General features: G+C 45.2%; 6 protein-coding genes across 6 annotated transcripts in view; 3 read left to right on the top strand and 3 right to left on the bottom strand.

The window, feature by feature from the left end:
- Positions 1-15,959: 15,959 nt before the first annotated feature.
- On the top strand, positions 15,960-73,467 carry LOC131294097 (uncharacterized). The gene is made up of 11 exons (XM_058322144.1): positions 15,960-16,155; positions 18,100-19,135; positions 47,418-47,530; positions 62,506-62,657; positions 64,452-64,601; positions 69,029-69,199; positions 69,289-69,468; positions 69,571-71,619; positions 71,699-71,821; positions 71,905-72,040; positions 72,123-73,467. The coding sequence occupies exons 1-11, from the start codon at positions 15,960-15,962 to the stop codon at positions 73,136-73,138; spliced, it is 5,322 nt and encodes a 1,773-aa protein (XP_058178127.1). The 3' UTR covers positions 73,139-73,467.
- Positions 73,468-74,928: 1,461 nt separating this feature from the next.
- On the bottom strand, positions 74,929-76,579 carry LOC131282998 (RING finger protein narya-like). The gene is made up of 5 exons (XM_058312557.1): positions 76,401-76,579; positions 76,271-76,335; positions 76,079-76,201; positions 75,711-76,016; positions 74,929-75,645 (listed from the first exon to the last, which is right to left on the bottom strand). Exons 1-5 carry the CDS (start codon positions 76,519-76,521, stop codon positions 75,460-75,462), a joined length of 801 nt encoding a protein of 266 aa, XP_058168540.1. The 5' UTR covers positions 76,522-76,579; the 3' UTR covers positions 74,929-75,459.
- A 7,597-nt stretch (positions 76,580-84,176) lies between these two features.
- On the top strand, positions 84,177-85,453 carry LOC131281189 (uncharacterized). The gene is made up of 2 exons (XM_058310448.1): positions 84,177-84,376; positions 84,457-85,453. Exons 1-2 carry the CDS (start codon positions 84,206-84,208, stop codon positions 85,333-85,335), a joined length of 1,050 nt encoding a protein of 349 aa, XP_058166431.1. The 5' UTR covers positions 84,177-84,205; the 3' UTR covers positions 85,336-85,453.
- A 3,492-nt stretch (positions 85,454-88,945) lies between these two features.
- Positions 88,946-99,218, top strand: LOC131281354 (nuclear factor NF-kappa-B p110 subunit). Its single transcript, XM_058310680.1, has 9 exons — positions 88,946-88,991; positions 94,093-94,578; positions 94,661-95,287; positions 95,390-95,494; positions 95,564-96,202; positions 96,269-96,536; positions 97,692-98,148; positions 98,221-98,868; positions 99,060-99,218. Exons 1-9 carry the CDS (start codon positions 88,946-88,948, stop codon positions 99,162-99,164), a joined length of 3,381 nt encoding a protein of 1,126 aa, XP_058166663.1. The 3' UTR covers positions 99,165-99,218.
- Positions 99,219-100,413: 1,195 nt separating this feature from the next.
- Positions 100,414-105,271, bottom strand: LOC131281602 (myosin light chain kinase 2, skeletal/cardiac muscle-like). The gene is made up of 5 exons (XM_058310945.1): positions 105,247-105,271; positions 104,359-104,653; positions 104,099-104,240; positions 103,833-104,032; positions 100,414-100,759 (listed from the first exon to the last, which is right to left on the bottom strand). Exons 1-5 carry the CDS (start codon positions 105,269-105,271, stop codon positions 100,414-100,416), a joined length of 1,008 nt encoding a protein of 335 aa, XP_058166928.1.
- A 15,087-nt stretch (positions 105,272-120,358) lies between these two features.
- Positions 120,359-121,896, bottom strand: part of LOC131294096 (ninjurin-A-like) — a 2,706-nt gene continuing 1,168 nt past the window's right edge. Inside the window, exons 2-3 of the mRNA XM_058322143.1 lie at positions 120,971-121,234; positions 120,359-120,739 (exon numbers count right to left, since the gene is read on the bottom strand). Coding sequence (XP_058178126.1) covers positions 120,359-120,739; positions 120,971-121,234 — 645 coding nt within the window. The remainder of the gene's footprint in view (positions 120,740-120,970; positions 121,235-121,896) is intronic.

Genomic DNA, 121,896 nt, shown 5'->3' with positions numbered 1-121,896 from the left:
ACCACGTTGGTAAAGGTGACGTTGGTCAATTCGATGCAACCAGTCGAGGTAAGTTGTAACTCTAGGACATTTCGTCGGTGAATCATGACCTCATGAATTAAAGGGTTGGAAATAAAATTACAAACCACTGTGGCTCAGCACCAGGGCTGTGTGTGTTGTTACATACCGTAGGCCAAAACATACGAGCCATAAATGAAAGCACAGTTCTTGAAATTCAAGATCAAGTTCAGCGGCGCTCTCTCTCCCGGTTTTTGATTTCTGTAATTGGTTTGTTCTGCAAACATAGGGCGAGACCCGACAATCTCATCAAGTGTCCCATTTAGTCCCGCAGCTTTCCATCTCCCAGGCGCCCATAAACACACTCGAACGGCACATATTGACCGGCGGCGGAAAAACACGCCACAAGCTCGACCTTACTTTGGGCGAGTTTGCGTGTTTGTGCGGAAATTTGTGCTCGCTCTCGAGGGCCGACTTTCGTGAGCATGAGTGATATGAAAGTGAAACTCCCTTTCAAACCACGAGGAGCATCTCCTTCCTGTCCCCTTTATATCCTGTCTCTCTATGCTTCTCGTTGCCCTCAACTTACGCCTGCTGCAAAGGTTGAGGCTCTACTCCCAGACGTGTTTGTTGGAGCTTTCATTACCGTTGTGCATGCGATTTGTGGCGCTTGAAAGGACTGGGGTCGTTTTTCCTCCGCCTCATAACCACTCTGGTCAACTGATTGGGCCTCGATTGTAGTAAGCATCTCGATGCAATATTGATGCGCTATGATGCTACAACGGTTAAATAATAAATAGAGGCACTATAAGGGAGAGCGAGAGACTCCGTCGCCATGCAGAGCAGAGAGAAGAACTCCACATCGCACTGACGGTGGTGGTAGTGCGCTTAGGGCATCTCGGTGGGCGCATGTGCGTGCCCCCGTTGGGTCGAGGACGGTGCGGAAGGAACGGGTCGCCAACGGGAGGGAGGGGGTAACTTTCGATTTCATTTCACTTTGAACTCAACCAACCCCCCCACGATTCAAGGGAGGTAGCGCGCGTTAGATGTCTTCGTGTCTGCGTACAGGGGGCCGTTTTTACAGTGACGCCCGGAAAAGAGCCCTGTTGATTTTTTTTTTAATTTATTTGCCTCAAAATGTTCCAAAAACATTATAATTCCATATGAACTTGTCATTAATGGCAGGCATGCTATAAACTATTAAATCTAGTAAGTAGTATTTGTGTTCGGGTAGTAGAACCAAGTAAGTTTAAAAAGGAAAATGAATAATACTTTGCCTCAGTTTGTTTTAGGTCGTAGGATTAGGGTTAGAACCTAAGGGTGAGAAGGAAAAGCGGTAGTAGGGGGACGGAACTAGCCGAACGGAACCGAAACCAAAATTGTGGAACAAACTGCAAGGTCAGAGCCGACTCCGCACTCCTTCACGTTCCTCCCCTCCCACAAGAGTGCAGCTCTACGGTGGAGGGGGTGGAAGGTGCTAGGGGTGCAAATAAAGCTATGAGAGGCAAGTGGCTGGATGTGCTAACGGTGTGTGGCACAGGCGATGGCATTGGGCGTTAAATCGAGGTCGAAAAATTAGAAGCTGCGTAGTAACTCATTTTAACCGTTGTTCTTGACCACTCGCCGGAGACGATTTTGGTCATCTACCTGATCCTTTGCACCTCACGCGACGCATGTGCTCCGAACGAACGCTTGTCTCGATTTCGGAGTTTCTTTATTTAGTACTCTTCTTCACTCCCCTGCCCACCGTTGTGGTAAGATATAATTGTGTGGATTGTATTACTTATATTTTTATTCACTTCCCAAAAAACAGCGCTCTGCTAGGTCAACAGAGTCTCGCCGCTCTTCGGTACTCTGTTTGACCACCACACTGATCCCACCAAACCGTCGCGTGGTGACCGTGGTTGTAACTCGCCAAATATCACTTCGATGCGCATTTCCGCCCCTCCCATCCCTAAATGTTTGCACATGTTGATTTTGTGAATCTTTTGATGAAATCTTTTGCCTTTTTTTTATTTTTCAAATAAAACTGCTTCTCACCGTAAGCCGCTGTAGGAAGTTTCTTTAGTCCAGTCTTGTTTTCTTTTGTTTGCTTAAAATTTAACGTATTCAAAACTTGATCAAAGTTCAGACTCATCCATCGAGTACCCAGTTAAAACTTCGAACTAAAATTTCATCCCTACAACATTGCCCCCCCCCCCCCCCCCCCTCCGACCCACCTCCCTTCCGCTTTTCCACCTTTGATCAATCTCAATAGCACAGCTTCACTCTCCGCGAGAGATAGAATTGGGGCGCTCCGGAAACCGCCGTTTGGATTATTTATTTTTCCGCTATCTACCACATGCTCTCGGTGGTCGAGTTGGCGAGCGCGCTGGTATTGTCAATACATATAGCGTACCGCGCGACGCTCGCTATCACCGCAAAATCTTTCCCTTCCTGGCAGATTCACGCTGGTTTTGGCGGAGATGTTGTGCACGATCGCGCGAAAAAGCGTGTGGAGCTTTATTCGGCTTCGTCGCTTCGCTTATCGACCACGCGACCACTCGCTCGCGAGATTATGGTGTGTTTCGCGGGGTTGGCCCGAGGATGTATGCGTGCCATCCCCCCGCGGGTTTGAGGGGAGGGGGGGTTCTGTAACGGTGTGACATCGCGCCGCTACACGCTGCGTGCGTTCGTCGCGGTGACGTCGCGACACGACGGACGCGCGAAAAACGGACCTGCGCTGCGACGGACGCGAAGCAACCGGGCTAAATGCGCAATTTACTCGCCTGGCCACCCCGGTTGTGCCGCTCCAAGGTTGTTCTTGAATTAAATTGAATTCGGCCATCTTGTGATAATGCTACCCGGGGTAGCAATGCTGTTCGGACGATGGTACTTTTAGGTTTCTTTTACTTTTGCCTTGTTATCGAATACAGCTATGATTGCAATCTCCTTAAAATTCTTAAAACTTAAAGCAAACAACTAATGTTTAGCTAAGCATCTGCAAAGAATAATCATTGTACATTAGTTGATGAGTTCTTGCACAATGTTTCAACATGCGATTTAACATTAATTTTTTTCAAGCATAACATTATAAATATTTCCGCTTTTCAGCCTTAAAAATATTACCAACATACCAAAGCAAAAAAACAACATTTAAATATATAATTAGTGTTTGCAAACTGAACTTAACTGAATACTTTAATACTCAAAGTGAACGTCATACTAAAATACACAAAATTTACATTTTTTTATATGAGGTAAACTTATACGGCGCTTGTGAGATAATGAAGAGTATGCGCTTGTGTAATCACGTATTACGGTACTCGATCTGTCAAAACCAATTTTGGCTTTCATATCCTGTAATGGCATGTGTAATCTTCAAACAAACGAAACAGTACTTCATACGATCATGCCATTATCAAATATGGTTTGAAATTCTGTGGTTATTTAGCGTACTTTGAATATGTTCAACAATGAACAACGAAATAATAACCGTAGCTACAGAAAAATACTTCATACTTTATCCAATTTTGGTTAAAAAAACACCCGAAAGGAAAGGCGTCCAGTTTTAAATTGTCAATTGACATCCAGATTACGTTTGGTCCGAAAAACAATGATCGATCCCAATCATCGATCGATTACACTTACTTAAATTAACACTTTTACTTTCGAAATTTGTAGTTATTGTGACCCGTGTACGTTTCTTAACCAACTTTGAACAGTTTCACTATTCAAATTTTATTTTCTATTCAATTTTTTCTCGTTTAATAATTTTTTTTTGTAGTAGTTTCGAATGGCATAACGAACTCTGGTTACTTCCAGATATTTCGAATATTCTGGTGGATTTTCAGTATCGGTTCATAACAAAATCGATTTGGCTTTAACTAAAATCAAAGTTTGGATAATATCAAATTAATTTTCCCAATATTTATGAACAATTTTCATTTTTATCGTACCATGTTTGTTTATTTAGCAATTGTAGTAAGGCATCTCGATTTCATGTTGAGTTTGTATAAATGACGATAATAACGATTTAGTAACATGGGTCAATTCAGAGTTGGAATCAAAAGGCAATTATTCAATTCACTATAAATGATTTGGTTCAGGTTCAATCCCAGGTAGAATACTAATGGGTCAAATGATTTAGCTAGACCTCCAAGAGAAGGCCTTCTTCTTTTATGGTTACTTAATTCTCGCACGTCAAAGAATCGTAAAAATTTTTGAAGAATTTTCAACACACAAACAAGTTAAATTCTTCTGATTGAGTTAAATCGCACATTAATCAAAGTAGTTTGTTAATAATAAATAGTGAAACAATTTAAAAATCTTGGAGAATTGATTCATTTCTCACTCATTTGGAAGATCGAATTCACTCCATTAATATGACTCAGTTTGAATTTCTATTTTTTATGGGCATTATCATCGTATTTTCGTTTCGGAACAAATTCCATAAAAATAACTTAAATTGGGGAATATGATTATAACTTGCACATCTTTGTATTAATCTATCATGTGTAAATTTTCAGAATTTAGCATAAATAAAAAGTTTTATTATGCTAAATGATAAATTCATTAAGACACATACACAAAACATGATACGTTTAAACTTTATGGAAAAAGGGGATCGCCCAAATACGTCTGTAGTGCTTCTTAGCTATCAAATAACTTGTATCGGACTTCCAATTTCGTTTCGGAAAAAAAAAACTTGTGAAAAGTGGTAACTGCAGCTGTTGTTGCGTTTATTGTCGTCGCCGGAACCTATTTTCGACAAACCCGAGAAAAAATTCACCGCATCTTCGCTCCCTAAGACAATGTTGTGTTTGATCTTTCTTGTTCGCTGGAGGGAAGCTCGTTGCATCACAACCCGCCGCGCGCCATGTGGGTGAAATATTTCCCGAAGGCTTAACCGCTCCCTTTCGCTGTTCTTCCCTCCTGCCCCGCGGCCCCCGATGGGAAAACCTCCCTCAGCCTGCCGCGGCAACGGAAGCACGTCCCGTCGACGAGGGATTTTCCAACGTGCTGCCCCCCAAAACCGCAGATCACCATAAACGTTCCGTGCTCGATGCCGGTTCTCCCCTTTTCGGCCGAGAGTCACATTTTCATTTTCCCATTCGTCTTCGGGTCTGGCTTCAACTCATCATCACCTCGCCGCGACGTGCACAGCTTCCGAGGGCTTTGCCACAGCCGCTGCAGTTTCCGTCCTCCGTCTTCCCAACGCTCCAGCACACATGCACACACACACCTCTCCGGATGGAATTTTTCTTCCATCGCCCTTGTGCTAGCGGGAGGAAAAGTCAATCGTCTTTTGGTTGCGTTTCCTCCCCCTACCCCAAGCGTCCTCTGCTCGCGGTCTCTTCATTTCGGCATTTCCAAACGCGGGCACCCCACATGGACTACAGCAGTGGGGCAAGGCACGCTTGCACGCACGCACGCACGACTCGGCGGAAACAAGACATTCCGATGCACCATCACCGCGCCTTCCACCGCACCGTCGTCGGGTGGTCTCCGAGCGAGCAGCGGAAACGCTCGGAAAACGCAGCACGACGCCGCCATGGCACGGCCCAACACCCGATCCGCTTTGTGTACCGATAGGGGGAAAACTTCTTCGGGAATCGCTGGCAGGAAACTGATGGCGACAAAAATAGATCCCCGCGACAAAACGCCACCGTGTCCGGGATGGAAAGCGAGCCGAAAAGCGGTGGGGTGACAAATGGAAAATAGAAAAGACCGAGAAAAGGATCCCCCTCGAATTCTGGCTGTCATTCTGCTGGTGGTATTCCTAATATTTTTCTCGAATTTTCTTACGATGGATAAAGTTTCTTCCCCTCGTTTCAACGACGACTCGTGTTAACGGTTTCACTTCCTTCGCACCGATCTGTCCTCCCCAGCTCCGGGAAAGGAAGGGAAACCTTTCGTTTGGGGTCGCCAGCGAGCGCGATCGCATCTAAGGCACTGGGGCGCCCAATGGAAAAGCAGTCCACCAAAATAACACGTACGAAATAAACACTCATTTTCACCCCTCGGGCTACGATCGGCGATCAGGGAGAGGCAATATGCGTGCCGCAGGAACGCGATTAGTCGAAAGAATACTGATTGCATTCGTTGGAGATGTGCATTGCCGCACTTTTCTCGCGGGGTTTCCGGCCCGGCCAGATATGCATTTTCCCGCCTCATCGCTTAATCTTGCGTAGCTCGCAACGTTCAACTAATAGCGTGCAATTCGTCTGTGACACGCCGGCTTGAGCGATGGGGGAAAACCCCGGCTGATCATCTCGTCAATCGGGGGAAAACTGGATGGATGCAATATAGATGGTAGCGTTTGGATGCAACAACATTAAGACAATCTATCTTTTATTTTCCCTTCTTAAACCCTCTGGAGACTCCAGTCGTGGGTTGGGAAAACGTTTCTTGTATTTCTTTCATTTTGCTCAAGCTAAATAATACAATTCCCCAACCCATGGCGGAAGAGGTCAATGACATCCACGATCAAGAAAATGATGATCCCGGAAAATTCCATCGCAAATTGTTCACGTAAAACAGTTCATATTGGATCAGTTGCTAAGCCTTTTGTCACATTTTCTTGCATATACAAGGAATCGCATATTTTATTGCACGATTTGTCGATCAACGTTTAACATTCTTTATTTTTTTTTTTTTTTTTTGTAGGAATTAAGCAAATTATCCTATTATAATTTGTTCTTTGATTTGATTTGTAGTTACATACTTTATATGATTTGTTTATATAATTAGCTCAATTCACTTTAATTCAACCAATCATATTCCTCAACTTTTTTCTACGTTTCCCCTTAATTAAGCTCTACGTAAGTTCTTTCATTTCATGAAACTACTCCTTTATATCTGTGATAATTTGTGTTTCCAATTTTCATTTCAATTTTCGATTTCCATTGCTTCACAATTAACCTGCGCTGAGTGTTCTTATTGTATTAACGTATCTTCTTATCGGCATTTCATATCGTTCCTACTCGTCTATCGCAGTAAAGCTCAGAATTATCCATAGTCTTTCCCTTCTGGTAATTTATCAACTCGTACTCAGCCATTTTGTTGCGGAACGCATCTTCCTGCTATCCAGCTGTCCAGTCAGCTAGCCCTTTTATATTGCAATCGCTGCCGGCATTCCCGTTTTTCCTTTCTCAAGGAGATTACTTTTCAACTTTGAAGTTTATTGGAATTCAACTCCTTCTCCCTCCATTTGCCTGGCTGACAAACTTGTGGAAAACGAAAAGACCCTCCTGTCGACCTGCCAGGCACGGGAAAACGATACCAAACGTTATTGGACGCTAACAATCTTTCATTTCCGCATAGTTCCGCAAGTCAGAAGGGAAAGATTCGGTGTTGAATTTCTTAAACACTCACAAACCGTACAATGGCGATACTACCAACTTTTCAATTTCGTCTCATTTGTAATTGACTTTTGTCCATTTCCAACACCCAATTATTTTACAACGTTTTTAGAGAAGAAAATGTTGCATTAGATTCTAAATACAACATCGTACATCGGTTAATTGTTTGTCTAGGTTATTTTGAGTTTTAAATATTTAGTAAAGTATTTAGTGTTTAGTAGTGCTTTCAAAAGTAGGTTGTCTTATTATCGATGCATATTGCATCATTTTGAATATTTAAATCGACATTATTAAAGAGGCTTACTTTTCATCTTGATAACATATGAAACATTTCGATTAACAAACATAAACGTAAATGAGGCCAATTCGTTTTCAGTCACTGCCGAAATTAAAATATCATTCTACATTTGTCTGTTCAATTTCATTTGCAACTGCTACTAAACTGATCTGCAACTGCTATTTAGAAAATCGGTCCATAAGTGCTGAGGCTCACCAACTCGGGGGCGTGGGTTCGAATCTCAACCGAGACCCTGTACGAGACGTCTGACGTAGTAAGCCCTCAAACGGGCAGGCATAACCAAAGGCGATCGCTACGCCAACAAAAAGCAGCACTACACTGATATTCAAATAGTGAATTCTCCTTTCAAGTATGCATTGATTAGTATGAAAATGACTTCATTGCATTGATATGAATTGCATTTTAAATCCCTCTAATCGTATAATTAAGATAATTTTCGCTTGATTTGCACCTTATGTTTTTAAAGTGATAAAAATCAAAACGTATAACTAACGCAATAGTTTCATTGTACCAATTTAAAACTAAAACATTGTAAAAGTTTTATTGGTTTGTTGCTCAGAATTTTTTTTCAATGCTCTGGCAAATTGTTTTCGCAAGGATACGCTCAACAGTTAGCAATCGAGCCCGCCGCACTTTCGTTTCCCACCCGGATGTGGTCACGATCCTGGGCAGCCTTGAAGCGACGCAAAAAAGCTCCACCAGCACTGCAAGCTCCATATATACACGATGGCGACCGGCGGCTCCCATTTTGTTTTCGCCATCAACGCGTGCGCCATTTGCCGCGGTGCGTCGTCTTCTTCGTCTACGTACGTAGCTTGCAGAAAAGAAACACACACGAATCATTCTACCATTGAGGGGGGGACCATGCGCTCTCTCTTTTTCCTTCGTGCACGCGTAGTCGTGTACTCACTGTTGGTACCTCTCTGTTTCATTCTGTCGCGTTCGCGCCCGCTATCTTTCTTGCGCTGTTTCGTGCGTTGGCCGGCGCTGCTTATCATCAAGTGATTGGATGCGTGGAATGAGCAGGGGAGAGACCAGGGTGGGGATGAGCAGAGCGAAAAAGAGAAGATTGCCTACGCATACCACAAGGTATTCACAACTGTTTGCAAATACCTACCGAAAAATCAGTGGAGGAGGCTTGAGGGTGGCGGGTCCGGTGGAGATGGATGTTTAATATGAGACGAAGGAGCATTGGATCCCGGGGAATCGCTTTTGGTACCCATATCACCAACGGCTCCCAAGCGCCAACATCCGTATCCGACCGGTGGATCGCCGCGTGCGTGTGCCTTTGGCTTTCATTTTGTTTTGTGTTTTGTGCATATTATTGGCGTGTACGCTCACGTTGATCACCAGCGTGTGCTTCAGGATTTCATGCCTCACTTCACCCCCGCCAACCCCGCCATTTGCAATCCTGATCAGATCGGTTGGGAACAACGTTTCGAGCGAAATACACACATACACACACGTTGTCCGCGAGGGTAGACTCTCGCGAGATATTCGCGTTCGAAGTCGAAAGAAAAAAGGGTGGCTTTGATACGCAACGAAATTTTGCGAATCGCGACACTCGCGGATCCCGCGCGACATTGTGCAAAGATGTAGCGTAACGGTGAAGCGACGGCTCCCGGATGATAGTAGGGAACATCCAACAAACAAACAAAAAAAAGAAGGAAACCCGCCATTCGGGAGATCTTTTTGGGAGGCGAAGAAATTATAGCCCGTACGTGGACCATGCGCAAGTGTTATCGATAATGGTAATGTTGGTTTTTTCTTTGGTTTTTGCAAGAAAAACTGCGACACCCTTTCTAGACGCGACACCAAGCAAATGGACACGCATGTGTGTGTGTTAGTACAATGTAGTATACGGGAAGAGAAAAAATGAATTGCAGGAGTAGATATGGATATGTTGCGGAGGCGACGGTAGAGGAAGCGGGAAGGTTTAATTCATCATCATGTGATGGAATTTTCGGTGAATAAGAATTCGCGAACACCACCTTCGTTCGTTTTGAAGAATTATATTTTAACCCAAACATGTAGGGATCCATAGTGATAAAAGGTGCTAAAAATCGGGCTCAAAGACTTAGTGTAATTTTGTCTTCTTCGAAAATCTAATTCGAAGCACATGCCGAAATGTGTGTGGCGTGTTAATCTTAAAAATTTTAACACTTCTTTCTCACTCGAACCCCACGATTGCTCGAATGCGCCGAAGAAGCTCACAATTTGTGTGTCATCGTTCGGACACCCGACGACCGTCTTATCATCAGCCGACCCCATTCCAGCACCCATTCACTGGTATATGGGTGTGTGTGTGTGTGTGTGGGTTTGTTTCTTCGTTTTTTTATGTTGGTTCTTCATTGCAGCGGGATCCACCATGTTATTTTCATGTGTGCAGCTACTACTCTCTAGTAGTATCGATCTGTTTTGGCCATAGTGTCGCCATCGTTGTCGTCGTCGTGGGGCGAAAAGGCCTCCCTAGCGGGGTGAGGAGGGTGACATAGGGATGGTTCTGATTCTACGGTGGTTGGATGGTAGTAGTAGTAGTAGTAGTAGTAGTAGTTGTAGGCACATCATTGCCGACAGCAAAGTGGTGAGGCTCACTACTAGTAGCGCGTAACAGTGACATTGATAAAAGTTGTATACGCCTGGGACAACCAAGACACCCTGGGTGGGATAGGGGGGTGGTAGAAGCAAAAAATGAAGGGAGGAAAAACGCCCCAAGAGAATCCTCAAACGGTGGAGAACCGAACCGAAAACGGCGTAGTGCCGCGCGGCTTCTCGCGAGAAGCGAATTCTCCGACTTTGCGAGATAGACAAAAAAGAGCGCCACACACCGGTCCCTGCGCCAGTGTATGGGTGTAGCGTTTGGGGGATGTTTCGCGAACGGGTGCTATTTTCCTCCCCCTCCTCCTATTCCGAGCCGCTTCTTTTTCTTCCGCCACTGCGTGTGTGTGTACCGTCTTCGTCGTCTAATCTTTTCACAGCCTTTTGCGCGGCCGGGCGGGCATCTTCCAACGACGCCATTTCTGCGACCCGCGACAATGAAGCTGAGGCGGGCACGCTGCCGGCGACCGGGCCTTGACTTGAGGTGGTTGATAATCAGGCCTTTTTCGATGCCAACCTCCGGCGCATTGTATTTCCTAGATGCGTGATAAGCGTCTGCAGAAGCAACGGCCACCCGAATGAGATTGCTATAAAAATGCAAAATTCCATGCGTTGGCAGCAGAAACCTTTTTAGACACAGCTTTCCGAGGCATTACCTGGTGTCCAATGTCCCACTATGCAGTCTTATCCTTCCATTTCCTTTTCCCGAATTCCTAGTCCACACTCTTCTTCAAAGCTTCCAAGGAAAGCATCCTGAACGAGTGAGAAACGAGTTCTCTAGAATGCCACCGGACGCAGGTAGCAAACGGCGGGATCTTCAAACACAGTACCGCACAGCGCATGTCCTGTTTGTATTTTCCCCGCATCGGACAGCTTCTTAAGCTGTCACGAAGGACACGAAAGCAGCTTCCGCGAAACTATCAAACTTCCCAGAAGAATCATCTACAGCGGAACGTTTTGTCCCTTTGGCGAGCCCATTCCTTCATCACACGTAGCTAAAGTTCAACCGTAATTCCTGGAAAAGGAACAATTAAAATAAATCTAATCGAACGAAGATTGTGTCATTTTTGATTTCATAATAAATTGAACGCATTCCGCTACCCTGCGGAGGCAATTGTTTGATTACTTCTTTTGAGGTGCCTATTTTGTTGCAACGCATCATCTATCTTTCATGGATTTGTTCTGCTTCAATAATCATATATTTTTGTTTTAAATATGTTATATGTTGTCTTGAAATTGCAAAAAAGTATAATTTGATATTTAAAATTCTAATCTATAAATTTTAGAGTGTGATTCTAGAATCTGTAGCAAAATTGTATTTACTATCTTTTACGGCATACTCAGTTTGTCATTCACAATTGTTAAGACTTTCAGCCCCATCTTGAGCGTTCTTATGATATTTTTATCCAAAATATTGTTTTCACTTGATTTTTGTTGCATGTTTGAAATGCCATCGATAACAGTCGATTCTCATTATCTGGATTGTTAAGCACTTTCGATACATTTCATTAAACACTTGATATTATCCTGTAACTTCGATTTTCTGCTTGTATCTTCATTTACTGAGATGTACATCAGAGCAATGACAAAAAAACCTATTAGTCGAAAATAGGCAAGCAAAAGGGTAATTCTATCAGCAAAAGCAAACTCGCAATCGTGGCTTTGTTTTTGTTTTCAATGTGTTCTTTTCAAAGTACGACTTTTGATAATGCTATGCTTATTTTGTTCCTCTACTTAATTTTGCCTTTTCCGTGCCAACATATACGATCGTTTCGTTGTTTCAATGAAGAAACGGATAATGTGTACTTTGGAGATACTTATTTTCATTTTTAATCCGTTTAACACTTGATTGTGGCTTGTGCCTACCTAAAACACAATTCTGAAGCGTTTTGAATAGTAACCAGCAGTTGTAACCTAACTACACCAGCGTTTGTAGGCCGATTAACTTGTTCATGAAAGATTATGCACCACTCCATCGCACGCGAACTTTGCAGCACCTTGCACTTGAACACCACCACTCTTGCGTACACTGAAACGCATTCCAATCGCCGACCACCTCTCCATCGATCTCCTCCGACGCTGAACCGAACCCTCTAGGCACTGCACCGGCACGAACCGGAATGCGGTGGATCAAAATTCAGAGCATGTTCTGCTGAAGAAAGCCAAGCCAAACCCTCCGGACGCAGCCTGCCGGATGACACCGCCCTGCGTTGGCTTGGATATTGACTTTTTCCTTGCGTTTGGTATTTCTAAACTTTGACTTACCAACCACCAACTACCTCCTTTGACGGATGTTCCTTCGGAGGTAGCCACTTGCATGGTGGCGCTTAGTACGCTACTGATCTTCGGCTGTGAGCTCTTTTTTCCTTCTTTTCGGTAAACTTTCACCACCCTTTACCCTTAGAAGAGGGACCTGCTGCGATGCATGTTGTCTTCCGGTGTGTGTGTGTGTATGCGTTTTCCCCGCAGACATCCCGCCATCAGCTAGAACAATCCTCTCTATCTCACCCTTTCTGTCGGGCATCAAGGCATTCCAGTGGCTAGTCCCTTCACCCTGATCTATCCTGCTTTGGGTGCAGTGGATTTCAAACGTACGATCGTGGCGGACGGAGAAGGAAGCGAAGAATGGAGAATGGTGTTGTGGCGATCAAATAGAACACCGAAGAAGGAAGTTCATCGCTTCGCTGTGGTCCTCTCGCCGAAGACACGGTGTGGTCGGTGTCCGCCCCGGCTGCAATCTAGGCTAGGAGCGGGAAAACGCAGCCGGCTGAGTGAGAAAACGCACGCAAGACTTCTCTCTCTCTCTTTCTCTCTGTTTCTCTCCGTTACTTCGCTGGAGTCCCAACGCTGGCAAACCAAAGAAAACGTTGACGACCTGAAACTCCACTGCACATGCAACGACGCTCCTCTTGTCGCTGGAATGCGTCTGCCGGATCGGATGGAATTTCTCGGGAAAGAAAGATGAAATATAAATAAAAATAAAAGATTGTTTCCAGTTTTCTATTCCTTCCACTCCGCGTGCCTCGTGCGGCGACTCGTCGTAGTTGCATTTTCAGCCACATTCAGCATCTTCCCGTCATCATCCTCTCACCACCATCGCCAACGCGCGGTATGAAAGATTCACACCAAAAAATAAAGAAAACTCCATTCCATTCGACGAGTGGGAGGTGGGGACGAGGGCGGACAAGGCACGCAGAAGCGCATACAAGACAAAGTGCAGTGACAATGGGTTGTGTCAATTAGATGTCTATAATTCAAAAAGTCGCTGCTTTTTCCATTTGTGTCTTGCTGTGGAGCGTCATGTTGGGTTCGATCGTAAAGCGAGAGGCTACATTTTTCCTGCATAGTTCCATTTTCCTTGCACTTCTTTGGAGTCAAGGAGTGGCTAGGAAAGCGGTCGTGCAAACATATCGACTACGAAACGGTCAAAGTATTAACTTGTTCGTCGGTAGATATCAAGAGATAGTGATGTCTTAGATTTAAAAAACTAAAAAGACACGAAAGGCACTGTTATCAAACGCTGGGTTATGAAGACGAGTGTTCTAAAATAGTATTGAAAACATATTTACAGTTAAATCTCAAGCTGAAATGTTAACAAATCTTTCTTTGTTTTCTCGTTGCAGGTAAATGATGAACTGTTGTATTCAACTAACCGCGTCGAAATTCTATTTCGCAATTGAAGTAAGTGTATGATTCATCACGGCTTCGAAAATTTTACGCAACATTTCAATTTAGTCGATGGACAAAACCAATCGAGTACCAAAAACGTTCAGATATAACCATTGTTACAACTATTCCCCTATTCGGCACATTCACGAATAATTTCATGCAATTCTTCTCTACAATTGCATTCGTTTGCCATTTGTTTGGCCACATGGTTCATGTCATTTGAAGTCAGCAATTCCATACGGATTTTCCAATGCATCAGAACCAAGACAGAACGCACGGAAAGCTTCACTTGTTGTTGTGATGAACCCTTCCGACGTTGCTTCTCTCTGCGAGAGTGGTGTTGTTATCAAAACACACCCGAAATCCTGCGAGTGTGCAGCTATGAAAGCAAAACTAACACAACTACGACCCGAACTGGGTGTAAGGGTGGAGATCCTTAGTAGTCCCCGTAGCTTAGCTACGGTTCTCTTTCGTGTTGGTTGTAAAAATCGCTCCAAATTCACTTATCCCTTTGGTATTCCGGTTACTTTCTTTTTCTCCCTGTCTATCGTTGTGTTGGTCGGTTTGCTCATGTTTAACCGCAAGCGCTCTCCGGTATCCTTGATGTCCTGTGGGAGTATTGCGAGTAGTCGTCGCCCGCCAAGTGGGGGAGAGCAATAATGCCGAGTGTCAAGAGAGCCTGGCAGATTCAAACAGAGAGCCGCCGACAATCGCAGCCCTGGTCGTGTGTGGAAACCGGCCATGCCGGTAAAACATTTCCAGTAGTTTTCCGCGAAGTTTTTCACAAGTGTGCGAAGGAACCCCACTAGACGCGATTGCACGGAACCAATACCAACCGAGTGGAAGCGAATTGTCAGTATGTCGCTCTGTTTTTCCGATACCGCAATCATGGCTTGCCCGAGCCATGCGTTCAGTTTGCTTTCACTGGTGGAAAATTCGAGTGCTATGTTCAGTTAAAATGTGACCCATTCAAGAGCATCTTCCTTTTCGGGATCCTATCCATCTATCGATTCGTTGAAGCCAAGGCATTGCCATTTCCCTCCAGTTTTTCCTAGCTCCCAACCGTGAGTGATAGGGGTGTGTTTGCAAGAAATTGAACTTGTTTTCCATTATCCATCTTGCTCGTCGTGTATCTTGTTGTGTTTGACACCGTACAAATCCGTCATCTGGTGAAAATGGACCCGGTTCCTGCATCAATCGATGCAGTGCGCGAGAACAATCCGCCAGCGAGGACGATGAGTTTCCGGTAATCGCACGACAACGATGCGTTAATCGGTGAAATTGGAGCGAAAGAGAGAAAGCAAGCGTTGCCTCACATCTCCATGGCAAAAGGGCCAACGGAGAAGCGTGAGGATGCAAGGTGACAGTGCCAGTGGTATTGTTTTTGACACGGGACTGGCTACAATTCTCCTAGAAACATTTTCCCTATTATGGCGTTTAAAAAACAAAACAAAAACCTGAAAGAACAAGCACGTGGAAAATGTGTTGAGCAAAGTCGCCAGCTGAAATACGAGTGTAGTGAATTTACCTTCAATGCTAACACTGTTGTTTAAAAGTAATGTGTATAAATTTACGACTTCGCTGGTAGTTTTTCCCGGACAAAAAATTCAATGTGCGCTGTGAAGTTGAATCATTTTCTGTATCAATTATTACGAGCATCGGTGTGAAATGTTTAAAAACATTGAACCATGTTCCCCGTTTAACGCTATGTTACGTTGTTTGCAGACATGTTCCTCAATTTGTTACATAATCGATGGTGGTTTTATTTATGTTATTGTTTTTTAAATATTTTCTTTCGATTTCGTTGGTACTTTATATGTTTTGAAATATATTTTCGTCACTCTTTTCTGGATCCGGGTTAACACGGCAAATCGAAAGGAAAGTTTTGTATACAAAAATACCTAATGGGGAAGTTCACTTTTCACCTGCCGTTGCGCTGTTGTTGTTCCCCAACCTCTCCACAAATCGTCCTTACAAACGGTAAAAAAAACCTTCAAACCGACTCAGCGACATTAATATTTCTCTCACTGGAATTTTCTCTACCCCCTTAAGAAATGGTCCTACGATGCCAAGAGCGGGAGAGAAGAAAAACAGTACAGTTTTCCTTCCATAATGGAGAAGGTGAAAAAACACACAAAGTGTGTCTTGTTGTGGAAATGAGCAGCAAATTTTGCGACGCTGACGAAGGAATCGGCGGCGACTTCACCAGCGGCGGGTGGTGGTTGGTAGTGGCGACGACGACCTGTGTACGTAATCGATAATTTTCCGTTTGTTCACCCCGATCCGTGTTCAATTGGTTGGATATGGAAACCGAAACGCACTCCTGGATGGATTTGTGGGTAGCAGGGTAAGGGGGAAAACTCAGATCAGTATGGAAGGACCAAAACAAGAGGGCGCCCGGATCAGCTCTGGGGTACACCCAAAAAAAGGAGGATTAAAAGAAAGGGTGTGGTGCAACTTGATATTTTGCCCTGGAGTCGAAGGTGCAGCTCTCACTGCTGCTTGTTTTGCTATACGAGAGGACAGAAAACGAGGGTTCTTAAATGAAAAAGGGAATCGGAAAATTCGGGGGCTATAAAAAGAACCAGCGTAGGCAAGAAATATTTTGGAATCAGTCCTACGTGTGTCTAAAAGACAGTATAGAATCAGATCTACTTCTATTGAGGTCATTTGTTAAGCCTTAATTTACTTATAAACCTTCGGAAGGGAATTCAGCAACTCTCCACTAAGATGGATATCGTTCGTATTTCTCATGTCTTTGCTCGGTTCGATGAAAATCTTCCACCTACAAAGTATATGTGATGGAACGCACCCAAATTGTATCAGAAAAGTCGCTCACGTCCTGCGGGAAAATGCTCACTCTCTCTCTCTCGTGCTGCCTTCCGGCATCTGGTTTTCATGGTGTGCGTCTTTCAATGTCGTAAGGATATCCGCTTGGTGGTGTGTAGTTGTTCGCCACTACCATTGCCGTTGCTAGGACCGGTACTCCCACGCACATGAGCTATTCCCTCCCCCGAAGGAAGCGTGTTCAACGAAGAGGAAAGCGAAGGTTTCCAAATTTTCCTACCTTCCGCCGGGCGGAAACGGGGGAAGTTCAAGTGAATCAGGACATAGCGCACACACACACACACACACCAAGGCTCACCCAACAACCCAAGCAACACGCCCTTGATCCTGCATTCGCTGTGTGTTGTGGTCTGGTGCTTTGGTTCGCGCTAGTGTGCGTTACCGGGGGAGTTGTTTTTCGGTGAACGGATGGTGAACGCGCCTATATTAGGATGCCGTAGAATTAGCTAAACCGAGGGCTGCAATGAACTTCGGAGGCTATTTTTACCTGGTTGCGCTCGAGTTGGGTGGTAACGTATCCTTCTCTTAACCTTTTTTTATCTTGCTTTTGCGTTACCTTTCCTTCCGACATCGGTGTCAAATCCTTTGGTCCCTGCTTTTCCTCGACGCCCTGGCGTGGGTGTTGTTTCTTTTGTTTTCACGAAAGAGAACATCGTGAGAGCAGGAGAGGGATGCGACCGTACGCCTGGTCGGAAACATGAGTAACAGCACGAACCCATAACGGATTCATCGACTTTTGGCCTTGGCTCTGAATTTCAACCCAAGGCACGAGGTTGGCTCAAGTTTTTCTACAATGTTTCACTAGAGACAATTAGGTTTCGTCGGACGTTTTCGAATGCAGCTCCTGCAAGATCGGCACACGATATGAATGTTGGACTGTAAATGCCAATAGTGCCAATAGCTTGAATTTATTCTTGCGGCAATCTTGGCAAGCAATTGAAATATATTGTAATGTTTTGGGTACATTTTTCTATGTTTTTCTTACACTGATATGTTATTTAGTTGTAATTTAAGTTATTTTTATTTTCATTAATTTGCTCTATTGATTACTTTATACTTTTACTACTTGTAACTGCTCAACTGATCTTTTACCGCGACGTTTCAGTGATCAAAGACTGATTTTTTAGTGTTAAGAACTATAGTATAATTGCACTGCAACCGAAACACCAAAAATCAACCGACCAAAGAACAACAACCGGAGCCTTCAAAGTGTGTGCCAAAGCGGACTAGTACACGTCCGTAAACGCAAGCAATCAGAAGTTGTTGAAAAGTGCCAAACATATAATCAAGTTTATGTCTTGAGTTTAATAAAACTCGGAACAAACATGTCGCCTGTACGCAAAAGAGGAATATCGTCGATGGTGGGGATCGTCTCAGAAGACGATGGCGATGATACGGTCAACGAAGCTGACCACGCCAAGCGGTTGTTGGGGGACACGTCGGACACCGATGGTGAGGAGGACGATGACTCGTGCTCGAGAGTGCTGGCGAACCGCGCGCAAACCGAAATCGAGCGCCGGAACGAGCGCAACAGTGGAAACCTGTGCAAGCGGTCCTGTTCACCGGGAAAGCGTCGTGGCGGCGGTGGGACCACTTCCGACAGCAAGAGCCTCGACCACAAGTTCAACCGGCTGCTGACGGAGGTGAACGGACTGCGCGATCAGATCGGCGATCGCATCGAAACGCTCAACCGACGCCTCGCGCAGACGAACCGGCTGTTTCTGACCCACCAGGACTACGGCAATCGGTCGTCGAAGGCGGGCGACCTGCTGCTCGTCGGCATTCCGGCCCACGAGGGCGAGAACCTGCGCGAGTGCTTCGTGCGCATCGCTCGCCGGCTCGGGTACGCCGAGAGCGAGATCCCGATGGTGCACATCAAGCGGTTGGCCACCGGACTCCTCGGCCCACCGTCGTCAGGGTCGTCCGGAACTCCTCCCGGCCATCCGGCCCGACCCCGACCGACCCACTACAATCCGGCCGTGCTCGACAATCTGCTTCGGCCGGGCAGAAAGTCGACGACGACGGGTGGACGCAAACCGGTCACCGCTCCTGCGCCCGCCGTTCAGGTGCTGTTCGTGTTCCGGAACGCACGCAACGAGTTCTACCGGCGCTACCTGGAGCGGGGCAAGACCGGCACCTGCCTGGAGCTGGGCGAACTTGGCTACGAAGGCCCGGGCCGAGTGTACGTCAACGAAAACCTGACCCGCTGCAACCTGACGCTCAAAGCCGAGGCGATGCGGCTGAAGCGCGACGGCAAGCTCAAGAGCGTGTTCACGGTGAACGGACAGATCTACGTCAAGCGGACGATCGACCACCGGCCGGAGCTGGTCACCAGCAGCGTCGATCTGCTGCTGCTGGACGGCAGCAAGATGAAAGCGAACAAGTAAGCTTCTACCCAGTGGCTTTTTGTTTTGCTTTAGAAGCTACGTTTAAAGAAAAATGCTTTTTGTTTCACTTAAGGTTGCATTTACAACATCCTTTAGTTAGTTCTTCTTTGAATGATTGCTTGGCCATTGTTGTTTTTACCATTTATTTTTTGTTTATGTTGTGTTTATGCTTTTTATTGTGTTCACTGAAAGGAAGAAAACGATTTTCGTAATAGATAACGTCGCCATCTTTATTTTCAACGACTTGAATTTGTCCTACTCTTTCAATTCAAAGTTTGTATCAATGCAGCGAACATTTAAATCAATAAGAAGAAAGTTGCGATTGCAAATGGGGTCTAAATACAGTCACTTTGGAGACATTTTCATTCATTTAGGCGAAAAATGTCTAAAAATTAACCTCCCAAATGCTGTGATGACTGTCGGTTTCTTTTACTTTTATGAATACTTTTACTTTTATGTTTACTCCTATGAATACAAATATTTTGTTTTCTATCTCCATCTATGTATTATAATTGTCCACAATAGGTTAAATTAAAATTGTCGTACACTGTTGTGAACTTCTGTAAAACAATATTATGATATACAAAAGGGCTCCGTAGTGTTGTTATGGTATTCCCTAGCTGTGAACATTTTCCTCATCTCTTGGAGTGAAAATATTCCTTAATCAACCAAAAATAGGTTTCATTTAAAAAAGGGTGATTTGTATGGGTGATGATGCTGTAAACGGCGATGAAATGCGCCTGTGTGCTGGTAAAAAAAGAATTGTTCCGATAGAAACCTGATCCGAAAATAATGAATTACATACACATTTGGCATCAACCAAATGGTACATGGAATATAATTAAGCCTTTGATAGTTTTCACTGGTATTAAACACGCAAAATCAGCGAATATTTTTGGAAAACCAGCGAAAATTATTTGTTTTCCCCGTTTCCCATGCATTGCACCACTGGAAAGTGAGGTCCTTTTTTAATGTCCGATTTAATATCCCCAACTATGGAGTGCTCTGTAGCACCTTCGTCTGGAGTTCATGACGTAAAGAATTTCGTTGTTTCCCCCCCAACCGCACCCGCCCTCACCCGGGCACTGTGGAATTCCAATTCGTTTCCAAAGCGCCCAGAAATAGCGAGAACTAGTTTTCGCCTCATAATAGCGCGGCCGATTGTCCCGTGCGCGTCGCTAGGCATCCCCTCCCCCCGCCCCTCCTCCGCTTCATGTGTCCCTCGGTGCCTTGCTGTGAGCGGGATTTTCCAATTCTATCCTCGTTTTCTTCTTCTGCTGCTAGCAAGGGACGACTTTTGAGGGAAACCGGAATAATATCACGCGCTTCGTATGGGAAGAGGGGGCGCTCTGGCGAGAAGTTTGTTGACACACCACCGTGTACAACGGTAGTTGGACTTCTCCTAGCAGCGTGGTTAGTTCAATCGAACCACAATCGATCTCGCTTCTGTGTTAAGTATCCTCGAGATCTCCACACTATTCCTAGGTTCTTCTTGTCTGCGAAGAGCATCCCATGGTCCGTGGCCGGGACCGACTGATGAAAGCTAAATAATAACTCATTTCACCACCGATACCACAAGCAATGACACCCACCATCCGCCTGCATCGAACATCCTATTCCCCCCCCCCCCCCCCCTCCCTCCTCTCACTCCTTGGAACATGAGTCAAAGATGGCGTTCGGCGGAATGCAGCTGCCCGCTTTCCCACGAGTATAAAATTGATAATATATTAAACTGCTTCCCTTCCCTCGATTGCCCACTCCCCCATTTCCCAGGTCAGTCTCCATCCCTTTCTAACCGCAGCATTCTAATTTGCCACCAGAGCCACATCATGTTGTTCCAACCGGCGAAGCTTTCTTCGCCCGACAAGCAGTCATTTGCAAATGGCCAGGAAAGTTAATCCACCCAACAAAGGGTGGGTGTCCCGCGTGCGGGCGGGTGTGAATTGAAACGGACCACTTTTCTTCACGGTCGTTGGCGATGGACTCTGACGTGCGACAAAGGGCAATAATATGGCATCGAGCGGCGCGGGGCTCGGAGATCGTCGAGCAGAAAAGATTCTCCTGGGACGTTTCTCATGCTTCCGAACCGAAGGAAGGCGATGGTCCAGTGCGGTTTCTCGCTTGATTGCCGCCCGCCAAGCGCAAATCACTCCCCGACCGGATCTGGGGTTGCGCTGGTGGAGGTGTCGCTACCGAAAACTCTTATTTCAATTTGCATCACAGATTTAATTTGCAATCTGGCCATCGACGATGCATCCTATGTAATGCATGAAATTGTTTTTATGTTCGCTGTTTGGTAAAAGGAAAAAAGGATGAAAGCTGTTTATAGTTGTTTACTGATTGCCACTTGATAGCTATTGTTTTGAGTTGAGTTTTTAATAAAGAGTTCTTCAAGTTCTTTTGAAATATTGTAAAACTTTTGGAGTTGGGTGATTGAGAATCACACTCACCATTAGGACTTTAACTTTTAAAGTGTTGTACTCTCATTTAAACTGAATAAACCAATTCTAATCTTCGAATGAAGGTTTTTATGAAACTTGTTCATGTTCCATTTCCATTCCATTCATGAATATTTGACTAAACATTAATTTTTATGAATATTTAGAGAGCAATAATTCTTTCAAGGTTAATTAATCCAAAAGGATTCATGGATCGATTAAAATGAATCGCGAATGAAAGATCCATAAGTCACAAATCGAAACATTTTATTCTGTTTTCTTCAATTATTATGATTTGTAGAATCCCACTTAGTCCTCAAAATGTAAAACGAATCAAATTAACTGGTTCAAAACTAATTCAGTTTAGCAAGCACCATGTTTACAAATTAGTTGGCAGAGATAATTGTGTATATTCTTTTGATACACATCTTTGTACTTCCTATTGCCGTTGTATATCTTTTTTATTCTTCTATGTTTTTTCTTAATGCAATTTTGTAATCATTTGATATTTCACTTGTCAAATAACATACTTTTGTTGTATTGATGTGTTTTGTTCGTTTATTGTAAAATCACCAAGCAATAGCATTGAATTTGCTTTTGCTGAATAAATTGAAACTTATACTTTTGAGTTCGAAAATACATTCGGCGCGGTGCGATTCGCAAGTAATCATTTTGGGCACCGGGTATCCTCACCTACTACCACGTACTTCCCACCTCCTCACCGGACTTGTCTGTACGGTTATCGCCACCGCAAACTGAGGTTTTAAGGTTTTTATCCTCCTCAATGGGCGTGGCGCAGTGGATGCTGGCAGCACGAACGATTATCTAAGGATACACGGGAAAAATGCTGAGTTTTTTGCGTTTCCTCGACATTTGCCATCCTCGGCTTTAGTTGATGCCTGCACACGAGGGAAGAAATGCATCTTACTGGGGATTTAGATATTTTAGAATAAAACGGAAATATGACATGAAGATCGATGTGATTTTGGAACCTTCCATATGTGTTTAATGATGTTTTAATTCAGATTGCTCCTTATCATTCAATAGATCTAAAATCGTGCAGTTCCCATGAAAATCCTCCGTGTTTTGCGTTTGTTCTTTGGTAGACCTTTGCCTTCGCGAACAGGTATCATGTGTCGGGCTGAACTGTTTCTTTTTCTTGAATTTCGAAATTCCTTTCATAAATTTGGTATAAAAAACAGAAATGGAAATAAGTTTTTTAAAAACGTGTTCATTTCTATAAGTTACGCACAGCCGAAAAAACGAGCCTCCGTCCATCCTTTTCCGTCCGAAATCCCACAGCGAACCCATTCACGCACGATCTCTCGACCTCGCGTATCACCCAGCAGCAGCATGTTGCACGATGAGCCCTACGCCATCCGCAGCTCGGCGCGAATTTCGCTTGGCCACCCCTTTTGCAACCCCCAACGATGCGACATTCTACTACTACCGCTACTATAGTAGCTTCCGATCTCTCGCAAACCACCACCGTAAGCTTCTTGCTATGCTTGTGTGTTCCTTAGACGTTTCGTTCGCCGTAAGGTACACTTGATTCGGCGGCACGGAGCGCGGATCACAACACAACAACGCACGCAAAAGAACGTTTCGCTCTTTCTTTCTCTCTCTCTCAAGATCTCCCGCCCTGTTGGTCCAAATGTTTGTGTGTGTGTGAATTTTTATGTGGACTTTGTTGATTTTTTCTTTGTGCTGCTTACATTTGCTTTTTCGGTACGCAACGCACGGCGTGCGCGGCGATGACCTTGTGGCGGCTCGGGCAGTTCGTTGAACTTTTGGCGTTGAGCGCGAAAATAAAAAAAAAATCAACAAAAATTGAGCGGAGTGAACCAACAGCAACCAAAAAAAAAAAACATTAACAAAATAGAAGAACACTAACCACCGACAGGCAAGCGGCCACCGAAATCAAATTGAGAATCTGTCGCGCACGACGCCGCGAACCAAACGCAGCTACACCACAAACTCACCAAAAGCCAGCGGACCCGGGGAGCCGTGCTTGTGTGTGTGTGTGTGTGTGTATGTATGAATGTCCGTTTGTGCGCTAACTGCCGAACAGTTTCGTCGGTGAAACTCGGCAAACGGTGGGGAGAGCAGTTGTGATTGGTGTATTGATTGCAAAGTTCCCTGAAAGGAGGAAGCATCATGTTTCCAAAAATGTTTGATAACAAGCATGGAACCACGTCCGCGGCGAAGGGCTGTTCCGTATCGCTCACGGAATGCCCGGTAACCTGAGGCGCCCTACGCATGAGGGTTCTCAAAACCCACTTTAGGACACGAATTTTTAGCTCGAAAATGTTATACATAGGACGAAATAAGCAATGTGAATATTTTTCCACATTAGAAAACAATTCTTACCATGCAACAATTTCAAGGATCAATACTTTGCTTTCAATCTTTCTCAGTTATTCAAAACACTTTTCGGGATTAAAAAAAATGTTTTTCATTGTTCCTAGTAACACCCAGACTTTGCAAATCGAATCGTAAATACGGATTAACCTGTTCCTGCTACTAAACGCCGTTCTGCGAACTTCACAATCCTGTCAGTGAGCCCTAAAGTGCTCTCCTTCATGCGTATGCTGATGATCGGTGGCGCCGCAACGATTAAATACTTGGATGGGGTGATGCTCTGCTGCTAGACACTCTGGCCAACCAGATTTTATTTTGATCTCCAATGTCCTCCCCACAAGCAAGCTTCCAACTCCCGGTGGATTATGGGTTGCTAACGCTCTGTTTCACCATCGATGACTAATTTGCACAATACATTCTATTGTTTTTTTTTCCTTTTCGGTTTTGCTAAATCATCATTTGGTTTATGTATTTTCATATTCTTTTCTTCGATATGTTTCGTCCGTCGAGTTTCGTTAAGTTGTTTTTTTTACAGATATTTAGTTTTATGTTACTAAAGAAAAATTATAGCGATAATTTATGTGATTGGCACGCTTTCAGAATTACACAACACGAGCTTAAATGGGAATACTATGGTGTACAACAATTACCACACGCATATGCCATGGAGGCGCTTGGTAGTTCGTAGATATAACCGTGCACTACGATAGTGTCTGGTGTGTTTAAACCATTTAATTTTAGGGTACGGAAAGTACTCTAGTTTTTTTGGTGTTTGAGGTTTTGTGTTCTGATCCACGTTTATTAATCTGAATAAATGAAATTTAATAGATAACCTTAATTTTTTTTTCAATTAACCAATTTCCAACAAGTCATGAGTTTGTAATCCAAATGCTCCTTAGTGCTGATTGACTCTGCATTGATTCTCCATTGATTGAGGTATCTGTAAAATAGTCAATGTTTGCACTTTAAAGCATTCTTAAACAAATCTCTAGCTGTATCTCAGCTCTATAATCACAAAAATGTAGATCTCTGATCTGTAATCACAAAAACATCGGTTAAACACTATAAAACCGTATTAAAAATGCGTGGCAAAGTCGTGCGGTGTGAAGTCTTACACTTCTGATCGGTCTTGTTTCCTTCGCTTGCTTCGAGGCTTAAAAGCATAGCTGCTTTGTTTCTCCCTCCCTTTGGTAGCTGCTTCGTTCGTTACCGTGCCCTGCTAGGAACTAGTTTGGTGGCGCTCCGCGGTCGTTAGGCCGGATCTTTTTGGGGTTTCCCGCAGAGTGTTGGCGCGAAAGGGAATAGTTGAAATATTTGAAATATTTCTGACCAATACACCGGTGGGAAGGTGAAAGATCTGGTGTCGCACCACGTTGAGCGATCTAGGATAGCGAGTATAATGGCCAGCCAGTGTTGTTAAAATGTTTGGCCCCCGTTGGTCGTAGGTTTTTCTTAAAAGTCATAGTCAGTAAGTTTGTGTGCGTCTGAACCATCAAGCGTTTTGAATGGCGTATCAATTTCATTTTCATACGATAGAGATGAATTTGTCACTTGATCAGATATGAAGGGCCCTGCCGCACTTTGAGACGTTTGAAAAAACCCTCATCATTGCTTCCTGCTTTGGATCCTGTTGAGTTTCCCCAGCAGAGAAGCGTGTGTGTCGCTATTCTGCGCAATCTCCTCCAGGGCGTCAACGTACAAACGTGCTGGTAATAAGATTCCTGGTCCGTCCTTCGACAGTAAGGATACTGTTAACTATTTCCACTGGTGTAACCCTTTTCCCGGACTTTCGTCTTCGGCTTCACTTGCGCGTATCCCTATCACCGACTCCTTTCGTAGTTCGTTGCAAAGCGTGTGAGTGATAAACTTGTGTTACGGCAGGCAGCCCCAGCCAGAGCCGGAGCCAGTGTGCTCTATATTTTCATGACTTTCCTCCACCGCCTCCTCTCCCGGTGCGAGCATTTCACAATTCACTCGAAAGAAATGTAATTATCGCGCATTTTCCGTCAATCCACCAATCGTGTCGCCCTGTTGCGCTCGGCGGCTGCATTCACTCACGTCGGACGCGTCCCTGACGGGCGACCTGGTACGGAGTTTCGTCGACTCCCTGTTTCCGCCGGATGCTATCTTCCGCTGGGAAAATGAACTGCTAATGGAAAACAACGCCCCCAAGGCAAATGGCAATGATTTCCTCGATCGAGGCAGCGCCAAGCAGAGGGCTGAACGGTTCCAGCAACTAAAGGGAAAAATGGCCTTTCCTTGGCCATTGGCTTAAAGCATGGAAATTGGACCGTTGCTTTTTATTAACATTTTTATTGAGACAGAAGTTTGGCGTGCTAATTTAAAAAAAAAATATTTAAACTAGGTTCTAAACAGATGCGATCGTTTCGCAAATTTAAGACGAGACGTGCACATTTAGACTTTAAATAATGTTCTTAAATTTTTCTAATTGTATCACTGTTTCATAACTTTTCATTTGTTTCTACATAATTACTATCCACTTTGTGTGAGCCAGCGATAAATAGTTAATTAATGTTTATCTTTCCTTCTCTTTACAGGTAAGTGTTAAAATTCGAAGATGCTTCGCTGTGGTATTCGGAACCTGGGTATGAATGTTATATCTTTGAAAATGAGTCTATTTTGATTCTTTGAAGCTTTTTATATGTGTTGAAGTCCAACGTATGTCTATAGGTTGTTAGCATTTATTGCTGCAAAAGATGGGTTTTAAGTGATAGCTGCAAGCTACATCAATATTTAAATATCTAGATATTTTCTAGATAGAAGTATTAAACGGAAGCCCTAAGAGAAGAATATCATAATTGCACAATCTTTCTGATGGCTACCAAAAAATTGTTACTGAATGACCTTTTTTCATTTTGTTTAATTGGATCACAATATCTAAACCTCGTGATGCTTCTAAAAATGTGTGCATTTTCTCGGCTTTATGCTTCCATTTCCGTGCTTCTGTCATTCTGTATTTCGTTGCCTTCCTCAACGGAGACAACCTTGAACGTTTACGGTTCCGCATCTGAACTGCATTCCCGGTCGATCGCCACTCATACACACACGCACACAAAAAACCAGCGCACGCACCCACAAACCCCTGGTGAAGCCTCGATTTTTCTTGCATTTTGTTTTCTTGTGGTTGTTTATGTTTCCTTCCTGTGCACCTCGTCCGCCCCCCAACGTCTGTCCCTCGGGTGGGTCGTTATACCGACCACCCCGAGCCTCATTTTCGAGACACCCGCCGTCAGCAGGTAATTTTTCAGTGCAGCGGGGCAACATGATCCTTCCGAGAATTTTATCCGAAGCGAAGCGATGCCTGTGTTTGCCGGCAGGAATGGTTGCTTGTGCGTCGTCGCGCGTCTGTGTGCGTCCTCTTGTTTACCGTCGTCTCCTTCGGCCTTTCCCCCGAAGCCACTAGTTCCTTCGTTTTCCCCACAATCACCACCGCTGGACAGGACAATTTTATGCATCGAACAGAAACAACCAAAAAAAAAAACCACGGGTTGGTTCCGTAGGTTCTGGTGGGTTAGAATTTGGTCCGTTCGAAGGTCTCGGGTCGTTTGTAAGTGTGTCTGTGTGTGTATGTGCACGAGTGTGTCGATGCATCCCTCAAGAAACTTCCGCGTTCGAACGTATGCTCGAACACATTCTTCCCACCAGCTCTGATGGTCATCTCCGTTCGGTGGTCAGTGTTCCGAAGCTCAAAGCTCAAGGATGAAAGTTCTTTCCATTTCTGTCGCTCAGCTCAACCATTATTTACGCTGTCGCTTCTCCGCTCCACGCGATACCGTTGATGCACTTTCCGAAGCTTTGTTGGTGTTGATGCAAGCGGGAATCTCCACCCGTAAATTTGGGCCACTTGGAAGACGTTGCTGTGGACTCGTTCAAGTAGAAATGAAACTCAGCAACTGGACGAAGCAAACTGAGCAGCATAACAAAATGTTATGTTTTCCCATTGCGTAGCCTGTGTTGAGAGTGTGTGTTTCTATGTTGCGCGGGCTTTTTATCGCTATGAAAATATTGGCTTTTGGTGGCAACTCATTTTTAAACTACAATATTTTTTGAAAAAAAAAAACGAGACATTCATACGAAGCATTGAGGCATGTCAGATTTGAAATATTTTTGTAAAAAAATACTGTCCTCGTTAATTTTATTATTTATTTTCTTCTTCTCTGTTGCAACAAACCGTAGTGGCACAAAGAATTAACATCGGAAGTAATTGTATGTTTAATCGTTCTCCGAAAATTAGTCTCCCAAAAAGCCTCGGCATAATCTTCACCATCGAATCACTCACGTTCGTTGACTTAAGGCTAAATGGTTTTATCGCTTATGCTGATCGTCGCTAATTGGGCGAAGATTTAAAAGCTTACGCAGTGCATTACCGTGAGTGGATAAAAGCAGTTTTACAAATGCTATTTTTATATCCATTTAGGGGATTGTTAAATTTGAATTGAATACATTTTTTGTAAATTCGTCCGGAGTTCAATGGAAAACAAAAGGTTCACAGACGCAGACGGTAAGAAAAGAAAAAGCTCGCTTGCAGTATCCAGCTAGAACCCAAACGGTTGGCTTAGAACGATCGTCACAAGCCAAAGTTTAGCGCTCCAGGGCGCCCCCCTGAAGGAACGAGCCTCCAACCACAAGTAGGTGGTAATGGGTGGGAAATTTGTGATCCGAATTACATTTGGGCCGTGCGTCCCGTATCGAAGAGAGCCCTTCGGCGACGCATCTACAACAACACGCTAACGGTGGCCGCAGAGCGCAACTCAACGGCACGTGACCGAGATGATTATGACATTAGAGGAGGCCACCTGATGGTGAGCCCACACACCGCACTTCAAAAGACGCGGACTGCTGATGTGTTGGGCTGGGGTGATGGTGTTTGGTTTGGGTTTGCCGCCCTGTCCGTGCCGTCCTTTGTCCTGGCTGGGCGCGTCCCTAGGCGGTTTCGCGTGCCGCCCTCCCATTCGCTTTTGGAAGCTATTTGTTGTCTTCTCGAGCCTCTCTCTAGCCATGGTTGTTCCGGTTGGTTTCGGTTTCGCTCAACCGTTCGGACCACGCTCTGGGCGCGTTTAAGAATGCGATGGTCATGGAAATCAATTGGCGCGGAAAAGCTCAAGCGGCCCGGCCGCGAGAGGGTGAGGGAAAACCGTGAAGAAAAGAAACCGATTAAGAGAGGCCTGAACGATTAGCAAATGTGTAAAATTGGTTCTCCTCCTGTAGATTTGGGAAGATGGATAACACCTGTGTCAAATCACAGCAGTAATGATATATGTACTGCCCACATCCGGGAAAATTTTTTTTTTTTTGAAGATTGCTTATAAACTGCTTTAAAATATTCCTCACACATTTCCGACATAATGCGCTTGATCAAACCAAACCTACAAGCATACTGGTATGAATTTAGTTAAGATCCCAGCTTGTAAAATGTCACAAACCTTATAAGTATTTTCTTGCTGTTTCTATTTCAGGCCTTATATATTGACTTTTGTCACTATAGAAAAGATCTTTAAAAGAGTAATATATGTTTTCTGATGAATTTTACTTGTTCTATCAATCAATGCATCTATTTATGATTTGATTCAATTATGCATCCAATTATAGTTTCCAACAGCCCATGCAGAATTGCTTTCTTGTCGTTGCACAATCGGTTCGAATGTTCCACTTTCTAGATATTAGGACTTGTAAACAGTTGTTGTCGAATTCGTTGTCCCGTTGCCAGTTTTTGGCTTTTGCAGAAAAAACTTTGCACAGAGGAAATTTCCTGGTCACGCCTTTCATCGCCCCTCCCCTCCCCTATCGGCACGGCCGTCATTTTTCGCCGTCAAACGAAACTTGCTAATTTGCCACGAATGGCGGATTCGACAAGGGTGGCGCAAAACTGGGTTGATGCGAATGGGGGATGGCACAGGTGGTTGGGTGGGTGTGTGCCATGGCCAGGTAGTTCATTGCGATTTCTGTTTACTCTCGGCCTCTTTCGCTGGCCGCTCGATCCAGCCGGGCTGACCTCCGATGACCCCCTGCGATGTGTGAGGTTTGTCGGGATTTTATCTCTTGTTTAACATCTTAAAACCGCTGCACGATTCATTCATTAGCAAAAACAAAACAAACCCCGAACGCGGTACGGTACGGGAGCAATCCGAGCGTCGGCCAGTGTTAAGTGGACAGCGGTGGCCAGTCTAATGGTGCCCGGCCTTCCCTAGACCTCTTGGTGCCAGTCACAATCGGCGGTCGTCGGACTTGGACCAACCCTAACGACATGGGGAGCATGAGATATGGAATGAATTATTTATGCCCTCCCCCCTCCTCCCGGTATGGTTACGTTTTCAATTTTCCTGACACACGCTTTCCAGCCCAGGAGCGGGATCTTCGTTTGAAGATGCCAGGTCTTCTGCTAATGGTTCATGTTTTACAGACATTTTTGAACTATTCGGACTCGTGATTGATTCGTTTTCTTCTTTCCCATTATCGCTTATAATTCTGGGATTAACAAACTACTCTGCAGCCGTTCGCTTTTGCTGACAGCAATTAAGAGAATAATCTGAACTTCTTCCCTGGCGAGGTGCGTTATACTTTTCCAAATGCAATAAATTAACTATTTTTCATTTTATCTTGTTTTGATTAACTGTTTCAGTGAGCCATTCTTTCGTACAGTAAGATGGTAAAGATTATACTATAAAAGAGCGGAGAGCAAAATCGGTGTACATTAAATTTCCACAAAATTGATCTCACTGATTAAAATTCTATGGATTGCTTTTTTCCCTCAAAGTAAGGCAACTTCTGTAAAAGTCATATTTAAAACATTTAAATTCGAAAAACTTAATGAAATAGGCGATGAGTACATCCCATTGATCCAAGGTGTGAAAGATTAACTCTTCGGCCAACGTCAATGTTACGTAGAGTAACTTTTCTCATGCCACTCTCCGCGCTGGCGGCATTTATGAAGTAGCTGGTACATTTCTGGTTAATTATTTTAATAACATACCAACAGCGCACCGTTGATTGTCATCTACAACTTGTTGATAAACGATGTGCCGGAAAACGTGCCCCCTTTTGCCGATCAGGGTGGAAAAACACACGCACCACCTCTACGATCCCAGACCAGACCGCCTGGCTCCGGGTTTCCTTCGTCGGTTCCCTACTTTCCGGTCTTCTTTATTGCTTGTTTAAAAACAATTCATTTGAAAAAGAAACATTCGTTGCGTAGTACGCAAATTACCAATTGATCTAGCAAATTACCAGATTTATTCAATTGTTTCGTAAAGATTTACCGTATTTAATTATGTCAGAGATAATTTAAAACATAATTTTACACGAACCAACAACTTTCAGAACATTTGAATTATCTCATCCAATTTTCATATTTCATCGATCATGTTGGACTTACTCTTTTAGCTTTCGTGTTTAAAACACTTTTTGACATCTTCTAAAAATCTTCTAAATCAATGCATTCAAGTTCTATTTTTACGTAAAATGGCTTTGAAAGCCTGCAGTATGGGACATACGATTATTCTGGTTATCCAAGAACTTTTTATTTAATTGTATCTATTTATCAACTATCATAACAAGAAATGATTTGAACTTATTACATTCAAAACGAAATGATGCTTTGTTTACAAAAAGTCAAGTGTAACAGGTTCAGTAGAACATCCATCTGCCAAAAACTTATTTAAAATGATAATAGATTCACTTGCATCAGATGGGATAAAATTATTTACTCTTTGAATGAAATATGTTTGCACAAAACATCATTTCGATATTTCTGATTTTGTTGAAGTATTTTGCAAATTTTCACGGCTGAATACAGTTCAAAATCAACTCGTTCTAAACCCGACACACCTTATATTATGTACCAATTGCACCATCCAGCGTTTTACTTGCCGCGAACTAATTGTGTATGCGTGACCCTTCCGCTGGTATGTGTTGCACGGAGAGAGCTGATTGGCTAGAGCGGGAACGGTAATTACCGATTTTTTTACTCCTTCGACGGTCATTGAAACGGTACGTCAAGGGCTTTTTTCTCTCGCGGGAATTCTCCACCGACCTTGAGTTACCGCTCGAACGACCCTCACAGGAACAAAACGCGAGCGCGCAGAATCGTTTCGACCGGTTCGCGAACCGGTATTCTGCGTCCCGCTCACACTTCCCGAGGCACACACACGCGCGCACGTTTTGTCTCTCCCTTGGGCCGATGCGTTAGTGATGCGCCGCTCTGCTCACTCCAACGCGCCCGTACGCGGCTCGCCAGCGAACCCGTGGCGGCTGTAAACCTTTTCACAGACACAAGCTTCGCAGTTTGGCTGGATGCGTTAGTGGCGGCGGTTGTGGCGCGTGCATTTTTTTGCGGGATTATGGTATTTTTGTAATTAAAAATTGCGCATGCAATTTCGAGAAGTGAGTGCACGGTTCAACGGCCGTGCAACGAATGCACTGCCGTTGCTGGTGGGCAGGAGTGATAGCTAAAGTGTGTGCCTGGAAGGTAGATTCCTTCAAACAATTCCCTTAGCCACTGCATAGGGCTCCTGCGTCGAGAACGAATAGTGCTTCGAAGAACTGTGTCGCTTCCGTGCCTTTTCCCGGAAAAGTGGCAACTGAAACACCGTGTTAGCGAATTCGGACCTGGTGTGTGGTGCCAGCTCTGAAAAAAGAAAATGGTGGCTACGACACCGTCGACAATGATGGTGGCTTCGCCGTGGCTGCTGGCGCTTCTGCTCGTCGGTCGCCGTCATCCGGCGGAAGCGCAATATTTCCGCCGGGTTCATCGTGACGACGGTTAACCCCGGCTCGTCCATCGTCCATGATAATGGCGAAGAAGAAGTGCTAATGAATTGTCGCCGTTGTACGATCCTCGGAACCGTCGCGCGGGGATTAACATCACCGAAACGACGTCGCTCGCCGGAGTGCTCGTGAGAGAAAGCGCGCGCTAGTTCAAAGCCTGCTTGAAAGCGTTTTAGTGCGTGGTTGCCTACGAATAATATACGGTTCTCGACACAGCATGCTGTGTGCTGTGGCTCCGGTGTGTGGTTTGTGATGGCGGCGCGTTTTCAGTGCTACACGACACGGTATCGCACGAAATGAATCCTAACCATGCTTCAGGCGAAAAAGTGTGCACAGTGGTTCGCAGGAAAAAAATCCAAGATACATATTCGGTGGAATATTCGCCCGAGAGAATACCGTGTGAGGTTGCGTTTGTGTGTAACGGCGCTTTTTTTTGTTTGCTTCAGTACCCCCACGGTAGAAGGATGATAAACGGCATAAATGCTTTTTCTCGCTCTTTCTACGGCATGCGAGGCAGCATCTTCATCAACCTGATGGAATTTTCGAGCCACTTCCGGATTCAGCGGCGCGCGTGGTTAGGTTGGTGTGTCGGTGTGAAGAGAAGTCTGCCTGGGGAGGGTGGTGGGGTGGCCTTGGAGTAGCAGCTGCCGCTGGGAGTAAAGAGCGTGTGAAAAGGAGACCAAGAAAGAGAGAGGGAGAGTGAAAAAAGCTGTCGCTTCACGGGATGGGGATGTGTGTGGTGCGGTTTGGTGTGCCTCGTCCTGCTGCCTGCGTCCGTCGTGCGTGTGTTTCGTGCGTTTTGTTGGCACGGTTGAATTTACTTTTTTCCCGCACACGTAAAAGGATATGTAACATTTTCCCCGTTATGAAAACCAACCGCTGTGTACACACACACATACATACATACACACGCACAATCCTTGTGCAAAGTGCGTTTGGGGAAAAATGGATCAGTCGTGTGTGGGAAAAGGAACCGTCGTCCGCCCTCCCGGGGGGAAAATGTCCTCTCGATTTCCCGTCCTCGACCAGTTTACGCACACGCGGGTATCGGGAAGAAAGTTGTAAATGCGTTTGCGCGCGCGCGTCCGCCCATTTTGTTCTCCTCCGTCCCATACACACACCCTGCGGCGCTGTCCTTTTTTGCGATGGGCTTCGAATCACACCGAAGAAGAGTGTAGTTTATGAAGAAAAATGCGAAAAGTATAAAATGCAAAATAAACATCCTCTCGGTTGGAATTTTGGCGGCTCATCGTGGTTTTGAAGAACATGCATTGATGGAAGATGGCGAAATAGCCGAAACAACACACAGGCAGTGCACGTGCCATCTTGGCTCGTTACGATAGCCAAAATATGATAATCATCAAAGGTGAGTTTTCTGTTTTCATCCGGGACCATCGTTTTAACTTATTACGTCCGATTCGGGAGCCTTCGCTGGTGTCATCGATTGATTTTCCCAATTAATCCCATTGTCGTGTTGTTTTTTCGTTGGAATATTCCAAATGTTCGAACGTGTTCAACCCAAAACCGTCGTCCGTATGCAGTTCTTCCGAACCGGGATTCGGTCAGTTTTTTTCCGTTCACAATTCCCAGACAATATACGCTGGCGATGAAATGAAAACGTAGAAGCGAAGAAATAGAAAAGAACGAAGAACGCGGACCAAAATGCGCGACACAAACCGATAACTTTTTTTTCTCGTCTTCTTCTTCCGTCGGTATGTTTGGCCGTTACTCACACACATCACAAACAACATTGTATGGCTGCTGGGATTGCGTGAGCGAGAGGGAGTGAGGGAAAGTAGTTTTTTTACCGGCGCGTTTGCGCAGTTACTCTGGCAATATCTTCGGAGTAGCGAAAGAAAAAAAGAGAAATAGAATGGCGACGACGACGCTTGCTCTAGCGGAACGTTTCGGTACACTTCTCCATACACACACATCCACACATATGCCTTTACCTCTCTCTCTTCCGTTTGCGTAGCGGCACACTGTGCGTGTAAAATAGAGAATGATAAAATAGTACCGCATGGCTAGTAAAAGCGTGTGTGAGCGGGCCATGAGAATGATTGTGAGTCTCTTTCTCTCTTTCCCTATCTCGTGCTCCCGCGTGGTCGGTTCGTGTTTTTTGAGAATAGAATGTTGTATATGTCGGAATTGCGGAAAGATGGGAAAGAGAGAGAGTGAGAAAATGGAGAACCGTCTCCTTCGTCGCGCTTTTTTCCTGCTTTTGCCGCCATGGTGTAGCGGCGTGCGATGATTGAGCTCTTGTGTTTCCTCCTCTACGTTCCTTGTTCCTTCCTCTACATCACCATGCTTCTGGCGAGGAACATTCCCCCAACCCCCACCACTCGTCATCCTCGTCTTGGCCTTGGTGGATGGGGCGACTTTGGACCCATCATCGTGACGAGCTCTTGTTGAGAGGAAGAAAATCAGAAAGACTTGACGAGACGAAGTAGTAGCAAGAATAAGTAGAAGAAGCACGTCGAATAAATAAAACCATTATCGGTCGCCGAGCGAGAGAGCGAGCACGCTGTTTCCATTCTCGCTTTTTTCCGGGCCATTCTTGGTTCCGTCCCTCCAAAAGGGAAGAGAAAGAGTGAGAGCAATGGTGGACGGTCGTTGGGTTAGGCGGAGAGGGGCGAGAATAAATTCCAGCCACCGATCCGGCTAAGGTAAACGGAAAATAAATTCAGTTTTTGGGAGGGTAAAAGGCGCATCCCGCGCTTGTAAGGCTTTTAGGGAAGCAAAGTGGAACAGCATTTTTATTCTAAAAGCAAAAGATTTTACTAATCTCTTTCACACTACTGTCATTTTAGAATGTTTTAAATTGGCCCCAACCGTTTTTGTTGAGCTTATTTTGAAGTTATATTTCAGCACGTTTGAAAAGCTTACATTATTTTGTTTAGTTTAATCTATCTATCTAATCATGCATTTCTGTGCAATTGTATTTGTGTCAATGTTGTTTAAAGTTACGCAAATTTTGGCGCCATTCTATTATTTTGATTGCGTCATTAAAAAACGGTTGGCCGGAAACATTGCTTCCAGTTTCGAATACCATATGGAACTAATTTTGGTGCATGTGAGCACCAACCATTTTTTTTTACACGTACGATACGGAAGCGACCGGAAACCATTGCGACGACTTTGTATTTCGATATTTTTTTTTGTGTTTTCTGAGTCCCGTACAGCTTGAAGAACTATATTTTGTTCTTTACTTTTTTACGGCTTGGAAGAGGGAATAAAAATTCTTCACCCATACTTCGGCCGCTCTAAGGAGAAACGCAAGTTCTGGCGAGGCTCTTCTCATCCCATTTCCTCGCATTTCGCTCTGCTGTTTCTTTTTGACTTACACGCGCATGGAACACGTAAACGCACACGTGTTCTTTCCTCTCATTTCTCACCCTGTCTCGCTTGCTCATCTGCCTAGCGCACACATAGGCAAACGAACAACTCTTCTTGATCTCGTTGCTTTCGTTTCGGAATCTCTCCCATTTTGTTGCTCCCCGTCGCCTCTCGTCCTGATCGGTCCAGGTTGCTTTCGAAGCTCCTCGGCTGCGTTGGTAGTCGTCTGTACGGCCGCCATTTTGTGTTGTCTTCACGGGCGAGAGAACGAAGAGCATCGTGCTTTTTTTTTGCTCTTCTGTTTTCTCTTCGCCATCGCATACCGATGTCGTTCGGTGTATGTGTGTGGGAGAGGGAGAGGTATAAGCGTGGAGAGCATCTGTGTTGGCTAGCTCTTGCTCAAGCCGATCGATCGGTTGGTGCCGGCTCTTTCGCTCACGTTACGTGGAACGGCGTGTGAAATTCCCCGTTCGTACACAACAGGGTGACCCGACAGGTTCGGAAAGGATATGCTGTTTCTATTTTTCTCAACAATTGATCTCTTTCTCACACAGCGAGGTCCTCTCCGGCTAAGAGTTCACATTGAAAAAAAAATTAGTAAAATTTAGTTTATACTACTTCATTAAACAATGTATTGCTAGTATATTTGCCATTTAGTATGCCCTTCATTTATTCGGAGCGGATTTTTCTAAATGTATTTTATTTTCGATGCAATACAGCATGTCTTCCATTCTCTATATTGTTGGTGGTCTAATTTTTTTCGTCTAAGTCGAGCGCACCCCAAGTCACATTGAGTACCGTGGAATGCGACGAAAGCTGATAAAAGGCTCCAAAAGGATTTCTCGGAGGTATCTCTGCTTCTCCGCCGCAAATGGCGCCTGTCTCTTTTTTCTTATTCGGTATGATGGCAAGAAAAAGAGCGAAGCAAAAGCAACACAAGGAAAATGAGATGGAGAGTTCAAGATCGTCGTTTTTTCAACCAATACATAGACATCATTGCACGAATTCCGCTGACGAAATGACGATGATGATGATGCTGGCGCGATGACGATGGAGAAAGTAGCGTGGGAAAGAAACGCCCCAGCTAAAGATATTTTTCTTTAAATGTTCTTTTTTTTATCTTTTCTCTATACCCAACCGGTTTATCATCATGCCCTTTTCTTATTTTCCATCTCGCTTGCGATGTCCAGCTCGGTGTTCTGTAGTCTGAACTCTACTGTCTATCGCATTCCATCGATCGATTTTTGTATTATCTATTATATGTTGTATAACTGTATATCTTACTCTTTCGAATTTATATCTTATTTCGAATATTTATAGAAATAGTAGACAATTATTGCGAATTTTTGTTCAGTTTGACCTAAACGAAGGATTCGGATGATACTGGGAAACGTTTCAATTGCTGAGGAATTGAAGCGATGCGCATTTTCCTTACTGCAGCTCTCTTTCTCCGGTATGCCAGCGTCACCTGCAACAAGACGCCGGAGGAAAAGAAGTCGTCTTTGGCTAGGGTCTTCCGTGTGGAATTTCCACCTTCCTTTTCGGTCCAGCATTCGGCTCGTTTCGTTGGGATTACCTCTGACGAGCGAGACGACGCACGTCCGCGGCGGCTCCAATTCCTTGTAAGAAATGTTTCGCCTCCGTCCGTGATCCTCACGTTCGATCGTCTCTCCCTTTGCTGGAGGAGGGGAATGTGGTGGAGCTTCTTGGGCTGTATTTCGCAAAACGGCGGTTGCATTCTTCGGCATGTGTCTCGCACCGGGCGGAAGGATATCACAGCCTGCAAAGAGCAACCAGCGAAACACTTAGCCCCTTAATTTCTTCTTCTTCTGCTCTCTACGTGCTTGTTGGCGCGTCTGCGCAATAAAGTCCCAAGCAGTGTTTTCGTCGCGGGATGATTCGTCGGTGCTCTTTGCTTCTCTCAGGAGCCTTTTTTTATTAAAAATTCATGATTCACTCTTGTTAGCCATCGTTTGATTTTCATATTTCGTTTAAATATACGTTGTTTCATATCATATACGGCTTTCTTCTCTACGTAGTGTATCTGTAGATAGATGTCTTTTACTCACAAATTCTTCCCCGTAATCAAGTTCGGCCGGCTAAAAGTGAGCAGCATCTGAGAATATGATGAGAGATATGACATATCAACCATATTACGTCATTTCCGGTGTTTGATGTTCTGGCTTGTATTATCCCCTGCGAATTGGGGATGGGAACGCTTTAAAAAAACACTTACACACACGCACACACACCTTCAACGCGCGGCATAGTATCACGCACATATGGCGTGTGGAATGAATGAAATCATAGAAAAAAAAATTAATAAATAACGAAAACGGCGACGGAGAAACATTATCCCGAGTTCCCCGCCAGGAAAGGCCAGGGCAAAGGTTTTCTGGTGGTCATCGTTTCAAATTTCGTTCCATGTCAGGTTTTTTTTTCGTATGTTGTGGGTACGTTATCTCCGCAGCACACAGTATTTGTGCTCCCACTCGGTGAAGGATCGTGTGGTGTTGACGGAGCGGGGGGGTCGAGGAACCTCTCGAATTCTATGTTCATTCATGCTGTTCGAGTGACAGCAGCCAAAAATTAAAAGTTCAAGAACGCGCACCGCACGGCTCATCCATTGATCCGAGTCTCCACGAGTATGCCCTCGGGAAGGCATCTTTTCTCAGCTATCTGCTCTAAGCCATTAACCTCCGTCAAGTATATCTTCCAAGAGCACACACACTCTCACGAAGAGGTTTTAAATAGTTGGCCGTCGTTGCTTAGTTATCCATACCCTCAATTCCGTTAGGCCTGAACCCACTTCGTTGGAACCTTATAGTGTGGTGTATATTCGACTTTTTTAAAGAATATTTTTTTTCAAAGATTCTCTTTCCTAAGAATAGCGATAATATTTTTCATCCACACACTACACTGTCTGTTGTGTTCTTATCTCTCAGACACATCTGCTTTATGACCTAGTTTCTCTCAGGGGGCTTATCATTCGTTCCATCCTGTTCCTATCGATCATGTCACAGCGCCCTGGCTACTGCTTTTTTGCTTTCCATCAGTGGTGTGATATTTACTTCATTTTTTTTACTGTTTAACACGGTACCAATGCTACATTGTCTACACGGGAATGTTTTTGTTTTTATAACATCCTATTGGTTCTTGGTTCACTAATACGTGATTTTCTTCGAAATTATTTCTCACCTCATCACAGGCATTAAAGCCTAAAGAATCTTAAATCATCAGCAGATTGACGATTGATTATGTATTGCTTTTGGGTTGGAACCTCAAAATGTGTCGATCACGTGGTGTTACTACTAAACTTTTGGGAGAGCAATCCCAAATCCCGTGCCAAAAAGTGAGAGATTGTAAAATACAAAACTACAAGTCGTAAGCATTTATTTATGTTTTTTTTCCATATCTTCTCTTATCATCTCTTCTTCTATCCGCTCGCTTCGGTCGGGTTCGGCAAAAGGAATGTCCAAAGTGTCGCAGCCGGCCCTCTTCGTTGCACCACTGTTTTGGGCGCAAGTGCATCGTATGCAAAAGTCTGGGCAACTGTATTTAAAAGTCATGGGTTAGAAAGAGAAGGCAAGGAAGGGGGAGCACTGTTTCGGGGTGTGGTTGAGCGCGAACGGTTGAGGTTACGGTGCAGGACTCTTCCGCGCAATACAGCTACCTGCCGCCCCCCCGACCCTTTTGATCTCACCATGTCTCGTCCGACCCAAAAGGGGGGGAATCTGCACCCCAAAACCCTAAAACAGCACACACACATAAATACATGCACTTGTGGGCTACAAAAGATAGTCGGAAGAGTGCGCCGGGAAGAAATTAAAAGGCGTCAAGTTGTGACCATAAGGCGTAAGGAAGATGTGTTGTGATCTTGGAAGAGACGGCGCAGGCCATCGGAGGGACGCGCTTTGCTTGAGATAGAGGAAGAGGTATGCAAGAGAATGAAAGATGAAACCAGTTGGGGAGAGCACGCAAAAGAAAACCTCAGAATAAGCATGATGCTGCTGTGGTGGCGCAAACCTCATCGCGGGAATGTGTGAGCGCGTTGTGTGTAGTAGTAGTGGTAGTAGTAGTAGTAGTAGTACTGATCGGTCGCTGCTGCCTGCCACCGTGGTTTCTGACCCCATAGGGCGCCACCTCCCCCCGTCACGGGTCTCCCCACATGCTGGCTTTGTGAATGTGAGGACCGTTTTTTTTTTATCAATGGATTTAAAGTTTCATTCATTAATGATTCCACACGCCGCGATCACGACTCGCGATGTTGTTTGTTTCGTTCTTTTTTTCTTCCTCCATTGCCTTCTCTTCGCGGCTCTTTGTTTCGAACCTTTCGTGTTTCTGTGTTGTGCTTTTTTCTTTTCTCCTATCGTTTTTTGGTTCTGTTTTTTTGTTTATTTGTTTGTTTATGCTTCGCCTACGAGCAAGGGTATTTTACTCCAGAGCCTTAGAGCACATGTACATTCAGTTTGTTTCACATGTTGTTATCAATATAAAAAAGTAACATGTTGTTATCAATATAGAAAAAAATTGCGAGGTAACCGATAAACAATAAGAAATACTTAAAGAGGTTGAATATATGCAGTTATTATTTATATATGCAGTGCAAATTTTAATCATTATTTTCTTCCTCCTCTATCTTTCCAGGTATGTGGTTTTGTTTACTACCATCACACTGAGGTTGGCTTGGGTGAGAAATATGATCTGACTGAGTAACGTAAGTTAATGTTTTTCGTTCGGTACCAAAAATGGTTTTAATTTTTTTTTAATCTCTTTCACGTCAATTCTCTTACGTTCAAAAACGTGAATCGCAGCTAGTATCAGTAAATGTTCCGTTCAATGAAATTTAGTTCACGACGAAAAAAAGGCTCCGCCGTCGATCTCCCTCCCTCACCGAAACAGGACGGAGGGGTCCCTAGATGTGGGGAGTGGGGGAGAATTGTGGATCGTTTGCTGTGGCACTGTTATTCCCTTTCTCCCGTGTTTTCCCGTGTCCAACACGCAGATCGCAGTGTGTGGCGCGGCGGGGCCCGTAAAGAAGGAGGTCAACCGAATTCCACGCCGATGCTCGTCGTTGGCATGTTGCGCTTGTTGTGCTTGTGTGCATGTGGTATGGTGTTGTATGTGTTCGTTCGTTTCGAAACTCCTTCCCGCCCTCCACACCAGCGTGTCTCGCCCTCGAGATACGACCAACAACAACCGGTATATCCGATCGTGACGACCGCGACAATCGCGCGAACGCCGACCGGACCTGGCGGAGTGTCCAGGTATATCCGTGGGAAAAGTCAACAGAAACCGACCGTCATGGACAGAACGGGAAAAATAATAAAGTAAAAAAAAATACCGTAAATAACTTCGCGGGTGCAGAGTGTGTTGAACAGAAACGACCAGTTTTCGGAGGGGAAATGCCACCTTCAGCGACTTTTGGTTCCAAACAAAAAGATTGCAGTTTGTTGTTTAATGTTTTAAACTGTGATGTTGCAAAGCGTGTAGCGAAGGTATTTGTTTTTAGTGTTTGCAATTAAATGCCTTCCTAAATTCAATTATCCGGTGGTCATTTATGCCACGGTTGTTTTGTGTTTTTTTTTGTTTGCCAAATTCCCCATTTAATTGATACAAATGAGCCAGGAATATATAAAAAATGGGCTTGTGGATATGCTTCTGCCGTATTTAGAGTTCCGCGCAATAGTCGGTAACTGAACGGAGGGCATCGCACCCTTTGAAACAAAAGGGAAAAATTTAAACAAAAAGTTACCCACCACTACTACCACACCACGATCGTCTTTCTTCAACGTACGCCGTTAGCATCTCCGACGTGCAGGAAAGAAGAAGGATTGGGTGAATAAAAAGTGCACTCTGCTGCAACATCGTCTTCGGCCGTACCCCCTCCCACCCTCCGGGGGAGGCGAAAAGGGTGGTGTTTGCTCGGTAACGCGCGCAGACATCCACCATTTCCCTTTCCCTTATCCCTCGTCCGCCGGCAATGGAATGTATGGACTCCAAAATGGGGGTCCTCTTCTGAATCAGGTATCCATCCATAACCGCGATGGTCGGTTTTGTGTAGCGTCTTTCTCGCGCCACAACATTCTTTACCTTTTTGTTTTGCTATCTATCCACACCCGTGCATGTTCTCTCTTTTGTGGCATGTTTCTGGCCCTTACCTCGCGTTGGATGGGATGGGCTGCTACCATTCTCCACAATCCCTTTTCGGTTTTTATTTTGTGTGTGTATGTATGTGTGTGTGTGTATGTGCACAGGCTAATGCACTACAGGTCGGCGATGGCACACATAAATAAACGAATCTCTGCAGCCAATGTATAATTTTGCCGGACGCGTCGTGTCGTCGGTGCGCGGGTTCTGTGATGATGCGATGATGATGATGATGGTCAGCCGAAGATGTGAATTGAACGAAGCCGGTAAGGAGAGGGTGGAGGCGGGGGCACGATTCAAATTATACAAGCGCAAATTTGAACAACCACCGTCGTCAAAGCAAAATGCCACGTGGTAACGGCCGAAACCCCTTATAATTGGATTACCTGCATTTGGCTGCAGTCTGCTTGTCTGTATTGCATTTTTGTATGTTTGCGATCCCAATAGTTGCTTGGAACCGCATAAAAAATTAAATCGGTTTTTATCATTTTTATTTTAAGCTGATTAACAATTGCTCAAAACTCTGAAGTATGTCCAATTGTGCGGTTGAAATAATTAAGCAACTCACCGACCTTAAATGTATGGGTTCTCCAAAAAATCAACTGTTGGTCAAGCCATCACTCTTGTCCCTAGTATATTTCTTATTTTAGTAATTCCACTCGGGGTGAGAATATTGAGACTGGAACGTAACTAATCGATCGAGGGAAAGGTGAAAGAAATAGAAAAAAAACAGAAACAGAGCCCCACTCACCCACCAACAACAAACACATCCCATGGGAGAACGTGCCACATTCCAGCACGAATAGATTGGCATCCGAAGATAATAAAAGTCCCGTCCCCCCACCGCCAGCGAGGAAGAAAGGCGAACCTCCACCCCCTAAGAAACTACGAAGAAGACGAAGAAAGGTCTAAGGACGAGTCTCAAATGTGGTGTTTTGGATTGGGAGCAGCACGAAAGCCAAGAGGGGAAGGAGAAAGGAGCGTGTGTGTGGTGAAACATTCCAATGAAAGGGGGGGATGTTGAGCCCATAGGTTTGGTACCGGGCGAGAAAGGAAATACGGGAGGGAAACAAATGCCCGGAATTAAAGTCCGCAAAGCTCAAGCGGGGTGGCATATTTGGACTAAGGCTCCTCAAAGGATCTTCAATTTAATCATTTTGGCATTGCAACTAAATTAACTATTCAACAACTATGTTCCAAAGACCTCCACCGTTGAAAGACACCCACTTTTTTGTGCCAACAAGAAACAGTTGCAGCAGCATAGAAAAGGTGTCGAACCAAACGAACGGAGGAATGCGTTGCTTTACTGCTGGCGTGTATCGAATCGATGGTTGTGTTTGTCCGTCTTCTTTCCGTCTGGATTGCATGCCCCGAGGGACGAGTGTGTTCGTTTGTACCGCTTGCGCTACAACTTCTTACGGGTGGCGGGTGGGCGAGCGCGGGGGTATGTTGTTGTTGATGGTTGCGTGTCAATGACCGACAAGTGTACCGCCGCCGCGCCAGTCACTTGTTGATGTTGTGTGGAGCACGCGAAACAGGGGGAAGCATGGCGACGGGCGGCACTGGGGTGGGAGACCAAATAACATAAACTCCCCCCCCACCCCTCCTCTCCTGGGGTTGGAAAAAACGGAGAAGAACACGATGAAAAGGTGTACCGAAGAAAGCATGATATGATGATGGTTCCTTCGCGAGAGCGCGCGGGGACCGTTAAAAGATCTTTCTCGCTAGCTCTGTCGGCCTCCTCGATCATCATCATCATCATCATCATCATCATGATCGTCATGTTCGCCGTAGGATAACCGAAAGGCGATCGACGAAACGAAAAGAATGAGCGGAAGATAACAGAAAGTGTGAATGGCGGAATGGATGTGGGGTTAGTAGAAAGAGAAAAATGGGAGAGAGAGAAAGAGAGAAAGAGCAGCAACATATCAACAAATAACAACAAACCAGTCTCAATTTCCACACCTCGCCTCGATGTTGTCCAGTTCTCGAGGAAAATGCTCCCCGACGCAATCGGATTGGAGGAACGGGCAGAGGAAGGAGCCAGCCCACAAAAGACGTTGAGAACATTGCGGCATCAAAATAAAGGAGAGAGAGACGAGCAAAAGGCGGGAACAGCAGCAACAGCAGCAGCAGCAACGAGAACATTGAACCTGGTGGTGGACACACGTCTTCCCGCCATGGAAGGAACAGTAATTGAGAGAAGCAAAACGACGTAGTTGGGGGAAAGCACAGGATAGTGGCGTCTTTGGAGGGGGAGCGTTAAGAAAACTTTTCGGAAGGATCTACGTGTGCTCCTTGGGGCTCCCCTTTGGGATGAGGTGGGTTCCAGGATGAAGAGAATTTGATCGAATGGGAAGTGGGGTGAAGGAGAAGACGATAAAGAAAAACTCGTTACACCACGTTCCATTCTGTCTGTTGTGGACTTGGTTCGGGTTGGCTCACTTTACGGCTGATCGTATGGCTCAAACAGAAAACAGGCCGAGAGGGAAAAATTCAATAGAGTGCAAGAAAAAATCCGATCGAAATTGCAGAACAGAAAGATAGACAGAGGAAGGACAACTCGAGTTTTGCTTTCTTATGTTGTTTCTCGCTGTTGATCGATCCGAACGACGTTACTCTTTTCGTTCATGACGATGGTGATCCACCGAACGGTTTCTGGCTTAGCCCTATTTTGCGTTCCTCGGCGTGGTGTGGTTCCCTTTTTTCTCCCCCATTCTCGTTTCTTCCAGGAGCAGCTTCCTTTCTCCTCCCGCTACGACGGGACCCAGCCACCCCATCTCTTCCGTTGGAATGCGCCGTCTGTGTCCCGCGTGTGCCTTAGTAGCTCCGTTTCCCACCGCTGCTTACCACTTCGCATTCTTCTGTTTCGTTTCATTCCTCCTTCGCTTGTTTGGTCATATTTTTCGCTTATTAGATTGGAATCTATCGTTTTTCAATGTTTTCGCACGATTTAATTTACGTACGTAAATTTCATTTCGAAAATTAAAATATAATAATTATGACAAAATTTTGTTTATTTATCCATTTATTTCTATTTGTTTAGGCGATTTTTTGTCTAATTTTTTAAATTGAAATTTAAATAGGCTAAAAAATTTAACGAGTCACAGAAACTCTCTCCGGACAGAGGCCTTGTCCCACTAAGGCTGGTGTGATTGCTTTATCGAACGTCAGATCCGCCAATTTTTATTAATTTTCCTGTATGAAAGCCACGGTTTCGAGTTTATAAAATCCAACTTTGGTGACAGATAAAATCGGATGCGTACTTTTTTTTTTTTGGTGGGATTATATCGGATGCGTACGATAAAAGCGCTCGGACAGCTTACAGCTACCAAATCCCATACATTTTCGCCTGTCAAAACCTGACGCGGCAAAGCAATGACACTCAGCCTAAGGGATGTCGTACAACATTAAACAAAAATTAAATTATGTTTTATCAGAATGTATAACTAAAAATGTTATGTTGTAAATAAGTCATAATGTAATAATGTCTACACTTCGATGAACTTGAAAAGTGAATAATGAAAATATTTCTTTCCTGCACGCTAAGATGTAATATTTTGCGCATTTATTTGTTTCTTTTTGTACGTCACAAAATATTACAAAAGAAGTTGTGAGGATACGTCCTACAACTCCTATATCGCTTCAGAGAACTAACGAAAGAAACATTTGTTCTTGTGCGGTTTCCCCCATTCAAAGGTATTTATGTCACCTAACGGCGGTCGCCCGGCACCACCCGGTTTGTAAGAAAGTACTAACACACTGTGCTGATGTACTGGACAAAACGAAAAGTTTCATCGGGAACTAGTGAAGGGAAGGAAAACGTGACAGAAGAACACTCTCCAGAAGAAAGGGTTTTTGAAGGGACGACAAAACGTTGACGGACGAAATGGCACAATAATATGTGCGTGACGGAAGTTGTCGAGGAGAGAGATAGTCGAGGGTTAGGCATCAAGGCACATATTCGCGCGCTTATCAAGAAAGTGTGCGCGAAAAAAGACGCAAATACCAAACCTGACATCGATGTTGCGCTGATGGTTCGTTTGACCGGTTAGTGGACGGTTAGGGTCCAATCCAATGGGATAGAGGAGGGGGAAGCGGGTGTCTGGCGGCCAACGGAGCGAGAGAGGTGGCGGTATGCCAATAAAACACTTGCCACATTCCACAGCTTGCGCGATGGCGACTTTTACAGTTAGCTTTTTATGCATATTTAACAACAATATAAGAAAGGGTCCATTCGAGGAGGGAGAAGAAAATGTGAGGAGCGAAGAGCGATGGAAGGAGAAGCTGACCACCGCGGCCATCCATCGAGCGTATGTGCCACCTTTCCCAAACCTCCTGCTGGATCTTGTATTTTTCCTCTCTCGTTTCATCTCTCTGTTTTTGTTGCCGGCTTGTTTTCCTCGTCGCGTTGTTTTGTTAGTTTTTTTTTCTTATTTGTTACTTTAGCTTTGACCGGTTTTTTTCCCTTAACTTCGTCGGTGTGGTCCACCCGCCGCCGCCACCTCCCTTCCCCTTGCATCATCCCATCGTTCCTTCCATTCCTTTTTCCCATTCACGCTATCGGCTTTTCCGCGGCGCGGATCTCTTTGCCTTTGGCGGAGATGAATTTTATTTCCCCCTCGGTGTGGTCCACCCGAAGAACCCGTCCCCTTTCCACACCCGCCTGGTGTGCACCTTTCCCCTCCTTCTCGCGCCGGCGAGTTTGATCCGTTTCTTTTGCTCTTCCTCCTTGCGCATGTGGGTCGGTTCCCCCTCACACCCTCTAATGTTGCTGTGTTGTGTTGGGTGGTATTTTGTTTTCTCTCCATCTCTTTACCCGCGGGTCGGGTTTTGTTTTTGCTCCGCGTGCAGCATCAGCATGTCAGCTTTTTTTTACCGTTCCAATTATCGGAATTTGTCAGCCCCACGAAGAAGAAGAAGCACAACTGCGCGGTGTGAAGGGAGGAGAAAGAAAGGACTCAAGGTGGGATCATTTCAACGAGAACGGTGTTGGGTTTTTCGTACGCGCTTCCAGGAAAGGTTTAGAAAGTGCAAGAAAGTATGCAAACCACATTAGCAGCTAAATATTCTTCAGTCGGTGCACGTTGGTGTTCTAAGCTTTACGTTTCAACAGATCAAAATCCCACCCAGCAAAGCGACGAAAGTGTGTGTTCGCAAAGTTTCCTACAAACTGATCGATTTAATGGTTCTTTTTCTTTACTCACAGAGATTGCTACCCGCGGGTTCTGGAGCACATCATCAACACACAGTCACCGCAAGTGCTGTGCAGAGACTACAAGGAGATCCTTGGCACGCTCGATGTCATCTCCACCGATCCAGGTAAGCGCGAGTTACCATCTGGTAATTTTTATTTTCGATAATAGTTGAACATTTCCCCCTCATATTTATTGAGATCGATAAACTGTAAAGAATGTAGCTTTGCAATACTTCTATCCATTTTCCTCCAGCAGAAATGGTCAAAGGTCGTTCGAGAAGATGATCTTTTACATGACTTCCATTTAGGTGTCGGTTTTACGTTCTCTGTTGGGCATAAAAATGCGACATATCTCGGTCGAAGCATTTTTCTAAAAAGAATAATAATCGTTTATACAACAAGGTATGCATAGCGTTTATACAACAAAGATATGCGATCGCACATAAACGAACGAAGGTAGTACGTGATCCCACACAAACGATAGGTTTTTGTTTTTTTTGAGTGACATATCCGTAAATTTCAGATCCGTCCAGCGAGTTTGTTTCGGATGAAGTGTAATCTTCGCACCGAAAAAAGAAAGCGAGAGTGCAAAATGTTTGCTTTCTTTCAATCGTTCCTAGAGATTTAAAATAACGTTTTGACGTAAAAGGGCGCCCCTCTTATCAGTCTGGTTCAAGATTGCGTTTGTGTTTTTGTTTACATCGTTTTCATTCATGATCGATCGTCTGGGATGTCCAAATTTAGCATTCGACGGGCAGAGACCGTCGTGCAGTTTTGTTTTGAATTGATATAACTTCTTTCACTTCCTTTCTTTTCCTGCCTCGTCAGTTGAACTTGTTGTTTTGAACATTCCCTCGCCCTGTTATTCTCGGTGTACTTGCTTCCATCGTCTCAAACCTCGGTTGGTCTTCTCCGCACATGGCTTTGAAGATGCTTTTGTGTTGATCTTTCTTTCTTTCCCCAACCGTCTTGTTTGAGCGGTCGTTGAGCGAACGGGAAGGTCGTCAAATACTCAAAGCACGAAGGCTCAAGAATGGAGTTTTGCATCTTCCTCAAGCTGGTTCACTTTAATTTGGATCCCAAATATAAGATCCTAATTAAAATATAAGTCATCGAGAATGTATTTATTTCCAAGAACCAAGAAGGAAGAAAGGTCAATAGACCTCATTTCCATCCTCAGGCTCTCGTTTAGCTTTGGTATATGATTGATTTCGAAACTGCAGTGTCGATAATTACGTCCTCCTCCACGCAACTGTTGCTCGGAACGATGTTATCACATTTGGCTTAAAATAAAATCTAACCTAAAATCGATCTTATTTTGTAAAAAAAATAGGACAACACCCCCCTGACCGAGCTTAACCGAGAACATTACACCAGCAACCAGGGTGTCATAGTAAAATAGAGAGAGAGAGAGAGAGAGGGAGCGGGTCTGGTTTTGGGTCTTTATTTTGTGGTATCGTCATTGGGGGGATTTTCTTAATTTCCTCTGCCCTAAAATAGATACTCGCCCGAAAAAGATCGTCGGGGGTCGTTCGGTTTGTCACCAACATCACCAACACCAAAATCACCCCACCGTTTTGTTGCAGTCTGCAGCAAACTCAATCCCCCTCCCCCACTTCCTTCGTCGCTTCTTCTCTCCACGAAACAAAAAAAGTGCATCGCGACAATAATGAACGGAGGCAATGCAATGAAGACACAAGGCACATCAAGGCCGGAGGGAGGGGGGAGGAGCGACTTAACTTACAGGCTCAAGAAACAGCCATTTCGAATTAATGTATCACAATAAGGTAAAAGAAAAACACCGGTATAATAGTGTACCGAGGGGGAAAAACCACGGGATCGTCGGACGTTGTCGCTCGAGATCGGTCGATGGAAAAATTGGGAAGAAAAGGGGAAGGAGGAGGCAGGAGCAGGAACAAGGGTACTCATTAACGCCGGCGGAAGTAAAAATAAAACGCAACCGTTGCGCGCGCGTGCCATGTTTTTCAGCCGACGATCGTCGTCGTCGTCTTCGTCATGGTCTTTTAATCGTTGTCTCGCATTTCTCTAGGAGGGGAGGGGGGAAACGAGTGGATGGCGAAGGACCAGCGCGCGGGAGGATGTTGTCTAAGCCCTTTCGCGAAGGACGGAACGAGGAACGGGAGGGATCGTTTGGATGCTGCGTGCGGTCCGTCGGTCATGTCGCGTCAGCATCAACTCGCGCGCACGCGGCACGTCTGCATCCTGTCTATCTCAACGCGACTCCGTGAGTGGAGGACGGTGGGGGGAGGTTTGTGAATGTGCGTGATGCCTTAAAAATAAATATGTCTCCAAAATAAAGGGAGCGATAGAGGGAGGGAAGAGGACGTCGACGTAGACCCCCAGCAGGCCGAAGATGACGGCAAAAGTAAGGCAAGTAATTTCTCTAGACGACGGAGGAAGCAAGAGGCGGGGGACTGTCTCTGCTGCGTGCCTTTTACTGTTTTTTTTGTGTTAACCGGCGGCCGGCTAGAAAAAAACACACCGGGGGTGGCGCAGAGAGTTTGCTGCGGCACAGTCTTTAAGAAAGTGAGGGGTAACGCAGCTCGAGCGCACCCCGGCTCGTATAAGGCCCGCAAAAGAGGGTCGGAAGGAATGGTGGAATTCTATTTTTGGAGTTCCCATCAGATTTCCTTCCCCCGGTGCTTTTTCGGTGATGCATTTCCGCCCTCCGGAAGATGCATCGCGCCGCGTTCTGATGGGAAAAGCTGCATTATTGGTTTCGGGCGTCGTCGTCTCTCTTGATCTTGACAGACTGCAAAACTCTCCCCTCCCGGAGACGGGTTCCTCATTCATCCTGGTGGCCGTCCGTCCCTCCCGGGAAAATTTGTCCGTAATCACCCCTCGCCCGGGACCGTATACCTCGTCCAACAAACCATTCCAAGGCAAAAGATGATTTTTCTTTTTGATAGTAGTCTTGCACGAGCGCGCTGTCGAGGCGGCGGACAGAGTGGAAATTCGAGACAACCAGCATCCCCCTACCCCCACCCCCAATGCAATTTCCTGCACCGACAAGATGTAGCGTTGGAAAATAGAGCCTCTACATGAGCGAAGGTAACAGCATGACACAGAGTAGACCCAGGTCGATCTTTTCCCCCAGCTCCACATGACGGCTAAGGAAGAAACAAACCCTAACAGACACATACACACACACGAGCACACACTGAGAGCATATGTTTTTTTTTCGGGTGTTGTGCTCGGGCGACTTCCGGTCTCAGGAGAATTCTTACACTCGGTTCTCGTGGTCCCCTTCGAAACTTCAGGCTGCCTTCGGTCTAAAGATAGCCCAGCTTAAGCGTATGCTATCGATCGCTGGGAACATCACGTAACTTCTCCAGCGTATATCCGCTCCAGAAGAGTCAAACATTTCTTCGGCGGGTTGTTTTTCCTGCTTTTTTTCTAAACGCTCCTTGGATGGAAAAGTCAATTTTTTTTTACAGTTTACTATTCTATTACTAAAAAAAAGTATTCGTTTACGGATTTGAAAAATCTTCAAAAACAACTAAGTTAGACGGTTTTACAAAAAGCGGTCAAAATAACCCCAAAAAATCATTCCAGGGATAGTCAAGTTGGTTCTCGGAACTGATCATACAGAAAAGTCTGGATCTGATTTATTTGAAACGCTGTTTTTTTTGTGTAAAAATATTCAATCGGTTACAAGATATTAAAATTGCGTTGCGATTAAAATTACCGCTGTCTGGATTCTAGTGTTAAAACAATTGTTTTCCTTGCCCGAGTATATAGAACCTATTGGGTTGAAAACAAACGCCCCTAGGGTATGTTGTTCCATGATCGGAACGAAGCATAAAATTGGATCGTTTTCATATTGCTTTTGGAGCGCGCGCCGCAGGACGTCGAACTTCGTTGGCGGAAGAAATCCATCTTTCCACGGCTGCTTTCCTTTTTGTATAAGCCGCCAGGAAAAGCGAATACATACGACGTGCTACACAATATCGTACACTACGAACGGATAAGCCAAGATGGTCATACTTCTTCCTCGGCCGGTAACACCAAACGGAAAGTTTTGGAGTCAGTTCGAGCAGCCCCAGAAGCATTAACGAGGAGGAGTTTGTTAAATATTATTCAATTAACAGCAATCGATTTCGTGCTATTTTTAGCAGCAGCCCTTTTTTTATTTATAGCATCGATATGGAATAACGAAATTTGCCTCATTTCTCCCGAAAACAGCCTTATTTCTCGAACTCGGCAGTGACGTGGAGAGTCGTGCACACGGCGGCGGTGTCTTATCAAGAAGGCGCATGTGTTCGAGAAAATTGTACCACTTGAAATATCGATGAAAGTAACGGGAAGGATATCCTATTTTTGGGCAGGATGTTGAAAGCAAACGTTAACGTTAACAGTGGGGTTTTCCGGAAGGGAATGGTGATGACACGCGTGCGTACCCTTTGGGAAGGTGAATCAAAGGAAAGGGGGGAGTTTTTCCTTTTTCCCGCTCTTGCCCTATATTTGCGAATCTTTTCGTGAAACGAAAAGGGTTTCAAACAGGATCAAAGGAATGAATACTACTCACACAAACGATCGACTGAATCGATGTTTTCCTGTGTTCGTCCGCGGGTGTATGGGGTGGATGTTAACTGAAAGGGGTGGGTGGCTGATGATTGGGGCCCCTTCGCTTTCGGTGTAGTTTAACGGTCTTGTTTGGTTCTAGGGCGTATCAGCGCCTTGCTGATGGAAAACACAAAAATCCATCCAAGTATTACAGTGAAGGAGGGAAAAACTTGAAGAAATTGGAACACTTCGGGCGTTCTACCTACCTCTGCCTGATTTACATGATTAATGGTGGTGACCTGAAAAACAACGTCAGAATGGGAAAAGGGAAACATGTTAACTGTTAGGATCGTTAAGCTTTCCGGCTCCCCGAATCGGATTGCATCTACTCAATAATAGACTGTTCTAGAAACCATTTTAATTCCTCAAAAAATCAATTCTTCATACTATTTAATTATACACTAAGTATCTAATATCATATTTCTTTAATGTGATTTATGTTTTCGTTACAATAAATTCTTGCATTCGTGTGTGGATTGTAGCCCCATTCCGTTAGTTTTACGTAATAATCTTGCTGACCACCAAAACGTTTGAGCGTTGCGTGTTGAAGAACACTCTCCTGCTGGCTCCTCCCGTCCTTTTACGTCACCGTGCGCTTCGAGCATGTGCTTCGATGTCCGTTGATAACTAAATTGAAACTTCCTTCCTTCCGTCATCCCACTAGCAACAGTTTATGCGTGGAAGAGGGAGGGGGGGGGGGAGGGGCGGTGTGGGAAGAAGAAGGGAAAGCGAATGAGCGAGTTTGTCCACCCAATATGCTGTGTTGATTTCATTCACAACATGATTTCGCCCCGGCTTAGCTGATACACACCACCACCATCCATCCCAATATCTCCTCCACCCACGGGGCCAAAATTAGCGCATGTTGTGTACCAGTAGTACCCGGGGGCGGAAGTGGGCGCTTGAACTGTTGTGCGATGGGATTGGGTTTGTTTTTTTGCTTGCCTTTCCCAAGAGCCGCAACGACAAAAATAAGGGCTCGTGTGTTGAGTTGCAATCGTATTTGCAGTGTAGTGAGACACTTCATGCTAATCATCGATACAAGTGTGTTGCTGCTGCTCTCTGGGGAGCAATTATTGTTCGAGCGACTCTTTCATCTCCCCTCCCCGCGCGCCAGAATGGAAACGAAAATGAAAGTGAAGAGTGATTCACCAGAAGAAGTGAAAAGCCCTTTGCCGGAAGCGGACGATTTTGTTTCATTTCAGTGGACATCTAGTGGAACACAGAGGCCGGGGTTTGGGTCAACTTCCGATGTGTGACTCACAGTTTGCGGGAGTGATTCTTTAACTATTACATTTATTCTAGCTTAAATATAGCATTATAGTTACATCATAGATTTTAATGGATTTCTCTTTTTATTTTTCAGGTCAGTAAAACATCGATAATTGAAAATACATCAATTTGGTTGGTAACGTATTTATGATACTCTTCTTACGAACAGTTTTAATTCTGAACAATGAACCTTTTCCAGCCCACAACCACTAAAACGGCATACACACTCCAGCTTTAGTTCGAGCACATTTTTCCATGTGTGTGCGATTTTATGAGTCGCAGTTTTCTTAAAGTCCGCACACTTGAAGCCCCTTCATCAACAACACCAACGGCAGGCACATTTGGCGACCCGGTGAGGGAGAATGTGCGTTTGATCCCGGAAGTAGGATGTCCGGTAAATCTGCTTCATGGTGTTCCCCACGCCTTCTTGCGCCTTCTTTCGCGCGGAGTTCGTTGTTCGCAGAAGTTATACGACACACACACTGTATAAGCTTTTCGCAAGCGTTCTCAGGCGGAGGAGGATAGTGGCGCCTTTCTGCGCTGCTGCCTGCCGCTAAAGTGGATAATGAAATTTGTTGTGCACACTCTAAGGAAGGTACAATCCCCAACGCACACACTAAAATCGCACATACGCCGCGAACGGATGGTGTAGAGCCAAAGGACACATAAATGTTGACCTACGAGAAGAGGCGAAGGGTGGGTGGCACAAGAATGGACAACTCAACTCGTATGAAGTCAGTGCACCATTGAGGGGGGGGGGAGGAGTGTGGATGTCTTATTGTTGTGGCCATTACTACGATTAGATTTACACTTTTCTTTTGCGGTCGGGGTTCAGTCGTCGACCCAAAGGGTGGTGAGTGAAGTAGAAGCAGGGGTGGAAGAAGGAACGACCGTTCCCCCCACCACATCCATTAAGGCGAATCGGAACTTCCGATTTGGCAGAAGAGTTTCAGACCGGAAAGGCGGGTTGGAAGAAAAGAAGAGATCGTTGGTGGAAATGTCGGCTTCCGGTGTGTCTCCTCAGCGGCAAGCCGAAGAAGCTTCATTCATGCAAATTGGTTGCGACACCTACTCACGCGATCCATTCTTAGCTATAAGAGCGGGAAGCAGTTCTAGGGTGTCGCGCCTATAAGGGGGTAAATGGTCGTTGGGGGCTAGCGCAACCACCCGCCAGGCATTGCTGACAGGCCCTGGCTCTACTCTTGTAAGCCGGAAAACGACAGCTAGGAGGAAACACGAATAGCCAAAAGCATTCCGGTGCTTCTGTGCCTGCTTGCATGCAGCTCTCCAATCGCAAATAGTTCTGCCTCTAATTTATTTTCTAGCCGTCGCCGTCGCTGCAAAGAGCGAACGTCTTCATAGTCGGAGGAGGCAATGAAAAAGGTGGGGCGGGAATCGGCGATCCGGACGGAAATAGTGCAGACTCTTGTCGGGTTGCCTCCTCAGCACCGACCAAAACGTACGCTGCACTAGGATGGGGGAAGAGTTTCGGTCCCGCACACAAACTCCCACCGGTAAAGACTATCATGGCGAAGCTCGTGCCAGGTTCTCTCCCCACGGGGGAGTTGAAGATAGAAATTGGTCATTAGTCGATGTCGCCGACGATGGATGACTGCCGAGGGTCTTCGCGTCTAGGGCACGTGTGGCGTCCTAGTAGGAAGGCCGAATCGGTCTCGTCTAGGCTTAGCACATTTCTCCTCGCAGAAATCAGATATCAAGCTTTTTTTTTGTGCAGGCAGTCCCTTATAGGGCCTTTCCCGAATTAGGCTGGATGAGCATATAATCAATTATAAATTTGTTGCCGTCGCTGATATTGCATTGGCTTAATGTTGAGTGGTCTTCTGTGGAGAGGGTCGTTGGAGTTGGTCAATGGACATCTTGATCGATATAACCGATGAGAGCTCATAGTATTTTGGAATTGTTTGTTTTACGTTACGTTGACTAGGTTGACGTCTTGGTTATATCCTTTAGTTTTAAACTTTTCCATTTTCATAACAATTTTGGTATACAGACGTTTCCTTCTTACTTTTAAAGCAAAGCGGAAGTATGGAAACACAGCAGTTAAACAGTTGTTCTATTCTATGGCAATATTTCAAGTTAAGCGGTCGATATTACGGCGCGTCATTGTCGTTCGAAGAATAACTCAGGGACTAAAACATAAGCGTCAAAGTCCGGGGATCAAGCGGTTCGTATGGAAATTCCCAAGGACGCGTTCTCAAGCGCCCTGATGAACTGGGCTGACCACCGCGTTGTTGCGTTCTCGTTGTCATTTTAATGAAGAAATCCAACGGAGCCGCGGGGTGTTGTAGGTGCTAGGGGTTACAGCGCGGGGCTAAATGGCCACCGGGCTTCCGGTTAAGCTGATTTTCATTTTTCTTGATAATTGTACCATAAATCCTGTTTGCCGTTTACGTCAAATTGACGGTAAACGTGTCTCCTCCCGCTTGTACTTTTCCTCCAATGCAACCACCACACTTGGCTTGGGATGTCCTTCCTCGATTGTTTCTAGGAAACATCGTTCGTATTGCGCCTGTGGTGAACCTGTAAATCTCCTCGCGCGGGAAACGGAACAAAACGAGGGGCCGCCAAGATTACGGTTTTTGCTGCTGCCCGTCCGTCCGTCAGCTTATGTCCGTTGTCGGCTGCGCACAATTACACGCGACCGGTGCACATACACCCACCGACACAGATGGGTAAAATGTCACCCGCCGCTGTTAAGCCAAATCAGGACGTGAGAGGTAATTGTTTCCCTTGTAAATTGCAGGAGACAACGTTTTCCTTGCCCCCGCCGTACATGGAGTTGTATGACATTGCTATAGAATCTGTACAGATTTTGTTTCAAAGTTTTAGTGTTTGTATCTAAATAAAATGGATGTGCTTTATTTACAATGTTTTATAAGCTCTCCCAATGGTCCTGATTTTAAATTTCATCTTGAGTTAAAATACGGACATATAACTTACAAGTAGAGTTGTGTAATTCAGATTCACATTCATGAATCTGAATGGCACTTTGCGTTTTAAAGATTGAGGAATCTTTTGATTAAAGATTCATGAATCCCAAAGAAACATGAACTGATGAAAGGTGATGAGCAACAGATGGGTCAAGGGACTCTTGTTTTTTGTTTTGGTCGCATGTTCCACACCAATGAAAGAATCATAGAAATTTCGTTTGAAGATTTGAATCCCAAAAGATTCATGAACCCATCTGAATCAATGTTAGGTGAAAGATTCATATGAATAAATCTCGCCAAAAGATTCATAAGACACAACCCTACTTAAAAGCTTATTCAAGTAACCGAAGCGCGGACCCTTCGTGGCCGAATTAACCTTACTGTTGTTGTGAAAAATGCGTTGCTCCCCACGTTTCTTCCTGCGACTAACATTTCACAATCTTTTCTATTACCAGAACATGTTAGTAGAAACCACATAATCATGTCTAGATGGTAGTGGACCGTTCGTGATATGATACGTAAAGGTGTCTTCATAAAAAACCTAAGGCACTTAAAATTGATAGTACAAAATCAAGGTCTTCACCAAACCACCAACACTATATGCTTCGTTCTGCTGCCGTGTCGCCTGGTATGGCTGCTGACCTGGCCAAAATCATCAGGCGCGCCCTTTTCGCTCCTACATTACATCGCCGTGGGCGTCAGCTGCCGTTTGCTGGAACGGACGTCTTGTTGATCCTGGCCGAAGTTGTGTCCTTTTCGCGAGTACGATGTACCCCGGTTGTGCTCTGGTTTGTTGGTTGTGTGGTGTGGTAGGGAGGGAAGCGCTGAGATTCCAAGGTGTGCTCTTCGGTGGTGTGGAGCTTTGGAGCGAGAGAATGTGCCCGAGCAATGGGTCGAAGAAGAGCGTCAGCTACCATCTTATTTTCACCGGGGAATTTGCGGGCGAAATGTTGTCCAGTTTTTGTACGCACGTAGTATTTTTTTGTGGAGCGTTCAACATCTATCCATCGACTAAGGTCCTAATGAGAGCGGTATGTGGTGAGCAGTAGGTTAAAATGTAATTTGTACAGACATGGAGAGAATGTCCTTTTTCAATTGAGAATGAAATTAAAAATCTCGTCTTTTCGATTTTTGTGATATTCTTCAAGTTACATTTACTTCGATTTGTATTTATTTGATTGAATCATTTAACCAAAACATCAACAAATTCTTTGTATGCTATATAAAAAAAGCTCTCTAGGAGCTAAAAAATTCTAAACTTCATCAAGATTTCCACAAGTCGTGTTCCTCCTTTACGTAACAATCCATCAAATATTGCTTGGAATACTCTCCGGGAAGATACGTCGTCCTCTCGTTGTAGGTTGAGATGCTTTTTCTTCCTCACTATCACACGGATAATAAGAAAGGTTATCGTGCAGAGGAACTAACGAAGTGCACCCACCACCCGAAGATGCTGTCATCGGAGCTTCTCCGTCTTCAGAGGCAGCTCAAATGATCGTCGTCGTCGTCATGGTGAAATCAATCTCGAGAGCTTTTCTTTCTCTCCATACTCGCCCGACCCGTTGGTTAGCAGTGGTGTGGGGCACTACAATTTTATGGGAGTAAACAACAACAGAGAGCAGCACTGAAGAAAAATTATGCACTTCGAAACGATGTTGGAAATTTCTTCAGCGAAGATGAGACAGCGCAAAAGAATTAGAATTTTTTCCACTGTCCTCCCCGTCAACCTCTTCAAGACCAAGGAATATGACAGAATCTGAAGCTTTTCCGATGGTACAGTTGGCGTTTGAGTATGGGGCAAAGGACATCTATTGTTGTTAAAGCACACCAGAATGGTTATATGATGAGTTTTTTTTGTGACCGACAGTATTTAACAACGATTATATTTTATTTCAATCCTCTCCTTTAGAGTGAGCACCCAAATGTAATTCGCATTAATAACGTGAATAATCATTTAAAACACCGACCACCCAATGTGAGAACAACTTGGTACAGATTTTTTAGGCTCTTGTCGTAAGCACATACATAAACTCACGTTCATCACCCATGAAAAAAAAACAACCAGCAGAGCAGGGTGGTGTACGGTATTATGTATTACACCTAAGCTTTTGGAGTTCGTGAGCATATAAGGATCCCCTGGAGTGTACTATCAGATCCGGCCCGTCTTATCTCTTATCAATGACCAAACAGAGAGTGCGACTGGAGAGCAAAAGCGCCAAGGAGTGGTTTCGTAATCAAGTTCTCAAATTTACTGCCGATCGCTGGTTTGGGAGAATCTATACGGCTACACCGTTTTAAAATCCGACCATCCATCTCGTCCGTTGGCGAAGCTGGAGTCGTTTCGGGGGCCACACCACATCCTTGTGTGTGTGGGTGAATCGTGAACAAGGATCCTTGAAGTGTTGAAGCCCGCGAGTATGAGATTTGTGAGCACAATTTTGTACGCTAGCTCTCCTAAAACCACGCGTTTTCGCTGCTCACCCGGCTGCTTGTTGGTTGGTGATGGTGGATCCTAGCTGTGGAGGAGGACTTGTTGTTTGTGTGGGTGCACGTATCCTTGTGGATGTGCTGGGCTTTACACCACGGGCGTGTGCACGTTGTCCTCCAGCTTTCGGTGTGTACGGTTCGCTCTAATACGCTTCAAGCGTTCCGGGATATGGAATGGATGCTGGTGCCTGCAGAGTATAAGTAGTAGATGCTCTCGGTAGCACATACCAACGGGGCCACAACCACCACCACCACCACCAACACCATTGCACATTATCCTTGTGCCCCGTAGTCGTCGAGCGGCGCAGCGAAGAGCTTGATGGCGTATTTAGCTGTTGCTATAAAGAAACACAGATGCACACCGATCCGATCGGGAACTCTGGCGCAAGCAAGCAGTAGCAGCACCATCATCTACATCGGTCCAATCGGTTCTCAGTGGTTATTTCTACCTATAGACGTCATCTGGCCGCTGCTGCTTGGGCGGCAATAGATACTCTAGTGATAAGGATAAGGAGGAGCGTCCAAACAGTTCTCGTGCGGTATTTCACCTATCCCAGATAATTCGTGCTCCAACAGCTGCAGCTTCTGAAGGCAATCGTTTCGAAGACCCGGTTTGCGGTGATGTCGTGATATATTTCCCACCGGAAAGACTTACTTTTCCTAGTGTGTCCGAATCATCCTTAAGGGCGTGTGAGCAAAGGTGCTTTTTCTTCTTAAAGCCGTCCACATTGACGTCAGGTAGCGAGTGACGAAAGTGTTAGTTAGGGTTAACAGTGATCAAATTTTATAGTGCACACATCTTTCATCACAAATCGGCAGCACTGTTTTGGGCATACAACTTCAAATTCAGGTAATCAACTGGCAGTGGTAAACACACCCAGCAGTGAGCGAAATTTCAACCATAAGGACATTTTCCCATTCGATGATGCCGGAAAATTGTTCCCTTTTTTTTCTCACCCATCTGTTGTGGGTGGATGAAGGTACGTACATGCCGTAGGTGGTTGCTCCCTTCTGTCAGAAGTGGACGTGACATAACCTCAATTTAGGGTGTAGTGTCTACTATATGTACTCTCTTTCTCTCTCTCTCTATTTTTCTACGATTTTTCTCCTCTCTGGCGTAATAGAACTCTCGTATCATCTTAGCCGACAATATTTTCTCCGGATGGTGGAAAACTTTTCCCATGAAAAACGTTTTTTTGGGGCAGGAAAAGATCTCCAGGACGCGCTCACCACAACAAACCATATTGGTGTTGTGCTCGTGATTCGTTCACTCCCACGCCCATCTGCAAACCTCCCACCACCAAGGAGTACGTTCCCCAGTATTTCCACTAGGATAATGGTCTGTGAGAGAGAGAGAGAAAGAGATGAAAACGTGAGAACATTTTGTATTCTTCGTGGTGGATGGATGTAAGGATGCTCGCGAGTGGTGATTGTGTGTTTTGGTGCGCCGACAGAAGGATGCTGCACAACTTCTCTCCAGTAGTAGATGTTCGGGTGGGGAGTTGCTTCTATCCTCTCCCCTTGAAATCCCTTCCGGTGGATCCTTGAGGACGAGAAGCTTTTCGCGGTTGGTAATGTTAGCCTTCCGGCGGAATGGACTTGGTTGCTGGTTGGAAGGTGTATCATTCCTGGTAATCAACGCATTACTGTCTAACTATCGTCAAACTAAATTATTAAATTTTTACTCTATTTTTTCTCTTTTAACATGTTTTTGTTATTTGAGTATTTTGTTCCTCATAGTTATGTTAAGGTCATAACTTTCGATCATTCCCTTTCTCAATAACTGCGTCAACCGGGAATCGAAGGTCCGTCCTGATGATATTATGTATCGGAGTAGTCCACCCGAGCGTGGTTTTGTTTTTGTTCAACAACCTGTATGCAAATCTCCTCCCCGAAATGATGATAGTGGTGGGTCGCGCCGCGCCCATCCATCATCAATGTGGGTTTCGCGATATATAACCCATCAAAATACAACAACACACACACAATGCACCGCAAGGAAGGAAAAGCGATGGAAATTTGGAAATAGGCATCATCGGGTAGGTTGGGGGTCGGTGGTTTGAAACTTTTATCAAATATTTGTCGTTTGGCTGGGCCCCCCCGGTTGAAGTCCCCCGGGAGTGGTGGAGGGGTTATTTAATAGCAGCGGAGGGTTTGGGAGGTTGTGCGTGTTGCGGTCTTGTGGCGTTTTGGCCGTGGGCAACATGAACACATTATGATATGATGCAGAGTAGGATAATGGTCGAGTTCACGTGGAAAACTTTGATTTGTTATTTTAAACCATAAAGGGCGAGGTGATGGCGTGAGTTTGTAAGCAGTAGTGTGCGGTAAGAGGGGGGGGGGGGGGGGGGGGGGATAGCTTTTTCTTTGCCGAAATGGGTGGTAGGGAATGATGGTGGTGGTTATGGTGCGGTTGTTTTAGCCAATTCCCGGCCAACAACAAACGAAACAGCGCACACATCGTAGAGCCAGCCGGGGTTTCCAAACTTGCTTAACTTTTGACAAATTTTTCACATTGTTCATGGCACTATTGTCCATGTTGCATATGTTTTTTGCAAATCAGCTTCTCCCATACCGGGGGTACATCATCCGAATCCGACACAGCTGTTGCAGCATAGTCTAGAGCAGCATGCCCTTTCTTACCCACGATGTTATTTTTCGCCACCAAAGGCACACCCAATGTCACCACTGTGTGCAACGTTGGAACTGGGCGTGGATACGCTGTGTGATGAGGAACATTTTGGGAAACAGGAAAATTTCATCTTAAAAGACTCCCAGAAGGAGGGTGCTGCAGTAAGGATTTTCAGTAATTTTCATCTACCCTTCCTTTCCAGCCATTACTGGTCGTCGGTTTTGGGTGTATTTGTGTGTGGGGGGTCCATACCTTTTTACGTGACCGTGGTTTTGTGGGAATTAGTTTGACATTTCTTCTTGATGTCTGCGCTCGACCCGCCCGTGTCCAAGAGTGTCTAATTTGTGCGTCCGAAGGCTTGCGGTGGTTACCACCATCTTTTGAGGGAAAGAGGGCCCAACACAACCCGCTCGATCGTTATTTATGTGGTCGAAGGATCAAAGGAAATGAGGCTACATAAACACTCAATAATTCATAAATTACCCAGAACTGCTGAAGGCGCCCTATGCTACTAGTATAAATAATATCAAAATTTGTCTTTAGCGCCATTGTCAAACGTCAAAGCTTACTATTAGTTCGAATTAGAATAAGTCACGTAAATTTCCCCGTTACGAAGATAGGTATACCACCTCTCTCATACCTTTACATATCCTACCTTTTAACTTCAAAGCTCGTCATTTGACGACGCCCTGGGAAATTAATTTCCCAAACCCAAACCCCTATCACCACCAAGTATGAGTGTGTATGTGTGTATCCGCACCCTAACAAGATGAGAGGAGAGTTTTCTGAAAATTAACTCAAAATTAAATGCAAACAGTAACCTCTAACGCACGCTTCCTCCCTCCTTCCCCACTCACTGGTCGGTGGAGATGAAACGAAACTAGATAACTTTCATCCCACAGTTATCTTTTGCAGGCGAAGGCAGGGATAAGGAGAAAGGTTGGAAGAAGAAGGGGGAGATGAAGGTGGGATGATTTGTTTAAAGCTTTTTTTCGTCCTCCTTCGAACGTACAATGTTCTATTCAACTGGACTTGTTTAATACGATGCATATATTTCGGTTTGGTTTCTTGTGAAAAGCGGTCCACCAAGGACTTTGTTTGTAGGTTCTTCAGTTGTATGTAAAGCTAACCTTAACCTTCTTTTACCCTCTCTTTCCATTGTCCATTGCAGATGAATCCGTGCGGTTGTACCTGGCCTGCTGGTTGCAGAAATACTGTGCCAGCTGGTTCAACCGCGATCAGGACCAGCAGAGCATATTCAGCAAAGCCTTCCTCGAGAAGATCCTGCAGATTATCGTCCGTTACCTAACAGACGAGCCGAATGTAAGTATCGCATGCTCAGTTGCTGAAAGGGAAAAATAAAGTTTCATTAAACCGTGTACCCCGGACCAAATGACGAGTGATCGATCGTCCCTTCTTCACGTCGCTTTCAGCGTTAGGGGGCTTACATTTATAAGGTGTAAAGCTCTTGTGTGAATAACAATCAAGAAGAACTAGGTCGTCCGGTTTTTGACGCGCCTGGTGGAGTTCTCTCGCTCCGGATCAATCGAGCCGGCACCACCATGACCAGCACACAACACCGCTCGTAAAACCGGGGACGACGCGCGGTAATCAACACTCATTTTTACGCCCAATAAAAATGACGTTTCACAACCAACACCACCACCCTCCCCCCCACAACAGCTCCTTGTTTTGCAATCCTTTTGCGAGCTTTTTTTTTTTGTTTTGCCCCCCTTATTTCTTCTCGTCGGTGGTGTGTGTGTCGTCGTCGTCTTCATTGAAATCATCAACGTCGACGGGTTTGGTTTTTTTTCTTCGGTTTTCCATTGTCGTAAGGCTCCTTTCCGAGGCGGAATCGCGCATATTGCGCCAAAAGGATATCATCACGTTTCGTTAACGTTGTTAGTTTTTCCGCGCACGTACCAGAAGTTCACGCCCCTTCGTCGCCGGAAGAAGTCGCGTGAAGTGTGTCGTATGCATTCGACCGGGGAGCATATTTTTCCCCCCGTGTGCTTCGAGGGAAAGTTTCTCGAGTCAAGCCCCATGGTCGTCGTCGTCGGTCTCGAAGAAGCATCCAATTTCTGCACTCTACGGTCGATATTATATTCCTTCGTTCGTTAGCCCATTTTGGCCCTGGAAAAGCTATTCCACCTCCACCAATCCCGTATGGTAGTAGAAGGTGCTGCTCCTTTTGTGATTACAGTTTTGTGACGGTTATTTATGTGTTTCCCCTCCTCCTCCCCCCATGTGAAGCCCCCCTTTTTGGCGCGCGTGTCCTGTTGTGTGTAGTGTGGGAATGGCAGAAGCACTGACTGGGACATTCCCCGGTAGGGCGTGTGTGTGTGTGTGTGTGTGTTTGCATTACATAACTCTATTCACCCGCTGCTGCGCCATAACTACACGAAACTGGGGTGGAACACTGATTTTAGAATGTAGAAGGAACAGGTGTTCCGGGGTTGTTTTTGAAGCTTTTCAATGACGCGTGTTGTGTGTTATCGTGAGGGGGTGAAAAAGCCGGACGTGTGCCTTGTGGTTATGCACAACGACATACTACAGCGCCACACCAGTGTCACCGACTTGTTGATTCTGCTGGGAAGCAAAAGCGAAGCCGGCACCACATCCTTACGATCCTTAACTCCTCGATTATAAATGCACGAAAAGCTTGGGAGATGTTTAGTTGACAATAATGAGAGAGCGCACTAATTGTTGATGCCGTGTTGAAGGCATTCTTGTTGTTTTTTTTTTTGTAGATGTCAAGTTGAGTCTCTTGACAACTATAAGTTCCCCGACGTGCGGGGACAAAGTGACGATGAACTCCAAATGCTCATTTAGAGCGCAACACTAAATCCCGATGCAACGCTTATGACCGAATGGAAGTGGCGCATTTGCATAGTGCCAGAAACGCCCACACACAAGCCTTTCCCCCCACGAGGGCCACTTGTTTTAAGAGGAGTTGTGAAAATCTCCGTAAGGGGTATGGAAAATGTGAAAAGCACATCTCCAAAGCGCGCTCTTCAAAGCTAAATGATGTCCTCCACCCTTTGCAAGTGCTTCTTCATACTGTAGGGAAATGAACACTTCATTAACTTCCCTCCTCTTTTTTGTTGTATGTTTTAGGTTCGCGCAGCGACATTCGAATCACTGACGTATCTGATCGAGAAGGGCTACCTGGACCGGGACACCACGATCAAGCTGAACATCGTCGAGGAGCTGGTCAGCAAGCCGATCAACGAACAGTTCATGGACATGTGCACCAACTACATCCATGTAAGTATCCAATCGCGCTCCTCCACCAGCATCATCAATTCCGTACGGGCAGAGAGATAGACATTCTGCCCACATTTCCAGTAGCTTAAGGACTAAGGCCTTTCCATTAAACTTTGCTCCAAATGTGTTGGTGCTCTTATTGTGGACGTTTAATAATCGAGTTGCTGGCTTATAGTTTATTGTTAGGATCTTCTCGGATCGCGATCGTTCCGAGTGTGTTTCCCGTGGTTACTCCAACAACAAAACAAGTGTGTGTGGCTGTGTGTGTTTGTGATTAACCGTCTTCTTCTAATTCGGGCAGGTTCGTGAAGCGAATCGAAGTGAAACATTGCAGCAGCAGCAACATTGTGGTGATAAGCGTTGTAGGAGGGTAAAAATATCGAAAACTATCAAAAGGCTACACGCTAGAAACGCTCTTAATAAGAATTTTACAAAGGTAACCAATGCTTTAGTTTTTTAGTCTTAACACAGAAGCAAATGATCTCCCCAAAGTTTGCCTAATGCAATGCTTCAATGCGGACGTACCGTTACGCGTCTTCAGGATCATGTTAAGGACCGTGTGCGCTAGTTTTGCTTTGTTTTTTCTCTCATCTCAAGCTCCGCTCTCTTTCGTCGGCAAGAATATCAATTTCCCCTGGAATACCGTAATAGTTTACGTGCGCGCACTGAACGACGTGTTTTATCGTCGGCAGTAAATGGAGTCGCAATACAATTCTACGATTATAGCTCAGATGGGGCATCACACTGGGATTCCGTTGCACCACGATAATATAGACATTCCATCTGGTTTCGATACTAGAGTTTCTTTTTTTTTTTTTTAAATCAACGACTCTTGGTAAGAGCATTATATTCTCTAGCTCCAAGGGACACCACCCGACATCATCATCCATGTCCTTTCTCCGCACAACGAGCCCCCTGAGCTGAAGTTTGGTATTGGGTTCTCGGGTGATATTGTTATCGCCCCAAATGCAACTGCTGTCTTCACACCTCTCCCCGCTCCGCTCCTCCTACTGGAACAATCCTGCTGTTCGTATGGTGTCCCTGCAGAAGAGACTTTCCTGCCAACATGACAGCGCGAATGCATCTTATGCTGTGTCGTGTGTAGAAGCATGAATGTCGCAAGTAAAGAAAAAAGGAATGATGATCATAACAGTAATAAACGCAAGGATATGGACGATAGAGAGTGTCTGCCTGGAATGCTCTCGGGTACTGCTTCGTCGTTTGCCGCGACGTCGTCTAAAGAAACGTTTTTATTTTTTCGTTCGTTCTTCGACAACGTTAAGATGTTACACATTTGACATATTTCATGTTGTGCAAGAACACTCGACAACAGCGAGAGATGATGGAGTCATGAGGTGGTGTCCCGGACTTGCATTTGTGTGAACATAGGAGGGGTGGATAACAGCTTAGTTTCTGTTCTTGTTCGTTTTTGTGTTACTCTGTCAGATGCCTGTCCATGTCACCACATCCTATTGCTAGCGCACACTTTTCCTCTACAGGGTCGTCGGGGTGAAGACTTGTGTTCTAGCGTTACTGTAAAATCTCCTTTTACTAGTTTACCGAAACAAATCATGAGTCAATCAATTTGTGGTTATCATAGTGTTTTTACAAGTAACTTGCTTATACTTGAGAATTGTAATCATGAATAGTGTAATTTGGTGGAAGTATTTGAAAATGATAACTATAAAAGTTGGATCTTGAAATAATAGTAGTTTGATAGTAGAATCCACTCTACACACACAGCGTCTCTAGTGTAGATCACGTTTGGAAAAACGATTTGTCGGTCAATTTCATTTCAGTACGGAGTCGCCTCCAACCCGCCATAATTACGATCAATTCTAGGATTCTTACTCTCTTGCTTTGATATTGCGTGTTTTGTATGTGTGTGTGTGTGTGTGTGCGCGCGCCTCTGTATTTAATTGGTGATGGTTTGACAACTCTAAGTAGCATCGGATTGCGCCTTCCCGGGCAGCAGCAACAACCAAGTATTTGGTCTGCAAGAAAGACATGGGTAGTGAGATAGTGGCGCCCCGACTTGCTGCTGTGGCGCCAGTTTTGTACTGGTAGATCTCACTACCTTGTCTTTCATGTTGATAAATACAAAATAGTAATACCGTTTAACCTGGCCGTGTGTATTTCGACGCCAACCCCCCGGCTATTCTTCGCTTGTTTCCCTTCCTTCTGGTGTTTGGGTGTTTTTTTGTGTGTATATCCAATTTGATTTGCGGTGGTGGTGTGTGGTGTGTGGTGTGTTAAAGCTAAGGCTTGTGTTATCTAAAATGTAATCTAAAAAATCTTCTAAGTATATTATCGAATAAGTGTTATGGTGGTGGTGGTGGTCAATTTCTTATGTTTATTTGTGTTTTGTTTTGTTATTTCTTTACTACTAATAGTTTAACGATGCTTATGGGTGTTACTTTAGTTTTTCTACTTATATGTTTCTATATCTTTTTGTTGTTCTTTTTTAATAGTAAGGATTTGTTACATTGTATTATTTATTACTATATTATGTTCTACATTCTTCTTTGCTAAGCATGTGAATTTAGTGCAATACATATTCTAAGCGTTTCTTTTAAACCGGTCGATTATTCCTCCCGCCTTCCACAAAGTGTTTTTTTTTATTATAAAAGTGCAACAACTTTGCAGCCAACACTACTACTGAGTGCAACTGCGTTGGCATCAAACCTGGTTGTTTTAGCGTGATTTCAAAATGCTATCACAGCCAGCTTTGATGAGCAATGCGTCACTCAAACGCAACCTAACGAACGTGACAAAAGAAAGTGTACCAAATCATCACCGGCTGTTGATTTTTTTTCGTAGATTTTTCCTCATTTCTTTCATTTGCGTTGAATACCAAAAAGTGCATTTACACGTCTCCCGATTTTGGCCCAAGCGTAATTGTTCGCTGCTGTTGTGCTGCCTTCCGCACTGAAATTTCTTTTTAACGGTTTTCTCTATTGCTCATGAATTAATATTAAATGTCCATCAAATCACTTGTTATAGAATAAGATTGAAAGACAGGATCTTGATATGGAATATGAAATAAAAAGAGGTGCCAGCATAACCGGCCAAAACAACCAGGGTTTAGCGAAAAGGAACTAGGCGCGTGAGCGAACGAAGCAGAAAGCTGTGCAGAGGTGTTGAGATGGATAGATCGAGAGCAGCGCGCGCGAAAAGGTTGTTAGGAAGGATGCTATCCAAACGAAACCAAACACACAACGGACTGGGCTCATCAATTGGTTGTGGCTATGTGTTTATCGCCAAATAAACCGGACTCGTTTTCCGCAATTCACTTTCATATCACAGCCATTTTGATGAGCTCGGTCGGGTGATGAAACACATCTGGTCCTAGCTTCTAGTACTCTTGGTTTAATTTTGGGGTTAAAATATTTGGTGCTAACTGTTCGTTTGTTTTTCTTCTTCTTGTTGCTAGTTATATTTTCCTTTGAAATATTATAACCTCAATTTTTGGCTGGCGGAAGGCGGGTGAAAGTTTTCAAAGACAATTGTAAGAACAGAGTGAACATGGCAAAATTTAAAAAAGTGCACAATTAATCTAAACTTTATTCACCACCACCACTACCACGACGGACTATTAATCGTTTCAGGAGTAACACAAACAGATGTGCATGAGTGTGTTCAAATGAAGGGAGACCGGTCAGCCTGCTAAGGTGTATCCAGGTGGTCAGGTCGTAAAAATGGTTGTGCCGTGCTGATTTGCGAAAGTTCATATCACAGCCATTTTGACGAGTTTGACTGCATGGAATAGAACAGTTGCGGCTTCGTCTGGAAGTATACATTTTATTTACCGTAGGGTAGGGAAGCCTCAAGTTGAATTGAGCTGGTTACTGTGTCCCTCTCAAAGTGGCTGTGAAATGCGTTGTCCATCGGTTTCCATATCACAGCCAGCTTTGAAGAGCGTCACGGTGGCGGTGTTTCAGCAAATACGGTTGGATTGGTGAAATTATGTCCGCAGCGAGTAAGAGTGATTTGTGGGGTGATGAAAATAAATAACAGCAACTTATGTGGAATTTATCATTATTGGTGGTGCACTGTGGAAATGTATAAATGAAGTTTAACAACGGCGAAATTTAGGCATGTCCTCCCTCTCAAAGTGGCTGTGAAATGGTGCTATTAATTGCCATATCACAGCCAGCTTTGATGAGCTAGGCTGTGTGCGACAGCGTTCGTCCTAGGAAACCGTGTACGTGTACCGGTAGTTTATGTGTCTGGATATCCAGCGCGTCTTTCTTCGTTGCACAACACATTCCATGTTTATTCTAGGCTAAATAAATATGCATAAGTTTGAGAGAGAGAGAGATTGCAATTAATTCTTTATTTTATTTTTTTTCTCCTTTCTTTTTTCGCGTTTCTCCAAATGACGATGGCGATGTGTGTTTTCATTGGGTTTTGTACACGTCTAACAGTTAATGGTAAAGATAGCTCCGCTGGTTGGAAGCGCCAAGACCCAGGAACTACTGTATGCCCGCTTCGTGAAAATGTGTACCTGCCAGATCAACTTTGTGCGCAAGGAGTGCGCCACCGCCTTTCCGGTGATGTGCGAGGTGCTAGGCAACGAAGTGTTTGAGAAAAATTTGGTAAGAATTCGTGACACATGTGATGTAGAAAATCAACGTGTGAACATCGTGTTAGCAATACTTATTTTCCCCCCCGTCCCCCTAACCAGCTGCCAATATTCATGAAGCTGTGCGAAGACGTCATATGGACCGTGCGGAAAGCTTGCGCCGAAGTGATGCCGTTCATCGCGCTCCTTTGCACGCTGGAAAAGCGGCGTAAGGTGCTGGTGCCGATCTACAAGAAGTTCATGTTCGATACTAGTCTGTGGGTGATCAAGGCGGCATTAAAGGTAGGGCAAGGAAGATCACTGCAGAGATTTCGTCGTTGGTCAAAAGTTGGTCGGTAGCTTACACAGTTTTGTCGGTGCTTGCACTTTGGTTTACTCCCACAGAACTTGGGCCGATTCATGGCCACCTTCGCGCCGCTGCAGATACTCGGCCTAGCGTACAACCAGAACCTGGAGCTGTCCATCGTAAACGCGGCGGACGAGGCGTTCGAGGAGCTGATGGAAAACGCGCGCCAGCTAACCTACTGCAGCCAGCCGGCGTCCAGCGTGCTGTTGAAGAACTTTGCGAGCTACGAGAAGCGCTTCAAGGACTCGATCCAACGGCACGCGCTGCTCTCGCTGGTCAAGTCCGACGAGGAGCCGTGGAAGTCGCGCAGCGAGGACCGCAGCATCAACGTCGAGGCGTACCTGTCGTCGGTCGTGTTCGTCGAGGAGAACATGGTGCAGCGTCAATCGACCGGCTCGACGTCGGACGACGGTGGCGGCATCTCGAAGCTAGCCGACTTCTACTACGTGCGCCACAAGTCGCTCTCGTCCAGCTCGTCCATTGCGTCCACCTCGCCGACACCGTCGCCGCTGTACCGGGCCAACCAGAGCTACGACGAGAAGAATCCGCTCAATCGCTTCATGCGCTACTGCTCGCCGCTGAAGAACAACTTTGAACATTCGTTCGGTAATCCGACCGGCAGCGATGGGGGTGATCAAGGGGGCGGCAGCGATGCGTTCGACAACCACGGCCACTGGGACTCGGAGGATGATAATTTCGCGTCGCACCACCTGCCCGACCTGAGCCTGGGTATGGAAAATGCCGGCCTGGGCGGGCCGGACGATGACCCTGGCACGAGCGATGTGATCTTCGATAGCGACAACCCAAAGCACGACGCGGCGGCAGCCAACGGCGCCGGGCCGGACTTTATCATGGAGTCGACCGAGGAGGATGAAAACACGATCGACGAGTGCTTCAATTCGCACCAGTTCTGGTACATCAGTCCGGGGCTGGCTCTCGATTTGGAGTTTATCGACACGGATGCTGCGGATGGAAGTGGTACGGATGCAAGCAATAACAACAACCGTTCGTCGTCGGCTGATGGTGGTGATGCAACACAGAAAGCCGCCGGATCGACCGGTGGCGGCAGTGGTGGCGTTCGGTTGGAGGAGGATGATACCCGCAACAATAACCTCACGCAACGTGCAGGCGCAGCCAACAGCAGTTCCTCGTCCTCTTCGGCCATGGTAGTGGAGGACAACGAGAACCAGAACGATAGTGATTCAAGCTATGGCAGTATCAACAACAACGAATCGGAAAACAAGCTACTCTACATGTACGACGATCTGTTGATGCCGAAAACGCAGTCGTCATCGATGGCCGCCGCCGCAGGGTCTTCATCTTCGTCCGGTGGAAGCGGCGGGCCAGCGGTTACTAACAGTTCTGGTGGTGGATCCAATTCAGCCGGCAGTGGTGGAGGCGGCGGCGGTGGTACGTCCGGTGGTGCGGGCGGTAGCAGTAGCAGCACTGCCACACCGACCATGACCACAGTGGAGCGCATCCGAGCGGCCGAGCAGCTCAAAACGATGATCCGCTGGGAGAACGAGGAGGTCGAGTGGAACCTGCTGGAGGACTTCCTGCACATGAAGAACGTCAATAAGGAGCTGTGCCTCGACTGCGCGTACAACTTCCCGGCGGTGGTGCTAACGTTCGGCGACAAGTTCTGGCCCATCCTCAGCCGCTATTTCTTCGACCTGTGCGCCGACGTACAGGACTCGGTGCGGCGCACGATGGCTGCCTCGATCAGCAAGGTGGCGCTGATCATTGGTCGCGAGCAGGCGACGCGCGACCTCGTCCAGTCGTACACCGAGTTTCTGCTCGACTCGGACGACATCAAGTTCGAGGTGGTGCGCACGCTGGCCGAGTTCCTGAAGGTGATCGATAGCTGTGAGCACGAGACGCTGATGAACCACCTCGGCATGTGCCTACAGCCTCCGCTCAGCATGATGAACTGGCGATTCCGTGAGCTGGCTGGCCAGCAGATCGTCGAGCTGGCGCGCATGCACACGAAGATCCGGAAGGAAAATTGTCTGCTCTTCCTGACCGGGCTTTCGCTGCGCCTAATGCTAGACAAGTACGATAGCGTCCGCAAGGCGGGTATTGATGCGGTAAGTGCGATTTCCCCAAACAACAACAACCCTACGAACTACGAAAACCGTCACTAATATCTTCTTATTCTTCCTGTAGTTTGTGGAATGTAGCCATGAGTTTCAGCAAAATGATAAGGTGTTTGAGTTCCTCAACAAACACTTTGCCTTCTACAGCGACTGGCGTCGCCGGCAGACGTATGTGATAGCGGCCGGAAAAATGGTAAGAATCGATAACCAGCATGCTAATTTTCTTTACGGAATAGAAGACATATTTTATTGATTGCTACTCTTTGTTCCCTTCAGCTCGAGACTGATCGTGTCGAGGTAAAAATCTTCCGCAAACATGTGTTCAACAATGTACTCAAATTGGCCAGCGATTCGGTGCCGAACGTTAGAATACAAGTCGCCAAGTGCCTCAAGCAAACAATTGCCCCTCATCGTAAGTATAATGTTTTACCCTGTCGACCCTTGTTGCAAGGATTTTAAAATCCAGTTCTCATAAATGCTTTTCTTTTCCACAGCGAAATTTGCTAACGATCCGCAATTGGAACCAGCGCTGCAGAAGCTGCGCAACGATAAGGACTGTGACGTGCGGGGGCATGTGGACGGCTACCAGAGCATGGAGGAAGAGATGGCGGCCGAGGCGGCCGCTGCAGCCAGTGGTGGTTTTAATGCTGCCTTTGGCGGTGGTGGTGGTGCCGATGGAGGAGGAACTGCTGTTGGATCGTCCTCGTCATCGTTCTCTTCCGAGCCCGTTTCGTCGCACCTGTCCTACGCGGAGGTCACGAGCGGTTACCTCGGATCGGCCATGTCTTCCCTCGCGCTGGACGATCACCACGTTCAGTTGGCCGGCGTGATGCGCATCCTCAAGCGCAACGATGGTGGCAACCAGGAAGAACAGCACGATCAGGAGGTGCATCTCGTCGAAACGGCTCGAGATGATACCGAGGAAGAGCACGAAGTGGAGGAAGAAGGCGACGACGACGGTGACGATGAAGAGGAGTGCGGTGAGGAGGCAATCGAACAACCGACCTCTTCCATGTCCACCGACGATGATGCTGCCTACTGCTCCGAGATGGAATCGTCAGCTGCCTCAACGCCATCGGTCGGTACGCTTCCAGTGCCGGCACTGTCCAGTCCCTCAGAAGGAGAGAAGAAGCAGCACGAGGCGGAGGTGTCCGTTACGAACAACGAGCAAAGGTCCGCGGAAGTAGAAGACGGTAACAATGGCAACAGTAGTAGCAGTAACAGCACGACGTCGTCGCCCAACACCACCACCAGCAGCAGCAGCCAGGTGGTTCCATCGGCCGGAAGTGCACAAGATTTTCCCGAACACCTCGTCGTCAATGGAGAAAGTGGCGATGGTGCTTCACCAACAACGGCGAAGGGCAAGAAAACTGCTGGAGATGGCATAACGGACACCAGCATTAGCAGCACCGCCGCCATCACCACCACCAACACCACTCCAACGACCACCACCACATCGCCCAAGATGAAGGATAACTTCTTCCGAAGGCGTTCCAAAGGCAAGAAGTAGTAGGAATAGAGGGCACAAAACAAACAGAGCGCACTCATTAAAGTGGTGGGTGCACGTACAGAAGTAGGAGGCTCTGCTGCTCGATGATTTCTGCTACCAACTGGGTTTGACGATCAGCGAAGCGAGGGGAAAAAGTGAACGTTAGCAATTCGTATAATCGCCTAGAAAAACAATAGGAATTCAAGAAAAGTAACATAACAAGAGGAAAGGACCGAAAGGAGTAATGAAGAGCAGAAAGCTAAAACATTCATTCTATCGACCACCGAAAAAGTAAGACACAGACAGACATGACGGAAGGAGCAGCAGCAGAGTAGCAAAAGAGAGGGAGAGAGAGAAAAGAGGAGGAATTTAAAGAACTTGAAATTAATTCGTTTTTTTGTTAACTTTAGGAGGGATAAAATGAGTAATTCCTTCTACTCCTATTCCTGCTTGCTACATGTTTGAATGGTGTTTCTTCTTTCATTTTTTTTTTTTTGTTTTGTTTAGGTATATCCTTGCGATAAGGTGTGTAGTATGTAAAGAGAGAGTGAGCGAGCACGATTATGCCGTCTGTTATTGATGACTTTATTTTGATGTTCAGTTCGGAGTAGCCTAAAGCTTCCAGAGGAAAAAAGATATTGCGCGATAAAGAAGAAAAAGAAAGGAAATAGAGAGAGAGCGAAAAACCCATTGTAGAAAGAAAACTATGCACATTTAAGTACCAGACTTGTTAGATATTAATCAACACACATAATTTTTTCCCTTACGTTTTAGGTGTTCTTACTTGTGTTCGATTCCTACGGAAGGATCATATTTAGAAAGAAAAGGTATAATTTTTCCAAAGGCAAAACAACAATGTTAGATGAGTAAAAAAAACACACACAAACTGATGGACTGTAACGAAGGGAAACGGATGTGATCTTGAACAATTAAAAAAATGAAGTAAAACAAATTGCTACTACCACACACTACTGCTTCTACTACTATCACCCCATTACTATTGACTGTTGCTGCTAAACTAACCATCTGCTACTTCTTCACGGAACTTCATCACTCTTGGACCGAATGTAGAAACGGATTTCACTTTTTTTGTAGAGAAAAATATTGGTTTTGTCACCGCTGCAGAAAGTCCATAAATTCTTCAACGTCATTTCTTTACGGTAGGCATTGTCGATGAAGGTGTGGAAATCTCGGGAAAACCTCTATTATTTGTTTTCTTGATTCTTGAAACGCTCCTACACAATGCGTTCTATCGTACATTCATTCAAATATAACTTCCTATCCCGCACTATAGACTCTTAATTTTCTCATATTTTGATAGTAATCTTTTCTGTCTTCCCACATTCGTTTCATGATTCACTTTGTGCACTGTAGGGATTTTCCACTTCGCACACCCAATGACATTTTTCCGCGCTCCTTGCGTGCATATCACCCTGGACCGTTGAAAATAATTACACATTTCGCTTCAGCACATTTAACCGGAAAACTAGAAACCAGAATCCCCGCTCGTCTTGAGCATGGAAACCATGAAGGAACTGTTTGGAGGGGAATAGATTCATTTTTCAACGTTAAAACAAAAACCCCGCAGAGAAGACATTGAAGAACGATAAACATTTAGTTCGGGATGATTTTGGTCCTGTGGCGGAGTAGGGGCCAACGACAAAGTAACACCATTGTGAAAGAAGGAAAGCAGGAAAAAGGTAATGATGGGAACGGTTAGTAGACGCAACATGCATAAACGAAGTGTTCAGAGAGCTGTAGAGACAGAAGGAGGTAAAGGAAAACAAAGAGTGTTGTGCGAGCATAGCCAAGATGTATATTTTACAATGTCACAATAGTTTGTTGCCTAGCGGAAGGATTTAAGAGGTAGCCTAAGCCTAAAAATCACAATAAAGAGATAAACAACTCTATGGTTATATACAGAAAACCCCTTAAATGTGTCATTCACTTCCCTTTGTGTTTTTAGATTGCTTAATTTAGTTCAGCGTAAAACAACTAACGATTCGGTAATTGGAACATGCCGGATTGCTTATCTCTTCCGCATGGCTGCCTCAGCGACGTGCGATTTTGGATGGCATCTGTTCGTAGTGGAAAAGGTGCGGTCGCTTAGCGAGGGTAGGCGTCATTGGAAACGATGGGCCTCGGCTTCCGCTGAACCTAGAGCCAACGGTGGATGCAGGGGTTCGCATGCCGGAAATGCCCGAGTCGTTTGGAAACGTGCCACTACCAGGTACTTTCGATGGGGCACACCTCGACACAGCACCGGTGCTGGGATGAGGGTACGTCTGGTACACCTGGTGCGGGCGGATATGATAACATTGCCAAACCGATCAAAATTCAAGTTAGAAAATACTCACACTACTACTACCGGGGGCAGGTAAAAAATCATCGCTGAGCTGGGAACTTATGCTCGAAACAGAGGTTTGCATGCCGGCAATGAACTTGTTGTGTGCTATCTCACTGCCGGGTGTAATTGGTTGGCCATACTTCGGCGTGCTGGTACTGTGATGAAGAGGGGTTGGGTATGCCTGGTGCGCGTGGAGATGACAATGTTAAGTTTAGCTCTATTAAACTAAAACAAATAACTACTCACACTAATTCCGGAGGCACGGACGAATCCACCACTCCCGAGTATCGATGGCCTATCCCTACCGGAAGTCGGTGTCAACAGCTGACTACGACTGTCCCGTTCGCTCGCACGAATGGACAGTGACGTTGGAGGCTGACGGACAATGGGTGCCCGGATCGCCCGGGGAGTCCCATATGCCGGGGAGTTTTGGCGCATAATTTCCTGCAGATTGCGCCGATAGGTTCGATACTTTTCGTACTGGCGCTGTGTTTCCACTATCCGCTGGCGTAGAGTATTAAACATTTCCTTCATTTGCGGTATCGCTTTTCTCTGAAACGACATCTTTGGTAAGTGTGGGAGGCGACAAGCTTTGAAACTGATTGGCTACTTACACAACGTAATATCCCCCGAACCATATTTTCACGCTGTTTGAGCTGAAACACCGCAATCTGGCAGGCATCGCCAAACGTCTTGTGCGCACCGGGATCGTAATACATTTTTTCCTTGCGATCCATCTGAACAAAGGCATCGAGATTAGTGGCTTATGAAGAAATATTTGGTACTTTGGTACAACCTTTCCCTACCTGATTATTTAGCTCCGAAAACCGGCTGAGCGATTGGTGGCATACCGGACAAGTTGTCCCTCGTTCTGCAAGCAACGAGAAGCTAGTTTAACCATCACTGAAACACACGTAAAAGCACCGACTTGCTTACCCGTTTTGGCCATGCACGGTTTGCAGAGGACATGGCGACAGGACAAATGATAGAACTTCCTCTCCTTGCGCACCATAACATAGTAGCATAGATTGCAGTGTATCCACTGTGGGGGACTCATTTTTGTTTTTTCTCAAATGTTCAGCCGTGTTGTGAAGTTATTGTAAATAGTATTCTGGTATATCTCTTACTACCAGTTTGACATATCCACACATGGCGTGCATAGTGTTTTCGAGACGAGGAAAAGCCTACTAGATTGCCGGTCCTAAGCAATATTGGAAGTGGAATATATTTTGCGTTTTCCTATAGAACGATCTGTTGCGTTGTTGTTGGTGCTGTGTTTGTTGGTACAGAATTGGATGCAGTGCATCCTTCGTCAGTTAACTCAAGATAACTTAGTTATCCATTCGACTTAGTAATTTATTTGTTTGGGTTTGAAGATTAGTGCCCTTAGGGTACTGGGTAGTTTGTTTGTGGTACACCACTTACCCACCACTACGAACGAAACTGCGCGCCAAACAGGCATCAACAAGCTTCAAAAACCTTGGTCACAACTGTAAGTAATGGCTAAAGCAACTAATTTCTCAATAACTTTTTAGTAGCTTGGCCAATTTTAGTTGCAGACCCCTCAAATGAAAGGTCTTTTAAAGACACATAATTCTCTGTAACAAAGACTCTTCCGTAATTCTTAGTTTATGAAATTCTGAGGCGTAGGTGCAGAAACCTTGGTTGGTATTTTCTGCTGAAATAACAAATTTGTTAATAACTTTACAACTGCTGAACCGATTTGTACATGTGACCCCTTAAATGAAGGGTCTGCTCAAGACACACAACTTTGTGTAACAATGTAACTATATTTTCTAGCTTTAGAGAAAGTTTATTTTTCGAAAAGCTTCGGAAATCTACCGGTTCGACCGGAACAAGGTACTTAATACTTCGAATAGCCATTCAGGCAGCGCTCTGTGAACAGTCCAACAAACACGACAAACACGACATTGTTCGAAGGGTGCTCTGCGACTTGTCGTGAAGAACTGTCACTCTCCCAGCAGCAAGGTAGCAGAATAAACAAGGTATATACTGTTTCTCCGTGGGATACAGCCCTGCACGACAAAATCAAACTGTTTTGTTCTGTGTCGTGTTTGTCGGACATGTTCGATGCAGGTTGACAGAGCACCTCCATACGATTGCTTGGGTTTGATCGTTTTTTTTTTGTCGTGTTTCCGGGCCGCTACACGAACCGAAAACTCCAACCGAGAACTCAAAAACCGTATAAGTTTACGTCAAAATCTTCTCGGTTCGTGTAGCCGCGTTTTGTGGTACCAATTCTGTGAGCCACGCTACACGAGCCGCAAACTCAAAAACTTTGCGGCGCAACGAGGTTTTTGTTTTTGATTTTTCAGTTAACTCAAAAATCTTCCTTCAAAGCAAACAAGATCTTATTTCAATTCACACAAAAAGTAAAAGATGGATAATCTGTTGAAGTGTGGCTAACTACCCTATCGCGGGTCATCGAGTTGAGTACCCAAAACTTGCAACAACGCAACAGGCGTATTGTGCGGAGGCAAGAAGATGGCAACCGTTTGCTGGACAATACTGTAGCAGAGCAAGCAAATGAAACTATAATTAACTTTCTTCGCATGAAGAAGGAAGATTTTGATGTTCTCAAGTTACATAAAAAGTGGTAGAATAAAATATTTTAATCTTTATCATTAAACTTTTTGAAACTTTTAGATTTTGGAATCAGTTGGTGGGCCGGACTTTGCGAACCCCTGATCTATAGTGAATTTATAATTGATATTCTAGCTATAAAATAACAAAATATTACCGTAACTACAAAAGAAACACGTAAATTTATCACCATATGTTCGTTTATTTTGTTTTTGAGATTTGTTATGTTTACATTTATTTCTTTTTCGTCTTCTTCTTCTGACGCATTTGAGTTTTCGGTTAGCTGCCAAAAACTTCTCGGGTGCAGTTTTCAGCTCACGGAGCTGAAAAGTTTTTGACGTAAACTTCTCGGTTGTTCCCCTCTTCTCGCCGAGAAGTTTTTGAGTTTTCGGGTCGTGTAGCGGGGCTCTTTGTCGTGTTTGTCTTGTTCGATAGCTGACAGAGCGCTGCCTCAGGCAAAAAATGTTAAGGTGTCAACTCAAGTACCGAACTATCCGAATACGTAAACACAACAACTATGTGTGAACGCGGTCTCATGAGCTTTGTATATAAGAACGTGGATTTCAATAAAACGTTGTAGTCGCATGCTAGCTGTTCTCGGCTTCATTTCGAGCACATATCACAACAGGTTATGGGCCCAGTCACCATGGAAAAAGTTATTCTTGGTATTCCGCGGTATAGCGGTGAAGGAAACTTCGACAATTGGAGTTTCCGCGTAAAAATGGTGATGGATGCAGAAAGTGTCTTACATACACTGACTGATGATGTTCCTGAAGACGCCAAGAAAAAGGAATTATTCGATATTGCCGATCGAAAAGCAAAGTGCCTGTTAGTGGGTTTCCTAGCAGATCAATGCTTAGAAACAGTGCGTGATGCTAAAACTTCGAAGCAAATGTGGACGTGTCTAAATGAAGTGTATGCAAAGAAATCTGTGGTTAACCAGACAATTTTACGAAAACAACTCGGGCGACTCAGGATGCATGAAGGAAACTCCATGCGCGCGCATCTTCATGAATTTGAAGACTTGGTACGGCAGCTCCGAACAGCAGGTGCGAATTTGATAGAGGCGGATATCGTGTCGCAACTCTTTCTTAGCCTGCCGGACTCGTATGATCCGTTGATAACAGCCTTGGAAAATCTTCCTGAAAAAGATTTAAGCGTTGATTTTGTGAAGCAACGTTTGATGGCCGAAGAATGCAAAAGAAGTGAACGTCTTGTGAATAGTGACAGTGGGCCTTCGGCGGCGTTCGTCGGACGAAAGGAACAAAAACGATTTCCTGGAAAGTGTCACAAGTGCGGTAAAATAGGCCATATGAAAAAGGACTGTAGGATCTTGAATGCGCGAGGAAATCAACGAAAAAGTAACGTGAAAAATGAGGCGTGTTTCATGATTGGGACAATCAGTGATAGTGAGATAACCACATGGATTGTGGATTCAGGTGCTTCGGAGCACATTACGAACAATAAAGAAATTTTCACCGAGCTTAACAAAATGGAATCTCCCATGAATATTGCAGTGGCAAAAGAAGGTGCATGCATTATAGCTACCCACCGGGGAAACATTTCGCGTTTGAAAAATGTACACAGTGAAATTTCTGGTGAAATTAATTTAGAAAATGTATTATACATTCCGGAAGCAAGAGTAAACTTGTTATCAGTGCGAAAAATGGAAAACGCAGGTTTTAAGGTCGTTTTCATGAAAAACAAAATAAAAGTGTTCAGAAACTCGGAATTAGTTTTGGCCGGGGAAATTTGTGGAAATCTCTATAAAGTAGAGTTTTATCAAAATAAATCGAATCGTGCTTTGTTCAGTGGCAAAATTCCGGAAGCATACGATTTGTGGCATCGTCGGTACGGACACCTCAGTTCGAAAAATTTGCAAGTGCTCATGAAAAATAATATGGTGTTAGGGTTGCCGAGCAGTGCTGTTTCAAGAAAAGAGGACAAAGTGTGTGAAGCGTGTATCACAGCAAAACAAACAAGAGAATCGTTTTCTATGCGGAGTGGACAACAATCGTCAAGAATCCTGGAACTCGTGCACTCGGACGTGTGTGGTCCGATGCAGAACAATGGGGTTAACGGTGAACGATATTTTGTTTCGTTCATCGACGATTGCACCAAATTTTCCGTGGTGTACCTGATGAGAACAAAGGCGGAGGTTTACCAGAAATTCCGTGAGTATGAGGCCATGGTGTGTGCAAAGTTTGGTGTGCGCGTCTCCAAAATTCGATGCGACAACGGTGGCGAATACAAAAGTCGTGAATTTCAAATGTATTGCAAACAAAGAGGTATACAAATGGAATGGACAAATCCGTACACGCCTGAACAGAACGGTACAAGTGAGAGGATGAATAGGACCCTCGTAGAAAAAGCGCGCTCCATGTTGGAAGACAAAAGCCTTGACAAAAAGTTGTGGGGTGTAGCAGTTCAAACTGCAGCTTATTTAGCAAATCGAAGCCCTGCTGCTGCTATTGGAAAAACTCCGTATGAGTTGTGGAATAAGCAGAAACCCAACGTTGCGAACCTAAAGGTTTTTGGATCGGACGCTTTTGTGCATATACCGAAACAATTTCGTGGAAAGTTTGATGCAAAGTCATGCAAGGGAATATTTGTCGGATATTCCGCAAATGGTTATCGTATTTGGAATCCTCAGAAAAACTGTATTAGTTGCTCGCGTGACGTGATTTTTATGGAAAATTCTAGTGGACGCTATCCTGGCAAAAGTGAGGTGGTTATTCCAAAAGAAGTTAATCCGGTTGTTGTACAAGATGATGAACAAGAAGAAGAGTTAGAAGCAGATCCTTTAGAAACTAGTTTCAACAGTGCTGATGAGACATTAGTGAACAACAATGAAGAATCCTTTGACGAAGAAGAGGTTTCGCATCGTGAAATAAAACCTCCCAAGTGGCATGAAGATTTTGATATGAGTTATGCTGGTTATGCTTTTAATGCACTGAGCTTCGTCAATGACATCCCAAGCTCAATTTCCGAGCTGAAGAAAAGAGATGACTGGGGACAATGGCAATCCGCCATGGACAGCGAGATGCAAGCGATGCAGAAAAACGACAGCTGGACACTGGTAAAACCACCCAAAGGCAGAAAAATTATATCCTGCAAGTGGGTATTTAAAATAAAACGTGGGAATAATAATGGAATCATTTATAAAGCGAGATTAGTTGCTAGGGGTTTCACTCAGAAGCCAGGTATAGATTATACTGAAACCTACTCACCTGTTGCCAAGTTAGATACATTACGTATGGTTCTGGCATTAGCAAACGAAAAACGAATGCGTATCCATCAGATGGATGTTAAAACTGCTTTCTTAAATGGCGATTTATCCGAGGAAATTTACATGATGCAGCCTGAAGGCTATGAGAAGGATAAAGGATTGGTTTGTCGATTGAATCGTTCAATCTATGGATTGAAACAGGCTTCTCGTGCGTGGAATGAAAAATTTCATAATTTCTTAATAAGCATAGGGTTTGTGCGTAGTACTAACGATATGTGTCTTTACACACAAAAGAAAGGAGCTGTAAAAATAATACTCATTTTGTATGTTGACGACATTTTGCTTGTGAGTGATTCACCAGATACACTCAAAGAAATAAAACAAAAATGTGCAAAACAATTCGAAATGAAAGATGATGGGGAAGTTAGCACGTTTTTAGGTATGACAATAGAAAGAGATATTGGTGCAGGACTAATGAGTATAGGTCAGCAGGAATATTTTGAAAAATTATTAAAACGATTTAATATGACCGAGTGTAAACCAATATCCACACCCATCGAAATCAGATTGAAATTAAGTAAAGGAAAGGAAAGTGAGAAAACATCTAAACCATATCGTGAACTGATCGGATGTCTCACGTATGCGTCAGTTACGACAAGGCCCGATCTTTCAGCGGCAGTAAATTTCTTTAGCCAATTTCAATCATGCCCTAACGAGGAACATTGGATTCATTTAAAACGTATTTTAAGGTACATAAAAGGTAGTTTGGATGTTAGAATGGTATACAGAGCTGACAGGAATGAACCGATTTTGCAAATTTATTGTGATGCGGATTGGGCAAACAACGTATCCGACCGTCGTTCAATTTCTGGATACATAATGAAACTTTTCGGAAATACTGTAGGTTGGTTGACAAGAAAACAGCAAAGTGTTTCATTGTCATCAACGGAAGCAGAGTTGAATGCCTTGTGCACTGGATCATGTCACACCATTTGGGTGTTGCGCGTATTAGAAGATTTATGGTTGTCCATAACAGATCCGGTACCCCTATATGAGGACAATCAATCGACTATGAAAGTGGCGGAAGATTCCAAAGACATAAAGCGTCTCAAGCATGTAGATACAAAATATCATTTTGTTAGGGAACTTGTACAACAAAAGCGGATTGAAATCATATACATGCCATCATCGATGCAACAAGCTGATATCATGACAAAGGGTCTATCGCCAAACCTCTTCAAAGGTTTCTGTATTAAGTTAGGATTGGAGAGGGAGTAAATCAATAAGATTGTTTGAATTATATTGTTTTTGTCTTTGGTTAGGATAGTTGGGATCCTAGAATTGTGTGGGGGTGTTAAGGTGTCAACTCAAGTACCGAACTATCCGAATACGTAAACACAACAACTATGTGTGAACGCGGTCTCATGAGCTTTGTATATAAGAACGTGGATTTCAATAAAACGTTGTAGTCGCATGCTAGCTGTTCTCGGCTTCATTTCGAGCACATATCACAACAAAAAATTGCCAATTTGTTAATAACTTCTGATTCTTCTTCTTCTTCTTCTTCTTGGCGTAACGACCTCTTGGTCATGCCTGCCCGTTAAGGGCTTACGAGACTTGTTTCCCTGTTGTACGTGGATAGTCAGTCCTCTCGTAAAGGGGAGGGTCCGGTCTCGGTTGGGATTCGAACCCACACCGTCGAGGTGGTGAGCCCCGGCGCTCATGGGCCGATTTTCTAACCGGCGCTACCGCTCGGCTGTCGCGGACCCCCTTTGAACTTTTGATTCTTTGAACCGATTTTCACGATTGACCCCTCAAAAGAAAGGTCTGCCCAAGACACACAACTTTAACGATTTTCCAGCCTACTTAGTTTTTGCGAAATGATATTGTATGGGAAAATGGCCGAAACAGCCAATTTGCCAACAACTTTTGATTCTGTTGACCGATTTTTACGACAGACCCCTCAAACCAAAGGTCTTTTGCAGACCAACAACCACAACTGTGGAAGTAAAGATTTATCCATCGTTTCCAGTTTTAGAGAAATGAATACTGCGTTGCCAATTTCGGCAATGGCCCGGTCGACCGATACTCGAAAAAACATCAAAATGTCATTTTCATGTATAATATCTCAGGAAAACCCAGTTCGAAAGTTCCCGATTCGCGGATTATCTCTTTGAAAGAGAGATTTTGCGATTTTGCGAGAGAATTTTCAATTCTCTTCTCTCTCTCAAATTGGCGCACAGTGGTGGGTAGTTTCCTCGGAACTGAAATGAAACACCTCCCCCTGGGAGCGGATAGCGATAGCGATCCAGTTGGTCCTGGGGACCATTCACAAGCTCGACATAACCTTTGGATCAATTCATCCATTGATTGTACAATTGTTAAAGTAACACATCATATGAAAAATCGGCCAATTTGGTAGGCACGCATGATATGATGGATTGGGACTCGGATTCGAAGATCCGGATCTCAGAATGGATTTGAATCGAAAGATTCGAATCCCTGTAGGGATTCAGTTTCCCCACCACTAGTTTTTTCTACTCTTTATCTTTTCTCTTTTGTCTCGACTGTAGTTCACAATGTCACAGCTAGGGGGCACCCCAGTTCCAAATTATATAAATTTAATTCAAAAATTTGCCTAAGTTATTTAAAATCATAACCGTAAACGTCTGAAACTTTATTTTAATAACCTTGGTTGAAAGGTAAACATTTTGAACGAGTTGAAAATGACAGCTGAGCAACGTCTGTTTTATGAAGAAAGCTGTTTATGTTTGTGCCTTTCCAATTGCAAGTGAGTAAGTAAAATAGTCTTCATCATCAGCAACAATATGCTGTAAAAATCTTAACGAGAGCCATTAAACCCATCTTTTTAGGTGAAAACCCGTCTTTTAAGGTGCATCCCGTGCCAATGTTTCGTTCTATCAATACAACAATGGATGACCAAACGAAATTGTGCCGCGTCTGTCTAGGGGAAGGTGCGCGATACATTTTCCATTCCAGCTTGGTTAACGATGAACAGTGCTCCGTGGCTTCAATCAACTTCATCGCAGACAAGCTTCGCTTTGTGCTGTTGCTGCCCGTAAGTTCACTTGCAAGGTGAAATAGTTGCACGGAACGTTAATGGCGTCTCTCGCGATGTTTTTATTGTTATTGTTGCAGATCAATGAACACGACGGATTAGCGATGTGGATTTGTGATCTATGCCTCGTCCAGCTGAACGTGGCCTACCAATTTAAGCGGCTTGCGCTCGAGTCAGACCAAAAACTGCGTCATTTTGAAGCTAGCCATCAGGAACCGTGCGTCGAAATCAGTAATGCCATAACCTATCATAGTGACTTTCCGGACAGCTGTTTGGATATTGGTCCGACGGTCAAGCACGAGACCGAAGCCTCTCCTTATTCGGGTGACCATTCCGATGTAATGGTATTGCCAAAAATAGCCTCCGTTGAAAGTTGCTCTATGGAAGAGTTTGTCGCAGATTCAATTAGTGTCTCTCCGAAAAGCTGTAAAGACAAGCAAAAGGAATCTACCGGTATGGTGACGTTAAATATCGATCCCACGAATCCTGAGGAAGATAAAGCTTTTATTCAATCGATAATCCAAACACCCTTCTTGATTTCTGTAGCAAAATCATCTCCACGCACAGACTTATTGTGCGGTAATAAAGCTAGAGACACGGGCAAAAGATCACCGCTGACAGCAACCTCAACGAAAGGAAAACCGAAGAAAGCTACCAGCAAGCGCCAAGAGAACAAACCAGCCAACCATCAGGAGCCACCTAGCATTGACGAAACAGATTTGACTTCTCTACAGTCCGATGGGAAGGTGAACAAAACGCCTCCTTCGAAGACGAACAAGAAAATGGCCTCCCTGATGAAGAGCCTAACGATCAATATGGTTGCTCAGAAGACACCATTGACGCCAAATTACGTGGAATGTCCCACGATAGAAGATCAGGATGACATGCCTATCGCGAAGAAAGTGAAACTAAGGCGCAATTCTGTGTGTGCATCGAACTACTACCAATCCCGGTGGTAGTGGCCAGAACAAAATTGGTTCATCAGCAGCTTGCTCGAGATATTAACACGATAGACTGGATGAAAACAGGAATAAGTGCGATTTATAATGACGACGCAGATTTGGTAATCGGCAGTATGGATTTTTTTAAAATTTCATCTCATTTATACTTGTGGTATTTTACCGGTACAAATTAAGCCTTAATTAAATAAAGAAAACTGTTCTATTCATGGTTAAAAGTATGTTTATTTACACATTCGTTATTGTATCGCTTATAGAATTACAATTGATAAACCATATTTGTTCAGCTGAAAGTAACATGGATCACCTTTTGCAAGACGGAGATACGTATGTGAAATCCTTTAATGAAATAACCGTGGAGCCATAAAATGGGTTGATAAGCTAGCAGAAAGAATGTACTGTACCGGTTTGTTCGGTGATCATTGTGTCATCAGCTTCGGGAGCGCTGGACTTTGCCACCGCCCGACGGCCGATGTCAACTGATAAGCGGGTGTCTTCCTTTTGCCGTCCTCTGCACCGGACGTGGAGTGTGTTGCTTCTGCGCCATTTATCGAGATTTCGACCGAGAGATAAAAGCGTTGATTGATTTGAGATGTTAAAGTGATGGGGTTTGTTTCCGAAAGTCGTCGAAAGGGCCGAGAGAAAGTGATAAGAATGTTGTAACATGTAGTTTCGTTATTTCTTCGTGATGTTAACGTATCAGTATCGGCCAGGCACGATTACTCAATAGGATAAGGCGACCGATAGCACGTGCCTAGTGGCTGCTGTGAGCACAAAATGGCGCATTAACCAGTCATAGCCTCGTCCAACGGAACCGAGTTCGATCGCCCCAACATTGTAAACTGCATTTGTACGGCACTAAAATGCATATTCGCCGAAGGCACGTTCGTCGGTCCGTGCTTTACCTCTGGAAGAGGATCGAATGCCTTCGGGGTCGAGCCCCATGGAAACCTGGTTGGGGCTCGATCTGCTTCCCTCCCTCCCATAGACCAACGGCGGCTCGCGATGATGCAGCTATTTAAAAAAAATGTCATGACGCACCATATGATGCCCCGGACCGTGCGGGCACCTGTAGCTCGCGTACAAACACACCCACCTCGCGCAGCACCGCCGGACCCTGTGGGGAATGAAAACAAGTTGTCGCGGTTGTCACGAACACGAATGCGCGGTTCGCGGGGATTCACCGAATCGCCGCACGCGTAAATGGCCATTCAACGGCGGAGTCAGTCCAGCGGTATGAGTGTGCTTTGTTTCGCGTATGCGCTAAGTCGGCGATAAAGAAAAGTGATTCCTCTCCCGGAAATTTTCCCAAAACGTACACGTTCTCGACCGTTTTGTTTCTTGTTGTGATGTTCTAATTCCCGATGGTTCCCGGATGCAGCAGCATGTAGTTCTCGGAGGATTTGGTGTCGTTAAAATCATGTTGCAGTGTGGCGACGAAAGCAAGTTGAACGATGTGTGCAGCAGCTGACTATCTTACCCGCGGCAGTGATTCTCAAACTAGTTCCTCCGAGAAGACGCTATTTTTTTTTAATGTGTCTCAAATATATCTTGTTTTCGCGGAAATCATTTCAAAGTGGACCAAATTGTTGCTTTCATACTCGATACTACAAATGTTTTTAGACCTAAACATTCAAATAAAAAAATCGAGTAACAGCTATTTCTTAAGTTTCTGATTTTGATGCACAATGCTGGAAGCTTATGTTTTGATTAAGACAGTAAAAAAGTGCGATAAACTGAATAAACACTACGTCCACCAGCACGTGAAATAAACGTTCACCATAGAAGATTTGAAAGATGGCGAATTACTTTATAAGAAGCGATCGTAGAGGCGGTCCGCGACAGCCGAGCGTTAAAACCGGTTAGAAAATTGGCCCACGAGTGCCGAGGAACACTTCACCCCACACCTTCCACCCTCGAAGGTGTGGAATCGAATCTTAACCGAGATCTGTCCCTAGTCTGCACGAAAGGACTGACCATCTTTGTACACGGAAGGAAAAAGTCTAGTAAGCCGTTCATGGGTAGGCATGACCGAACACGGTCGAAGAAAAAGTGTTAGAGTACTGCTATAGAACTTTATATGAACTGGTAGAATATTGGAAAAGAAAATAAATTAGATCTTCTTCTTGGCGTAAATACCGTATTGGTCATGCCTGTCTTTTAAGAGATTATTACATTTTTTTTCCTTAGTGTTCGTGGATAGTTAGGATAGGATCCTTTCCATTATTAATTATTGCATGGCAATCGTGGCCGGACCTTCCCCATGTATGGGAAGATTGACTATACAAGTTTAATAAGCGGTTAACTCTTGAATGCTTTTATTGCTAAGCATGCATGAGCAAAGACGGTTGTTACTCGGTAATGAAAGTAACGAAAATAATATTTATTGTAATGTTTACATATGAAATTGTGGTTAGCAGAACTGGACAACTGGAAAAATCATCTGGAATATTATGCCATCAGTCTAACAAACTAAATTTTTAATTTATGCAATGATAAAAAGAGGAAACCAACAGTTGACGGACATTGCGATTGATATCTGTTTCATGAATTGGAATAAAAGGAAGGATAGGCTTTGGAAGAAACAAAGGGTTGAGAAGCACTGTTATGCTGAGACTGTGGAATGTATGTGGGTGTGTGTGGTCCAGTCCGATCGTAGCTGGAAGTCTGATCGATGCTGCGAGGCCGCGAGAACTTATTGCTCAGTGTACTAATGTGAGTCTCCGGGAGTGGTCGATCTGACGTCGTGTTCCTCGTTTTGAGTCGCTTGAACGACATCTAGTAGTGCGCAACAGTTCTATCCCAACGGCTAGTCCGCGTGTTTACAGAGTGCTGTGTTGCGATTGCAAACAGGAGGTCCGCCGGAAGTGAAGTGGTGTAGAAAAAAACAAAGCGTTACAAGAACATCTTGCATTGTGCCCGCGTTACATTGCAGAGTACCGTACCACATTTGTTTGTACGGCCTCGCGATCGGAAGGAATTCACCTAGGGGTACCAATTAGCCCGTGGTTGTTGGGACCGACGCCTCTGCAAACACACTCCAACCGCCGGTGCAGTGTTTGATAAGGTACAGTGCAGTGAGGGCTCAAGGGGAGGTGCCACCCGTGTAAAAATGCAATGTGTGTTTAGCAATGCGAAAGTGAATCGGTGACTTCGAATTGCATTTACCTAGGTTGGCTAGGTTTAAAACAGCTGCAGGGAGGTTGAATTTGAAAAAAAGTGCAACGAACACGTGTTTCTGTTTTGAAGCGTCTGTTTTAAACAGCAAGTAACACTACTCCGAACAACTTTACTAAAATTTTCACTACAGAAGTTCATCTCCCTAACAGAAGTGTTTGGTGCATATACAAAAGTGTGAATCTATTTGATAAACGAAAACACCGACTAAACAAAAAGGGCACGCGCTCTTGCTTGTGTTCGTCACAAGGCGTCCACCAAACGCCTGATAACGCCAGCGAAGTCAAACCCGGTCGAAGCAAGTGTGTTGTGTTTCGCGGCATTTCGCAGTTTTGTAATATTTCTCTTCTGGCGGGTGATAGTGATTTGTTTTTGTTGTTCCGCACCAAACATCTTGCCCTCGTGTGTGTGCGTGTTTCGAAACGGCGTTAAAATGTCGACGTTATTGAATTTGGACTGCTACCGGCACGAACTATACGGTAAGTACAATCCGTTTTACTACAACAATACGCTTCCAAATGTGTGCGGTACGTGTTTGGGTTTATATGAGTCATTAACTGTACGGTTTTATGGCTACTTTGGTGCCACAAATTATATTTCGTAATTCTAATTTGGTATAGCGGAGATCGCAGAGTCCGGCGTCTATCGACGATTGATAAAACGCTACTCTATAATTTACAAGCTCTTCAGTAATATGATTCACCGCTGTTCATGTGCAAGATGAACCAAGTGTTTTCTTTAATTTAGACTTTTATTTGGTTCTACCATTTTATTCAATCGAAATTACTTTCTTTGATGAACGGTTAGGGTTTAAAAAATGATTCAATATATTACAACATGTATAAATTATCGTTTGCTCTGAGACATTTTGCTCCATGCATTTTCCCCTTGACAGTATTTTATGTTTTTTCTTCTTGTTTGCCATTTGTTTACCCCACCAATTGCACAGCTATTTAACCGTATCGATGCATTCAGCAAAACATACCCTAAGAACAGTTAATGCAACACAAAGGACACCAACGGGGTTACGAACCCACGTTGCACAGATGGAAGCGCAAGGTTATCTGGAGTTCAGCTGTACCGGAAATAGAATTAAAATGAAACATTCACCATCGCGTAACTCGGTTCGCTGCGTGCCGCGAATGATGTCCATTCGAGAACGTCCTTCAGAGCGTAATTTGGCGTTTCGATCAGTTTCGTTTGTTGGTACTTCTTAGAATCTAGCGCCGATGAATCAGCCGGCAAGATCGTTCGCTTCAATAAAAGTTGGGGGATTTTGTTTTGTTAACGTTCATTCTCGCATTATGAATACAGAATGAGCCCCCATACTGTCCCCTCTTTCCGTTCCCTGTTCTCAGTGCTTCCTTTGCTTATCATGCACGCTGCCTTGCGCCATTCGCGTGATTATGTATGCAGGGCACGGGCGGACGGGTGGAGTGTGGAGCAGGAGTAGGGCGCACGGCCAATTGTGGAAAAAAAACCCACCACCGTCAGCGCAGTGGAGGGGCAGGCAAACCGGTACATGATCCGGCCGCGGGAAAGCCCAAACGTCTTAGCGCGTCAGCTATTAAGCGTGCCATCCCCCGGTCTCAAACCCTCCCCCCTCGCTCCCGCGAGGATCACCATCTCACCGTCCCAATGTTGATGCACACTCACACCGTGTGTCATGCGCTGGCCGCGATCGATCGATCCGCGTGTTGGTGATGACGATGCTGATGGCGGTGTTGCTAGTGGTTGGACCGATTCCGTTCTCGGTGCCACGAAGCACTACCACCACGAGCCGGGGTCTTGTTTTGGCCCGGTGGGAAATCCCAAAAACCGGGTCCTCTCCCATCAAAGTGGGCTCCCCTTCCCCCGCGATCCAGCATCCAGCGTCATGACACGTCAATCCGCTTCTTGTCGGTCGTCAACTGTGCACCGCCTGGGGGTTGAGAGGTGCGGTTATTATTGTTATTTATTTTAACCCGTCGAAAGGGTCAAACAATCGATTGCCAACGAGATAGTACGAGGTAAATCAAAATTACACCGGAATAAAAAAACAAAGATTAATACGATTTGTGACCGAATTATCAGCCACAACATGTTTTTAGAGTTTGTAAACACAAATGGTGTGCTTTATTAAACATGGAAATAATTGATAAAGAATTGAAGTAGAAATCATTACATGTGTTGCACATTGAGTGAACAGCTAATATCACCATTTTGAAGTCCTAAAAGATTATAGGGGAAAAAGGGCATAATGAAGTGCATAGGAAAGAAATAACATTTATCTTCGTTCAAAATTGGTTTGAACATCGAAGGAAAAACTATAACTTCATTTTTCATTTAACTTCATAAAGTGTATAAATTTACCATATAGACGGCTTTGCATCATCCAACAGGGTTGGTTATGGACATTATTTTATCATTTTTCCAAACATTGTTCAACCATTACCGGTCCGTGTTGACCCCGACTCCCCCACACGCCATTTGACGCAAAAACGATTGCCTCGCGACACACTCGCGAATGTCGTCATCGATCTACACGCACGTTTGCATCGTCACAGCTTTCGAGGCAGCAGGCCGGTTTGTGGTTTGATTTGTGAAATGAAAAAAGGGAAGGTAACGTGTGACGTTTCTATGAACGACAAGGTGAAGATCTTCAGGATCGCATACCGCAAGGGGCTTTGAGATGTTCGGTTTCTGTTGTGATTTGGTTGTGTTCCGGTGAGGTTGTTGTCTTTGAAGAAGCGTCCACCTTCGAAGCGATCGTCCACCATTTTTTTTCGCGCGGCACTCTGTTCAACGTGCGCTCAGGTACGTCGTTTTTTTGTATTGTGTTTGAAATGTAAAATGTTGTGTTTTTATAAGTTTCATATCCTTTGCTGGTAGTGCCTACTATGGGTTTTTCAAAAGGATAATTAATTCGTTTACATTGACTTCTAATACTATTGTAAACGTTTATTTATCTTGCCACCGCATATACGAATCAGTTAATCTGGCGTTCAATGTGGGTCGTACGAACGGAAATTTTTTTCCCCTCCATTATTCCCCACTTTGTCCATTACATTAGGCAGAAGCACGTGCTGTTTTCGATCGATGGCGGGAAAAGAAAATGATACCCCGATGAGTCAGCCTTTATTGTCGGGCTTGATCGGGAAGAGATTTGGTTTTACACTTTAGCAAATGTTGGCTAATTAGTTTAGTGGAGATACGCGTTTGATCATCGATAAGCAGTGTTTTCTAAACATTGTTTCGTTGAAACTGTTTCTTACGAGAGAGTTTTTTTTTATTTGAAAGGTTTATTTTGAGATTTCGATGGTTATTTTTGAAAGTTTTTACTTTTCGTAAAAAACATACCATATTGGTTTTTTTTATTTTTAAAAGTTTTATCTTTTTATAAAAAACTTCCCATCGTACATAACACGATCTTAGCCCCCTTAGTTCTTGATTCAAACCGTATTGTTGCAGCATATCAAAACAGGATCCTTTCAATATAAAAATATAAAAACATTCTATGTTCAAAATTTGGTCAAATATCCACATTCAAAACAGTTTCGCTCAACTCATCAGCCAAACCTGATCAAGCCCAAACCCAATTCTCGGTTGGCTATCGGACGGCTACGTATTAATCATATTGAGTGGATCAGCGTGTAAACTAAGAAAGAGTTTGCGTCATTGGAATCGCTCGTTCTCCCGCGCATTCCGATAAAATATACCCATTCGTAACTAGCCTGTGTTTTACACACAAAATGCGTCAATTCAAAGGAATCTCTTTGAAACGCTAATCCCACGATTATGTTTTTTGAAATTTAAAGAAAAATGTTATTTTTAATCGAAGCTTTTCACAACTAGTAAAGTGTGCCGGTAGGAGTTGAGAATGCTCGCGAAGAAACCCGATTGCTGGTGCTTTCAATCTTCTAATGTTGACCCCTTTAATCTGTCGTTCAAGGGCAGTGGGCTATCACGTGTTTATGGTTCAATAAAATCGTGAACCGTATTAATCGGCTTCCTGATAAGTTTTTCCCGTAAAAGCAACAATGTGTCCCTCACCCGAGTGCAGGAGTAGAACAACCCCCAACAAAAGTGGGTGATAATGGTTGAAATTTATAAATATAACTGACCCTACTGCCTTTGAGTCGAAAGTGGATCCTCAAAATTAAAGATAACAACGCGTCCGGAATTCGAATCCAACCACAGGACCCTCTTTCTTGGGCTCTGGATGACGCCAATTTGGTGAAGAAATTTAATTCGTTAATTTAAATGAAATGACGTTTGACGTCACGCCGTGAATGGTTTGTTGTTTGAACGGGTTTGACGGTTCGAAAAACGGCTTCATGTTAACATAAATTGCAACACGGTACACTGTTTGCTCCGCTTACGACGCTTACAACATGGAACAAGCCTATTCAAAATAAATGCGATCAACCGACACATTCCATGTACCGATCAGTGACTCACGCCTCGTAATCATAAACCACCTGGCTGTGGTTCCCAAAATAGAACGTCCTCCAGAACGCTATTTTGGGGCTGCGACCCCGGACGAAGGAATCCCTGTTACGTCAAAAATAAGCTCCCGAGATAAGGATAACACCGTTTGACCGAGCCCGGCGACACGCTAACAAACGATGACGTCGGGTGTCGGGTCGAAGCACGTGACGTGCAAAAAAAAAAAAGAGTTCATGACGTCGACGGACCGGAGATGTTCCTTCGTCTTGCTTATGTTTGCTTTACCGAGGGAAAGGTAATATCGTGCCGATTGCCTTATCGCGCGCTAATACTTCGCAAACGGTGAACTACTTGTTGGAAATGATGAATGAAAAAGGAACACATTCTAACGTGTGAAGGAGTTAGCGGTAGGGGAGGGGGGGGGGGGGGGGGGGGGAGTGGTTGGGAAGGGACCACTGTGAGGCAAACGGGTATCGGGTCGATACTGATAACCACCGATGGGGCGCCCTTATCAGCTTCCTTTGTCGCTTCGAGGAAGAAGACCTCGAGTCGAACGTCTTACGGCTACGCAAGGCGAAATTTATTGGTTCACCCAACCTCGCGGGATGGGATGGAATGGGGTGTGCCAATCCGATCCCTATCACTCTCTGTCTTTTTCTCTCACGCGCCCACCTTCCGGTACTTGAGAGGAGTCCCGCGAGTTAGTCTCGTGTGAGTTCCGCGCAACGACACGCGTTCTACAATATTACCCCCGCGGGGCCGTTGATTTGGTGTTTGATCGCGAGCCTCCGAGCCGGTCCGGCGGTGTGACGATCGCTCAGTAGTGTGTCGACCTCGACACGGTTAAGATGTATCAGCAGCAGCAGCAGCAGTAGAAGCAAAGCGCGAAATCGTATTAGTATCATGTCTCTAGATTGGTATTTGTCACCGGATATACAACTTCTGTTCCAAGAGTCACAACATCAGCAAGCGCCAGGTAGGACGCCAAGGCCCTCCGCTGCCCGCCCGCCCGCGTTTTAGAGCGGGGTGTTTGTGGGGTTTTCCAAGCCGGCCGGCCGGCCCACTCATCAGTCAGTCCGTGTGTCAAACCCCTAAAAGCCGGATCGTGATTCACTGGTTTGATGGGTCGCTTTTAATTTTCCCAATTTCCAGAGCAACAGCAGCAACAGCAGCAGCAGTTGTCTTCGCCACCGCAGTACACCATTCTGTCGATGGACATTCCGCCGACGGCAGCAACAGCGGGTGCCGGAGATCAGCAGCAGCAGCAGCAGCAGCAACAGCCTTTTACACTCAGCTCCGAGCGGCCGTACAACAGTGCCGCTTCGCCATCGTCCTCGTTCGCATCGCCCTCGTCACCGTCGTCGGTCAGCACCAACAGCAGCATGTCCCCGCAGTCGAACGCCAGCGACACCAGTGCCTCGTACACGCTGCAGAACCTCAACCTCTCCAACAGTGGTGGACCGGCGTCGATGCACTACCCTGGCGGAGCCGGCATGAGTGGCTATCAGGCGCAACAGCAGCAGCCACATCATCAGGTTCAGCAGCAACAACATTTCTACGCACCACAGATTTTGTGTCTCGATCAGAACAACATGCAGCAGCAGCAGTACGGAGCCTTCACGGGGTCAGCGAACGATGGTAAGAACCTCGCGATAAAAGTGAAGCCTCGAACGATCCTGACCCAAACAACTTTTTTCTCCTTCTCCACCCCCCACCAAAGCGTTCGGCTCACCGAAGCCCGACTACGGCAAGCCCCACCTGGTGATCCTCGAGCAGCCGGTCGACAAGTTCCGCTTCCGCTACCAGTCGGAAATGCACGGCACGCACGGTTCGCTGATGGGCCAGCGGACGGAAAAGTCGAAGAAAACGTTCCCCACGGTCGAGCTGCGCGGGTACAGCGGGGAGGCGAAGGTGCGCTGCTCGCTCTACCAGGTGGAAACGGCCCGGCGTGCGCCCCACTCGCACCTGCTGGTGATCAAGTCCGGCGAGGAGGATATGATCGACCCGCACGATGTGGACGTTGGACCGAACGTGGCGGGTGACAGTGGTGGTGGTGGTGGTGGTGGGTACGTTGCCACCTTCCAGGGTATGGGCATCATTCACACGGCGAAGAAGTTTATCGCGCCGGAGCTGTACAAGAAGCTGCGTAAGCATCGCTTGACGCGGGACAATCGCGAACCGACGGAGCGGGAGGAGAAGCAGATGCAGGATGACGCGGCTCAGATGGCGCGCACGATGAACCTCAACCAGGTGTGCTTGTGCTTCCAGGCGTTCGAGGTCGATCCGGCCACCAGCCAGTGGAAGCCACTGACCGAGCCGGTCTACTCGAATGCGATCAATAATATGAGTAAGTGTGTGTGTGTCTGTGTGTGTGTGTGGGTGGGTGGGTGGGTGGGTGTGTGGGTGGGTGTGTGTTCGGTTCTAAAGCGGTTCCCTTTTTTTCCTGTAGAGAGTGCCCTCACGGGGGAGCTGAAGATTTGCCGGCTCAGCACCACGTTCAGCAGTGTCGATGGTGGCGAGGAGGTTTTTATGTTCGTGGAGAAGGTGTGCAAAAGTAGGTACCACCAGCGCCACCAGCGTGACAGAGTGTGTGTGTTTTAACCTGTTGTTCCTGTATCCGCAGATAATATACAAATCCGATTCTTCGAGCTGGACGAGTACGAAACGGAAGTGTGGACCGATAAGGCCATCTTCTCCGAGGCGGACGTGCATCATCAGTACGCGATCGCGTTCAAAACTCCACCGTACCGGTACAAGGACATCACCGAGCCGGTCGAGGTGTACATGCAGCTGTACCGGCCGAAGGACCACTGTCTCAGCGAGCCGGTACCGTTTAAGTATAAGCCTCGGGCGGGCATGATGCCGGTGCCGGGTGGCAGCGGAACGAACAGCTCCCGCAAGCGGCTACGCATGAGCTCGGGGACGGTATCGTCCGAAATTCCTACTGTGCTTCCGAACGACCCGAACGCACAAACGGCGGCCGGTGGGGGAGGTTCAGAGGGTGGTGGCAATGTGACAGCCCAGCCGCAGCTACCGTCGATGCATCGGTCCTTTCCGATGCTCGTGAACCACACGCCGGACGCGATCAGCGAAGCCCTGGAGACGGCTCCGATGCACGGCATGCTCGAGCCGACCGATGGCACCGGGACGACCATCAGCAAGGAACTCAGCAAGGCCATCATCCAGGAGATACTGAACATCCCGACCACGATCGCGTCCGATGTGGCGTTCGATTCTAGCGACTTCCGCTGCAACACTGAAGGTAAGGAGATTGGACTGTCGATTGTCGGGCGGAAAGTACCTACCTCATGCGTTCATATTCCGGCAGAATTCAACGAGCTCATACGCGAGATCGAGAACCAGCAGGATCTGGTCAAGTTGGAAACGGACGCCAGTCCGGACGATTCGGCCAGCGATCCGGAGAGCAGTGCGCTCGTGAAGGCGCTGAACGATTTCCTCCGCACCGGCGACGACACCCGGCACGGCGAGGCCCTCCGGAAGCTGATGGTGCTGATCAAGCTGTTCGCCGGGAACTACAAACGCTCCCGGCAGCTCCTTTCCTCCCACTGGACCGCCTCCAACCAGCAGCAGCTCAAGTAAGTTTGGCCACCATTTCGCAGTCCCATTCGTGTTTCTGTGTATGTGTGTGTGTGTCTCACTTGTGCGGCTCTGGGAAGACATTTTTGCATCCTCCATCACTACCACCACCAACATTTGCGCCCGTTAACTTGTGCTGATGAACCATTCGTGTTCGTGATTCCGGTGTACGGTTGTAGGTTCGAAGCTGACCCGTGGAGGAGCCATTACGGAGAGCACCGCTGGTGAATGGGACCGCGGGTTTTGGTTGTCTTTCCATCCCACCGGACCCATCCTCACCCCCTCGCGCCCAGCGCACTCCACAGCCATTGGAGGCGGCCATTCCAAAAGCAATGCATTTTTCTGCTATTTTATTTCAATCGTTTGTTTTGTATGTAAATAAATTATTTCTGTCGGTTTAAATGTGTTTTAACTTATACTACTGCTGTGTACCAATATTCTTTCACCAATCTCTGTGGTTCATGTTTGAAGTTGCTTGCTTCAGCACTTGGCTTGTAATGAGAAATCGAACCGTCACCCTTGACTCACCGTTTTCACAGCACATTTGCAAATTTCCGGCAATCCACTAATCGGACGGAGAGTGGCGTCTTATCATGTCCGCGGGTTGACTCTTGAAGGCCTGCGTTCGTTCGTGCTTTTTGGAAATTCCATTACGTTCGATGTTTTTTCCGAGAGCCGATCGGAATATCCGACAATTTTGCGTTTGCAATTGTTTTTGGTCTAAACGAGCCCTCCAATAAGAAACAGGCTCGCTCGGATGTTGGCGGACCGCGCGGGCCTTCGTTAATTTATGCTGGAAAATCTATCGTCCCAAAGGGCGATCGGTGATCGATCTTATCCATATTTAGCACACACACTTTCCATTTCCAGTACTTCCCTTGGGTGTAATTATGGAGGGCAGGATTTATCGGTACTTTTCGAGGTACGTTCCGATCGGTTGTGAAATCCCCAAATGGATGGAAATAGGAGCTTGTACTGGGTCGGATACGTTCAAGACTAGTTTTTTCTTCTTTTGCACAAATTTCCCCCACTTAAATAGTTGGTTGAATGTTAGGTTGGGTCATGTCCTTAACGATGTACAAAAAAAAAAAATCCCTCCTTGCCGATGCCGAGTGCTAATGTTTGTGTTGTTTCCTTTACACATTTTCTCCCAGTTGCTTGCATGCGGCCATCCGCCGGGACGATACTACCATTGCGCAGATGCTGATCGCACTGCTGGACGAGTACGGGCTGACAGACGAGCTGCTCGATCTGCCGAACGATCGCAACGAAACGGCCCTCCATCTGGCGGTGACGGCAAACAATGGGCCGGTGGTAGCGGCGCTGCTGGCCGCCGGAGCCGCCCTGAACTACTGCGACTACCGTGGCAATACGGCCCTGCACCGGGCGGTGGTCGAGAACGTGCCGGAGATGGTGCGCCTGTTGCTGAAGCACATGCGAGCGAACGGTGCCCGGATGGATAGCACCAACGACGATGGGTTGACGCCACTGCAGGCGGCCGTGTACGCGAAGAACCTGAAGATTACGCGCATCCTGATCGATGCCGGTGCACCGGTCTGCGAGCGGGACCTCAAGCATGGCAATAACGTCCTGCACATTGCAGTCGATAATGTAGGTGGATCTCAGAGGGTGGTGGAAAATGTAATTGTACTCATTTTTACATTTTCTTTCTTTCGACCTTAGGACTCGCTTGATATTGTCCACTATCTACTGGAAAAGGTAGGCCATACAGCACTAGGTCAGGAGCGGAACAACGCCGGCTACACACCCCTTCAGTTAGCCAATGCAAGGTGTCATACGAGCAACGGAAGCAACAAACTGATCGTCCGGGAACTTCTCCGGCACGATCCGGATGGGTTGGGGCACCACGAACGACAGCCAACCATTCCAAGGATGATGAATCCGCACGGTGAAGACGAGGAAGACGAGGAAGATGAGGAGGAGGAGGAAGAGGAGGAGGAAGACGACGCAGAGGAGGAGGAGCATGATGCCGGGCAGAACCAACACCAAGGGGGGCAAGGTGAAGGGAAACCCTCGGTTGAACACCGCACTACCGTGCTCGATTCGATCGATCTCAACTGCGACTGGGCGGACATTGCGAGACTGCTGGAGGACCACAAGCCGGAAACGGTGCCAAAGGAATCGGTGGCCCCGAAGGAACCACGGTCGGAGAGCACAATGTTCGACGAGCGGTGTCTGGCGGAACTGTGTCGCTGTCTGAATGTGGACGGTGCGTGGAAGGAACTCGGTTCGCTGCTTGATTTTCACGCATTCTTCGACGTTTGGGAGCTGTCATCGAACCCGTCAAGGATGCTGCTCGATTACTACGAGGTGAGGCAACAATCGATACCCGTGCATAGAATCCCTTGGCTTGTATTCTTCAACTAATTGTAGAATAAACTTGTTCACATGATCGGATTATCGTTACTATGCTGACATTATGAAACTTGTCATCTCATAGATTATTCGGGTTGCTTTGATAGAAAAAAAAAAATCATCACACCCTTCGTTTTTCGTTGCAGATGCAAACCCATCCAATGGAACGGCTGATTGGGATGCTGGGCGTACTGGAGCTGCGTGATGCCATGCGGTGCATCGACGAGATGATCTGCCGGAAGATGAAGTAGCGGAGAGCACCCGTTCACCGTGTGAGAAGGGTTGTGAATATTTACACAACTCCAAAGAAGTGATTTTATTTTTCTTAACGATAGAGTAACAAACCTACCGATACTTTAATAATAGTATCTCATATCTCACCAGTATAAAGTTGCTGACGGAGCCGGGACGTCCGTGTGGTCATTTAAGCTGTGGAATTTGGTTACATTCCCTTACGTGTAAAGCACAGTTTTCGTTTTAGTATTAGCGAGTGAGTGATGCGGAGCGAAGAGCGATCGTCTTTTTGACTTCCCCTTGGTACCTTGTATATTATCTACATTTTAAACGATTTTATTTTTGGATTAAATCTATTTTCCCAATCGGAATTCTAGCAGGCTCGTAGTTCCTTCCTTCCATCCACGGTGGTAATATCACGTACCGTAGCAATGCACCTGCCACTTGGACCGTGTTTCGTGCCCCTCGCCCTTTTTCCCCGTTTAAAATTAACAATTCTCAATCGCAGATTAGAAAGGGTGAAGGGGAAAGGAATAAAACCGGTTCCCGGGCGGCACAGAACGTGACTGTGCCGAGTGCGAAGAGGTCAGCTGGGTGAGAGAGGGGGGGGGGGGGGGGGGGAGAGGGAGGGATCGATACACGTGTACCGTGTACTCGCTACAGGCAGACAGAGAGTATCGAACGGGACACTTTGTTCGGTGGTGGTTTCGGTATCCGGTAAACTTAGTTTTATTGCTAGTATAACAAATAATTACAACCTATCGCTCTATCCGAAAGGGAACGGAGGGGAAATGGAGACGAGCCTGGATCGGGCCCCGGTGCCGGAGGATGCTGTGGAACGGATGAATTATGCAACACGGGAATCGCCGGAACGGGTTTCTGAGGTCGGTCGGAGATATTCCTGGATCTTGGGAAGTTTTCTGCTGGGTGGGCGTGAGTGCCGGGCGTGTGTATTTGTATTGTGGGGCTGTAATTGAGTCGACGAGCCCTACAATAGAGAGAGAGAGAGAAAGAGGGACAGAGAGAGAAAGGGTGGGTTCTCCGTAATTAGAGAATTTTCCTTCTCAGATGTTCTACTAGCTGATGTTCATTTTAGGCAATTCCTGTAATGCGATCCTCTGATTCCTGTTTTTTCCGCACCATGTCGTTCATAAGATGACCGGCATCACCCCGCCGCTCTCTATCCTCTGTCTCTTTCACTGACCAGGCGGAAAGTAGAAACGAAAATCAGGCCCCATACCTGGGAAAAACCGTTTCCAGGTGTCCCTACACTAGATCGTAATCGATCCGGGCGCCCATACGCCGCAGTGCGATGATCGTATTGACCGCCTTGATCCATCGTTTCTTGATAACATAGCGTTTCAACTTCGTTTTTGTTACAGACAGTTCGGTGGTGCCCTGGGCCGTCGTCTCCGCCAGCCACCGGTGCTTGAGGGCCCGCTTCGCCGTCAGCCGCTTCTCGCCGTCCTTCACCAGCAGCTTGCGGACAAAGTCCTTGGCGCTCTCCGAGACCGCCTCGAACGAGGTGTAGTCGAACGAGTAGCTGCCCTGCAGGACGTTGTTCATCGTATCCATGTCGTCGCTGCCGACGAACGGTGACAGCCCGGACAGTCTGAAGGTGGATGCCGCGAAGGGATGATCGCAGAGATGATAAGAGGTGGTGTGCGGAGATGGATCATGAGAGATGGTGGATAGATGGTGGGGCAAAACAGACGGCGCAACAAAGAGAGAAGGAGAGAGAAAGAGAGAAAGAGAAGGTGAGTTGGAGAACGAAAGAGAGAAGAGAGTGAGAGAGAGATATAGAGAAATTGCCAAATGAAGCTTGCGATACAGTAAGTTCCGGTAGACCATCTACGCATTTGTGTGGACAGAGGAGTTTCCCGCGGGTTAATTTTTCGAGTAACATTTACTGGATCAAATTATATCACATTTTTTATTTGACATTTTAATTTCCTTGTCAGTGTACCAAAAATTGTTCTGGTTACTCTTATTCGGATAAATTAGCTTTAATTTTATAAACAAGTGGTTTATAAAGTGATGTATTTTTTAATCGCTTTTTTCAAACAATTGCAGGAATAAAAAAACTTAAAATAAAACAATTAGTTCATTAGTAGTATCAAGGATCTCCGTGGAAACTCCCCGTCGTATCGAACAACCAAATCACATGATATTAATAACGCTCACAGTTAGTCCAATGGGAAGATGCTATGGATAGCGCACGATCGGTCACGTTTATGCACAGATCACAATCCGCCAGGTTATTGTACAGAGCGTCAGGTGCAAGTGCATCGGGTGCAGGTGCAGAAACATTTTTGGCATTCCGGGTGCAGATGTGATTTTGCAATGGGGAACTCCAGGGCGACTCCTCCATAGAGCCGCCACCGGGAGCGAATTAATTAAATGTTTATTTCTGCATGATTAGGGAATTCCCCACCCCTACGCTCCAGGTGAGGCGTGGGGGTGGTTTTTACTACCTAGCTTCTCTTGTTATTTTTTGCTTTTTATTTCCACTCATCCCCTCCAACCAAAAAGCGCACGCGACCGGTGAGTGGTGGTCCCATGCGTTGATTGACGGAAAAGTCGGCGTGCGCGGATCACTGCATGGGGAAGTTTTACCGTGCTAAGGTAAATTTCACGCTTTGCTCTTCACGCAAACGGAAGGCTCGATGTGTGGTGGGTATTTTATAGAATTGTTTCACGTGGACCGTGTGCTCGGAAGTGTATGTCCCGTGCGAATTATGGTAATGGGATGCGCCATAAATATCGAGCATTGCGACTCAGGGGAATCGAGAGTATGCCATTATGGGAAGTTTACATTTTGACTTCGGGGAATCACCGGGGCCTGGGAGCAGCGAAAAATATGTCTTTGAATTATTTTAATTCAAAATCACAGTGAAAGTGCAAAACAAACAAGGTATGGAGATATTATCAAGAATATTTTCTTATCCTCAAGAACCCGTATCATTCACGAAAGAGGTGCACAGTGTGCAAATATTCAATTGAGTAAAAATGTGTTGGAGTTCCTTTTCGTGCCTTTTGAATGTTTGACGGATATGAAAAATGTACAACATGAATACACATTAGAATGAATGAATGAATGAATGAATGATGAAGATCATCAAAATAAAAAGTTACCGATCATAAGGTGGTCCGCGGGTCCGCGACAGCCGAGCGGTAGCGCCGGTTAGAAAATCGGCCCATGAGCGCCGGGGCTCACCACCTCGACGGCGTGGGTTCGAATCCCAACCGAGACCGGACCCTCCCCTGTACGAGAGGACTGACTATCCACGTACAACAGGGAAACAAGTCTCGTAAGCCCTTAACGGGCAGGCATGACCAAGAGGTCGTTACGCCAAGAAGAAGAAGATCATAAGGTGAAGCATCATCCAAACAGGGATGATGTTTTGTCCATAAACGAACGACGGAATGCTATTGGGAAAATGGACTCAATTGATTCTCCTACCACCATCGCAGTATTCGAAGGCAGAGTTTTATCCATTTTCTTACCTAGCATATCCACTAGCGTTCGCTGATGGTGCGCAACCTACGCACTGTTCCCGATTATCGGCAATAAAAACCAAATCAAAACGGTATGTTACCAAGAACACTCTTTTTTTCTTATGCGTTAAACGTGATAAACAAAAAACAACCCAACCAACGTGTGCCAATGCGGCCGATAGAGACATAAAACAACATTTCTTAGCGCACTATGGGGGAAAAGAAAGAAGAACTATTAAACAAATTCGAATCGATGGCGACAATTTTGTGGGATAGAAAAGAATGTCGGATAGAAAAAGGAAACAAAAACATGTACGTATCAACCAAACAAACTGTCAAATCAAAAATACAAAAAACTAGAAAAAATAATGAACGAACTACAAATGAACGTTATATCACATGTTTGTACAATGAAACAAAAAAAAACGAGAAAGATTCAACAATTGGAAAGAGTACAAAATGTTAGAAAAATTATAACGATCGACAAAACTCGACCAAAAACAAAAAAAAAATTCACAAAAAACAAAAAATGGTTGTGGAACAAAAATACAGAAATGGAAAAAGAAATAATTACAATAAAAACACATGAGAGTGAATCGTTTTTCAACGAAGAGTGAAAGCCGAAGTGTGGTCTCGAGAACTTCGTGTGCAAAACACCATTCCTCTCCCCTTCAACGCTCCCTGCAGAGGGAACCCCTGTTGCGCAAGGGGGATGCTGTTGATGTACGTACTGTGCGGTTCAACGGAATGGACGATACGAGACGATTATATTTTTATGAATGGAGCAAACGTTACGTTTACATGCACCCCGTCGGAAGAGCGTAGGTTTGTGCGTGGTACGGGACGGGTGGGGGTCAGTTTCCGGTAGGAAAACGTGCGCACGTTGAGCGAGAAAAACAAAACAAGTCAAACACGGGAAGAGAAGGCGACACGCGAAGCGAAAACCACACAAACCTGCAGCGGAAGCATTAGTGGCCAGGGGGTTGACGCAGTGCGCTCGTCGTCATGCTCGTATGCGCGCGGTTCTAATTAGTGGCGACTGCGGCAGACACCGTGGGGGCGCACAGCGACAGCTGGCCGCGTTCGGTTTGCGCAGGTCCTGTGCTCGGGATCGGGACGAAGGCAGGCAGGCGGAGGCGATCGCTAGCGATCCAAGCTGAAATGGGGCTCGGTAGCGACGTACTCACAGCATGTAGCAGATCACACCGAGGCTCCACATGTCGGTGTAGAAGTAGATCTCGTCGAAGTTGAGCACTTCCGGGGCGGCGAACTCGGGCGTCCCGAACATCACCTGCAGCTTCTTGCCCGGATCGTACCGGCGGGCGAACCCGAAATCGATAATCTTTATCCGGTTGCCGGTCTTTGTGAGGCAGAGGATGTTTTCTGGCTGGAAGAGATGGATGTGTGTGTGTGTGTCACTTCGCGTCGGGGCGGTGACGCCGTTCGGACTCACCTTCATGTCTAGGTGGATGATGCTTCGGCTGTGAATGTACTCCATGCCCTCGCAGATCTGTCGCATAAAGACGGCGCACGCCTTCTCCGTCAGCACAAAGTCGTTGTCGGTGACGCGCTCGAACAGCTCGCCACCTTGAATACTGCGGGACAGACAGCAACCAAGTAAGCATCCATCGCTTCCATCAGCCCATCATTCTCTCACTAATATATTTTTTTTCTCATTTTTATTTTAGAACTCGACACCGTACGCATACTCACAGCTCCAGGATCACGTAGAATTTGTTCTCGTAGTCGAACGCATCGTACAGCTGGATCAGCCGCGGATGGTGTAGGCAGCTCATCAGGTCGATCTCACGCACCTTGTCGCTCCGGTCGTTCTTCTTCTTGTACGGCACGATTTTGGCCGCCAGCTCCAGCCCGGTCGCCTTCTCGCGGCAGTGAAACACCGTACCGAAGGTACCCCGGCCCAGCTCCGGCAGTATCTCGAACTGTTGCCGCGGGTCGACGTCCATCTTTAGGTGCACCTCCCGGAACGGGAACGCCGGTGCCAAGTCTAGACGGGGCGCGAAGAGGAAGAGGAAGATAAGAGTGAGAAAGAGAGTGGAAAACGATAAATGGGCGAAGGTTTGTTTAGACTCTACTATAAACACAAACGCAAGCCCTATTCTTGTGAGTCGCGTGACGCGCTCCTAGAATGGCGAAACGACTCCCCGACGATGAAGGTGTTTATTTTGGAAATTGGCACTGGAGAACATAATTTTTATCTTGGCATACTTCGTTGTGATCGTGTGAAAATCGTGTTCGAGAAAGGGATAGTAGAAAAGATCAGCTTATGCATGGATTTGTTTCTATCTTATTTAAGCTTCTTGGATATCCTGCTTATCTCACTCATATGTCTGTTGTTAAAAATAGACGTTAGAAAATAGAGAGAAGCTTTAACCTTTGTTTAAGGAATATATAGCGCAAACGAATTTGTTTTCAACTCATCTACCCTGCTAAAAGATTAAGCTTCAATTTTCTTGTAATCAGCTCATGAATACCCGTAAAATGTTTAAAAATATAATTATTTGAAAAGTATCTTAATAAAATAATTGTCGGGTCCCAAATTGCAGAACATTCACCGATATACACTTCCACCTAAACTACCAAAGGTTGGATAATGAAATTCCATTTCGAGTTTAATTGATTATCTGACAACTTGTGCTGTTTTCACGGTCGCAAACAGTTCACCACAGAATACTGCAATTTCGACGTTCAATTTTGTTCGTTTCCCACCATTTTTGTACTATTATGTAAACTTTCACTTTCAACTTTGTTTTTCTTTAAATAATCACTGTTTAATAGCTTAAACGAAAACTTCCTTTGATCGTAATAAACCGAACTAAGGTCCGGTTTGTCGTTGTGCTTTTCAACCAAAATGGCAGCTTTTTGGAGCAAATATTAATCCTATGTTTAGGATCACTTCAAAGATGAACACTTGGCTTGCTTTATAGTTGCTTTTATGTGAAGTTTCACTCCCAAGCTTGACTACTGCTCACAGTTCATAACATTCGCACTAATTTTAGCATAACTCTGTTCGAATAATTTATACTTAAAACACACTTCATAACCATCTTCTCCTGAGAACATATTTTCATGCTGGAAAATTGATACTTTTGTAACGTGACACACATTTTCACGACACACTCTTTCGTTAGTTTATGGCGCGTTTTAAAATTGGACTCACGACACGTTTTACAGAAGATCGTTTCACCCTCGTCCATGGTGGGGCGCGCTCTTCTAGGCGTTCTCCATGCGCGTCGGCTGACTTTCCACGGCAAACTGACGATCGAGCTTGATCTCGCCGAACACCTTTCCCCATCGTGCGACGCATTTCGGCATCAAGAAGGGTTTATTAATTGGAAAGCTAAGCGTAACCCCGCTAGCGGCGCATAGAAGCGGGAAAGGGAAACAGTATGCCGATGCGGTTTAATATTACGTCCTTTGATTTCAGCGCATGCCCCTCTGCTTGGGTCTCCCACCTTGGATTTGATGCGCCGTGACGTGAGTTTTCAACCTACAACCGATCTTGCTTTGCCAATGGAATCGGTGACTCGACGGTCACCTGACGCGCTGTTCTGCGCGGTATTGCGTGCGTGTATAGGTGTGTTTGTCGGTGGACAAGATTGAGGGACAACCTTGAATAATCGGGTCACATTTATGTCGCTTTCCCGCGCCGCTCCGTGATGACATTGGAGGTAAAAGAAACACACGCCGGGCCAAATGCGGGTGGAAAAACAATGCGCAACCGATGAAAAGTGAAACAAAAATCCGGGGGAAGGACCGAGCAGACACTTTAACTGCTCTAGTAAGGGCACGCGTAGCGCAGTGTCCTTTCACTCCCGGTGTTTTTCACTTTGCCCAACGTTTCGCCTCATCTCCGAAGCATAAAGCCAACCGATTTAGCAGAGCATGGCATTGCGGCCACGGACCTCGGCATCCGAGACATGCATAGAAAGATCCGCTCCGTCCACCCCATCCCGCGGGAAGCTAGTGGCGCATTTTCCACCTTTCCATTCGGAATTGGGGAGGGTAGCAAAAAAAAACTCCAATAAATCAAATCAATTAGGGAATTAAATGGAGGACCCAAAGGTTGTCTCGTCCGCTCGTTCGTTCATCGGTTTGGTCGTCGGTGAAGCGTGTCGTCTAGCCGTGGGTGCCAGCGAGTGGCCACGAGCGATGATATATGCTTTCGCCCGGTTTAACCCTTGGAAACTTGCTTCGTCTGAACCGAAGAGGAAGATCACGTTTAGAAGTTTAACGGAAATTTAATAAACTTTCCTTCATCGTGAAATCAATAAAACAATTTTGAATATTTTTTATCTTTCAAAAAAATTCATTCGGTTGATATATAATAAAAATAAACCTTAGTTACTGTATGCAAACCAATTCGATGCCATCCAAGGGTTTTGGTCGTTTCACCAGTTGGATGAGGATCGCTGCTTTTCGTCTTAGTCCCTTGGGAGGGCTGAAGCAACCACGTTTACAATGTTAAGGACTACCAACCGTTATACCTCTTTCCCCTCTCCCCACGCGTACGCGTCCTTGTGCGCTTCGTCCCAGCTGTTCCGACGCAATTACATCCAGGGAGGGTATATTAAAAACACGCACCCAAACCGAGTCACCCAAACGGGATACGAGAAGCTGCGCCACACGGTAGTTGCCCACACCCCTAACCACGACGACGACGACCACGACGAAACGACCACAAACAACACGGACACGGGATGTAAATAAACGTCGTTGAATTATTGTTTGTCTTTGCATTTCTGTTTCTCATTTTTTACTACTCTTAGCCGCTCTCCCCCTCCACAAGTCGCAGCGTGCGCGAAAATGGCCACGGGTTTGGGAGAGAGGTGCGGCGGGGTGGCTGGGTTGAGGACTTTTGTGTTTTTGGCAGACGCGTGCTCCATCCGTGACACATACAGGCGCGGATCCCGGTTGGCGATCGAGTCGGTGAATTCGGATGCCCACGAATGCGGCACGTTTCACGCATTCAAAAATAGACCTTTGCGGTGGGTCGGATTTGGAAAAAGGCCCGGGGAGGCGTTAGGCGAGGAGGGAAAACAAAAAAAAATTGTTCACTTTTCCCAAATCCCCATTGAGCGGGGTTTTCGTTGACGAGGGCGTTTCGTTACTCCATTATCCGAGCAACTGAGTTTCTCAGTAGGGGGAAATGGCAAAAGATAACGAAACAACAGCAGCGAGAAAATCAACTGGGAAATACTGGGTGGAAAACAAGCGTGCGTTTGAATGTAAAGAGTTAGAACAAGACGCAACGGAACCTTGCGCATCGTTTCCCTTTCGCGAGGCCACAGGGGGACTGAGATTTTCCTTCAAACTCGAGAGTTCAAGAGCAGCACGGCGTACCCAACAATGTCGGACCGAGGCGAGTGAAAACGAATATAACTTTCATCGCTTACGGGCGGAAAACGAGCATCAACCCGCGTATCGCGGGAGGGTTTTGCTGCCCATCCTGGCAAAATGGCACAATTGCTTCAGATTGTTTGCCGCTAAACAGCGCAAGCTACTCGGACAATGGCCACTCTATTGGGGGTTATGGTTCGGGAAGGAGGATCACGCAAATGTTTGCCATCAGCACACATAAACAGAGGGTCGGTGCGCTGTACGTGACGGTAATTTAGCTCTATTTACTCATAAAGTCATTTACTTTCCGGTTACTTTAATTATTTACTTGGTATTAGTGATAAAATGAAATTTACAAAATATTTAGTCAAAAACTTGTAAAGCTTTTTAAATAGCCCCAGTTGAAGAAACATTTAGAAAGTTTGTAATGTGTTTATTAGGGTTTTCAGGAATGATTAAGGGTTTCAAAAAATGTATGTATCTAGAATTTTACTGTAATGTGTAAATTCATACCCACTTGTTCTTCGAGATCACCGAACATTGTTTGATTGCTTTTCATGTTATGTTTCGGTATGGAAACATGAAATTTAGTAGTATAAATTAAAATATTTATTACCATAATTTACACCCATAGTGGGGTTAGATCTCTAGTTTGAAAATTAGGTTATAGTTCTATGAGATTTTCGACTTAAGTTTACCATGAGCTATTCGGTACAATTCGAGTATTACCAAATGTTATTACTTTAATTTGATATTTTCCCCTCATGTGAATAGACAATGTTTGCTGGTATATGTTTTTAGATATCTTTCTGAACCAATATCTTGAAACAATATTTTAGAGCTTGATGTTTCAACTTTGTTTCGCCCTTTGGCCTTGGTAATAAACATTCTGCTATCGAACAGTTATTTCGCTTCCTTGTGTTTGCTCTCCCATTGTGCCCGTTCCGTTCCGTTGCTGGGGCTTGTCCGAACCGAAATGCTCCTTCCTTCCCCGTGTGTCGAGCGAACCACCAGTTGCCGGTGGTTCTATTTTTGGCACCGAGCCGTCGATTGTCTAACGCGGTACGGTCCATTTCGCGCACGATTCGAACGTTATGTCGGGCGGCATCTTTGCTCGGAGGCCCTAACAGCTGTTTGCTCCGGTGACCCCGTAGTGTTTCGCGAGGCCATTGTTTGAACGATCGGCCGTGTGATAACGAAACTAGCCACATTCCACAGTAAGTCCGCTGTCGGCAAAGGTTTAATTAGTTTTCTCACTTTGGCAAAAGAAAAGAAACTGCCATCTGCTCGATTTATTTTCTTTTTCATTTCCCCAAAGGAAGTATCATTTTTTGGCGTTAGTGCGCTTCCTCCCACCTCATCGTCGTCCTCTCGCACCGAGCGGCCCATCTGGCCATTTTCATGTTCGCCCCACCGTCGCGCCTTGTGACTTTCCCCGATTCTCGTAGCTCGCGGAACATCTGGAGCGGACACAGGGTGTGACAAAGGTCACACAGAAAATGAAGCCGTCCCGTTTTCGTCGGTGGCAGTCCGTTTAATGGCGTAATCCTCTATCCGATCGCGGTCGGAACTGATTGATCGCGTCGTTTGGGTTGAGGTTGAGGGGAGCAGCTTTAAACCGGGCCGTTTTGCGGCAGCCAAACAGGAAATGTTCGTACCATTGCGGTGGGGAGGGGAAGCATTGCGGGTTGCAGATTATTTGGACACTTTTCCGCGTGTTTGTCTTGTCTTTGGGTTTTGGCCCCGAGCCATTGAGTGGCGAGTGAACAGTGCGCAAGAACAGCTGAAGGTGTGGGAAAAATATTGCCATCTTGACCGGGAGGACATAACCGGGAGAGAGATCGCGGGGAAAAAAGGGATAGCACAGAGATGGGAAACCCATACATACACACGAAAAAACAAAAATGTTCCCATACACTTGCGTTAAAACGGCACACATTTCCCGAGTGCCAATGCACCTTTTGCGCGTGGAAAGATCAAGTGCAAGGCCCTGGGTGGCCCTGAGGGCGACCGTTGAATCATCGGCACGCCTCAGCTGGTGCAGCGCTTATGCAGGCGATTTCACGGCAGACGCCTTATGCGAGCAGGTAATTAATCGCGAAATAGCATTCGTTCACCTTTGGGTCGCACGACGAAGTGGTTTGAATGCACCTCGGTGAGGAATCTTACCTTGCTTAAGGTGACAATCAAAACATTATTAGAACATCGAAATGGAGAGCGGGGAAGCTGCACCGAGCCTTGGCAACAATATTGTTATTGGCATTCGAGTGTTACGAGGAAAAAATGAGTTTACTTTAAACTGAACAATACTTTTTGGACCTCAACATGATCGAATGAGTTATTAATTTTTAATGATTATAAAACACTTCCAACTAAAGCTTAGCTCTCGTAATCATTTTCAGTTTTAATGGTTTGTATACTATTAAGAGTAATTAACTAAGGTTGGTTTCATTTGAAATACGTTTCGGCGGCAATGCTTTGCGGTTTAAAATAAAAAATAAAAAAATAAAATTATACTCATATACATTTGAAAAGTCATAGCATTGAATAGTTAACTTAATTACAAGAAGAGGATATTTTTAGACTTAGTCTTTATATCATGATCATGTGGACCTTCTGTTTCAAAAGTGGGGATCAATGTTTTCAACATTTTATATTATTATTATTTTTCATTTCCACCAATGTTGCGATGTAATGTCTCATCAATACGCCAGGAAGAAAAACAAGCCATCGATAAATCACCCTACATTTTTATCTATTTCGCTTGCAATCTAGCGTGAGCATAGTTTACGGACTGTCTTAGACATTTCTTAGGCAAAATTCATCGTGGCACAAAAGTCTGCAATCCAGTAAATCCCGTCACGGTTTATGATTATCCACTCCATCGACATGCCCGATCGTTTCGTCGCATGTTTCTTGTGGGGAAATTAAAATGGATTTCCATCTGAAACCCGTCGTCACGCCGACGGAATGCACGCATGCTTCGTGTTTTTTTTGCGTAGAAGAACCAAACTCACCCGGCTCCGACAGCGCCGGTCCGTCGTCTATGATTTATGCCTCGTCGACCTTCGGGAAATTTATAATGCCGTCGCGGATCTGTCGCGTCCCGAGGCCATCCATTAGTTGGCAATGCGTCGCGAATGGTTTTCCCTTCCGCATGTGGCGCCCGTTTGGAGCATCTTGCAGTCAGCAAATTTGCAACTCATTTGTTTCGACGTCGTATTGATAATTAATTCAATCTTAATTCGAGTTTTTCTTTTCACGTTTTAGATAAAAAAAATTCAACAACAAGGTCAGAATAAGAACAGGGAGTGTTGAAAAAATAAATACACGAATGAAAAATGATCTTGTTTGACCCAGAGAAGCACTAAGGCATTGGCATTGGTGGCTGAGGTTCACGCGGTTTACGGACGTCGACAGACGTTGACTTTCCCTCCCGATCGATCTCATCTGGCACGGTCCGTCCGATGTTGCTTTTGCTGTTGCTGATCGATTTCCCAACCCGTTGCTCCCAAACCATCGTGCGGCAAACGAGGTACCGGGCGCCTCCATCAGGGCGCCTCCATCGTCAGGCCGCCCAATTCGCACGAACCCACCTGATGAACCACCTTGACACCTCCTCGTGTCTCACGTGCGGTGTGAACATGGCCGAAATGAAAGTCACTGAAAGGCAGCATCGGTCGGTCGGTCGGTGACGGTTGGTATGTGCGACCTTGACGCTCGCTCGATCGTGTAGTGTTTCATGTTGTTCTCCCTTCCACCTCGTCTCCGCCCCGTGGCTGGCGCCACACTGGTCGCGCCGAATTATGTACGCAGATATGTTGTTTATGTTGGCCGGACGCCATGTCGCCGTCGCGACGTTTCCGTAGCGCACGGCATTGTTTGGCATTGCGCGCTTCGCAAGCCTTTAAGGTTGACTTTCAGTTTTTGTTAGCGATGAAGGGGGGTTTTTCATAATAAATAAAAATAATTGAGATGAAATTTCGGTCCCCTGAAGGCTGCACCGATAGAAAGTTAACTCCTTTCTGTTCCGTGCTCTCGGAAATAAAAACATTTTGTTCCTTAATGATGCTCCAAATTAAAATTACCCCCAAACTTATAATTCATTTCATTTCATTTTTCAATTCGGAGAACATGCTTCAAACTGAGTTCTTACAGCGAGTGCAAGCCTCGATCGTTCGTCCGAGCGTCCGATCGTGTTATGCAATTGGCAGTGAAATGTTCACTTACCCAAAGTCAACGGCGTCTACAGTAAACAAACGGCCCGGAATCGGTCGTTCGGGTTTGGGAATTCAAGGTAGCCGGGGTGCGTATCCAATCATTCATTCACACATCGACCCGGATTCAGTTACGGTCCGTCTCGAAGGCTGACTCAAAGTGAGCCTCTCTCTCTCTCTTTTCGCTCTATTTCAGCTGAGCCGTTCGAGTGTAATGCAAAGGTTTATTGAACTCACTTAAGGGCGGCGATTTGGATGGCACTAACCGGCAATTGAAAGACAACTGGTTGACGGTTGCTAATGCTTCGGCGCGCGGTCAAGGAGGTTCAAATTATTTTCTTGAAAAATTCAGAGGATTTGCAATGTTTTGCTACTGTTCTATTATTGAAAATCATCTCACGCGCATGATTTGGATGTAATGGCAGGTTATTTCGTGTTCTTCAAAATAGATGATGTTTAAAATTAATCATCTGTTTCATTTCGGTTGTGGTGGAGGTAATTAAACTAAATTTTGAGGAATTTTGTAATTAATTTTTATATGAAGTTCTTCATCTTTTTGTTTGGAAAATAGCAATGAATTTTAAAACACATTTGCAACTGCAGCGCTCTGAGGTGTGTCTTTTTGTAATGTTACATCATTACCGGTGATGGTTGAATGAATTCGCCGTTACGGTGACGCGGTTTTGGCAGACTCGGCGTCACAACGAAACCAACCAGATGTTATCGTCGTCCCCGCTCAACCGAGCAGCGCCCATTGGCCAAAAAATCACCGCCTGTAGATCCCATACGTTCGGCGCAAAAATAGCCCAAACAAAACAGCCCACCAGTGAAACAACAATCGCGGAACGCGAAAATGCTCCATCAAGATCAACAAACGAAATGCGGTGGCAGTACCAGATGATGGTTCGCGTACCACGCTTCGAACCGTTCCGTTCGTTTGACACAGCACCGGTCAGATAACATCGGGCGAGAGGAGCAAAATCGCCGATCGAATTTCATCGTTTTGCGCCCGCTCTCACTCTTCATGGGTTTTGTGATCGGAGGAGATGGTTTTTTTCCCCGTCCGAAAGAATTTATTTGGTGCGTATCGAGCGACGATCAGCGTGGATCGGATTGTTTTACCCCAAAAGCGATTCCGCTGGCGATGAGTGGACGGATTGGAGTGGATTTAGTTTAACGAGCCAAACGAGGAATTGGAGCGGATAGTGTGATGGTTTTATTTTTGCTAATGAACTTATTTTTTGTCTCAACTGGCCCAACCGAAGCTGTTTGCTTTTTCGAGGTCCAGGTTTAGTATTTAAGACCATTTTGACTTTATTTTTACGGCCATAATTTGTAAGGTATACGATTTTAAATTGGTAGAATAAAATTCTTCATTAATCATTTTATGTTGCTCCACTTTACGAATGTAATTATATTTGGTCTATAAAATTTATGTTTTATTCTTCATGAACTTTTGAATACAAGAGATTGTATTATACATTAATTATCAATAAAAGTGCGTTTAACGATAATCAAGCATTCAAAATAAAAACGTATTACTTTCATGTATAAGGCTTATTGTTTTGTACACTTGTCCCTCCTAATTGTTGACTGATCCAATTTTCTGGAAATTCGTGCTTGAACAAATATCTTTATCTAAGGACTTTGTCTTTTTATTCAATATAAAAAAAAACAGTGTAATTTTTGAGTTGCTAGTTTTTGCGTTTCTAAAAAGTTACATAATCCTACAGAACAGATAAAAATGGAACTCTTTTCCAATTTTTCTTCGATTGATTAAACACTTTCTATTAATATTCTTCCGTACGCTCATTAATGTTTACCAGATTGGCAAAAACCTCATTGATCCGACAGGCAGGTCGTGTTGGTGGTGACAGGAATATGTTTGGATTTGTTTGTGTTACGAGCGCGTTCGATGTCCCGTCAAGCATTCGGCTGCATCGAGTCTTTTCTTTTCTTGCTCACCTCGGAACATAGTTTACTCCACCCGTCAGCGCACGTGCGCACCGTAGGCGAGAGGGAGAGTGATGTGTTTAACAAATCTCCTCTAATCCCAGGAATCAATTATCACGTCAAACCGTACCCGAGCGCACGTCACACTTCAACGTGGGTATTTTTTTTTTGGTTGTTGAGGAAGAAATAGTTTTCCGCTAGCGTTTAATAGTTACAGTCCTTCATGTTTTCCCTTATCCGACGTCCTTCGGTGTGTCGGAGTGGTTTTTGTTTAAATGAGGATTTTTGTGCTTGATCGTGTCTACCCGACTTTGTTACACAACAGAAGCCTACGTGAACGTGCCGATCAATGTACGCAACTTGACAGAATCGTACCCGAGGAAAAGCGGTAGGAAACTCACCCAGGAAGAAAAACTCCTCACGAGTCGAAGAGTGAGACATTTCAATTCTAATTTTAGTTGACACTATGCCAAAGTACTAATAACCGGCTCGGCTCGGGAAGGCGGAAGATCGTATGGTATTTTTTTCTCTCTCGTCCCTTGGCTCACGATGGAATTAACGCTGGTCATTACGTCGCCCAGCAAAAAGACGGGAAAATTTCGTTCCTCGCGGTGCCCGATCATTCGATCGTGATCATAACGATCAACAGTCCCGCCCTCCGCTGCCCATCACACCATCCCGATGGGAGAGATTTGATTTATCGCTGGCAAATATTTTCATTGACAAATAGGCCACATTATGGGTGTTTCTGGGATGGGGAGAATTATTTTTATTAGGCTTGACAACTGCTCGAAGCACGGTGTTTGTGTTTGATTTTCGGGAATTTTTTGGCATTCCGCTACCGCTGCCGTTCCTGCAAGCTGGTGCATTTAGAAGATGATCCCTCTCCCCCACACCAAAGATCCTTCCTTTTCTAGAGAAGAATTTTGTTTATTCGCGGTTAACAACCGGGTGTAAATCACGCGCTGGCGTTGATGGTGAAGCTCGTTACGGGCTGGTTGTTTTTGGGGTGATATAATTTGATGCTGCATTCTATCGATTTTGCGACCCACGTCGATCTTGAAATTGGAATGCAATAACACAGAAAAGGATAAAATTTGGTGTTACACCAATCAATCTACGATTATGAAGTTTGTGATCCTCTCGATCAGCTTGAACAAGACATCAGTACACGGTACAAAAAGTGTTTATTTGAACATAACTACTCGACAGACGAGGCTAGAAAGCTATCTGTATTTCTGTTTATATTGAGTGTTATATATTGGTTTAAAAGTTATTTATATATTAAACATGTTTTAAATAATGCTAATGATTGCTAAATGTTAGATGCTTTGTGTACCTCAAACTAGCATATCACCGTACTAGGGTAACTGCACCAATAGTTGCGCAGTTAGTCATGTAACTAACAATGTGGTGTAATTATTCTGATCGAAACATGGATTTTATTCTGAAAAACATCTTTTTGCACCGTAAACCATAAAAAACTCACGAAAAAAGCGTATTTTTCTTCCTAGTTGTTTGTTCCTATAATGCCGATATGGTTCCTATAGTTGTGGTATCGCGTTCATATAGTAGTGGTAGTACTTGGAAATGACTGAATATATTTTAGCTGTGACTTATTTTTGAAGCATATTTCAAACAGAACTGCAAAATTACTCATAAATCAATGCATTGGCCTCATAGACCTCTCAAAAACCAATGCATTTTGGAGTGATGACAAATAGAAAATGGATGACCTTAAGGAAAACATAGCATACCTAATAAATTCTTAAGCAATCCAGGAAAATTAGTACAACTTGTTTGGAAAACAATAATTTTGGAGCCCTTATTTATTACGGAATGGGAAGGTAAATGTTACTGTTTTTTATGTTCCTTATTGTTAAATCCAGTTCCAGGGGGGGTCCGCGACAGCCGAGCGGTAGCGCCGGTTAGAAAATCGGCCCTTGAACGTCGGGACTCACCACCTCGACGGCGTAGGTTCGAATCCCAACCGAGACCGGACCCTCCCCTGTACGAGAGGACTGACTATCCACGTACAACAGGGAAACAAGTCTCGTAAGCCCTTAACGGGCAGGCATGACCAAGAGGTCGTTACGCCAACAAGAAGAAGAAGAAGAAGTTAAATCCAGTTAAACTGTACTTTAAAAACTACGAGTAAACGGAATTTGATTTAAAAAAAAAATGATACAGAATGTTTATTGCGTATTCTGTTGCATTACTTAGCAAAGTTGTATTCCGTGGATGTGGAGACAACTTAAAAAAACGCTTGAGTCCATGATTATTTAATATTACCAAATGATGAATGTTCGTATACTATCTGTTTGATAAATCGTTATATTCCTATAAACAAACTTTTTGAACCTAATCTTTAAATTAATTTTCGTTTCTCTAAGAATTTTTTTCTTCTCTCTCTCTCTCTCTCTCTCTCTCTCTCTCTCTCTCTCTCTTTGCTCATGTTCTCCTTCCAGCCAAGATCAGTAATTCATATTGACGTAGATAATATTAGCTCCCATTGATATGTATGAAGTTAAACGAGTTGCCCGGTTCTCTTTACACGGTAAATCATCCCCTTTTCAAGTTTGTTTGTCCCATTAATTTTGCGGTTCACCGTAACTGACTCCGACCGGGCCGTTAATCAACGGGGGAAAGTTGATTGATTAGCCAATTCATCAATTCGATCATACCAAGACCACGAAACGGAGAAATAAACTTCCACGAACAAGCACTGCAGGTTGATGCTCCCGAACGCTTCGCTAACCTCGGTTGGTGCATCAATCAAACGCCTTCCCGAATGGAGGCGCATGGTCGTCAGTGCGCAACCCGCAACACCTGGAGCGTGGGTTGTAAACTACCGAGCTCATCATCCATTCTTCTTTACCCCACCATGCTATTTGGCAGTGGAGCGCGGGCTGACGTGGGCTGATGCTCCTTTCAAACACCCGAGTCAAACTGCCCACCGTAAACATTTCACCCTTTTTCCCACCCCGCCAGCACCTCGAGTACGAGTGATAAATGTGCCCTCGCCTGGTGCTGGGAGGAGATCGTTCCGTTCCGTTTCGGTTCGATTTCACTTCGTGTTGGTACGGATTTTTCCGATAGCGTAAAGCTGGGGGAGAGGTTTGCAATTTCCCATCCTTTTCCACTGCATAGTCTATTGTCAAACGATCTTCGTACTTCGTACACACACACACGCACACGGACGGCAGCTGGCATGACAGGCTTGACGTCAACCCCGTGGTCACTCTAATTGCCGCCGGCCATGTTGTCCCTTTTTGCGCCAGTTTTCCACTCCGAAGTCGTCCATGGTGTGGCATGTGCAGAATGGTGTTAAAATATGGCAAACGAAACCAAAACAAGAAGAAGCAAAGTAAAACACAAATCGGCACCAGCCAGGACTAGGGGTAAAGGGGGAGAAGGACACTGGCCAATACCACCACTACAAACCACCACCACCAACACCACCACCAAGTGCGAGCATCTCTACCCGGCTTGGCTCCGGCTGGCAGGAAAATAAACGAGCTACATTGTTTACTAATTGAGTCTGCGGTAACGGCGTCGTAAAGCTGCCGCAATGGCTGCCGTCATTCGCCGCCAAACGCGATCGAGAGCGGGAACGCCGGGAAGTAACTCCAGCACGCTGCACAGCACCCTCGGGTGTGGAACTGGGTGGAAAACGCAGCACGTACCGAAAGATAGACTGTCGGCGATCCGATCGAGACCAAATGGAACCGAAATTCGTGTCTTAAGACAAAGACGGGGGGGAAAGACACAAAGGAAAGCAGGAGAAACGTACGCCTTACATAGCACGCGGAAATGGTCCATTGCCGGACGGTGAATCGGTGCGAAAATGAGCCATCAACACAAATGCGGCATCATTCTTGGCCCTTTTTGGGAAGGCGTGAAAAGATCTTTTTTACTGTGGAAAATGCTTCATTGATGAATGGAAAATTATTTTCGTTCAGCACATGAAAATGTTTACTGTACCGTTGATAGGTTGATAGGCAATCATGAACTTAACATTATTAAAATTCTTTTAGTTAGTTAGTTTGTTAGTTAGTTAGTTAGTTAGTTAGTTAGTTTGCAGTGCTTTTAGCGAAATTCAAATACATGTTTTAATGTTTAGCTACTTGCTATCAATTCAAGTTTGAAAAGTTCATTTTATCCATGACTCAATATTTTGTCTTGCACTAGATTACTTCTTTATTTAAAAAAAAGTAACTGGCATTATCCACCGGTTCTCTTTAATAGTCTATAATTTTTCAGTTAAATGTAATGAATTAAAATGTATCCCACTGGTTCGCCGTAGGAATATGTTTACTTTTCCATTTGCATTAAATACATTTCCGAACACTCTCGCTTACCTTGTATGGGATAGTTTTCGTCCACCTTATACATTATGTTTTTCCTTTGGAAGATAAGTGTTGTCTTTAAAGATGATGGCGTAACCGTTGTCTTTTGCTGGTGTGCGGGTTTTTTTTCTCCTTCGGAAGGAACTATCGCTCACTAATGTATTTAAGCTCCTGGGGGCGTTTAAACTGCTACCTCATTGGCGAGTGGTTTAATTTACGGTAACACTAGCTATGGGTAATCGATATCTTCCCGATTACCTTCATCCACTACACGTTGCACAAGCCACACAAAGGGATGATTTTCATTTCCGATTTTGGTTTGCCACACAATTGCTATTTTTCGTTTTGCCTCAAATCACTTTCTGCAGCTCGAATTTGCAGCTCACGTAATAGCACGATCCCGGCCGCCCATGGCATTGGTTGTCACGGGGTCAATGAAGAAGCTTGTCGCCAGCACACCCGTCGTCGATGCAATACTTCTTTCACCGATTGTAGCCCCAGCTTCGGCGGGTCTTTTCTACATTTTTATCTTCCCGTTTTATTTTCGTTATTGAGCACTGAGTGCGAGTGTTGTGAGAAACATAAAATAGACCATCTGCGACACACACATATCTCCCTTTAGATGCCACTTGAAGTCACTGCCAGCCCGGTGTCAGCTGTTTGTATTCGAAATGTATTTTTTAAAAGAACCGAACTGTGTTTTTGATTCCCCAACCGACTGCTAGATCTTGTTTGATTTTAATCCATGCTTGTCGTGGCACGTTTTCACCTCGCTTGGTTTTATTTTTTCTTGCTTGATCCGCACGAAAGAAACGAGAGCGGTCCAACTCCTTTCCGATGGAACACACGCTAGCCACTAACGATCTCTTCGGCGATCTTACACAGACTGATGGTTCGTGGTACGAGCTGTGCGCGCACGCTTAGCCAACGGAAATGTTCTCACAACAATCTCTCACATGATGTGCTGCTCTCTAATGTACCTTTTCGTTCTTGCTCTCTTTCCCCCAGTGTCTACCTTTAGTTCGATAGCATCAAATTAATTTTTAGCTGATTTGTTTTGTTAGATTCAAGAAGGATTATTGATGCTCCTGTAACTTCGAACAGAGTTTTATGACTTTCATTCGTTTTTTTTCAGACATATATTTCGTACTTCATTATTATTTTCATCAAACTCGAGGTTTACATGAATGTTGTGGTGTAAATGTTAGGCTTTTTGCCGGAGCCGGCTATCCAACAGAACTCCTAGGTCTCATTCGTAGTTCGTTCGGTCGACGGCCGTTCCTTCGATGGAGTATGCGAAATCCAGGGGTATCTGTCTTCTCGTGAAGAAAATAACTCAGCATTTCGCCACACATATGGGCATTTCGGTTGCATCAATCTACAAAGGCACCGGCATCCGCGAGGGCCAGTGCAGCGTCATTCATGCAGTATCGCTATACACTTTGTGCGAGATGGATATTTTTCCGATTTGAATCTGGTAGGATCGCCAGGTAGGATATCAAACAATTGGTAGCTTTTCGGATTGGAATCAATCGGAAAGTAGAAGAAATTAACTAAATTATGTTATGTATAACATATAGGATATGTATAAAAAATGTATATTTTGTTCTATGCAGGTTAACACTAATGTTTCAAATTCTGTAAATATGTGCCGAGTGAGCCAATAACAAATCGGCTTTCAATGGCTACACGTCATCCATATCTGCGGTTTAAAATGGTTTATTGTACACATGCTTTGCTTTGATCGAATATGTTCGTTGAACGAAGAAGATGTAAATGTGCTTCCTGAAAAATGAACTGCCTAAATAATTCAAGTTCTAACCTATAGTCCTATCACACTACTGGTGGACCTGCTGGTGGCTCGGCAGCAGCAAAGGCCGAAGACAGTACGTTAACGATCGTGATGATGAAAATGCCGATAGTGACAAAGTTATTGATCTGATTTGCCTTATAGAAGTCATTCTCGTTTTTAATGTTATACCGACTCTTCCAGATTAACATGATGCCGACGGCCACCTGTACGACGATGCTCATTACGATGAAGGTAAAGTTGACGTAGAAAAACGGGTGGCGCTTGTACGTTTCCAGCACGTACCGCAACTGGTTGGCATTGGCCGACAGCAGCGCGAGATCCATCATTCCTTGAGCGAGATTTTTCTTCTGCTGGAACACATTTACATCCGGAACGACATGACCATCTTCAGTTACATGGACCTGCATTAAAGTAGATTTAGTAATGAGCAAATCACGGTACATATGATTCATTTATATCTGTCCTATTTGTTTACGCAGTGAATGTAGAACAAACTGTTCAAAATATCAACGGAATCATAACGGTCTGGTTGACTGCAGCAAGTGTTGCCTACATTCAGGAACATCGATCGTAGGCGTAACGCATGGTAACGCTGCATGTAAAACACTTCGGTTTGATTTAATTGCACTTACCGTGCCGTCTGGGTCGATTACTTGAGCGAACGGGATGATTGGCGGCGGGTTACGGCGCCACCAGCGTCGACGGCCATTCTCAACGTCTTTACCCTTCGCTTCCGGATCCAGGGCGCCACCATCGATATCGTGATTGTCTTCCTCGTCAAACTCTACGGTTGGTTTTCGGGGTGGCAAATCAGCCTCGGCGGGTGCGGTTAGCAATGGAACTGCATCAGTACGAGGTTTCTCGGAGTCTCGTTTACCTCGTCGGCCTGGAGATCGCTTTGAAAATAAAAACAGATCAATGTAGTATTTGCATCGATTGCATTCTGCATTGTCGAATCTAGTTTTCTAGTTATCCTCAATGAAAGGTAAAGCGTTTATTGTGGTGAAAGTATTGCTTTCTTCTCACATTCGAAACTCGATTGAATTTTAGCTACAACCTTACAGCTGACTATTGCTTAAGATATGGTGATCAAATGCACTCAATAAGGCTCGGGGAAAGAGAATTCTATTATGTCACGTGTTGCTTTCTTTCTCTTTTTCTCGGGTAAATGACGAGCTTCGTTCGTTACAGATTCGATCGTGGCGGGTATTCAATTAATTTATTTTACCATGCATTGTGAATATTGGCCTTTTTGAATGAAATTTACTATCGTGGGAAAAATGTTCGTTCCAGTTTGCAAGGAAAGAAATACGTTATTGTCGTGATCTCTGCGAAACATTTCTATAATTTATTTTAAATTCTAAATTCGACAATCTGTTTCTCGCATCTTTTTTTCTTTTTTTAATCTCAACCGCTCAAGTCAACTTCTATCACAAGACTGCTCTTCGTTTGTTCTCGTTACAGTATATATGCTTTTTCTTCCTTTGTTCCAAACGCAGATCCATTTCCGTTCAAGTAGGCTATAGTTCATCCAAATTTCAATGCCATCTAGCTTGCG

The sequence above is a fragment of the Anopheles ziemanni genome, chromosome 2 (genome assembly GCF_943734765.1).
Source record: "Anopheles ziemanni chromosome 2, idAnoZiCoDA_A2_x.2, whole genome shotgun sequence".
NCBI classification, from domain to species: Eukaryota; Metazoa; Arthropoda; class Insecta; order Diptera; family Culicidae; genus Anopheles; species Anopheles ziemanni.
The sequence above is the reverse complement of the archived record's forward strand: the minus strand, read 5'-3'. Positions and strand labels throughout refer to the sequence as shown.

Bases quoted from the DNA above. Each gene is read 5' to 3' on its own strand.
- LOC131294097 (XM_058322144.1), top strand. From the start codon at position 15,960: ATGGTCCTACGATGCCAAGAGCGGGAGAGAAGAAAAACAGTACAGTTT. The intron at 47,531-62,505 runs GTAAGCGCGAGT...TGTCCATTGCAG, and splicing joins TGTCATCTCCACCGATCCAG to ATGAATCCGTGCGGTTGTAC. The intron at 64,602-69,028 runs GTAAGTATCCAA...CACGTCTAACAG, and splicing joins TGTGCACCAACTACATCCAT to TTAATGGTAAAGATAGCTCC.
- LOC131282998 (XM_058312557.1), bottom strand. From the start codon at position 76,521: ATGAGTCCCCCACAGTGGATACACTGCAATCTATGCTACTATGTTATG. The intron at 76,202-76,270 runs GTAGGGAAAGGT...GCCTTTGTTCAG, and splicing joins TTTCGGAGCTAAATAATCAG to ATGGATCGCAAGGAAAAAAT. The intron at 75,646-75,710 runs GTGAGTAGTTAT...CACGCGCACCAG, and splicing joins TCCGTGCCTCCGGAATTAGT to GCATACCCAACCCCTCTTCA.
- LOC131281189 (XM_058310448.1), top strand. From the start codon at position 84,206: ATGTTTCGTTCTATCAATACAACAATGGATGACCAAACGAAATTGTGC. The intron at 84,377-84,456 runs GTAAGTTCACTT...TTATTGTTGCAG, and splicing joins GCTTTGTGCTGTTGCTGCCC to ATCAATGAACACGACGGATT.
- LOC131281354 (XM_058310680.1), top strand. From the start codon at position 88,946: ATGTCGACGTTATTGAATTTGGACTGCTACCGGCACGAACTATACG. The intron at 95,288-95,389 runs GTAAGTGTGTGT...TTTTTCCTGTAG, and splicing joins GAATGCGATCAATAATATGA to AGAGTGCCCTCACGGGGGAG. The intron at 96,203-96,268 runs GTAAGGAGATTG...ATATTCCGGCAG, and splicing joins CTTCCGCTGCAACACTGAAG to AATTCAACGAGCTCATACGC.
- LOC131281602 (XM_058310945.1), bottom strand. From the start codon at position 105,271: ATGGAATTTCATTATCCAACCTTTG. The intron at 104,241-104,358 runs GTGAGTATGCGT...TCTGTCCCGCAG, and splicing joins TTCTACGTGATCCTGGAGCT to TATTCAAGGTGGCGAGCTGT. The intron at 100,760-103,832 runs GTGAGTACGTCG...ATCCACCTTCAG, and splicing joins GGTGTGATCTGCTACATGCT to ACTGTCCGGGCTGTCACCGT.